Source organism: Mytilus californianus, unplaced genomic scaffold, assembly GCF_021869535.1.
Source record: "Mytilus californianus isolate M0D057914Y unplaced genomic scaffold, xbMytCali1.0.p SCAF_2, whole genome shotgun sequence".
Classification (NCBI taxonomy): domain Eukaryota; kingdom Metazoa; phylum Mollusca; class Bivalvia; order Mytilida; family Mytilidae; genus Mytilus; species Mytilus californianus.
In genome coordinates this window covers 37673548-37795443 of record NW_026262668.1, presented here as the reverse complement: position 1 = coordinate 37795443, position 121896 = coordinate 37673548, and the positions used below count along the sequence as shown (strand labels likewise).

At 31.9% G+C, this 121896-nt stretch overlaps 2 protein-coding genes across 2 annotated transcripts; one reads left to right on the top strand and one right to left on the bottom strand.

Annotated features, from left to right (window-relative positions):
* The first annotated feature begins 5324 nt into the window (after positions 1-5324).
* On the top strand, positions 5325-42310 carry LOC127729800 (integrin alpha-4-like). The gene is made up of 21 exons (XM_052237694.1): positions 5325-5582; positions 8161-8288; positions 9292-9380; positions 11799-11990; positions 12781-12829; positions 14038-14145; positions 15473-15579; positions 16610-16678; positions 17981-18121; positions 20797-20908; positions 27383-27568; positions 28175-28384; positions 32117-32283; positions 32985-33122; positions 34179-34678; positions 35477-35654; positions 36534-36659; positions 37768-37896; positions 38718-38807; positions 39407-39532; positions 41817-42310. Exons 1-21 carry the CDS (start codon positions 5407-5409, stop codon positions 41952-41954), a joined length of 3159 nt encoding a protein of 1052 aa, XP_052093654.1. The 5' UTR covers positions 5325-5406; the 3' UTR covers positions 41955-42310.
* Positions 42311-89297: 46987 nt separating this feature from the next.
* LOC127729802 (uncharacterized) lies at positions 89298-97238 on the bottom strand. Its single transcript, XM_052237708.1, has 5 exons — positions 97145-97238; positions 96344-96625; positions 95525-95754; positions 94014-94233; positions 89298-91492 (listed from the first exon to the last, which is right to left on the bottom strand). The coding sequence occupies exons 2-5, from the start codon at positions 96561-96563 to the stop codon at positions 89481-89483; spliced, it is 2682 nt and encodes an 893-aa protein (XP_052093668.1). The 5' UTR covers positions 96564-96625; positions 97145-97238; the 3' UTR covers positions 89298-89480.
* Positions 97239-121896: the final 24658 nt, after the last annotated feature.

The window sequence follows — 121896 nt, the reverse complement described above, 5'->3', positions numbered from 1 at the left end:
TTTGATTTTGCGATTTGCTTAGGGACTTTCCGTTTATTATTTTCCTTAACTTTAGAAGACACATCGATTCTAGCTGAAACTTCTATCTGAATATTCAACTTTAGCATTAAAGCAGCAGCAAAAAATAAAACAAGATCTAAACAAGGTCAATAAGATATATAAAATAAATCCGGCATAAACATGTGGTTCATTAAAAGAACCTTCAACGCAAAATGGGAAGTTAAATGAAAGAATACGAGAATATTTATCAAAAACCATCTTGTAATATTAGTATAGAACTTAAATAGCTTTTGGATTAGGTATAAAATATGAATGTAATTCAGTACTGAAAAATGATTGAAATTTTCAGAACTGAAAAATGACTAAATTTTGCAGTACTGAAAAATAAATGAATTTTGCAGTACTAAAATATGACTGAAATTTAGCGGTACTGAAAAATGATTGTAAATTAAATGACTGAAAACATACATACAATTAATTGTACTGAATAGATATGAGTACATGTAAGAAATGTACTGCTTGATGACTTTTCATACCAGTACTGTATATGTAGTGGCATTTAAAGTACATGTAAACACTGTATAAATTCCTTGTAGTGTAGATGAAAATAAATAGAAATTAGAAAAAAAAACTTAACACTGGGGGAAAAGTCAACAGGATAATCGAGATTAAGATTGACTGTAGCGAATGCAAACTGACAGATGCCCATATTGAGACAATATGTCAACTAAAAATGATTTTAATTAGTATCTTGTACCCAATTTGTTTGGTTCAGAGAACAAGCTCTGTGTTTCTGCGAAGGAAGTTATAATAATTTAATAGAAAAATACCTATATGGTCTAAATACTCATATGATCCGGACTGTTATAATAACTGACTGAAAAACAAGGACGCTATTGGAAATTCAAATACTACTTGCTTAGTCCAGAGACATATATAAAATTATATTTGTATAATATTGTCTGCTTGGTCAGAACGACACAAAATAAGCAACAAATGTATTTGGTTGCTGTGAATGAGAGCAACGGATAAGATCAATCACCTTAGTTTTTTTTACTGCAACTGGAACCTATGAAATGCTTAGTTGGGACACGATATTTATCCTTATAAAAGGACTTGTTTTGATTTCTAACTATTTTGATCTGAGCGTCACTGATGAGTCTTATGTAGACGAAACGGGCGTCTGGCGTATCAAATTATAAGCCTGGTATCTTTGATAACTAATTATAGTCGCTCTATCATAGTCCCATCTCGGATCACGATCCATCTCAAACACTACGTCCATGTTATAAGACGAAACGGCAGACAATCGCACTTCAGCGTCTCTATCCCACCCCGAGTACTACATATTGATTAGCATGATTAGTGTAGAAAATTTCTAAGTGTTAATAACCTACTTACATCACTTATAAGCAAATCTCCACATCATACCTTACAATATACACAGTTTCGCGACAAAGCATTTAAGAGGACTAGTGTCCACAAAATACCCAATGAATAATATCAAATTGTCTAAGTTCAGTGGGCATAATTCAGAAATTTCTCAACGGGAAAACAAATTTCGGACTGCAAAGACGACACATCATAATCGTCATAGTTTGGTTTTAATTGGTCATATGGCTCAATTGTTAGTTAGGACATAAATACAGACTGGGGATTTTACGTGACATGATGGGGAGTGGCGGATTTAAGGAAGGCGGGGTGCCCCTGCCCCTTTATGGAGCTATATTTATGGTTAATCTAGACTTTTTACCGGTACCACTCCAAATTTTGTTTAGTTTGGGAGCCCCCTCACCCCCCTTTCAGAATACTGGATCCGCATCTGATGGGTATAGTAGCATGTGTACTAAATATTGTATTCGATAATTGTTTGATTTTATGGAACAAACTCAGTACAATGACATAATGACTTCAGAGTGTGAAATGATCAATCAGAAATCGTAGAGGTTTTTCTAAGGAGCTAGAATTTCACACGAAATTAACACTCATTATAAGTATGCAGATGCCTAATGATATATAATACTTTATTAGACAAGTTGCTTCGTCATGTGCATATACATGTATCACCTAGGCCTGTTCTTGGCTGCTATTTTTGGATTGTCCCTGGACGTTAGTCACATAATAATTAGTAAAAAAAAAAAAAAAAAATAAAAACAACACGTTATAAATTTCATGCGTCCGAAGCGCTTTTCTAGATTTACCTTCATCAGGAACGCTCAAAGCCGAATCTTTGAAAGCCAAGGATGTATAAGTACCGAAATATGTTTATGGTAAAAAAAAAGAAAAAGAAAGGAGAATGTGAATGTGGCTGGGACAAATAAAACAGATATTGGTCGTCTGTGACTTATCTATTGTCCCCAAACTGCATGAAATACTTGTCACTGGGCATGAGGGAAAATACAATGAATTGTTCATGATTCAGTCACTATATTAAAACAATATGTTAATTTATAATTAGTTGTTTTATGGAAGGTTATTATATTTATTTCTTTTCCGTTATACTAGTATTTGGATTTTCCCTTTTTTATTTCTATCTTCAGACTTCTTGTATAAAACTAGTTTGATTAGTATTTTAATTATAGGTAGTTGTATTAGTGCTGCAAGGATTTTTCTTCGGCGCTATTACGTGTGCGGTTTTAAAGTCATATATTTTTTTTTAAGTCCGATAATTTTATAGTATGTATCGATGTGCTCACGGTACCGTTTAAGTACAACACGTTCTGCATAGTACATTATTTACAGTATATTGTATTGATTAAGTGTATAGATATAAAGATTTGTGTTTGGGTTGTGATATTTGTAAATGAACTCATCATAGATAATATATATTGTGTTTCCTTTATTAAATGTTGCATCGCACAGAAAATATTAAGTTACTGCGAGCGAACCAAACCTACTTTATGACATGTCTCTTACTTAGTCATGTATATAGATTAGCATTTTTTTTAAATTCGGACGAATTTATGAGGGAGAATTGAAAAAAAAAACAAAAATGTAGGTGTGTAGTTCTTCAAAAGGGTTCAAATCTGTCAGTTTAATGAAGGCTTTCCGCCAAAAGGGAAAAGTAATGGACTGAGTAAAAAAAAAAAAAAAAAAAAGATTTGCAACAAATATTTTAATTAAAAAAAAATTATTTTAAACATAAGAAATACATTATTTTTACAAAAAAAAAAAATAAACCATAAGGTACAATTTTTACTCGAAAGTTTTATTAAAAACTTTTTTTCGCAGCTTTTGAGATTTTTTAATTTGAAATTTATTTTAATTAAAATATGTGTCATCACTAAATCACACTGTTTGCTCCTGATCTCGAACTCGGGACCTTTATGTTACAAATCAGTGTTCTAACCGACTGAGCTAAAGAAGTACTTTCCTAGGTCAGCCGCTTACGGCTGGCTACGTATCTTCTACTCAAGAGAAGCAAACCCGTAACAAATGCAATTGATTCGCTTACAGGATCAGAAAACTTGCGCTTTATGTTAGTAAATGTATAAGAATCATTAAAATATTTTCAACAATTTCAAAGACAAAATGACAACCAGTCCTTAGCAAAATTTTGTATCTTTGTAAATTTTACACATCCTAAACCAAGAATTTGTTAATGTGTATCTCAAATATACAAAGTACAATAGAATTGAAAATGGACAACAACCCGACCAAAGAGCAGAAAACAGCCCAAAGCCACCAATGGGTCTTCAACATAGCGTGAAAATCTCCCCCCTATACCTCTAGCCAATGTAGAATATAGTGGCGGATCCAGAAATTTTCATAAAAGGGGGGGGGGCACTGACTACCTTAGAGAGGACCCGCTCCAGTCATGCTTCAGTGATTCCCTTAATAATCAACCAAATATTTCCCACAAAAGGGAGGGAGGGCCCCTACCCCCTCTAAATCCGCCTCTGGAATAAACAAATGCTGCATAAGAGAGTTATAGGTTCACTTCAAGTAGAATTTCCTTCGTATTCAATAAAGGTTGCCAAAATCTATCAAAAATTTCCGTTTTGATTCGTAGTGAAGAAGTTTATTGTGACACCTTGTCTACCAGACATTTTCATTTGACCATGACATAATTTCATACTCCGGTCCATGTTATACAGCCTTGCCACGTGACTGTGTTCTTTATGAAAAAGTGGGGAAATTCCCTCTATTTATTTCACTCCAATGCTATTTCTACCAAGTCACAATCTCATTGAAATCTGTCAGATTATCAGCTGTTAGTTTTCGCTACGATACTCTCCTCCAGGAGCATAGCGTATCAACATCGGATTTTAATCCGATTGAAATATTCATTTACCCTAACTAAAATCTCAAAGTATTGCTTCATGGGTGAAATATAGGTACTTGGGGACAAGACATCGTTTCTCTCCAAAATTCGTTATTTATTTGTTTTTCTGTATTATTATATTAACATAAATATACTAGAAATAACATGTATTTGCTATCTACTATCAATTCCAAGTTATCCACAGCTGTCAATTCCGTAATCCACAGCGGTCATTGATAATCTATATATATAGCTATAATGTAAAAGAGACAAGTGCCTGTAATTTACAACAAAAGAAAAAAAAACTCATTAATAATGAAACTCGAAAATATTCTCTTATTTGAAGAGAAACTTTTCACAATGCATGCTTCTGAAATTGAGTTCATTATGAACAAAAAATGTACCTCTACTCGCTAAGTTAATGTGTATTCAATGTATATCAAATTTAGAATAACATTAGATTTCTGCATAGGCATGATAACTGGATTTATCGCAAACCATCCTTTCTAATCTTAAAATTCCGTGAAACTGATTAGAGACAAGTAACGAATTATATATGCACTAACTGAATTCTACAGGTGACTGTATGGGTACATGTGCAAATGAAAACGATTTATTATTTTTCCTAAATTCATTTTCAATGAATAAGAATTTCATTAAAAATTGAAAAAAAAACCAAAAAAAAAAAAACACGTAAAAGCCAATACATAAATAAAACAACTTAAGGTATCCTGCAATCTAATCTTGACGCTTTGTCATTATTTGTATACCTGTTATTTGTACAAAAGTTGTCTGATTGACGAATAAATAAAATCAATGGTAACTATATAAGACATAAGTAAACATACATCGTATTAACTTAAACTGCATATCATAAATTGAGGGTGTTTACTTAGCTTACATCATTAGGAAGGATATGTAAATTTATATTAGGTATTGGAAGAAAACTAAATGTAGTACATTTGTATATCTATAGCCACTTATGAAATAAGTAACGCTCTTTTTAAAAAAAACTATCATCATCAATATACTCATATCCGGTCTATAATATGACATCTTCGTTAAGACCCCAATATCCTTAAACTCGCAAGGATTATAAGTTACATCCTTTAATATGTAAAAATTTTTTTAGAGAAGTCTTAATGAAATATTTTGAAAGTACAACAATGGAGTATATGTTTATGTTGTTGTCTTTAATGATGTGTAATTTTTGTTATGGATTTAATATTGATATAGAAAGTGTTGAACAGTTCACCGGGACAACTGGATCTCAGTTTGGATACTCTTCTACGTTGCATAGTAATTCAGCGGGATCATGGTATGTTTGACAGTACTGTAGATAACTTTCCGTTTCATCAAAAATAAAATGCATCACTCAAAAACCGACTAGCAAAACGGAAAGATATCAACAGACTGAACATTATTAAGGCAAAAACATTTTTAAAAAGGGGGATGAAAAAAAAAAAAACGCCACATCTTCACGTGCATGTCCAAGTAAAGAACTTCATCAGAACAGGTTTTTAATCATATGTTAATATTTTTCAGACATTTAGGAACTTTGTCAGATCTAATCACAATATTGCTGCACAGCTACTTTTGCATGTGTACTTTTATAGTACTGTTGATTGATTGTTGGTTGCTTAATGTCCAGTGGCAAATATTTCATGCATGTTCATGACGAGTTGCAGTTCTTTTAATTTAAAGTACTGAAAATGTACCTATTTAATGTAGTACTTTCTCAGTACTTCGAAATTATAGGATTTGTATTTTAAATTGAAAATAACAGTTTTATCAATTTTATGTGTAGTAAATTTTAGTTATAAACCTTTATCGAACCAGTTCAGTAGTTTTAATTCATAACACTTTCAGTAAAATTTACCATCAAATAGTAGTAAAAAAGAAGTACTATATATTTATTGTACCTCATAGTACCACACTAAGGAGGTCCAACACGGGAATTTTAAATTAGTAGTTCAACTTTATTACTGTAAAATTATGGAAAACAATAGTACAATGCATCACTACTACATTATTCAGGTCATTTTCAGTACTATAAAATTATAGTACTAAAAAGTATATGTGCAAAAGGGACTGTATAGACTCAGGACCATTTAGAGTCTAACAATTTTCGTGGACACTTGTCTTCACGATGACCCGAAGTATTTTGTTTTATCTCATTGGGTTGTTATTTCATTGACTAATACAATTCCACATGTTCTCTTTTTCATAACTATATATACTGGCAGCAAACCGTTTCATAATAAATAAAATTGTGTAGAGTATAGCTAAAATTAATTCTAAACTGGAATACTAGAAATGAATATGACATTAACCACAACAAAGAGGAACATGTACCCTATAAGCTACACACGGAACGACAACAAATCTAGTTACATAAAGTATACATAGATCTATTTTGTTTAAAACAAATTATCCTTATTCACTTATGTTTGGTGATGATAAAATCAACTAACATTCAATTACTTGCTTCATTTTATCTTACCAAGAATCAAGGCGATCAAGTAAACAACTTACAAAAATGTAAATGATCTGTCGTTTTCAATTTTAGTTTGTCAATTACTGAAATGTATTGGCCTGACAGGATGTCACTTTTGACTTAGTTCACGCATACTGATATAAACCACTTTATTAAAGTAAAGGGGGAATTGATTACGGTAATATTTATAGCAATGGATGGTATGCACATTCCTCTTAAACGATTAACAAATACAGAATAGCCTTTAATATCGTGGGTCAACTGGGGAAACACAGTAAGGGGGATGGTGGAGGTGTTGGTGTTTTGTTTATTCTGGTTATTTTTGGGGGGGGGGGGGGGGGGGGGGTTAACGCATGTAGTTGTACGGTAACCCTAACAAAACATTTGAAAATAAAATATAAAACGTGTGATATATTACTTACGTGCGACACAATGCAGACACCAAAGATTATATCATCATAAAATGGAAAAAATATACATAAAATTGAGAATGGAAACGGGGAATTTGTAGATAGTTATTCATTGGCAATAATGCGGAATGTTTGGTTTTTTTTTATTAAGAAACTTGTTTTATAAGGAGAATTATAGAACATCTTGAAACCTACATTTGGTGTAAATTGGCACCAAGGGAAACAAACCAAGAAGCTGTATTTTTTTTTATGGTTTGAAAGAATAAATGACAATTATAAAAAAAAAAGACACCTATCGATGAGTTCTGTTCTATTGACTAGTAGTAGCAAAGGGACATGCGCATGAACATGCATATTTAAACATTTCTGTATAGATTAAAAAAAAAATATACTGTTTACACCAGTTACATATCCTTTGTAAGAATCAGAAAGAGGAGGTATTCAGGGAAAACGGAAAACGGTTTCTATGTACAAAAGAAAAATCCCTAGGAAAACTCACCAACATAAAAGTAACATAAAAATAGATCAAAAGACTGTTTCAGTTTAATTTTTTTCTGAACTATTCACAATACAAACATTTTGCAATCAAAATAAGAAAGTTTTTAAAATCTCTCTTATTATGAACATCTGACTGTAACAATGTCAATTTTTAGACAGTCATCAAAATTATGGGGGCCGTTATTTTTTCCAGTCATTTGTTTTATTCAGTGATGATAGAAGTGCTAATTTCATTTATACGACAATTTATTTTGTTCCATTATGTATCATGCAACTTTACAAATATCGTATTGTCATTTTTTCCATGTTGAAGATCGGTGGTTCTCTAGATGGCTTCCTCCGCCAAATATTGCCAAGACTGCTGAAAAGTGAAGTTAAAAACCAACAATCAATCGATTAATACTGCCCATTTCATCAAGATGCTACCTACATACTCAATGGTATTTGAGTGATAGTGTTTCCCCTTTAAAAGACTTGTATGCATTTTTCAGGGTAATTGTTGGAGCTCCAAGAGACAACATGACATCGGCGACGTTTTTAAAAAATCCAGGAAATGTTTATAGATGTCAGTTATTACAGAACACTAAGTCTTGTCAGCCATTCATCATACGGACTAATGGTAGGCCGTATTACAGTTATGAGGGTTTGGATTTTGGAAGGGGGGTCCTCAATTTTTGTATTCTCTGTTCTGTAAACCCCATTTTTTCAGTCAGAGTTCCCATTGTGGATTTATTTTCTCCCGAGTTAAAAATCCCTTTAACAAGGATAGATAGGGTAGATAGGGTATAGACACATAAATACATGGACGTCTTCCACACGGCAGTAAGACTTGGTGAAGAAGGGTTTATGGCAATTTAATAACTGCTATGGAATAAATTCTGGGGAAATTGGACTTAAGATATACTACATTAGTACACTTTACGGGTGAAATGCTTAGAAGAAGTGATGTTATTTTCTCTTTTAATTTACTACATTGAAAAGATCACTTCATGGTTATGCCTTTTGAAAACTGGAAAATCCCAGTACATTTTGTTTTAAATAACAGTCTAAAAGTGAAGATCATCTAAGAGGTATCAAGAGTGAAATGTTGGTTTCAGGAAACTTTTTTATTGTCTTTTTAAAACACAGCATATTAATTCCATATGACTTCTACCACTGCTATGACAACTATATAAATGCTGACAAATTGTGTCACAGGAGAAGAATGACGAAATTGATTTTTTTTAAATTACTACAGTGATTCTTTATTTGTAAACGATTGTGGTTTGATTTATGACAAGTTACAAAATATCAGAGGACTATATTTAAAATACAGTTATTAACCATCGAGGTTCATACTTTACATTTGTGTCTCTGGACCAATTATATACGTTACATTTGTGTCTTTTGACCAATTCCATACTTTACATATGTGTCTTTGGACCAATTCTATACTTTACATGTGTGTCTTTGGACCAATTCTATCATGACTTTACATTTGTGTCTTCGGACCAATTATAAAATTTTCATTTGTGACTCTGGACCGATTGATAGTAAAAAAAGTATTTTAAAAGAATACCGAACTTCAAGGTAAATAAAAAAAACTGAAAAAATCTTACGATATGTAAAATGTTGATTTACAGAAGGAACACGGCCATCTGGTTACTATGGTTACGAAGAAGACAACCAGTTTTTAGGAGGAAGCATCGTCAGAACTAAAACGAAGATTGTGGTAAGAACAACTTGTTTGGTAAACGATTAAAACAAATATTGTTGTTTTGTAAATCAATTAATTAATGGTTGCCGAACAAACAGATTCATTAATTGATTGTTAGTTATTTAACGTTCAGTGACAATTATTTCAAGCATTTTCAGAACGAGAACAAATTAACATACTTGAAACACAAAACTGGTTTATAATATATATAGTTTGTGTATTTGTTTTGTATTATTTTGTTTTTGTTTTGATCTTAGATTTTGTTTTTGATTATTTAATCTGTGCAGCCGGAATAGACAAACTCTAGTCAAGGCTGAATCAAATAAGTGATCTTTTCCAGGACAGGCATGTAGTATATAGGAAGGCCAAAGTTTCATGCATTTTGTTAGTAGGATCAGTTTAAAAACGAAAAAAAAACATAAAAAAAAAAAAAAACTACAATCCTAACTAAATTTACAATAAACAAACTGGAATCTTCACTAAAATTCATAATGAACAAACTGGAATCTTTACTAAAATTCATAATGAACAAACTGGAATCTTTACTAAAATTCATAATGAACAAACTGGAATCTTACTAAAATTCACAATGAACAAACTGGAATCTTTACTAAAATTCATAATGAACAAACTGGAATCTTTACTAAAATTCACAATAAACAAACTGGAATCTTTACTAAAATTCACAATAAACAAACTGGAATCTTTACTTAAGGTAGATCATAAGTATATACTTTTTGAGATAGAATTTTCTTATACTTTGTCAAAAGGAAGATTTTACTATGCTTTTTTCATAAATATGATAAAAAGTATGGGTCACCGTGCTATTTTCCAAGCTATGAGCCGTTGAAAATTGCCTAAATTTGGTTAGATTGTTCATGAAAAAACACATTTGTGTGCATAAAAAAAAATTCTATGTGATAGAATTTTGAAATAAATTGTCAGAAGATAGGTTTTATAATACGTTTTAAGAAAATAAAAAGAAAAAATGGTGTCACCGAATTTGTTTTCTTGCTACAAGTAAAAATTAAAAATTTCCCTATCAGTCCAGTATATATGTTTTTCACTAAAAGAGTTATCTCCCCTGAAATGGCTTATTTGAAAAAAATGATTCTAAAAACACAAAATTTGATATTTGTTTAAATATTTTGAATAATACAATAAATCACCAAGTTTTCTTTGTATAAATAAACAATCTAGCCATTAAATTGCAAATCTATCTCCAAATTTGCAGATTTGAGCAAAAAACCATTTTTGTACTGAGATTGTACAATCCAAGATGGCGGTATACCATGAATCTACCTTAAATTCACAATGAACAAACTTGAATATTTACTAAAATTCACAATAAACAAAATGGAATCTTTACTAAAATTCACAATTGATCAGTTGTTTGTGTGTGCTTTCATGTTTTTGCAACAATATTTATGTGAACATTTAATTAAATTACATAAACATAAATATTGCTTAAAGTTACAGTTAAGATATATAAATTAAGTGTTTTTTTTCTTCAAAATTTAAGTATTTATATGAACAAGGATGTGAATGGATATTAAAACCAAATCCAAACTTCTATTTTAAAGTAAAGTAATTGATTTCCTGCAGCTAGGTAAAGTTAATTATTTTTTCCTGGAGTCCTCTAGTGCGTTATTTACAAAAACTTTTAAAATGAACAATATTTGACTAAACAAGTTAACAGTTGTCACAGTAATGTTTGTAGGTGACTCAAAATTAAATTTATGGATACACGACTTCGCTGTTAACTCTGTGAAACAAATAAAGGAGATAGTAACCATCCTATTAAAATAAAAAGTTTAAAATTCCTGGGTAAAATGATAAATACTGAAAACAATACTTTAATTATTATAAATTTGGTGCGTCCGAAACTATTAACGAGATATTTTATTTCATATCTTATTTTCTTTGTAATGAAGTCGACTCATGACCAATATAGACTCAAAAAGCAAACTAGCGATTGGCTGTACGGGGGTCAAAAAGCAAACTAACGATTGGCTGTACGGGGTCAAAACGCAAACTAGCGATTGGCTTACGGGTTCAAAAATGAAACTAGTGATTGGCTGTACGGGGTCAAAAAGCAAACTAACGATTGGCTGTACGGGGTCAAAAAGCAAACTAGTGATTGGCTTACGGGGTCAAAAAGCAAACTAGTGATTGGCTGTTTAATTTCTTTATTACTGTTTTAGACTCATGATGATTAAGAGCTTGATACATTGTATAGACACACATTAATGGTTTAATGGTTGTAGACGGTAATTGGAATTCAATGCAGATTTCATTTGTTTTTTTTGTGTGTTGTTTGGTTGCTGTCTCAATGATGTATATCCCAATATTTCCATTTATATTTACATTTCAGGCATGCGCTCAATTTGTATTTACATATCAGACATAGCTCAATTTGTATTTACATTTCAGGCATGCGCTCAGTTATGGAAAGACTTGAGTGATCAGTCGAATAGAATAGAAAGACCTGTAGGGCGGTGTCATGATATTAGTCACAATTTCAACTCAATGGAGACAAATAAGAGAATCAGGTACAATAGTTACTATAGCAACGGATACAGTTATGGTATGGCTCTGATTGGAACTGTTGCTGTACCAACCGATGTAAGTTTACAATGAATATACAGCATGGGACACACTTCGACCAGATTGGTTGGAATATGATGACATCTTGTTTGAATTGATGTTTAAGTCGACGCCATGTGCTTTGACTTGTTCTGCTAACCTACAAATTGAACACTGCATTTTTATCTCACGTAAATGACAAAAAGACAAAATTTCTCTTAACGATTCGATAAAAAAAGAAACATATTTAAAATAAATAAAATTTAAACCGTCCACTGACACTGTATATAAAAAAGCGCTAGACTGTGTTTTTGATTGTTGATTTAAAAGCTTTGAAAATTGCTTTACCGTATTTATATAGTTAAATACGAATACTTTATCAAACCAATCATCAGCCGAGAAAGGGAATGTTACATATACTGATTATAAGTAGACATGAATAAAGAAACAATCATGATAATGATACTATGAAGTTAGCTATAGCAGTTGTTTTCTTATTGTAAAACATTTATAACAAATCAAAGGTATAGTGTAGCATATTTCTTCATTTTCACACAAAAGAAGCCAAATAAATTTGTTTTCTGTACCTAGGTGTTTGAAATAAGTACATATTCTTAAAGCAGAATCAAACATTACTTGTCGTTGTTGTTTGATTGCTAGACATTCCATAAGAAAATTAAGTTCATCTTTTTTTGCATATACGATTTGAGCTGTTCATTGCCATTATTTTAGCCGACGAAATTTTATTACGGTTTTGCGCGACTCTTTACGATAGTTTAACACTTTTCAGTAATAAATATAACACGCATGTTTTTGTTTTATTTGTCAGAATGACGATGAGGTAATGGTTGGTGGCCCAGGGATGTGGAATGACAAAGGTTAGGATAGTGCAGGGTCTGAAAAGGACCACGGTACAACTGAGATAAGAACAATTTATTTTTAGTTTGAGTAGAACTTCTATGAAGTTAGAAAAGACGAGAAATATTTATGTTAGATTAACTAGGGGTGATTTTGATCAAGAAAAATGGACGCTAGTCTATTTTTGAACATTATATGTTGACCTGTAGATGCCTTTGCTAGTTTAATGTGATATAAAGATAGATGTTATCTTATTGAGATAACATATCGGCAAAGAGAGCATCAAGTGTTACCCTTGACCGTCCGTCCTTCCGTCTTTCAGTGCTTCCGTCCCATTGCTTCCATTTTCAAAGCTTGAGCGGGGACATTCGTGTCCTCAGACACATTCTTTTATTTTTTTGCACAACATTAACATAAAATAAAACAACGTGGAGAGGGACTGCGCATTATTCCAAATGTAAATGAGATCTATACTATGGAAATTGATGAATTCCAATCTATAAAAAGGATATGATATTTTATAGTGTGTCTTTCTATGTTGTAATGTTACACTACTATTTCAGGTTAGGGTGAAGGTTGGCGCCTGTTAAAACGTTTAAACCTGCTGCATATTTATGCACCTGTCCTAAGTCAGGAGCCTGTTGTTCAGTGGTTGTCGTTTGTTGGTGTGGTTCTTAAGTGTTTCTCGTTTCTCATTTTTTGTATAGATTAGACCGTTGGATTTCCTGTTTGAATTGTTTTACACTAGTAATTTTGGGGCCCTTTATAGCTTGCTGTTTGGTTTGTGTGAGCCAAGGCTCCGTGTTGAAGGCCGTACTTTGACCTATAATTGTTTACTTTTTACACATTGTGACTTGGATGGATAGTTGTCTTATTGGCACTCATACCACATCTTCTTATTTATATCAAACGGTATATAATATAATACTGATGGTTGATAAAAGCACCCTATCGTGTTGTTTTATCATTTTTGCACAACATTAACATAAATTAAAACGTGTAGAGAGATTGCGATTATTCCAAATGTAAATGAGATCTATACTACTGAAATTGATGAATTTCAATTATGAAAAGGATATGTATCGGAATATCCCTAAACTGTTTATGTATACCTTAACATCCCGGAGCTGATCGTTCATCGCTTCCGTTTAAGGTTAACAAGTAATTGACAAATAGTGTCAAAATATTTAAAAAAAAATAAAGCTTAGTTTTTATTTTCTTATTTCAGGGGGTTTTATATTCTACGAAGCTGATAAAACAAACAATTTCTTCACGACATACAGTGCAAAAACAAGCAACACTCTCTATAATGGACTGCTGGATAACGCTGAAATGGGTAAGTACATTGTAAACTTTATAAACTATTCATTGGCTAGAAACTTTCAAATATCTTGTGGCGGAAAAATGGTACGTTAATGTTCGATCAACCGACGCGTTTTTCTTGTCGTACAATATCCTTCAGTTCCATGATTTTTTTTATTATTTTCTTAAAATCAACAATAATGCCCGGTTTCTGACCATAATATATGAATGCATTACAGTGAATATGATGAAAAGGAATAAAAGGAGACGTGATGTTCTGAATAGTATGTTTTTGTAAGTTATTGAGAAAGAAAGATGTTTTTCCCTAAGAAGATATTTGATTAGATGTGTCCTCAGTATTTTGATATACGTTGTATTGAATTAATCTTACTACCTGATCGCTGAAATGATCTCGACGGCAGTATATACATTTTAATAGAGATTTCTCAAAATAAAATCCCAATCCCCGCATAAAGCCATGACAAAACGGGATATCACATCCTAATTTTTACGATGATGTTGTTTATAAAGTCCGTAAGAGTAGATACAATCCATGTAATCTGATTGACCATTTGAAAAAAGTTATTCTTGGAGGTTATCAATTTGACACCATAAAAAATCACGGCTATGTATGAAATTATAAATTGATTGATACTTAAGTCTGGGAGAAGATGATTTAATTATCAGTTGTAAATCTCTATGAACTAGCTTTCAGTAACTGAGAGTACTTAGATCTATTTTTGTGCATTTTGTTTTTTATGCTAGAAGTTTTTTTTGTGCTCGTACAAATCTATTGCGATCAGCTATATCCAACTTTATTTTTACAGTTTGTTCTTATGTTGCGGTGTTACGCCGCTGTTCCGGGTGAGACGGAAGGTTGAGCGTCCAAAAACATATTTAACTCCGGCACATTCTATATGTGCCTTTCCCGAAGTCAGGAGCTTGAAATTCAGTTGTTGTCGTTGATTTTTTTCAATCATGTTTGTTTTTTGTTGGTTTTCATAAAATTATAAATTCGAGTAATTAGTTTTCTCGTTTGAATTGTTTCACATTTTGTCATGTCGGGCCTTTTATGGGTGACTATGCAGTATGGATTTTGGTCAATGTTCAAGGTCATACGGTGACCTGTAGTTGTTAATAATCCGCTTTTTTAGACTCTGTTGAAAAATTGTCTTATTGGCAATCCTACTACATCTCTTTGTTTTATAGTTTTATTAAACATATCGTAACACAACAATAGATGTCATCAGACAGAGTTTTTTCATCTTTAAAATGTGCATAACTTACATGTAACAGATCAAGGGATTACATTAGATATAGGTATGATTTACTTTATTTAGACACTTAACTTATTATTTCAGGATTATCTATGGACGTGGGTAGAATCGGTCCTCAGTCGGGTTGCTCTAGAACAACTGTTGTTACAGGGATTCCGCATTTTGCCAACCAGGATGGTCATCTTGGATCGGTAAGTCCTTAGAGCACACATAGTTTGAATACTTGACAAACATAAATATGTTTACATAAGATAAGCTATATATCATACGGATAATTGGAGGGTGTTTGCATGATTGTTGATCTACAAACTCATCAAAGATACCAGGTTTATAATTTGGTACGTCAGACGCGCTTTTTGTCTACTTAAGACTCGCCAGCGGTGCTCGAATCAAAACAGTTGGAAGGCCAATCAAATAAGAAGTAGAAGAGCATTAAAAACCAAAGATTTGTGTTGAGTACAGCTATGGAAATTCATGCTCGGGATAGATAAACATTTTATTAACTTTAAATTTACAGAAAATGAACATGCACCTGTCCGAAGTCAGGAACCTGATGTTCAGTGGTTGTCGTTTGTTGATGTGGTTCATAAGTGTTTCTCGTTCCTCGTTTTTATATAGATTAGACCGTTGGTTTTCCTGGTTGAATTGTTTTACACTAGTCATTTTGGGGGCCCTTTATAGCTTGCTGTTCGGTGTGAGCCAAGGCTCCGTGTTGAAGGCCGTACTTTGACCTATAATGGTTTACTTTTACAAATTGTGACTTGGATGGAGAGTTGTCTCATTGGCACTCATACCACATCTTCTTATATCTATATCCATGATGTTGTACTTCAACACAAAAGCGCTAACCACTTCGCTTGTGATAGCCTAGATCTAAACCTCTTGCGCTTATTATCCTTAAAGAATGATTGAAGACCTGAGTGGGGTTCCTTACCATACAGCTCACCTCCTTTGAATTGAACAATAATTGTATTTAGAAAGTTCCAGATACGACGATACGATTTTAGTTGTCATAAGCAGACGGGTGCCATTATCATCAGATTCGCGTTACTCAAAGTTTAGCTTGTATTTTCGTCTTTATTAATTCTTTTTGCCATTGTGTGGTCTATTATTTAACACATGGTTTTTATTGTCAACTATACATCTTCTACATCAAAAGAACAAATAACAGAACATGTTTTCGCATTAATTAACATAGTTAATTTTCATATTTTATTTAAGTTTGTAGTTTTATGTCCTACTGGTGGTGGATCGAATCTAGCAGTGAGAAAGCAGTTTTTTGGAAACAAGGTAAGACTTCATTTTATTTATATATCTTACAATTTCTCTCTTAAATTTATCACATTCTCAATAGTCATACGACACCCTGAACAAAGAAGGACGCTTAAATTTAATTAACAAACACGAAATTAACACACAACCGCCTCGGTGGTCTCGTGGTAGCGTGTTCGCCTCGAGTGCGGAAGGTCGTGGGTTCGAACCCCGGCCGGGTCAAACGAAAGACTTTAAAATTGGCATTTGCTGCTTCTCCGCTAAGCACGCGGCATTAAGGAGTAAGAGCAAAGACTGGTCGGCTCGGAGTCAGAATAATGTATCCGGGTAAGGTGACTTGTCTTCCTGCGGACTGTAACCTTGTGATCTAGCACGTTAAAAATAGGTCTCAGCTTGTCGGTCTAGTACAAAGCAGGATGAATATTCATATTACATTAACATGCTCTCGTCCTGACTATGCATATAAATTTGCCCTGGACGTTAAGCAGCCATCTATCATCATCATCATCATCATCATCGTCATCGAAATTAACACAAAATGGTTAACAAGTAGTGATAATTCTACTGATTTGATTTCTTATATCAATTTAAGATGGACATGCTATGAAACTGAGTATATATCAAAGGTATTTTGTAACTTAGAAATTGATTGAATATAAAAAAAAAACTCATGGAAATAATTGTGGAGCCAAAAAACCATACATGCCAGCTGTAAACACTAATTTATTTGTCATACAGTATAAAATTAAAGGATAGAAATAACAACAGTTCTTTTTTTTTGCTAATGCGAAAAATAAATATTTTGCATATTATTATTTTTTAGCCCAACTAGCAGGTAGACGTATATACATAATAAGAAAAATCTGGATAACATATCAATAATCCGTGACAAACTCCAAACATATGGTCTGTTGTCGTAATAAAGAGTATGATCCCAGAATCCGCTCTAATCCCTATTTCGTACCATTAGCTGTTATTGTTATTAAATGTATATAGTTTTATCTAAATGTTATTTTTTTTTTAAATTAATGTACATTATATACTATTTTGATTTTCGATTTTGTTTATTTTTTTCTGACGACCTTGTAAATTATAAATCAAATTTTAAAGTCCATGCCCGGCGAATCATCAATAAATGATTGATCGCTAGAAACTTAAAGAAGAAGAAGAACCATATATACTAAAGATTTCTTTTCATCTTTTCCGCTGTGCAGATAACAATTAAGTTTTGTTGTCACGACATTCTTTTTTCATGTAATTTACACTTAGTCTATAAATATCACATGCTTGGTAAGTGCTATATATTTTCATAATATTCAGATTGGATCAGGATACGGGTTGTCTGTTTGTATTGCTGATGTCAACAATGACGGAAATAACGACGTATTGGTTGGTGCCCCACTACAAAAGGTTGTATCCTATGACGAAGGAACAGTGTTTGTGTATTATGGGACTGGTGATGTATGTGTTATTATTAATACACAAAAAAATGTTAATAAAGGTTTCGTGCGTCCGAAGCGTTTTTCTGGATTTACCTTCAACTGGAACGCCGAAACTAAACATTTGAAAATCATGGATTTATCCGTAGAAACGTTCGACGCTATGTGACCCAAAGAGACCAAAAAAGAATAGCCAAATTAATTTAAGGTCAGCTTTGCCTGATCGAATTGGAACCATAGTCTTTTAATAATTTCTTTGATTTTGGTGGGAATCGTGTTGCTCATTCTTTAGTTTTATATGTTGTGTTTTGTGTACTCGTCTGTTGTTTGTCTGAAGGTCTTTGTGATTTAAGCCATGGTGTTGTCAGTTGATGTTCGACTTATGAGTTTGAATGTCCCTCTTTTACATGTGTAAATTTCGTTGGTGCTTCCAATATGGAACAAAATGGAAAATCGTGTCAAAAAAATAATGAATTTTGGACCAAGAAATGACCATTAACTAAGTAACAGTGCATAATTTATGTGGAAACAAAATTGTATATCTACAAATCAATAAATTTTAATTTTCTTTATCTAGAATCTATTTTGTTGCACTATGTCTACACCCATAACACACTTTTTTCTCGATATTTCCAATGGATCCATAATTTTATGATAGAAGTTATTTTTGAACTATTACGTTTTCCTATTTTGATAGCAAGTTAAATATATAACCAAATTTATCAAAATAAATTTTTTTACAGTTAAATTTTGCTATATTTCCGACATGTAGCCAGTAGCGGCAAACTAAGATTTTGCATTAATATGATTGAAATCTAACAATCATTCCTAATCAAACTTTTTTGGTAACCATGCTTATAAGTTTAGTTTGATTTTCGTTTAGTTTTTTTCTTTATTTGTGACATGTATCACAGAATGAGACTTGATATCAAACGTTTACTTACTATAAGTAACACGACGGATACCACACGAGGAGCAGGATCTGCTTACCTACTCGGATCAACTAAGATCACCCTTATTTCGTATTGGTCCGTCTTTAGTTTTTTATGTAGTGTTTTGTAGACCGTTGTCGTTTTCCGTGTTTTGCCATGATTTTGTCGGTTTCTCTTCGACCAGTGATTCTCCCTGTGGTACCTTCTGTCTCTTTTTATGCCCCCGACGTAGGAAATGGGGGACATTAAGTGTTACCCTTGACCATCCGTCCGTCTTTCCGTCCGTGCTTCCATCCATCCCATTTTCGCTTCTGCACTCTATCTTAAGTTTGCTTCATGCAAATTTTATAAAACTCATACACAATGCAGACGCAGACAATGTTTGAATTTGGGTTGTGAGTCATTTACCGTTCTAGAGTTATGCCCCTTTGTAACTTGGAAAACTTCAAAGCTTGATCGGGGGCATTCTTGTCCTCAGACACATTTTTCTTTTATTTTCAACTCCGTTCAAATGAGTATCAATGGGTTTTATATGGCTTTTGGAAAAAAATGTGTTTGTTACACATATAAACATTTATGAAATTAAAGAAACAACAGATACGGCTTCCACTGCCTCATTTTTAGACTTATACTTCGAATTTGACATAAGCGGTCATCTTAGTACCAAAATCTATGACAAACGAGACGATTTTAATTTTGAAATTATCAATTTTCCCCACCTTAGTAGCAATATACTAACTTCACCTGCATATGGGATGTACATTTCCCAATTCATTCGGTATTCAAGAGCTTGTAGCTGCTACTCAGACTTTATAAAACATCACCAGTTTCTGAGCAGAAAGTTGATGAACCAAGGTTATGAGTCAAAGAACGTCTCGTCCTTTTTCTAAAAAAGTTCATCGGAAGATACCAAGATCGTGTTGATAAATATTCCGTATCAACTTCAAAAATAATACATGATGGTCTTGAAGTATAGATTCTAGGTATTGACGTTGTTTATCATTTTAATTATGTGTTATAAGTGTTCTTTTATTTGTCTTTGTAAATTATTAACCTTTACTGTTTAGACCATTTTTGGTAACATCCTTTTGACGTGGTTCAACACTTATACAACCCGCCATTGTGTTATTGTGCTATGGTCACTTTTTGTATTGTCTTTCATTTTGCTTATGTGCTTTGTCTATATGCCATTTTGTTTTTTCTTTGTTGACATATTTGTTTGTTTTTATAGTGATTAAGATTAAAACACAATGTTGACTCCTGTACCTGTATTTTTTACATTTTTACCTATTATGTCTGTTAGTTTTGTTCACACATTGCTGTGAATATAATGGAATTTTTTGCGACTATCATACAAGTGAGAGGTTTAGCTAGCTATAAAACCAGGTTAAATCCACCATTTGCTACATAAGGAAATGTCTGTACCAAGTTCGGAATATGGCAGTTGTTTCCCATTCGTTTGATGTGTTTGATCTTTTAATTTTGCTATTTGATAAGGGACTTTTTGTTTTGAATTTTTCTTGGAGTTCAGTATTTTTGTTATTTTACTTTTTATACACTCTACTTTTAAAACTCTTGACCTGTGACTTCTTTGAATGATTTTTTTGCATTACTCAGACGATAATCCACTTGTTGCCTTGTGTTATGTTAACGTATATCCCGTTTAACTGCGCGATTTGTTTTGATATATATTTTGTTTTATTTTGTTTTAATCTGCTTTTTTTTCTATGTAATGACGAAATGTAATATATTGATGGTATTACAGTCGCAGTATCTAGATTCCAGTGTACAAAATCTATACGGAAACAACCAAGGAGGAGGACGATTTGGGGCGACCATTGTAAACCTAGGTGACATCAACAAAGACAATATCGATGGTAACTATATCAACCAATTAGTTCACAAGTATCTGTTTTAATGCACTAGGTATGCGCACACATCATCCTATTTAGTCATAGATTTCCTTAGCCGTATTTGGCTTAACTTTTCGAAATTTTCGTGTTTAAATGCTCTTCTATTTCGTATTTAATTGGGCCGTACAACTTCTTGATTCGAGCTCCACTTATGAGTCTTGTGTTACAAAACGCACGTCTGGAGTACCGAATTATAAGCCTTGTACCTTTGTTGACCTCCCCTCCCCCCAATGTTTCCAATGGATCAATAATTTGCTTTTAAAAGTTATTTTTAAAAAATTGCGTTCTCCTATTTTATTCAAACATAAGAATAAAAAGGGTTACTAAGTATTGTTTATGCGATTAACGAAACACATATAACAGTGCATGGGATGAATTAATCCTACTGATTTCTCAAACATATGATTGCCTATTAACTTAATTCTGATGGTATAAGTATGTTCTTTAACATTTGAAGGAGTGAACATATACATAACATAAAATGGAAATAAATGAAGTGATAACAGCATACATATTACGAATAGAGTATTTGAATAGAAATATTGTACACTTTAGGACATGAATGCAATTATTTCTTCTACCATGCTGTTTTAATTAAGCAGAGAAATATGTTCAATTTCTATACTGGTCTTATACAATTTACTTTATTTAGGTCGTGATTGGCAATCATACATCATTACTTATTTAAAACGGACGGTACTTTTCATTAAATGTTCATGGAGATTTATTTAGAATTGCACATGTCTGTGGAACCTGCTATCAAGTTTGATATACAGAGTTGGTTTCAAACGTGAAAAGCAAATTGTAATTTGCAGAAGCAACTATTTTACATTTTTTATTGTGCTGAATTCCTTATTTTAGTTATGAAGTAAAATATTACAAAGGAACCATTTAATGTCAATGTATTAAAGAAGAAAACAAATATCATATAAGTACAGCTTCATATAGACGTTTCCAAAATAAATGTTCAAAATTTTCATTTCCAATAAGGAGCTCACTATCATAAGCCTCTAGGCATGTAATTTTGTTCCAAATTCTCAACAGAGACTTAGGCATACTTTTAGCTGGAATATTTTGGACTAAAACTACAATCAACATATCTCGACTTTCTTGAAACATTTGCATTCGAGCCATATCAAGTTCGAATTCACACCAAGAACTTTCCAGAAATGTTTCACTTATCACTAAAATGATTTTTCTACTTTGAGAGACAGCTTCAACAATATTATCCGCTATTAGATTACCAGGTAAAAAATCACGATGATGAAGACACAAAGATTGTTCCTTTTCTTTTTCGAGAAATGAACTTAGGGGACCACACACCCATTTGTAGTCTGCATGATGATAGGCCACAAACGCGCTATATCTATACTCCTTCGACTCACCATCCAATTTAGAATAATGGCGGTATTTCCGGCGAATGGTTAGGTACCAATATTGAAGAGTTATCCTGTATTTATAAGCTACACCACTGGCTATAATTATCATTATCAATAAAACTGAGAATACCACAGAGAAAATCAGCCATACTTTAGAAACACACTTTGTTTTTAAGGCATGTAAATTGTTAAATGCAAATGTGGTTGTTTTAAAGCTTCCGTCAAAGTACCTGCATGAGTAGTTTCCTCCATTATCCAACGTCACATTTGTAAAATGAAGCCATTCTATGAAATGCAAAGAATCACAATTGCATTCAAATATATTACCTTGTAATAGCAGTTCAAGTTCATCCGTTGATTTGATGTTCAACATATCTAATTCTTTTGTTGTTCCTCTCTCCAAATATCTAATTCGATTACCTGATAAATCAATGTAAATCAATTTTGAAAATTTTGAAAAATTCAAATTAATCTCTGTTAGAATATTATTTGACAAAATTAACTTCAATAATGATTTGTACTGAGATCTGAACATCAAAGGATTTAAATATTTAAATTGGTTTGCTGAAAAGTCAATTTGTTGAAGTCTGAACAGTCCATTCAGAATTTTTCCATCCTTGTCCTCTATTAAACCACGACCTAAATTTGCGCTCCGACTTTCTAAAATTTTAAGTTTTTTAAATGACTGAAAAATTGATAGATCAATTAACGAACAATTGAATCCAGATACTTTTAATATTTCAAGATTGTCAATTCCATGTATAAGTCCAGTGCAACTGCTGCATGGAGTCCAGTTTAAATCAAATACTCTTAATTTACGTCCAAGTGTAAAATTAATACTTGCAAGAGGTGAGGGATGAACAACTAATCGTTCGGCATAAATTTTCTCTAAATTAGGCGGCAAGGGAAAAGTAAAAATAGTATTTTCCCTTTTAAAGACTTTTGACACATTTTGTGCTGGTAATATCCAAGACTTAACGTTACTACTAAACAATCCGACATTCCGAGGACTAAGTGGGTCCTGTTGTGATACATCTATTGTTTTCAAACCTGTCAGCTGGAAAAATTCAAGCCCTGTACCTATATCGCCATATATGTTATTCCTTGCAATATCTAAATGTTCTAGACAGTTCTTGTATTTTATGGCAGAAAACGAACCAGATCTGATAATGCTTATTTGATTTTTTGCTAGTATTAAGCTTTTTACACAAATTTGACCTAGAATTGTGAAATGTTTAGGTGTTAAGATGTCAGATCCAGTACGAGCTCTATAATTGTAGGATAAATCAATTTCGCTCATATTCCTGTCTTTGAACGGTATAAGAATGGGTATCAAATCCGATAACCGTATTAATGAATTATGAGATATTTTTAATAGATTGAGTGATTTGAAAGGAGCAAGTGTTCCATATTCAACTTTCCTAATTGCACAAGATATATCAATGTCTTCGATAGGTAAATTGTCAAACACTACGAATGTTTCATTTGTTAGATGTGTTATGAGACATGGATCAAAACGCAACATTCTAAGGTGTTTTAAATATTTAAAACCTTCACCAAACCGTCCATTTCGAATTCCATTGATACTAAGACTCCGTAGGTTAGAGAGAACACTTAAGGATTGATCGGGATAATCTCCAGAGTTATAGAATGTATTATCGGATAACTGTAAATAAAGTAAATTAGGAGTATTATTAAACACGCCTATAGGTAACGATCCAACATCCAAAAAATTCGAACTGAGATCAAGAGTTTGCAGTTTCTCAAGGCCTTTTAACGCATTTACATCAATGTATGTTAATCTTGATGAGTGAATGATTAATGTCCGAAGTTTAGTCAACCGCATGAATGTTTCATTATGTAGCAAAGCAATATAGTTGTTTGATAAATCTAATATTGTTGTGTTGGTTGGTATATGTCGTGGAACCGTGTGGAAATCCATGTTTGAACAGTCACATACGACTTCGTTTTCGGAATATTTCACAATACAGTGTTTGGTATAACAGCATATTAAACAAGTATTCCATATATACAGTACATACATGCACTTCACTGAATTACAAATATTCATTTTCACGTCTTACACATGTTACAAACAAATTAAAATTTATTTAAAATTTCAGTATTGATGCTTATATCTCAACAAGTCCCCATTAAATGACAAAGAGGCTAACATTGGATTTAAAATTAAGTATTCCCGTGTCGCTAAAGTTAGAATATTATATCACAAGTCGAATTTAAAAGTTCATGACCTTATCATTGTATACACTTGTTTACCTTTTCTGTGCGGAAACAAGCAAACGAGATAAAGTGTTGGTCATCAACCCACTTATGTACATATGTTAATCTGATTTAAATCACAACGTGATATGAATTTGATAAATTGAAGGAATAGCAGATGCTTGACTAGTAATTGAATAAAAAAAACTCAATCTTTTATTTATTTGATAGAGAAAACAATTAATTAAGCGATAATTGTTCTTTAAAACTCAAAGACGTAGATCCCGCATTTCCTTATATTCACAATCTTCTAAATAATTTTGAATTTGAAATTTACCATGTAACTGACAATTACGATATCCCTTACAATTCATGTGATAGATTGATCCGGAAAACCACTCAGTATATAAGTTTTTGAAACACTCGCGACAACTTAAGAATTACCCCCAAATTAACATGTTATTCTCTGTATAGTCTTTTGAACAACAGTGATTAATCGCTAAACTGTAATTTTCCACTTATAAGATTACGCATTTTTCAAATATTTTCCGATATCCTGTTTTGTTGGGTTTTTCTCCGTTGAGATAGTTAATGGTAATATTTATATGTTAGTCTTTTATTACACCTTCGGCTTTATTTAGAAGAAATTAAAAAGCGTGTTTGCATTCTTTGTCTTTCGCAGAATTACAAAATGATTTGTGAAAGATAGTCAAAAGTAAGAAAGACTCGTCTACATTCTCAACCAAAGGGATGATGCATCTCATTAAAACATTTTTTCAAAACTCTGAACGGTCATCCGACTTTTCGTTAGAAAAAAAAACAACAAATCAACAATTCGCTGCTTGCTTTTTATCCAATTCTAGATATTTCACGTTCGTTTATGTTCAACGATATTTAAAAAAAATAAATTCTTATTAAAGTATTTTAAACAATATTAATTGATTTAAAACATTCCGATATTTCTTACTTGAAAATCACTACCTCAGCTTAAATCTATTAAAACGTAATATATATATATTGTTGTCATGCCGCTTGTTTTGTTAAATCTCTTTTATAATGTACTACTTGCTTTTGCTTGTTAGATATTTTCAATATATAAATATTGGAATAAAAAATTAGTTGATGCAACGTCTGTATCAATATCAAGAAAGGATTTAAAACTTTTAAACTGCGCGGCTAATAAAGGCACTCCCAAACTTATGAAATGTGTCATGTTTGGTCCTTTAGTCAAATTTTGATTTGACGCTTCCCTGTGACAATAAGGTCCACAAAAAATAGAAATGAAAAACATCCTCCTAGTTAACTGAACTAAACCTCCTGTTGGTGCTTCAAGAAAACTGGAAATTGATTAAAAATATGTTGCTGTTGTTGTTTACCTAAAATAGCAAACAAATTTGCATAAATAAAAATTTTGCTGAAGGAAAAGTATATATGAACTATTTTGAGCCCAAATTTACCAGTCCATGAATTAAATCATAATTTTAGGGCCGGTGTCCTACACAATGTGCATATTTAAGGTTTTTCAGAAAATCAGAGTGCTATAAATTTTAAGTTGTAGGTGACTTCAAAAACGTCTTCCCTTACTACAAGAGTTTAAACGAGATGGCCTTGATGAAGTTAAACTTATGATAAAATATTTAAAAGAACTGTGAAAATAAAAACAAAAAACGATTGAATATATAGGTGTTGTGAATTTGTGTTTTGACACCTAGCATACTAGTAGTTAATGAAGATACCATTTAAGTGGTGACATGATGTGTGAATGATCATAAAGTGTTGGAACGATGTGTATGATTGCTCATGATCTACTTTAAAAGCAGGAAACTGAACGTTTTCTTCTAACAAATTGAATTAGGGTGACCGAATATTTACACATTTGTCCTATTTCAAAGCTTATCTAATTTTTACTAACACATCACACATAGGCAAATTTATAACATAAATGTAAAATTTTATAAAATGCAAACATAGTTGTTTGTTTTTATAATAATCGAGATTATAACACTGCTGTTCTCCAACTTTTGACATTGTTACCTGTTATGTGTGTTTGTTTTGTGCACACATTGTTGTCAATATATATAATGGATTTTTTTACGACTGTCATACAAGTGAGAGGTTTAGCTAGCTGTGGGGCCATGTTTGATCCACCATTTTCTACATGGGGAGATGCCTGTGCTAGGCAGGGAGTGTGACTGTGTTTTCCATTCGTTTGATATGTTTGAAATTTTGATTTTGCTATTTGTTAAGGGACTTTCCGTTTTGAATTTTCCTTGGAGATCGGTATTTTTATTGTTTTACTTTTTACATGTAATAACCAATATTTGTTGCAACACCGTAGCCTCACAGGTTTATAACGCAATTTGTTCTTAGAAATTATTGTCTCATTAAAATGATATATGAATGGTATTTTGATAATGTTCAATATTTTCAGGTAAGGATTAGTTTGATTGCTATTGTCTGTATTTGAATAAAAACAATTTCATAAACTGCAGATTTAACAATCATATTCACCTTTAATATTATGTAGGAACACATAAATCATATCAATTGGCGATTGCAACACTTTAATCAAAACATGGGGCCATCAGTTAACAGACAGTCTTCAATTATATAAGGGATTTAATCTTCGGGTCATCGAAAAGATTAATGTTAAATTGTAGATACTTTTGCATCGTGCTCAGTTGGTGCTTAACGGTACTTAGTGAATGTATTCAGCGTACGAATGATTTTTTTTTTTTGAGAAATATGCTTCCTTTAGAGCCTTGCCCGCAGTACTATATATCTGTCAATATCTTTTGCCAAAACAATACAAACCAATATTTATTTTTGTATACAATAGATATTGCCATCGGAGCACCAAATGAGGACGAGGGCGCTGGAGCTGTATATATATTTAATGGAAAGTCTGGTAGAATGAATGCAGTCCATTCCCAACGGATATCTGCCATGACTTCGTTCAATGGAATAAAATCTTTTGGAACATACATATCTCGACCATTAGATATTGATAACAACAAATACGCAGGTATGTTTTCGAGTTAAGTTAAAAAAAGAATTCTGAGGGAAAACATTCAAGAATCAAATTCGCTAACTTACAATATCATTAAATGTCTCTTTTGGAATCTAAAAGAGATATACTAGTAATATCACAATAGAAATAACGTCACGTTGAATTTTCAATGTTTATGACGATGTTATAATTAGTCAATCACAACGTTTTCGGTGACGATACGCTTTTGAAATTATTGTCAAGAATGGATAATTATTCGGAAGCACGAGAAGGATGTAAATATAAACTGTGAACACATTCTAAATGGATTTGAAGATAGTCTCTTTTTACCCATACTGTTTTTATACGGACATAGAACCTCACATCGTTCAGTTTTGGCAAATGAATAAACATATAAAAACGAAATTAAAGATTCGATTATAATTATTTATATATTGATAAATAACGTTTTTTCTTAAAGTCGGTAGTTTACTCTATTTTTCAACTTTCTCCTGGATCATGATCTTGAAGTTTTAGTCACCTTCAGAAAATACCTTGAATTTTATCCATATGGAGGACCATCATAATTGAATTCAACTATGTGAATGAATATTAGTAGTCAGTAGTTGATAATACTTTCAGATTTAGCTGTCGGAGCTTTCCAATCCGATACTATCTTTTTATTAAGAACAAGTCCAGTTATCACCATGACATCAAGGCTAAAATTCAATCCACCAATTATACCTCTGACGTCAACAGGATTGCAGTGCGCAACTCCGTCTAATGATAATCCATGTGTAACAGTCAGTGTTTGTTTCAGTTATACTGGAACGGATGTTCCTGTTTCAACAAGTAAGCGTTTTAATAATGACCTATCAGTAACTTTCAGTTACTTATAACGGACATAATGTACAAGATTCAGTAAGTCAGTGGGTTAATCAATAGTATAATTCTCCATCAGTAACTGCAAGTGCGTGTTAGTTATACCAAAACTGACAAACCAGCTGTGTTAAGGTGGCACGGTAGTATTTCCTGGCCCATAAGGGATAATGATAGCCTTTTTAGGATTTTCACCACTTTCTAGCACTGCGAAAAATTCTACATACACAGTTAACTGAAGTACTTTCATTATACTAATCAGAAATAAATTTGAATATGTATCATGACCGTTTACTTTTTTTGCTATTTTTAAAAACCTAAGGCCACTAGTGCTTTTAGGTCTTTTATCATGCAGTGAATACAAAATTTAAAAAAATTCTCAAAAATTCATTTTCACCTGTATGTAAAATTATTTCATATTTTTCTACACCTGATTCATCCCTCAGTTTGGGAAAGTATGTTCAGTTGATACTGTATTTTTAGTCCAATCACACTGTTCAGATACATTGACCTAAGTAGGGTACACAAAAGAGCAACCTAAATTCTGGAATGCAAATACTACCGTGCTACCTTAACCAAGACATTACAAACTTGAAATCAGTCATGACATCTATGATGCATAGACTTCTTACTAGGAAACATATTACAATAAAGAATACTAGTCTTCACTTATTTCTTACCAAAAAAAAATTAAAAAGTATACCCCTACCCCAGCTGGCAGATTTTCACTTTTTTTTCATCTGAACATTTTTACTTAAGGAGTGAACAAAACCCAAATATATGTTGTTTCAAATCAACACAGAAGTAAACCATGGTGATTCAGGAGGAATTATTGGATTGCCAACTCTATTTATAGTTAATCTGACTGAAAGAAACAGTTTAAGCACCAAATCATGAAAAATGATAGTAAAGTCCATTCCACATTTTACAGCATGCCTTACATTCCTTTAAGCATTTCCAGATTATGAAGGCAATATAACAAGACTCTTGAGATGGCAGTTTACTATTATTCAAAGATCTTTTTGACAATACATGTACTAGAATATATCTTTAAGTTGACTCATTGTCTATTTCTCATGTATGCATTCAGTTAAATTATGTCCCCTTACATAATCAATTTAGCTTTATTGTGCTTTTCAGGGTCAGAAAATCAAATAAATTAATGACATTTGCATGGAAAATGAATAAACTATTTAATCTTGCTGATATACAATCATAATCACATTCTTTGTCCAAAAAATTGTCTTGTCAATGTAAAGAAACCCCTAATGCTATCTCTATTTCAGCTAAATATGAGGGCTAAATGAATAAGTAAGGACCCCTTAACCACTTACTAGTTCCAAAAAAGCTCTTAACTGGTGTCATGTTACCACAGAACTACAAATTAAACCTGAAGAAAACTAGTATAGCTGTACTTGTGTGGAAAAAAATAAAAAATTATGCACTTTATTTATTACGGTGAAAATTATAGGACGTACAGGCAACTAAAATATGTCGCGTCTCAAATTCCAGTTGTTGCACAAGTGTCAGACACTGCGAAAAGTTAAAACGAAACTTTATAATTAAAAATGTATTGCAAGTTACTTAAAAATAAAGAAATTTTACTTTCTAGGTAAATTTTAACATTATTACCCACAGATCAGGCAAAATTTGCTGAATCAGCAATTTTCACTCCCAGGGGTGAAATTTAAGGGCTGTTTTTATTCTAGTTGCCCTTAATCAACTTTTTATTGATAAACTTACAAATTGCATAGGTAAAAAAAATACCTTTATTGATTTTGTGTAAACATATATATCCCAGTTAAGGTGGCACGGTAGTATTTCCTGGCCCATAAGGGATAATGATAGCCTTTTTAGGATTTTCACCACTTTCTAGCACTGCGAAAAATTCTACATACACAGTTAACTGAAGTACTTTCATTATACTAATCAGAAATAAATTTGAATATGTATCATGACCGTTTACTTTTTTTGCTATTTTTAAAAACCTAAGGCCACTAGTGCTTTTAGGTCTTTTATCATGCAGTGAATACAAAATTTAAAAAAATTCTCAAAAATTCATTTTCACCTGTATGTAAAATTATTTCATATTTTTCTACACCTGATTCATCCCTCAGTTTGGGAAAGTATGTTCAGTTGATACTGTATTTTTAGTCCAATCACACTGTTCAGATACATTGACCTAAGTAGGGTACACAAAAGAGCAACCTAAATTCTGGAATGCAAATACTACCGTGCTACCTTAAGGTTCATAATAACAAATGGACAAAAATAGCTGTTTATGATATAAATATATACCATCAGTACACACAAACCTGTGCAGATGGTAAAGTATTAAGGTCTAGCAGATACAAGATATTTAAAAACTTTGCTATGCATGCATTACCATTTGTTGTGTAATACCATACTTGACTTTCAACGTCTATAACGGAAGAGTTTTTGTGTTATTCCAATATCGTTTAATCCCCGAAGAATGTTGTCGGACCCCAGAAGCCATGATCTCCTTGAATGCATAGGTGATAAAACATACATTTGTGGTGTGGAATGAAAATTTCCATACAAAAGATATTGCGGTATACCCACTAGGTAAATTACGATTTTAAATGGTCTTCAACTATTTGAGTATGTAACTACATAGACTACCCATGTGTTCCACGCGGGTATTATTGATTTGGTCACATCTTTAAATCCACTGTTCATAATGTTAATTTAACTTGAAAACTACGGATTTTCTACCCCTGGAAAATAACTGCTTGAGACATATTTTGCATAACCTTTTTAATTTAAGGTTTTCAATGCTCTTCAACTCCGTATTTGATCATGATGTTTAGACCTTCCAACTTTTTTTAGTGGAGCTCTTTTATAGTGATATATATTATTAGTTGGGTATCTTTGATAAACTTTTTTAAAAGAGAGGCAAAGAATACCAAAGGGACATTCAAACTCATAAGTCGAAAATAAACTGACAACGCCATGGCTAAAAAAGCCATTGCCATTATGAAATTATTTGTAAACATTCTTAATGGGTTCGAAAGATTTTAGTTAAAGGGGAAATTGAATCGATCAATTGCCATAGATTAATCTATCAGAAACTATGTACGATATATGCTGCTCCGAAAACTTCTGTGTTCTAAGAAATCAATTTCATAACCAAAACCAGAACTAAACAAACTTGTTAAGAAAATTGTAAATTGTCATTAAAATCTTTTCCTCTTAGTTCAAATTAATTTTAATTTGCACAAAAAATTTATATATTAATTCGATATAACATGAATGAGATTATTATATACATAACATTTTGGAAATTGTTCTATGATAAGTTTATTAAAAAAGTAAAATAACATAATTACCAAACTCCAAGGAAAATTCAAAACGGGAAGTCTCTTAACAAGTGGCAAAATCAAAAGCTCAAACACATCAAATGAATGGAACACAACTGTCATATTCCTAACTTGGTACATTTCATCATGTAAAAAATGATAGATTAAATTTGGTTTTATAGCTAGCTTAACTTTTCACTTGTATAACAGATGCATCAAATTCCATTATGTTGACAATAATGTGTGTGTAAAATAAAGAGACATAATAGGTAAAAATATCAAAAATTGGGGTACAGCAGTCAACATTGAGTTATAATCTTAATTACTATAAAAAACAGCTATGTCAACAAGGAATTAGCTGTTTTCAATCATCTTTACATTGTAGGGGTCAATTATACGGTAAACGCGGATACTACTATAACTGGTCAAAGTAAAACACGTCGTGTGGATTTATACAAGGGAACAACCAATCATGCAGGTGTTTACAGCAGTAATATGATCAGTGTTTCTATTAGTGGCGAAACATGTGATTATGTCTATGCAAGAGTAATGGTACAGTAACAACAGCTATTAAGTCATATTTCTTTATATTTACAATTGATTTCAGTAAATTTTGTGTTTAATGAAAATCACGACGGAACTATATTCTTGTGTTAAGTCTCAAATTCACAGAAAGAATGACTTTTTGTTTGCAAGAATACAATTAATAGTTCCGCCCGCCTAATATATAAACACTATGTTTTCCAATTTTTCGTATTCTTGTGGAAAACGGATTAATCGTAAATTTCATCTAATTGAAAGAGAAACTTGCATTTATATATCGTGAATATAAATGATTAACAGAAATACGAAACAATAAAGTATTATACTATAATGTATGATAATTATTAAAATCAATACATATTTTATGAGATAGATATTCTGAAATAGTCATCTCCATTATGCAAATTTTACCTATATGACATTAATGTAAAGTGGCAGACCAAATGCATTGACATCACTAATTAATATCTGCTGAAATATGGATTGAAAGATTAAATTTCAGATTCAAAATATTAATAACAGGTATATTTCAATTCTTAGATTTGTAAATAAAAAAGATGACTGGTGTTTTGTAAAATTTATTTGAAAATTAATGCAAGTGTTGAATCACATTTAAGTTGAAGCACTTCTGTTTTTATTAATGTTTATGTAAATATTAATTTTATTGGTTTCTGTACATTAAACACTTTTCAATTGAAAATTATTTGTAGTCAACATCAAGAGACTTTTTTAGTCAAATAGCTATATCAATGGATTTCCAAGCACAATTTCAACTTGCCGAGACTTCATCTGGTGGAGTAGTCAAACCAGTACAGGATGCCAATACACCAACAAGCATATCCGACGGGGTATATATTAAACTATAAAAACTTAGAGAAGATCTTATTGAGTAAATATTCTGTAAATTTACCTTTTCTTGTTGCGATCATTTTACATACATGGAGAATATATCAATTAAGAAATTAAAATCCGCAAGTCAAAGAAAAACAGGCAATACCATAGCCAAAAACAAAAGACAAATAACAGTCCACAAGGCATAACACAGAAAATAAAGATTTTTGAAACACAATCTTAATCAAAAGCCGGGAAGAACTCGGATAGATATATTGATATTCCTGCTCCACTACTTGCACATATAGATGTGTTTAGATCATTAATGGATAAGAATGTCAATTGTACCTATGTTTACCTTTAGGATATGAGTTCCATTTAGAACCGCTTTCACAATGAAAATGAATGAATGAAAATCTGTGAGTGTTCTATTTGTGACGATTTTGGTTTGAGTCTCTTAATGCAAATTCTTATTTGTCTTTGCCGACTTTTCTTTACGAGCGTTTTCAATGGCAGGCTTTCCGTAATCAATTGTTGAGCATACTGGAATGGTGCTACCAATCGATCGTTAGCATTTGAATGTCACAAAGAAACATTTATTTTGAAAATGCGCATCTGGTGCAGTAAAATTGGTACCGTTAATTTTATTATATAATATGTAATGAGAGACCCTTTTCATGACAACGGGGACTACGGTGACAAATTGGTCTAAGTAGTCTAATTACTTTATTACTAGTCTGTCAACACTGAGGTTGTGAGTTGGAATCCCACACGTGACAGGTGCGCTCGACTCCAATCTTATTTGAATAGGATTGTCTGTTTTCCAACCGAAAGTCTGTCGTCTTCTCCGGGCATTCCGACTTCCTCCACCAAAAAAAAACTGACTGCCACAAAATATCACAATAGTTCTGAAAAGTGGCGTTAAACACCAATCAATCATTTTCATGACAACAGTTTTTACGCATTAATTAAACAAACTAAAATGTCTTTGACTGTTCGTTGTATATATTACCAATAACTGCCACGTGACCATTTAACGACATATTAATCCTAACTCGTACTCTCCTTTTTAGACAACTTTCATGACTGGTTGTAATGGAGTTTGTGATCCTGATCTTCAAGTTGACATTACTAAAGATGTGATGTCAATTATTTACGGACAAACGATAGATTACAGTTTTACAGTAAGGTTTATTAACAAAGGAGAACCTGCATTCGGTGTAAGATTGATAGCAGATATTTCCTCAGACAATGCTTTATTCCTTGACGCGACACCTCTTTTAACAGATGGATCGGTCCAGCTCACATGTGCAAATGCAATGGATTCTAACAACAGATCAGTGGTTCATTGCGACGTAAACAGTGTACTATATCAGAAACAGTTCGGTGCAGTACGTCTGAGGTACAACGTTACATCGGCTGCCCTATCTAAAAATATCACATATAGCGACTTGCTGCCTTATGTTAGATTAACTGCAACTGCGTCAGCAGTTGGAAATGAAGTAAGCCCTGTAGATAATACAGACACAGAAACACAAGATGTAACATTTTCAGCTGATATGGCTATATTAGGGTATGTATTCAACCGCATTTCTTTAACCTATTTGAATGGACTGTTATACGGTTGTTATAGTATAGACATAAAAGTAAACAATGCTAGATGAATAATAAGACGTCATTTCGTATGGACAGATCTGACAAAAATGTCTCAAGAAGAAGACAGGAACTGCTTTTAATTTAAGAGCAGCTTGTTTCAAATATGTTTTTTATGTATAGTTTTAAAATTTAACTAGTAAAAAGTAAGTAAATATAACTGCGATTTGATCACTTAATAATTGAAATATATATACTCATTGGTAAAACAACAGGTTATATGCTCAAGCATGCTATTCAATTTAATTTTTAGAGCTATGTTTTGTTCGATATTGTCGATCTTTTCGTTTATTTTCAATCATCAATGGACTTTTTGTCTAACTTAAAATTTATTTCCTCCTTTATACTTTGTTATTTTTTTTATCAAAAGGGAATAAAGTTAACTGGATTTTAATGACTATTCAGTATAAAAAAGTCATTGTAGGGTAGAGCACTGGCCTTGCAATACATCAAGGCAACGAAGATCTAATAATATACCCTGGTATGTTTCTTATTGGAAAAGCAACATTTGTGTGAACGTTAAGCTAATACTAATAGAACCTCAGAATATTGTATGCGTGTACTAAGTCAGGCTATCTAGATCATGTAGTGTTCGTTTTGTGTTTGTCATTGTTTGTATGTCCATGTCGTGCTTCCTATTTTCCTTATTTTTGTATGTTTCAGCTAAGTGTATAACAACTTCTGAATATATATTAATAAAAATATGGTTTAATTTTAGGGTAAGCACCCCTGAACAGTCACGTGTTTCTGAAACAAAGGATAAGTTCAGAACCTTCACTCATTCCTACGATATTTTTAATAATGGACCCAGTCCATTGTTTGCGTCAAAAGTCGTTTTGGCCATTCCTGCAATCGCCGATACTGCCGACATTCTAATACAGACAAAAGCATATAAGGTGAGTATTTCACTTTGAAATTTTTTTAAGGATGTTCGCTTGTCATGTTTTGGAATTTTTGTCAGATTTTCGGAATCCTCTGGTTTTATCCATGTGAATGCCTTAAAAAAATTTGCCCATCGACCCCCATTTTTTCTTTTTATAAATCTTTTACATGTATAATTATAAGCCATCTGTAAAAGTCTTATAAAATCTTTGTTATTTTCTAATAGTTTTTGAGAACTTGAACTTTTCAATGATAAGGCTAAGAAAAATCAAGAGAGAACGTTTTCCCGCCAAAATTTCAATAGCTTATATCTCGAAAACAAGCACATTGACCTATATTTTTTTGCTCTTGTGGTTTCTTTAATAATCCCCTATCAATTTATACTAGTGTTATGAAAAGCTTGTTATTTTGAAACTGAGTAGCGAACCTCCTTAAAGACATAAAAGGCTTTTGCTATAAACAAAATGATTAATTATAAGTAACAAGTTTCCCCCTCTCTTGGTACCTTATCCCCTTTTCCAATCAAATGTGACTTTTAAATCAAATGAGACATAGTAGTTGCTATTGTAATGATTATATATCAACTGCAAGCACATTTTCACACATTATAGGAAAAAAATAAAAACATTGAGAACAAATTGGAATGATAATTTAGATAGTAATACATATCACTTTCGTATCGTAGTTGAAATTGTTAAAACTTCCAAGGTGAACATGAAGTAGCACAGTATGTTACCCAAAAAGAAACCGTTATGTGTTCTATTTCTATGTTTTGTTCTTAAAATTCCGTTTTTTAATATGCTTGTAGTTTTTTTTATGTTAAATTTACTTTCTTGTTGGTTTTTCAATTTGCCGTTGAAACAGTTTAATTTTGAATTATTTGTGTTTATCAGATAATATCTAAAGACCAAAAGTCAAATTGCACAATTCTATTAGTCCCTGGACTTCATATTGGATTGAAAATGCAAATTCCTACGCAAGCTCAAACTAACAACGCTGTTGATGTCCAGAAGATAGCCGTAAGTTATTATTCTTATGTCATTTATATAGCAGAGATTTGATTATTGGATAACATTATAAAAATGTTAACAGAGTCAAACAATACATATTTCTGAGTTTGATATCTGAATTTATTTAAATGTAAAAACTCGTCTTGTTTATGTTTACTTATGACAAAATTATGATAAAGAATTTTACAATGTGATTCAAATGCTTTACATGTGTCCACGATTGGCTTACAAGTTTTGAAAGACTCTCAATTCTACGTTCTGTTCTGGTGATTATTGCGTCAACAATTACGATTAAAATTGAACAATAAGTTCTCGGAACAGAAAGAAAAAGAGAGTGGTATCAGATCTTTCTAAGTGAAGTGCGAAAACAGGATCTGTTTCTATCATTAATAAGTTGTTACTGAATTACTGTGGTTTCATTATTGTTCATGGGATATAATTATTCGTGTATAGGACAACCTCGAAAGAACAACAATGAATTTTTTTTATAGGATTGTATAAAGACTTTGACGAAACAACGAAAGCAAAAATCCACAAAAATACAATTTTTCATCAATCCACAAAAATTGATATCCGTGGACAAAAATGAATCAACGGTTTGTAAACATTTAAAAATGACATGTGTTTTTGTAGTTTTATTGGGATGTAAAAGCATTAAACAAAACACATTTTATATGAAGAACAAATGTGTTTTGTTCAACACTTTAAACCTCAAAACAAAAGAAATATTCAATTCTTATAATTACATTTAAATGATTGAATTATGAAATATAAAGTTAAATCAATATTTTGATTTGCTTTGTATTAACTTTAAACTACGCAATGTTGTAACGTTGTTAGAGTGCAGAAACGGATGTAAACCTATATTGAAACATTAAACATCACACCGCACGGTTGTTGTCAGCCAATACATATATCAGAGTCATACAACTATCTAATACACAAATGATTTCTAATGAAAGTTGTGCTTTTAGGTGGAATTTCAGTAACACACATCATCAAGCCTTATAAAGAGCTCGTGGTACAGACCCCCACCTCCATTTTTTTTAACAATGAGGTTACTATTGAATTATTATACATTTCAGTCAAATGTCCGTAAGTACTATTCTTCTTTCAGGATTGTAAAAGTTTAGATGATCCAAAATGTGTTGTTGTGGAGTGTCTTATTCAGACATTAAAACCAAATGAAAATACATTGATTGATGTTCAATTCAATGTTACTGAAGCATCACTCAATATAGACAGTGTAAGTTAAGTATTTTGTAAAGCTCTATAAAAAAAGTTCGGTAAGTGATATACTGTAAACCAACTTTTTTTTCCCGAGCGATTTATTTTCACGAATTTCGCGAGTAGCAAAGTAAAACGACTATAAATCGTCGTGAATATGTAAAACGCGGGTTTTTCCTTATTTAACTACATCAAGTAAATTTATAAAACGCAAAGTGGGCAAAACGTGAAATAAAGAATCCGCGAGAAGAAATGGTTGACAGTAATCGTTTTTATTTTGAAAAAAAAGGGAACATGCTAATTCCTTTAGTTATTTCTTCAATAAATTATTCGTAATGACATGAAGATAAGAAAATATTTATAGATTGCATCATTAAATCAGATTTTAATTAATGAAATATCAAGTAAACACCAACAACAACATAATATGAACTACAAATTGCTTTTTAGTGAGCCCAACGATTATGTATACATGTGAACTTTAAAAACAAATTCGCATAATAACGAACATCGGATCAATGATAGATCTTTAGAAGTAGTCAAAATATTCAAAGTATTCCTGGTGTATGAACACTCAGATTACTTAGGAAAGTCTATGAAAAACACTCAGTGCCCATAATAACTTAACTTTTTGGAAAAAAATCACTTATACTTTTATATATTTTAACAATATTTGTTGCTTTATGTATAGTTGCACCTACACCCTCACATAATTGGCATCTTATTCTTTTGTTTTCATGTCTTGATAAAATAATAGCACATGATTATTATTGTTGTTCGTAGTTGCTTTAATTGCCTACCATATTTTTGTCAGTACAGTATGTTGCTATTTTCATATAGATAAACGAATTCCAGTTTTATACAACAGCAGTTATTAATCCAATAAAATCAGAATTCCCAGATTCTTTAAAAGCTAATAAGACAGCCAAGGTACGTTCATTTAAGAAATTATTACATGAACAATATATAGTAATGGTTGCTCAAACAGGTTTTTTTTCATGCAATTTGTTTTTTTTATCTAAACACACGAATGAATGATACCATTAATGTGGTGTTTGATAATAAGTCATGAACGAGGTTAGGAGAACGTATTATGTCTACCATTTCAACTTATATGAAAGTTAGAGCAATGACTTGCATTTTTTAAAGACAACTTTCAGTTAATTGGTTGAGTGAAAGCATGGAAGTGTTACTCATAAGAAGTGAAACAACATTGTTGTACACGCCAAACTCTTGTAAATCTCTTCTTTTGTCTGTAGAATTAAAATAAAATCAAAAGTTTTGATGAAATATTCAAAAGTATACATGAACACTCCTAAATAGGAAAATCCAATTTGTCACAAATTTTGTACAACAAACAAAACGAGGAAAAAATACATCTTCACACCTTTGTACAACAAACGAAAAAAAGTTAGCAATGAAAGAAAATACACAAATAAATCATTTTGCACACACTAGAAACTAATATAGCACTCATTTAAACAGAAAAACATATTTGATTGATACATTTATATTTTATTTTATTATAGACAGTTAGTTTCATTTATCCAGCATCATTAGTTACACCTGATCAGGAAATAAACCTTTGGATTATCGTAGGCAGTGTAATTGCTGGGGTTGTGTTATTTATAGTTCTTGGTATTATCTTGTGGAAGGTAAAATTGCTGTATGATACACATTAGAAACATGGATTTCTCTGATGATTTTTTTTTGTAGCAGTATAGTTTTGTTTCAAAATAACCGTTTATAACAATATTCATCCACTCAAAAAAGCTAAATTTTCATATATTAAAATAAAATTTGATGCCTTTCAAACAATGACATTTTTACTGTCGAGAGTTGATACGCATCACGAAGAAATTGTATCGTAATAGAATCTGATTCCAAAAAAAAACAAACCCGAGTATAATATTCCAAATATGTCATTTGCGAGAGGGTATAAAATAAAACAAAAATACCAAGTTCCTAGCTAAATTCAAAAAGAGAAGTCCGGACTTGGTACAGACTTTTCTTGTATGACAGTTATTAATAGTTTTGTACAAATAATTCAACATTTTTTAGAAAATCCAAATTTGTTAGAGGCAACTTAAAAGCGCAAAAATATATTGGATCGAGTTTCTAAAAATGCCACCCAAATATGCCATTTTTTGAAAAAAGCTACGTGCTGAGTCAAATAATATATTATTTATTTATGTATTTCTCTGTCCTGAATGTTCTTGCATTAATTTGTACTGTATTCCTGTCACGTAATATGTCATTTTAGCGGTATTTTTAACATTGCCATATAAGCGAGAGGTTTGGCTAGCCATAAAATCAGGTTCAACCCACCATTTTTTTCTTAAAATGTCCTGTATCAAGTCAGGAATATGGCAGTTGTATTCACATAAACCGTTTCTATGTATGTTGGCGTATATTATTGTAGCAGTTCAGTGTTTCCGTTATTCCGTTTTGTTTCCTCTTATAGTTGATGTGTTTCCCTCAGTTTTGGTTTGTGACCCGGATTTGTTTCAGTTAAATCGATTTATGGCTATTGAACAGCAGTATACTACTATTGCCTTTATTAAGCAAGGTATTTTTTTCTTTCTGGCATGCTGTTACTTTGATATTAATATTTGAAAACTGTTAGTTTTACAAAACGATGCATATCTTTAATACTTTAAGATCTAGACAGGTTATCGGAATTTCGCTTTGGATTCCTTATTGTTAAATTTAAAAAATTCTTCTACAGTGATTGGATAATGTTTTTTTTTTGGCTTGTAAATCTGTGTTACTTCCGATGGATAGATGCCACTTCTAGTGGAATGTTAGTCTTTGAACATGTTGAAAGTACTCCAATGCTTTTTGACTGGTTTACATTACTGTGATACTAATTCTAGAAAATATTCAGTTGAAAAAAATGCTAAAATATAGAGTTATACTTCCAACAAATGGCGGTTCCTCTCCTGTTTGTTATGACCATTTTGTTTATACTAGGTTTTTGGCTTTTCAATATAAGAAAAGAGAGGCAAAAGATACCAATGGGACCTTCAAACTTATAAGTCGAAAATAAACTGACAACGCCATGGCTAAAAAAGGAAAGGACCAACTGACAAACAACAGTACACACAACACAACATAGAAAACTAAAGACTGACCAACACGAACCCCACCAAAAGACTGGGAGGAGAGTGGGCTGATCACAGGTGCTCCGGAAGTGTGAGCAGATCCTGCTCCAAATGTGGCATCCGTCGTGTTGGTCATGTCAGTACAAAACCGGTGCTAATTCTAATTCGGTAGTTCACATTTGTGAAAATGGGGACGGGATTGTAGTTACGACAGTTGGATCATATCTGTTGTCATCTGTGAAACGGATATTCCAGAACGGTCAACCAACTCGTGATTGCGTCCGTAAAATTTACGACGGAATGAGTCAACTTCACCACATGGAACTCTTGGTAAAATAGCTTTCTTGTGAGCAGCAACCATCAAGGAAACCATGATAGGAAATACAAGCCCTTGAATATCGTATCAACAGGGAGATATATACTCCGTATGCAGGCGCTGCTGGAATGTTGCCACATAGGAATGTAGAAAGTAGCCTCAATATTTACAGATGTTTACACATTCATCATATTTTTTTAATTTTAATCCGTTTACTCGGGATGTACAATTAAAAGGGCAGCCGAGAATTTCATTGAAGTGATACAGACTTATTCATAATGAACAATTGGCGGTTACTTCGTATAAGACAGAAAAACCCTAATACTAATTAAAAAGATCGACATGTTTAAAACCGAAGACCAATCGCTCTTTATTCCAAATATTCAGTTTGTATATTTGAAACCAAACCAGTAACAAAACCCAATAAAAAAGCTGTCTTGTGCTGTTCATTAACAACAACTGTTTGGAAAATACAACCATAATTATGCCTTTTAAAAAGCAAATTCTTTTTTGTTTTAGTGCGGATTTTTCAAGAGAGAGAAAAAGGACAAAATTGATAAGTGGAAAAGACAAAGCAACTTTTATGAGCAAAGGAAAACACAGATGTTAAGTCGACTAAGTAAACCAAAGGATGATGAAGTAGCACTAAGCATATAAGGAATTTGTTTCAATGAGATACATTAAAAAAACGTAATGAACTACTGCTCGTTGATGGAAAATATGGTCTTTAAAATCTTGGAAATCAGTTTCATAGATTAAAATTGCTTGATATCGATGATTGTATTAATTATATTTGAAAATTTACAGCTATTGTTCATGATTCAAAATAATTACTGATAAATTCATGAAAAAAAAACCATATGAAAACCTTAGATTGTATAATGTGCATGTCACACATCGTTTTATGCGAATATGTCGTATGAGTGATGAGTATTCATCTTGTAATTTATTTGTAATTATTATTTTGCTGTTGTAATGTTATTTCTAAAAAAATAAATGATTATTTATATCAATATTGACTTGCAAGAAACTTTGCTATGTTCACAACTATACTATAGTACAGGGAAAACAAAAAAAATCGCAAAGGAAGAAAAGACCCCAACAGTCTGCAAGCCTTCAGCATTTTTGTAGGATCTCAAATGATTTACATGTTTTGCTGTGCTCGAGCTTAACTGATGGAAATTGTTGCTGAAGCACAACGTTGTGTGAACAGATAATCACATCATTTGTTTTTACTACTAGTTTGTCAATACGACTGCTGGTGGACTATTAGTCCCCGGAGGTATCATTTGCTCTGTATCTTGTTCTTTGGAATAGGCATGTTTGTTTTAAAAGTGACACGAAAGATACCAAACGCACATCCAAACTCTATGTGTATCAAATTTAAATTATACCTATAGATTTTAAATTTCCTTTTCATAAAATTATGTTATTGTGATAAACAATTTTGCAACTAATCCAGTTAATAAAGACCTTAGACGTGTGTGTCTGTTATAGAAAAAAAAAATCGGTTACTTTTAACTTTCCAAAAATTTGATCAAAGTTCAGAATGAAGAAAGAGGCGATGTCAAGGCGGGCGGCAATCAAAAATCATAAGTTTTATAAACACAGATAACACAATGACTAAAACGCATAAGCGTTTTAGGTAAAACGTACACGTCGAAGAGAGAAAAAGAATATAACTGAGGATAAACCTCAACTGGTGAACTGTTAATAATATGATGGAATTAAAAAGATATACTTGTACTTAAAAGTTACACTTACTTCCAACCAATTAAATTACAAGCTACTTAAACAAATTGCAATTATTTTTGATATTAGCTTTGTAGATGCATTATTTACATGGTTCACAAAAAGGAATGAATAATACCGAAAAACATCTTGCATGAGTGAGTGCTAGTGCATTTTAGCACATATTAAACGGTTCTTGATCGAGAAGAGAACGTAAAACTTTTTCTTGTACGATACTTCTCATTGAACGTTCTAATACCATAATTGGTTACTAATTCAAACATCACACACAACTAATTTTACGTTCCACTTAAACACAGATATCGTTGCAATCACCTTGTTGCAATGTCAGGTTTGATCAAACTTTTTATTATTTATAACTGTTTGCAATATTTGGCTATTGTAATAATAAGGAGATGTGGTATGTTTGTCAATGAGACAACTATCCACCAAAGTTCAATTGAAATGGATGTAAGCAATTATAGGCAACCGTACGGCCTTCAGCACTGAGAGAAACCCATACCGTATAGTCTGCTATAAAAAGCCCCGACAGGAAAAATATGAAACATTTCAACTGATGAAACTAACGGCCTAATTTATGACAAAAAAAAAAAAAAAAATACGAAAAACAAATATGACCGACATAAACCAACGACTATCATTGAAATACCCTCTCCTGACTTTAGACAGGCACATATAGAACGTGACAGGGTTAAACTAAAAAAAGGCGCCAATTCTCCCCTAACCTGGGACAGTGGTGCAACAGCACAAACCAAGAACAAACCATGCAAAGCAATGAACGAAAAACAAAAATGAGAAACAGGAAACATTAAGAACCACTCGATTTCGGGCTCCTGTCTTGGGACAGGCACGTATGGAGCATTGCGGGGTTAAACTAGTTTGCTGGTCCCTTTTAACCCTGGACAGTGATATAACAATACAACATAAGAACAAACTATACAAATCAGTTGAAAAGGGCTTAATTCATCAGATCGATACAAAGCAGAAAACATCTAACGGAAACACAGAGCGGCCGTGACAGCGTATCTATACATCCCACAACAAAAAAGACACTCAGTAAAGATCTGATAGTAATCGCAGTTACTGGCAGCTAGTTCAAAGCTAATAACAGCTAATAAAAAAATCATGTACTAATTGGTTGTTAATGTTCTTCAATTTGTATTGATTTTCCTTCTAACTGTTTTAATTCGAGCGCAACGAATGTCTCTTACGAAGACGAAACGCTTGTCTGGCGTACCAAAATATACCCCTGTAACATCTTATTAGTCAACTTCAAATCAAATAGACCTAGATGCATAAGGTTTTTCAGAATATTCAGGTACATGTACATTTAGGTTTTAATCATTAAACTTGGCTGCGCTATATGTACATACACAGCGTACTCTGTTTTGTTTAAATGATTTTTTTTGGTCATTAAAATAAAAAACTGTAAAATTAGAAAAGTTTTAAAACAGGCCAAAGCAACCTTTTCAGAATTAAGTTACCAGCTTCAAACGTGTTTAAAAATAAGAATAATACTAGATAGCATTTGTCCTCCATGAAGCGTTTAACAAAGAGATAACTAAAGAAAATAACATAAAACTTTTCATTAATATCGTGTAAAATAAGAGGAAATAACTTTATAGACATGGGGCGGTTAATAGACCTCGACATCATGTAAAGACATATGTATGATATTAAAAGCTGTGTATTGATCTATTGATCTAGGTTGCTGTCAAGTATACCCTATATCTCCTATGATTAAAACCATATATGTTTACGAACATTCAATATAGACATCACTTGATTTATTACGTCCAAAAGTAAACCCTTTCTAAAGGATTTGTGTCCATTCAGGATTCAACTTCGTCAAAATTATCTCCCCTTTACGCCTCCTTAGTATTATTCGTGAAAATGGAAGCCATTGTAGGGATGACGCCCTGTCAATTTAGCTCTAGAAAATCGTTAAATTTATCCACTGAGCATCATTACGGTCTTTATACGTCAGTGGTATTTTAAAAGACAAATGTATCGACTTGCCATTAAGCATTATTTAGTGTGATCTTAGGCCTTTGCCAACTTAACAAACTATTTTCTGATCGGTGTCAAGAGGTGTTTTTCGAAATTTAAAAAAGCACTACACAAATTCTAATTAAAGACAGACAGTTTTTTCCGAGGTTGAGCTTTATACCCTAAATAACACAAACACATTTTTTAAAAAGTTATACATAAAAAAAAAAAAAAAAATCTACAAGTAAAAGTTGTCGTCAAGTGCTTTTAGTACACACGTACTCTGTTTTTGGTACTGTGAGAGATGCAAGTTGGTGTTTTGAAATGATCAATCTTATATCTTTCTGTGGAATTTGTTTCGGCGGAATTAATGCTTAATCACAAAAAAGATCCCTATGTATTTGCATGATGAACTGTTTTGAACATTTACCTTCAATTTAAAAGTTTATTAATATCTGGAAATTCATACTATGATTCAGGAATAAACATGATGAACACGTATATAAGATACATAGAATCATAAATTATGCACCTATACTAAACTTTTAACGCCCATAGAAACAGATGTTAACAATTCAAATATGCCAACTTGGCCATTTTTACCTTCTCTTAAAAAGAGTTCGATTTCTTTTGTTCAATTTCAACTGGATATCAGCCTGTGTCCGTTTTACTATGTGTGATGTATAAAAGTTACGTTTCAGTCGATGATATAAAGACATTGGAACAACTCTTTGAGTGTCTCGATGCTGTCAGTCTGTTACAAAGTGGTAAAATTCATGTTCCTATCAAAAGAACCGTAGACGCTATAATTGTAGAAAAATATCATCTCGCTTTCAATCTCCTTATTCGTATTTTTTCACACTTAATTTTTTTTAAATACACACTTTGTGAAGAACTCAATATATGGGTCACTGATGATCGGTGAATTCAATTACTTGTACCTGGATCATTTATTCCCTTAAAATCATCAAAATTTAAGAAAAAAACATATTAAGATTTAATGTAGCAGATTAGGTTAATTTATGATATAACCTATTCCAGTAAAAGATTTGTATTCAACGAACAGAATTGACCTTCAACTAGTTATTCAACCGCAGCTGATGAGTTTATGTAGATAATATTATAGTCTGTTGTACCAGATTAAAAGACTGGCATTTTTTATATAAGTATTTTCGAGCCGTGTATGCTCTCCTCTGCCACTCTTCAATGCAATAGGCTGAGGCACTGTTTGTTACATCGAGTTACGTCATTGTATTATGACTTAGATCAATGTACTTTCAAAGGATACTCCGTAGAAAACTCCATTGATTTACGTTATATTACAAGTTGAAAGTACATCATTGTTAAAAAAAACTTTCTGATGAGTTCCTCTGATAACCATAACCATTTACAATAAAAATAGAACGTTATCCAATCGTTCACGAACAATTTTGATGAAGAATTAACGAATTCTACATTGACCAAGATAATATTTCCCCTTCTAAAAAAAAATCAAAAATAAATCGTTTTCTATTAAATGTGACACACTAACGATTTAGTTTAAAATAAATCATGAAATTGTAGAATATGACTATTATAGAATCAAAAGTTGTTTTTAATGATTCTCAGGGAGTTTTGTTTTGCTTTTTGTGTCTTCCTAAAAAGAACTGCTTTTATTTTATGTTAATGTTTAGTATTATTTAGGAATATCAATCATTTTGAAAGATATGTTAAATTTTGTCTTATTTCCCCCACCTTTGTATAGTACATCGGACTCTTTTTCACAGATTTTGTAGTTAAATGGTGTTTTGTTGTATATACGATCCTATGCTAGATCTTTCAGGATCCGATCGCAATACTTGACCACCGTAACTTACCATTTCACGATATTTTTTCTCGATATTCCGAATGATAGCCGCGAATTATAATATCAATTATGATTAAAAACCAATTGTTCAGAGAACAATTGAAGGTCTTTCCACCCGAAACGATATATTTTGATGTGAAAAATATTAAAACTCGGTTAGAAATGTAATTTTCAGCGCCAAATGAGAGCTTATTATACACTGAATTTAAAAATATATGGTTTCTATACATTTTTGTGTGAAATAAGGGAGATAATTTGTTACTTCCGGTTTGAGAAACGCACTTCCGGTATCATTTGATAGTTTACTTGACACTGATTCTAAAAATATATGGTTCTATGTACTTTTACATCAAATATGGACAAGAAATAGCTACTTCCGGTTTACAAAAGGTCATTTCCGGTTGATTTTTTCAAGGTGATATGGCTTGCAACTTAATGCACGTACCATAGCTTTATCAGGCATACATTAAAAGTTAAAGCAAAGGTCAAAATCTAGAACGTCAAATCAAACTTTGACCTTGACCCCAATTTCAAGGTCATGAAACAAGGGCCTCAAATCAAAACACTCTAGGTCTCTACTATATATTGTTAATGAGTTATATTACCATACAGCTAATATTGGATATAAAAGGGGCGAAAACTCCCATTAAATGTCTACGTACCCTTTCAACTAAAATTTACGTGTTACGACATGTCGCAACTAACAATTCTGTAAAAATATTTTGTCTATATCTTATACAATCTCTGAAAATAAGTGATAACAAGCAAAAATCTAAATTTAGAATATGACCTTGACCTTTGACCTTGACCTTATTTTCTTTTTTTTGGACCGAGGACCTCAAATCAAAAGACCTCAGGTCTCTATAAGTTATGGTTTTTCAGTTACAAATGCACATCACTTATATCAAATGCATAAGGGGAAATAACTCTCATATGGAGTCTCCGGATAGCTTCGGTCAAAATAAATCAAATCATCCTGAGGATATAACAAGCAATTTGGTAAAATAAATTAGTCGGTTTCTTATGCAGTTGCGACGTATAAGTAATAACAAGAAAAACAGTGTTCGGGGAGGTAACTCTTACATGGAAAAGTTTTTGGTTACGCGGTGTCAGTTTCGAAAGCGTATTAACTGTTCCATATCATATACCATATGTCTAAGCGACATCTTGCGAAACAAAAAAACAGCGAAGGAAAAAAAATTAGGCGGAAGAAAAAAAATAATAATAATAATCAGAACAAAACCAATAGGTCTTTCCACGGAAAAGTGGAAAGACCTAACAACAAAAAAAGAAGAAAATACCACAGGACTAATAATCCTCATCTTGCAACACCTCTCCGTAGACCAAAAAAAAAAAGATTACTGGATTCGACAATTGAATTGGGAACTGCGACACCATATGGTTGCAATGACAAAACTGATGGTGAAGTATTCTATCTAGTCCTTCCTGTAGCTCGGTGAATGTGATGAACATTTTTAACTCTTCTCCTCGACGTAGACGCAGTCATGGTCATCGTCATTATACATCACCTACTCTCTACAATATCTCTATTATGATCTGCTGCCATTTATACAAAATCCGTTAGGTATTCATCACATTCGCTCGAAGCTTTATTCATTACCCCTATTCTCTGTACAACTTATGTTTTGAAACCACTTTTACAAACTCTTATTCAAATCAATACAAACTTACAGATATCATTTCGGGTATTGCAAGTCACAGACTTTTCAAACCAGTTCGGTTTGGAAAAGATGAAAAGGAGAAAAGATTCTTTTTTAAACTTTCCTTTGCTAACAAAGGTCTCGATGCCATCAATTTGGACAATATCCTTCAGCATAAATCAGTTCACTCGAAAATACCTCCCTATTTTAAAGATCGGTCTGTACTTATCATTTCTTATACCTATACCAAACCAATTGCAACTAAAATTCCCAATTACAAAGACTTGTTGCAGGATCTCAATATTGACGACTTCAAGTATTGCACATGTACTAGTTCCCCATTCATAATCCGGCTGGCCACGTTATAACTGGTGACCTAGACATTGTCAATAGCACTTCTCTGCGAAATGTGTTATCCAAAGGCCCGAAATATAGTGAGCCTTAATCCATCAATTGGAAACACAACTTCAAAAATAAAAATTGATTCAGTCGAGGATTATGCCAGGCAATAGGTTACATGTAAACATGAGAAAGAAGACGTAGATACTCCTTTCGAATTGATTAAGGCCGTGATCCTTTCTTAAACTTTCCTTTGCTAACAAAGGTCTCGATGCCATCAACTTGGGCAATATCCTTCATTATAAATCAGTTCACTCGAAAACACCTCCCTATTTTAAAGATCAGTCTATACTTATCATTTCTTATACCTATAACAAACCAATTGCAACTAAAATTTCTATTTACAAAGACTTGTTGCAGAATCTCAATATTGACGACTTCAAGTCTTAACCTCCTGATTGCACCTGTGCTAGTTTCCCATTCATAATCCAGCTGGCCACGTTATAACTGGTGACCTAGTCATTGTCAGTAGCACTTCTCTGCGAAATGTGTTATCCAAAGGCCCGAAATATAGTGAGCCTTAATCCATCAATTGGAAGCACAACTTCAAACATACAGATTGATTCAGTCGAGGATTATGCCAGGCGATAGGTTAAACATGAGAAAGAAGACGTAGATACTCCTTCCGAATGGATTAAGGCTGTGAGGTCGTTGATACAAATCAGAATTAAGAAACTGAATGGGTCTATGAATACCAATGCTACATCATTAAAGACCCCAAAATTGCAAAGCACTTGTCATACATCCACGACAAAAATGTTGTTGTCCCCGCAGATAAAGCCCCAAACAACATCGTTTTTTCCCCGTGTAAATCACATTACATAAGCTGCTTGATAAATGAATATGGTATTGACAGTTCACTTGGAAACTCAACATATACCCAAAACGACACTTACCAAGAGGAAATCCTGGATAATCATAGGTCTGTTCTATGATCCTTTGGAATTTCAACAAAAGATGAAGAATTGGATCTTCCATCACTTTATTGGGTACCTGAACTACATAAGTGTCCTTACAAACAACGGCATATTGCTGGGTCTTCCAAGTGCTCCACGAAACCTCTTTCTAAATTAAGAAGCCATCAACTTGGGCAATATCCTTCATCATAAATCAGTTCACTCGAAAATACCTCCCTATTTTAAAGATCAGTTTGTACTTATCATTTCTTATACCTATACCAAACCAATTGCAACTAAAATTTCCATTTACAAAGACTTGTTGCAGGATCTCAATATTGACGACTTCAAGTCTTAACCTCTTGATTGCACCTGTGCTAGTGTCAATTTTTATCAGCATTCAAAGCCGGGCTTCAAAGTTATTGTGGAACTACATATTCTAGAGGCGGCGTGAATCAGATGTTGATACTGAAAAATTCCAAAGATCTTTTAGAGTACTTACAATCTAAGACTCTTTCATGCAATAGTATGAAACTTTTAACTTTTCTACACTTTACAAAAGTATTACCCATTCCAAACTAAAAGACAGATTGAAAGAGTTGGTTCTGCTTTGTTTCATAAAAAAGAATGGCAATATATATCCGCTATATAGATGATGTTCTCTTACTAAATAATTCAAAACTTGGTGACAATGTTGAACGCATCTATCCAATCGAACTTGAGATAAAGGATATACAAGATACAGTTAAGTCTGCCTCATATCTTGACTAAAATCTAGAAATTGACAATAAGGATCGGTTGAAAACAAAACTTTACGACAAAAGAGATGATTTCAGCGTCCCAGGTATCATCCCGAGACCCCCATACCAGCCCGAAATGTATGTCGATGGTTGATATTGGCCGAGGGATGATACCCGTGCTGATATGGAAAAGGATATGCATTAATTTTTTTATCATATACCACCGATGTACCAACACACCAAGGCTGAAAACCCCATATCAGACCGACCAAGTGACGTCAAGTAGAGCTGATATAGGTTATCAGCCTGGGTGTGAATTTATGGATAGTTTACTTCCGCTCGGTACACATATATGCAAAACTAACATAATAATGCTAAGTATATGATAATACCATTACTTGTAGTAGTGTCCTTATTATAATAACTTGCGCCCGATGCTCTGAGTAACACATTGAAGAACAAAATGAAATGTAAGAATTAAAACTGTATATAACAGGAAATGAAAATAACGCTTTTTAGATTTGCAAATACTTTTTTGAGTTCATCTTCATCAGAAGCGCCCCAAATAAGATATTTGAAAACTGCGGATGTTTGAATATTTGATAAGCTCTATGGTCAATAGAGACCAAATAGAACAGTCAGAACCATTATTGATCAATTATGTCTGAGAAAGTTTGAACCATGGATGTGAAGCACTGACTAATGAGCTCCTCTTACCATAGCAGTCCACCAGCAGTGCTAGAAAAAAAAAACACGTTATAAATTAGGTGCGTCAGAGGCGTTTTCCGGATTTTTTTTTATCAATATGCTTTTTCCATGTAGAGCACCAGCATAGAAATGATTGAAATTTGTCAGTGCACATAAGCAAGCAATAATCGACCAATCAATTGAAATGTACAAGGAAGTAATGAATGAAATTTCTGGTTTTTACCTTTTTGTTTTCTGTGAAAGATTATAATTTTATATTGCGTCTTATTTCAACGCAGAATATCGTCTCTCAATAGCTTCATGCAACAGAAATCGCAATATTTGTAATTGCTTTATTTTAGGCAATAATTATCCGAACAAGATTGCAATCTTTATTTCCACCAATAATTAATTTACACAACATTAATACAATAAGTATATCAAATTGTTTTAACTAACTTCGCATCAATTTTATTTACAATTACAGCATACGTTTAGCAATAGTGAGACACTTCTTCGCTGTTAAAAGTTCCCTGTCCAAAAGGATATAATATCTTTCTCTTATTGTTAGCTCAAGATCTCGTACTGCTACAATTTTACCGCTGTTATTCCCAAGATGATGTGAGCAAAAGTAATATAAAACGTTAAAGTACACAACCGGTGGAAATGATAGTATATCTAAATTGTTTGTTATTCCTGTTAAAGGAATCAATTCTTTTGGTAATAAGTTATATGGCGGAATCATATTTACATGATTGATTATGAATTGTTTGCACGTCAATGACAATTGTAACGCACGTCTTAAAAAAACTTTGTTGTTCTATGTCATTGTATAAATTTAGCAATATTTTATCTGGTGTACATTTTGAAAGACTGTAGTTTACTAAATCAGTACATTCTCTGTATCTGCCATATTTATAAAATAAGGATGCTAACAGTGCCCAAGCATTGACGGACGAGGGATACATGCCTGTTTTGAAGTATCGTAACATTATCTAGAATGGTCTATAAAAAACGTTTGTTTTTTTCCTTCAAATTCAGAAAATCTGGCACAAATCTGTTAGCAGCGATTGATAACAGATGTATAGATAGCTGCTTGTCTTGTTGATTTACTGTTTGAAGAAGGACTTGTTTAAATGATATGAATAATAAAAATGGTTCTAATAAAACAGTAGGATAGATAAGGCATGGCAATGAAGATACTGTCAGACAAGGCAAATATGTGTTTCTTTGATCTCTTCTATAACGTTCAAAAGTCGCTTAAAGAAAAAAGTAATTCCATGGCGAAAGGTAGATATCATACAGCATATCAAGTAACTCTGTATGCTGTTTAAAAAGAAATCTACCTTCAAAAAGATTGTTATCTGGGATTAAGTCATGAAGATATATTTCAAATTTAATACAATACATTAATCGCTTTAAGCAACGTTTGAAACATCGACCAATGTTTTCAGGTTTCCATATATCAAAATCCGATTCTTCACATAACCAGAACATTATAGTTTTTAAAAAATATGAGCATAATGAGTCACCGTGTTGCTGTATGATAGTATCTTTTAAGAGAATTTTCATCAATGCATAACACAATAACTGTGTATGTGAAAATGAGTGTATCAACAGTTTTTCTGCAACGGAAAACGTTATACGCCATTTAAGATCTTCTGTTACTGAACCTTTGCATCCGATAGGAACAAATAAAATGCCTTGTTGTACAATAGATTGTGGTAAATTAGTTATCTGGCCATGTACCTTTAGATCTGTAAATCCATTGTTTGGCACCTTTTACCCATTTCTTGCATCGAAAACAATTTGCTTTATCAGTTCTTTCTTTTTTTGCAGACAAGCATGGACCGTAGATAATTAAATCACCAGTTAAACCGAATTCCCGAAAAAGTTAATTTGACATATATGAACCCATTTGAAAAGTTTCAAACAACTCATTTGATGGCGGTTCATGTCTTTCTGATGATTCATTATTCTTTAGCTTTTTAAATCCAGGTTTGGTTTCATCGGTGTCCATGATAAAATTAAGATCATGAGAAGACAAGAAATATCATGTTTCCTCTCATATACACCAACTTGTTTTTGGACAACCATCATATCGAAATCGCTATCTTCTAGATCTAGTCCTTCTGCATTACTTCCGCTACTTATATACGTAGAATATTTGTTTTCCAAAAAACAATCCAAAGCGACAAATATCTTTCTTTTAATCTTTACAACGTCATCAAAACCAACAATATTGCATACATAATGGTAAAACGGAAGCGAAAGTTCTCGATCCGTAAGGTCCATATTGCCGAAACTGAAGTCAACATCTAATTCTAATGTAAAAACAAACTGTTTATAATTAATTAATATTATAATGCTTTATATAATAACGGTTAATTGAAATATACAGTACTGGATTAAGTTTTTTTAAATTTATATGTAGAAATCAATGACATCTTTAAACCAAAATTATTTTAATTCAATCATGACTTCAAACACTTCGTTATTCACTAACCATGTACAAGGAACATATTTTATTCTTCGAACTTTTATGATCATGCATTAAGGTAAAATATATTCTCTTATCTTTCAAGTTCAATGTTCATTGTTTGTCTTATTATGTTTAGACCAAAGCATGACTGTTTTGCCTAGTAGCATTTTGGGAACTAGTCCTTGCTTGTAACTTCTAATTCTCCGCGTATACAAAAGAAGAAACATGTATAAACTAAATAAGCAAGTATTTTACACTAATAGTTTCATTTTAGAAGTAATATTTTTTTTCAGAGAAGATATGTGTCTCCCTGAATTGTTCACAGCATACAATAGCAATACATTATTGCATCGTTTCCTTGTCTGCATTGTATGAGATAGCCGTCTTTTTCAACAATATTCTTGGAAATGATTTTATTGGTACTGACTGTCAATCACCTGTTTTGTTTTGTCTTTGATACTGATTACCAGCTAAGTTTTTACACTGTATTCCACTGATCTAATTCAAATAGAGGCAACAGCAGTATACCGCTGTTCAAAGCTCATAAATCGATTGAGAAAAAAACAAATCCGGGTTACAAACTAAAACTGAGGGAAACACATCAAATATAAGAGGAGAACTACGACACAACAGAAACACAACATTAAAATGTAACACACACAGAAACGAACTATAATATAACAATGGCCATTTTCCTGACTTGGTACAGGACATTTTAAGAAAAAAATGGTGGGTTGAACCTGGTTTTGTGGCATGCCAAACCTCTCACTTTTATGGCAATGTTAAATATAACACTAATTTGACACCATTACATGACAGGAATGCAGTACAAATAAATGCAAGAACATTCGGGACAGAGAATTACGCAAATAAACAATACAATATAGTACATTGCGACAACGAAACAACAGAAACACGAAGTGAACAAAACACAAACGACAATGCAACAGACACAGAAACAAACTATACGATAACAATTGACATTTTTCTGACTTGGTACAGGACATTTTTTAGAAAAAAATGGTGGGTTGAACCTGGTTTTGTGGCTAGCCAAACCTCCCGCTTTTATGGCAATGTTAAATATAACATTAAAATGACATCATTACATGACAGGACTACAATACAAATAAATGGGAGAACATATAGGTCAGAGAAACACACGAATAATAGCTAACAAAAGGTACCAGGTTTAAAATTTAATACGCAAGACGCACGTTTCGTCCACACAAGACTAACCAGTGACGCTCAAATAAAAAAAGTACGAAAGCCAAAACAAGTACAAAGTTGAAGAGCATTGAGGACCAAAAGTTCCAATAGGTTGTGCCAAATACGGCTACGGTTATATGTCTGGGATAAGAAAATCCTTAGTATTTAGAATAATTCATACTTTTGCAAACAGGAAATTTATAAAAATGACTATATAATAGATATACATGATAACACCGAATTGGTGACTAACTACAGAATAAAAACGGATACATAAAACAACATAAACCAGCACATAAAAATTCGCAGCCGAGTTAGCCAAAGAGATCAACGCAAAAAAAGTGACGTCACATTTGAATTTCTGAAATTTCCCCAAAATAGGATAGAATTAGGATAGAAATGAGAGGATTGAGGTCACAAGATAAAATAAACTCTTCTTGGTTACCATATTCCTGTCACAAGTTAGGAACCTCTTAAGTAATTGTTTGTTTTATTTTATACCTTGGTATACTGTTACAAATTTGTTGTTTAGGTCGATCATTATTAGTTGATGTTAAAGTTTTTCACTTCTAGTCTGAACGATACAGTGTTTGACTTACTGTATAGACATTTGTTTATAAAGATTGTTGACGACATGATAGTCTCTTGTTGACGTTTGTCCCAACTGTCAAGTCATTCATATTAAATTCGAATAATTTGATCACACAATACTGCAATCAGGAATGAAGGCGATATTAGGTATATTGTTATAAAAGAATCATAAAATATTTTGATCAAATTCAGCAGATGCCATGGTGAATCTTGGTTTCAAACTTTCTAATTAGATTTTTTTTGAAATGACGCATGAGCAACTTAACTTATTTTCGTTATATTCATTTAATGCAGTTGACGGTTCGTTAAGCATTGACAAAGACCTTCCATATTCAATCAACTGTGTGCCATAACCTACCAAATGATTCCTTGATTCTTTCAAAGTCTGAAAATACAAGACAAACAATCGATATGACTCATTTTTTAATTTTCTAAGGTCAAATTTACTATTTTTGTTTTCTTTTAGAAAATTATTACTATTCTGGATATCTTTTAAATGTCTCTTACACTTTTCAAAATGTCCTTTAACATTGCCATGCAACGTTTTCACAAGTATTACGAATAATTGAAAATTCACATGGTATTGAATGACTGTGTGTGATAAATGATCTAAATGTGCACCTTTTTTTATACAAACCGTTCGACAAAAGTATAAAATAGTCTTATATACCACATCTTCTTTTTTTATATATAAATCTAATTATGTTTTCATTTTTATTTAACTAAATAAGTCTGTGACAAATACGACGAAAACCACAAAAATAGTTTTGAAAACAAGCACAGTAAGTAAATAATAAAACTTACATTTTGATGAACGAAAAGATTCCACTATCCTAGTTGTACTCACTTTTTATATAAAACTTAGTTTATTTACTTGATGATGTCAGGTTTAAGCTATAGTTTGGTTTTCTATTTCTGATAAGAAACAAATCAGTTTATGTCTAAATTCTGTTTAAATAAATATCCCTTGACTCCTCACTAGTTTTATCATTTAATAAAAATGTCTTTCATTCCATAATTATTTACATTCACTACAAACCAGTAAAAGTCTGAAATGGCCTATATCTGTACTCGACTGTACTGATTTTTACTTGACCAGTCTGAATTGGTCTGAATTTTACTCGACATTACTCGACCCCAGTCTTAATCATACTCGACTGTACTGATTTGTACTTGACCCTTATCTTTGCCTTTGAAAATAGTCTGAACTATTACTCGACCAGTCTGAAACAGTCTTAACTCATTCTCGACCTGTACTTGACCTATTTTTTCAGTCTAAACCATACTCGACCAAAGGTCTGAACAATACTCGACCAGTCTGAACCATACTTGACCAAATAACCTCTACTTTTTTTTTAGCTGTTAAAATTAATTTCTTTTTTTTTCAGACATGATAACAGCCACAATAAAATAAAGATATATATAAAAACATATTTTTACATCCTTACATGATTCTCAGATATATCAAATAGAGATAGTTAAATCAAATTATCTTATATAATAATTTAATTATATAAATTTTAAGTTTTAGAGTTTTGTTAAAAAAAAAAATTCTTTTACCTAAAAACCACACCTTTACTGAGGGTAATAAAACCTTATAAAGGTGCTTCTTGGTTGGCATGTGTTTTTTTATTTTTTTAAACTTAATTTTCTTAAATTCCTAAAGAAAAACTACATAGGTTTTATGGTTACATACAATAGTTATATAATTATCTTTTTAATGAGTTAACAACAGTCAAAAAATCACTGAAATTGTTTAACCTTATATTAGAAATATATCTATTCTTATTATAATTTGGGATATATGATATATTATATATAATATATATCAAAAAGGGATAAAAAAGTAAAATAAATAAATAAAAAAAAAATCTGAATAGTGGTAAAGTATAAAGTAATACTTCCTGCTTGGGGCAAACTCATTAAAAAGATCACACCTGGTCAGAGTGAATTAATTTCTAATTAACATTCAGTAAAAATTGCAACATCCTGTAAAACTTAAATCGCAAGGCCTTTTGAATTCACTAGATAAGTAATACACGAGTTTAAGAAAAATAGGACTTTCTTTTTACCTGTAAAACACACATGTACTGAGGTAATTAAACCTTATTAAAGTTCTTCTTGTATGCCATGTCTTTAATTTTGACAAAAGTTATTCAAATTTAATTGAAATAAAATTTTTCTGCAACTTTGGAACACATTTCCTTTTTTAAATGGTTATCAAGGATTGCTACGGAAGTTCTATTGTCATGATTATATTAAATTCTTGGTTTCACAAAACAAAGGTGTGATCTTTTGAATTTATTAAGTTGCTTTATATACTATTCCAAATATGAATGTTGGACAGAAAGTCACAGGACAAAAAGTCACAGACAAAAAGTCACGGACAAAAAGTCACAGGACAAAAAGACACAATTCAGTTTTGAGATTATTTTTCTTTAAACAAGAAAACACTAATTTAAAAAATTAAATTTTTGTTTTTTCTTGAACTATTATATATGAAGCAACTTTGTAATTAAAATTTATTCAATGAATATCAATAATGATCAAATAATTGCTATGAAAACAAAATGTCAAAGTGGCTTGGTACTTAAATGGCTTCATTGTGCCAAGAAATATATCCTTTGCATGATTAAAATTTAATAAATTTTCATTTATCAAGGCATATGAACAATTTCCTAAACTTAAAAATGAATATATGTTATAAAAAGAAAATATTTCAAGATCTTTCTCTTATATATTCAAACAATTGTCAACAAATTATTTGTGACTTTTTGTCCTATCAAATTTGTGACTTTATGTCCTGTGACTTTTTGTCCTGTGACTTTCTGTCCGTTTACCTCCAAATATATTTTAATAAAAAAAATGTTTACTGCATTATTAACTAAACTCAACTGACACCATAAATCTATACAAGGCTTAAGTAAATGGTGAAAATTGTCCAGTAATTACAAAATATATCTGAAACATTCAAAAAATTTTGAATAACATTGAAAATATTAGTCACAATTCAGTTTTGAGATTATTGGATCAGATTGTTTTATTTTAATTTTAAAGGTGATATATATATGTAAGTGTTGATGAATATGGTGTTGAATTTATATTATGTTTATTGTGAAATTTTGGTTTCAATGCCATATTGAATACATTTTAAATTTCAAATTGTTGTTTAAATTTCTAGCCATGGGAAATAGCTGTTAAAACAGTTCCTAAATTGATGAAATACAATAGATAGATACAAAAAATATGTCTAGGTTGGTTAAGACTTGGTCAAGTATGGTTCAGACTAGGTCAAGTATAGTTCAGACTAGGTCGAGTATGGTTCAGACTAGGTCGAGCATGGCTCAGACGCAAATAAAATGGTTAAGTACTGGTCGAGTGTGGTCGAGTACAAGTTCAGACTGTTAAGTATGGTTCAGACTACAGTCGAGTATATTCAAGTAAATTTCAGACCAATTAAGACTGGTCGAGTAAAAATCAGTACAGTCGAGTACAAATATAGGCCATTTCAGACTTTCAATGGTTTGTAGTGATTCAGGGCATAGCCTTTACTCTTTGGGAATAATAAAATTATTTCCCTTTTCATTTGTTGTAAACACGAATTTGCAGTGTAGTTATCATTTGCTTCAGATATAATTTCGTTAAGTTAAATAAAAGTCTACCCCTCAAATGTGTTGAAAATACTATATGTCAATTTGTTTTTCTAATTTAGATTAATCTTCATTAAGCTGCTTCACATATTTTTGTTTACTCTTTTTCAATGTGTTATTCTTCTATTCTTTTTTATTTTCTCTGGTATTCTGTTGAAGATGTTTAGCATATAAATTATTTCATTTAGAATGCGTCTGGTATATGTATATCAAGTGTATATTCGTATTCCTTCGAAGTCCAAGAATTTACTTGACGAAATGAAATTCTTGTTTCAGTGAGTTAAATTTATGATGGCATATAGACACTATATAGACAAAGTACATCAGCAAAAATAAAAAAAAAAACTTTTTGAAATACAAAAAAAAAGAGAAAAGCACAATTATACAATAGCGGAATGTATAAATACCGAAAAAAAAAGGAAAATTCAAAACGGAAAGTCCTTTATCAAATGGCAAAATCAAAAGCTCAAACACATCAAACGAACGGAAAACAACTGTCATACTCCTGAATTGGTACAGGCATTTCCTCATATAGAAAATGGTGGATTGAACCTGATTTTATAGATAACTAAACCTCTCACTTGTATGACAGTCGCATAGAATTTAATTATATTGACAACAATGTGTGAGCACAACAAACAGACATAATAGGAATATTTGTCAAAAAAAGGTGTACAACAGTCAACATCGTGTTATAATCTTAATCACTATAAAAACAAATTACTATTTCATCAAACAAAAACAAAACAAAATGGCATATAGACAAAGAACATAAGCAAAAATGAAAGACAAGAATACAAAAAATGACCATAGCACAATAAAACAATGGCTCGACGTATAACTACCGAGCAACGCCAAAAGTATATTACCAAAAATAGACTAAAGAGTGAAGGTTAAAAATATGCAAAGACAAATAGACAAATAAAAAGAACACCATAACACGGTATTAAGATGATTAACAACGTCAATATCTAAAATCTATACATCATGTTTTATTAATGAAGTTGATACGAAATATTTATCAACAAGGTCTGGGCATCTTCCAATGAGCTCTTTTAGAAAAAGGACGAGACATTCTTTTACATAACCCTGGTTCATCAACTTTCTGCTCAAACACTGTCTAAGTAGCAGCTGCAAGCACTTGAATACCGAATAAGTTGTGAAATATATATCCCACATGCAAGTGAAGTTGGTATATTGCTGCTAAGATGGAAGAAATTTATAATTTCAAAATTAAAATCGTCTCGTTTGTCATCTTCATATTTCTACATCATTAAATTCAAATTGACAGTTTTTATTTCATTTACCTTTTTATTTGTCATTTTTAGATTCTATCTTAAGCGAGGTATGTGTTGATGTTATAGAGAAATTTCAAATAAATGTCCATTTCTGGGGTAAAAATAATGCGGAGGTCCGTAGGACCTACGCCCACATTTCCGAGGAACGGACAATCATTTGGACTTTAATACACTTAAATATTGGAAATTAATCTTCGGACTAAAAATTTTAAAGAATTTCGTTTAATTTTGTAACGGTTTTCTCTCATCCCACCTTGTAGTACCCACTAATTCGTAGGCAATATGTAAAGACCAAGCTGACCATCTACTCATTAAGCCAAGTATTAATGAACAATATCACAAACAGTAAAAAGAGACCTTGAATAAAGTTAATCTAGATTAATGTTATAAGTCATTTAATACGCACGTCTTTCTTGTAGTGAGATTGAAAGGATATTAATTTGTGTCCTTAGGTGGTATTCCTAAGAAAATGGAATTATTACAACTAGAATAATTTTCTAGGTATGTAATACTGTAGTTTATGTTCTTCAACTGATAAGGGTGTATTCGATTATAAGTGATTCTAAAACAAAATGTGATTCTATATTTCAAAACCATTCTGTTAGATGAAATAAAATTTAAAAAAAGAAAAACACTGTTTGATGCATATCCTAACATTTTTCTTTTTCCTGTGATCATTACAACGAATAGAATTTTATCTTATATACTACGTAATCAACAGAGAAACAAAAATAATCAGAATAATGCTGAAACAAAAAATATCCATCAAATAATTGTTTATTCTGCATGTAATGACGAATTTAAAGGTTTTTTTTCACATCCTAGAGATTGTTTTCTTTTGGTATATAGAACACTTATTATGCCACTTATAAATTTGAACCAGGCCACATGCATTTTTTTGGATGAGTCTTCAATAGAATCCCATTCAAACTGATAGTATTTTTATTATTCCCTATTATCAGATAGGAAACAATAAAATAAAAAACCACATTACTACAAACAATTCTGGATTCCGTCTTGTAATTATTTACCTTAAGTGAAACACATCTTTTTTTAATTTCATTTAAATATTTAAAGATGAACTCCGTCATGTTCATTGCCGTGATAACTGTAATAGTTGCCATTGGACAAATAACAGAAACAGTGAATGAATTCGAATATGTTACGCGTTTCTTTCAATATTGAATATAAATCGCACCCAATATTTAACAGAAGCCTGATTCAAATTTTATCAACACACTATAAAAGTCTTTCCTTGCGTAAGTACCATATTGAAATTATAACATCGAACATTTGAATTGTACCGAATACGCCATTTTGACCATTTCAGTTTCTTGGACTATTCATTCGACCTACATTATCATAGTAGAAACTATTAAGTAACTACAAACAGTATTAATATTGTTGCATCATATTCAGCCACCGAGAAAATCTTTTCTGTTTTAATGTTTATATTTAAATGCAAACAAACGTTGTGTTCGTCTGAACAAAATCAAAATACATTTTTAAATTTCAAGAAGATAATGTCCTCAACGGTTTAATTAAAAAAACTCATTTTTAAGTGAGATATATTTGTTCTCCAATTTTCATTATTGAATAATGTAAACGTGTTCAATATTACAAAATAGTTCAACTGACTTTACACAATTAATATTTTGTAGATGCACAGAAGAGGAATGGCACGCAATGAATTATATTCGTTTTGACCCGCTTGAAGACTATCTGTGACATAAATTCAGCCTAGAAATGAAACGGAAAACAAACTGCTGATATTGTTGTTGAATTTAAGTGAATACGATACTACATTTTATACGATGAAATTACGACTCGCAAATAAAAGCTGTTTATTTTTGGTTAATAACGAAATACTTGGTGTTCATTTTATTTCTTTGTTGGCATGACTGCATCCGGACGATCCCATATAAACAATCCAGTATTAGCCGTTTCAGTAATTTGTCATCTTCATTCATGATCAATATAGCAATACGTAATTGATAATTATGCCTGTACCAAGTCAAGAACATGACAGTTGTTTTCCATTCCTTTGATGTGTTTGAGCTCTTGATTTTGCCATTTGATAAGGGACTTTCCGTTTTAAATTTTCCCTGGAGTTCGGTATATTTGTTATTATACTTTTTCCATTGGTGAACAGTTCACAAGAAATTACCTATGGAAATATCCAAAGGGTATAAGTCCGGATGAATGAAAATGAACAATAGAAAATCAGTCTCCATTCCTGAAAGATAATGGAGCGAACAAAAAATTTGCATCACAGGTTTATTTTAGTATACAATAAAAATCTAGTTCTTGACAATTGTCTATATTTGTATTATTTTATATCACAAAATTCTGTTTGCCTTGTTCTCTTTCGTATGAATTTACCTAATAAAATAGCAATACACAGCTTCAATCAACGAAATATCTTCAACGTATTAAGTTTAAAGCTAACTCTATGTCGTTAGTTAATCTCTAACCTGGTCTAAAACAGTAAAAATTGGAATGTAAATAAATGGAATCACACGAACTAAACAAAATGCATCAACAGGCTCTCAGGCTGATGCATGCATTTTCTTTAACATGATTCCAATGTTACATCAAAAAGTGAGTTTCATGCTAGGAGCATGCCAATACTACAACAATGTCAGACATAAAAGTTAAACAGATATTATCTATTAACAGAGACACAAGACACTTTAAACATGGAGACACTGCATTGATCAATCATTAAATGTGTATAGTAATAATTTCATTCTTTCATTCTCATTAACTTAACAAAGAGTATATGCGGGTTATGTTCTTCTCATATATTTTATGATGGTATGATACTAAATCCCTAACGGGAGGGATTGTGCTTGATTTTCATATGATGAAGACATATTCTTTCAATCAGTTTAATTGAGGTCTGGAGCTTGCATGTCAGTAACTGCTAGTAGTCCTTTGTTAATTTATGTATCATTGTCATTTTGCTTAGTTTCTTCTGTTACCTATTCTGACATCGAACTTGGACTTCCTTTTAACTGAGTTTTACTGTTCGTATTGCTGTGTGTTTGTTTATTCTACATTGGCTAGAGGTATAGGGGGAGGTTGAGATCGCACAAAACATGTTTAAACCCCGCCGCATTTTTGCGCCTGTCCCAAGTCAGGAGCCTCTGGTCTTTGTTAGTCTTGTATGTTTTTAATTCTAGTTCATTTATATGTTTTTGAGTTTAGTGTGACGTCCATTTTCATTGAACTAGTACACATGTTTGTTTAGGGGCCAGCTGAAGCCCGCTTCCGGATGGGGGAAAATTCCCGCTGTGTTGAAGACCCATTGGTGGCCTTCGGCTGTTTTCTGCTATTTGGTCAGGTTGTTGTCTCTTTGACACATTCCCAATTTCCAATCTCAATTGTATCTCAGCTATTGGGCTTTAAGTGCAAGACGAGAGCAGATCTCTTGAGGTGAGGGCCTTATAAAACATACAAAATGATGGCTCTACCATTATGTATCATTTAACCCATTTCTCTCCCGTCAGGCTACTGTTCTAACGGAAGATTATTTGTTGAGACGCCACTGAACACTGTGTTAACTTAAGATAAATTATAACATAGCTTTTAACTTTTAACTTACGATCTTTTATACTCTCAAAAACGATGGATTCGAACTTGCGCATATTTTCATCACAAGTCATTAGCGAAACATTAGCTTTCCTTCAATGCATGATACAACTAGACCACGAGTGCTGACATAAATCGTTATTTTAATTACATATAAAAATAGGGAGCTCGAGATGAGGTATGATTACTAATGAGACAACTATCCACCAAAGTTAAATGAATGTGTGGATGTGAGGAATTATAGGCAACCGTACGGCCTTCAACAATGAGAAAAACCCATACCGTATAGCCGACACGAAAAATATGAAACAACTCAATTGAGAAAACTAACGGCCTTATTTATAACAAAACAATTGACGAAAAACAAATATGACAGACATGAACCAACGACAAGCACTGAACTACACGCACAAAAAGGATGTAGCTGGGTTAAACATGTTAAATATGCTTACACTCTGAAAGCGTTTTATTGTCAAAACATCCTAACAAACCGGATTTCGGTCACATCGACAATTAGCTTCTGTAATTTATGAATACATGTTATGTCTTGGTTTGTTCATAGATATAAGAAGGTGTGGTATGAGTGCCAAAGAGACAACTCTCCATCCAAGTCAAAATTTATAAAAGTAAACCATTATAGGTCACAGTATGGTCTTCAACACGGAGCTTTGTAAGCTATAAAGGGCCCCAAAAATTACTAGTGTAAAACCATTCAAACGGGAAAACCAACGGTCTAATCTATATAAAAAACGAGAAACGAGAAACACTTATGAACCACATCAACAAACGACAACTACTGAACATCAAATTCCTGACTTAGGACAGGTGCAAACAAATGCAACGGGTTTAAACGTTTTAATGGTACCAAACCTTCACCCTTTTTCTTAAACAATAGTGTAGCATCACAACATAGAAAGACACAATGTTCTTTTAAATTGTTAGTTTATTTGTTTTATTTTGGTGTAATGATTTTGGACTTAGTGAATATTATCATTATATAGCAATATCAAAATATAGAATGAAATTGATAAAAGATAAAAATGAAATCTAACATTTTCTTAAAAATGAGCTGCGTCGGATAGAAATCGACCTTATGCAAATGAATATCAATACATCTGTCAACTTATTTCTGGTGGAAAAAGAAGTTGCCATAATAACCATATAAAACAGACCAAAATTTATCTTTGACTTCGTATTTTAAAGTTCTAAAATCAACCAACGTCTTATACATGTACATATATACGGGCACTTGCATAAGTTCTATGTCTATCAGACGGAGCTCAAATCATAGAAAAGGGTTTATTCCAGATGTCAGGTATGAACATTGGTCGATTCTTAACAATTTTGTGATGAACTGAACCTTTATACGATTGTGGCTATTACAAAATAGTTGCAGCAACCATAAAAAATTTCATATATAGAAATAAGAAGATGTGGTATGAGTGCCAATGAGGCAAATCTCCATCCAAGTCACAATGTGTAAAAAGTAAACAATTATAGGTCAACGTACGGCCTTCACACGGAGTGTTGGCTCACACCGAACAGCAAGCTATAAAGGGCCCCAAAATGACTATTGTAAAACAATTCAAACAGGAAAACCAACGGTCTAATCTATATAAAAAACGAGAAACGAAAAACACTTATGAACCACATCAACAAACGACAACCACTGAACAACAGGCTCCTGACTTATGACAGGTGCATACAAATGCAGTGAGATTAAACGTTTTAACAGGCGCCAACCTTCACCCTAACCTGAAACGGAAGTGTAACATTACAACATATAAAGACAAACTATACATTTGTAAAAAATAAATTGAAGTGGCTTAACTCGTCCATTACACTTGTTACTTTTAACGTACAAGGACTTTTCCTTTTCCCTTTTCATCATAGCAAATGCGTACCTATGGTTATAGTTTTATAATACTAGACCAGTATTATCCTATCAATTAATTTGTCTTCATTTGATCATAAATGGTCCAAATAAACATCACGTCACCATTCAATGCAATCTATTTCTAAATAAAGGGTGATATAAAAGCCACGACCGTAAAACTACTTCTTTGGCAGTAAAACACAAAAAAATTAAATAATCGCCATTATAGGAAAATCAAACTCTGAGATTGAAAGATATCTTACTCGAGAAAAAATAATACGATAAAAAGTTTCATTCCGGGAACAAGGTTGTAACTCAGTACTGTTAATATCACTGTTTTGACTTTCGTTTCCTTAGAATTTATTTGAAAAAAAACAAAAAAAATTCACTTTCAAACTTTCAGGAATAATATACTGTTTAGAAGGTCTTTTTATTAAAACCATCTTGATATATAAGACAGTTTAAGACAGGACAACATAGGGACAAATGTTTTATTTAGTCTTATTGATTTTAAATGTTAACAAAAAATACGAAAATGTCTGTAAATGACCAGGCTTATTCCTGCACAAAATATGGTTCTTTAGTATCTTTCATAGGATGAGAATCATGAAAGAATAGCCATTGTTAGAATATGATCCAATTTTCAATAAAGGCTTTTCTTTAGAGCGTTTATATCATGACAATTCCCCCTTTATTTTATCTTGAAAAAAAATCTAAAGAATTGTAGTTACATTTTTGATGAAAAATATGTATTTTTGTAAATATAGTTTGATGGAATGATTTCCAATAAAAAAAAAAAAAAAAAAACGGTCGAAGGGGAACTGTATATGTAAACGATTTCTATAGAAGTATTTTATATGGAAATATATTGTTAAACTTGAATTGTCGAAGGACGTACTGTGATGTGTAATTTTTTTTCTCAACCTATTCTTTACTCTGTGGTCTTTATTGAAAGTCACCTCATATTCAATCATTCCCCATCTTCTTTTTATATTAATGGATGAGGTGTGATAAGAGCAATCTTTAAGCCCTCAAAAGTGCAGAAATATTAAATACAACTGATATGATAAGTAACAATGGAATACCCCTAGTTCCGTAAAAAAAATGTGAGCATCCTAACAGTCTAATCAAAACGATTGCTGTTGTTTTTAATCAAACAGACAAACATTAATTTGAAAACATTTCGTCATGCAAATGCAATGCGTTATCCGATTAAAGTTTTTAAATAGTAATTATTTATCTAGATTTGTTAAAGAATTTGATGTTGTAGTAGAACACAGGTTATCTCTTCTAAATTATTTAACATTTTGTTTAAAGTTGATACATCGTACAAACATTTACTTATGAATGAAGACTACGCGTTCCATCTAGATTAAAATACCACTAAAATTGCATTTACATGGTTTAAATGTAAACGAAAACATTAGACTCGACATTTGAATAAATGATGAGATTATCAGGTGAATGCATAAATAAATGAAGAATAATTGATTTATGTACAAAATCTTTTCTTATAGTATACCAGAAAACAAAAAGTAAAATAACAAAAATACGGAGCTCCAAGGGAAATTCCTTTTTTAAATGGCAAGGTTAAAAGCACAAACACATCTAACGAATGTAAAACAACTGTCATATTCCTGACTTGATACCGACATTTCCTTATGTAGAAAATGATGTATTAAACCTGGTTGACAATTTTTCTGATGATATATATTACATTTGTAAATAAAGTAAGAATGAAGAGTATTTTGGTACCCGTCTCAACTCTCTTTTCAAGATACTCCATATTTGTATCGATAAAAATTCCTTAGCAGACCCATCCATATTTGTACAGCCATGGATTAAACTAATAAATGTGCAGGCGTGCAAAATTCAATTGAATAATAAAACGTGTTTACCACAATCATATGGAATCGTTGTAGACCGACACATTTGACGAATTATGTTTAAAAAGACAGCGTATTGAAATAAGAAGATGTGGTATGAGTGCCAATGAGACAATCTCCATCCAAGTCACAATGTGTAACAATTAAAGGTCAAAGTACGGCCTTCAACACGGAGCCTTCTCTCACACCGAAAAGTACGCTTTAAAGGGCTCCAATTGACAAGTGTAATACAATTGAAACAGGAAAACCACGTTCTTATCTATATAAAAAACGAGAAACGAGAAACACTTATGAACCACATCAACAAACGGCAACCTCTGAACAACAGGCTGCTGACAGTTTAAGCTAGATATGTCAGGACCACGACTAATATAGGAAAACAGCATTACCAGTGAGTTTAAAGGTTTCAATGAATTTAGATTAGTAACGCAGCTTGTGTAAGGTATAAATATACGAGCACGTGAATTTCCGATTAAAAACTTAGAAACACAATGAAATAAATAAGATTGTGAGTGTGTAGTAGAAGTCATATTCATGATTTGACCCATGTTGTAAATTAGAACAAACGACATGCGCAGAACATTTGATTTTAGAGGAGAAGAAAATGCAGAAATGAGATAACAGAACAATATTAAATCATTAGACACTACAAGTATAACAATTTTTTGGTGTACATTTAACTAATAACTATTTTTGAAATATTGGTTTCTTTTTTTTCATTTATCAATGGCTTTTTTTCGGTAACATTACAAATTTGAGAATAAATTCAACTACTTCGATAATAACAATTACACCTTCCGTGCCTCGTCAACTCTAAATAAAAAGCTTTACTTATTTGCATACGACTCCTTGAATATGTAATAAATCTATGACACAAAATCGTCAGAAAAATATTATGTCAGGCAAATGTAATGAATCGAATTCGATTAAAGAATTGAATTCAAAGTTATTCATACTGAATTTAGGGTTTATTGTGCTTTATTGAGCTTTGCAAGAAGGTCTCGCTCGCAACGTGAGTATATAATCTTGCATATTTGATGAGCGATGAGCTCTGGTCTAACAGATGATCAAAAACAAATTTTTGCTCTTAATTCCGTTCATTAGAGTACTAAAAATGACATGACACATGTTTTTTTGATGATATCTAAAATATTGCTATATCTACGCGGCTTTACAGTTTTAACCTTTAGTTGTGACTTAAGTAGAGACTATCAAGGGTAATTTACACATTAAATCTTTAAACTTGAAATGAAGTTAGATTTCAATTTGCATTACATAAAGTTTATGAATGCCCTAAATTCCTAACTAGGAGTAAAATATAATTTAAAACCACTGTAAACAACTTAATGCGTTGAATAACCTTGACTTTTAATTTATATAAATCACTAAATCATTGTTAACAGATTTTCTCTTCATTGAATTTGATGTTAAATATCTATTTAACTATTTTGAATTTGAAAATTAAAGTACAGTAAATCAGGTTTCGATTCATGACCCTACTGTGTCCAGTAAACTATTTATAAACTTCTTTTAAACATTGCCTTTACTAAAACTACAAACTACCAGAAAATAAATAAACCCGGAAATTGAGACTAATTTTCAAGTAGTTTATCATGTTTATTGATACCTTAAAAAAATATTTTCATGCAGTGGTCATCAAAACTATTTGATTTCTTTTCATTTATGGTTTCGTTTTAATAACTAGAATAACTTTAAGATAATGATTGTTTAGTATATACATTAGGTTATAGATCAGGCAGCTGCCGTTTTAAAGTCAATGTTTTTTTCTTAAGGGTCTCATGGTTTGTACAATATACAGATTATTCTTTTATTCTGGGTCAGTCTGTTTCAAACCTTAGATATTACTCGGATTCCGTTTAATACTCTGAATATTCTTTAACTTTAGTTACGGAAATTTCACGATATTTTGGCCAGGTTTTGATGTCTTCAAAATTCTGTTAATTTTACCTAACTGCCCAATAACAAATTTATAAAGCCCAGAAGTAACAGCTTAAACAATTTGTATCAACAGTTATACAACAAGAAATACAAGAAATGTAACTGTACAATTTTTGTCAGGCAACAATTTGAAATAATTCTAATTACCCATAATTGTATATTACTCAGAAATCTACCTTGATTCTTTCGATTCTGAGGGAAAAAAAAAAAAAAGAAATGTGAAATTTTAAATTATTTTTAATTATGTATAAATCCGGATTTATTTTACCGGGTTTCTTCTGACTACCAAGTGGTCGTTAGTCAACATATATTTAACTTCATACTTGTACAAAACGTGTTATAAAATGGCATACACTCGACGCTGAGGTTGACAAATTAGACTAGATATCATTTCAAAACACATAAGCAACTTAAAGATTTAAATTACCTGTGTATCAATTGTATTCAAACTGAATAGTACTGATGTCAACAAATATTTGTTCTTTCTAGCAGTTATCCCTTTAGAAACATTTCCATAGAAAATTTCATTATAAATATTGCTTATGGAACGAATATTCCATAACATTATTCCCGTCAGGAATTGATATATAAATTCCAAAATATTACATTACATTATTTCCCTGTAGAACTAATATAATATTGCTGAATATTTAATAACATTATTTCCGTGACGAATAAATATTATGAAATCCAAAATATTACACAGCATTATTTCCGTGAAGAATAAATGTTATATATATATATGTTTAAAAACTATGTTGTTATTTTCAACAAAATGTTAGCAAAGTGTACATGGTAAATTCATGAATGTTAACTTAGCTTGTCAAGAAATGATGGATTTCATACGTGTTTTTTCACTAGGACATCAATTAAAAATGCCTTCTAGCGTTTCAAATGTAAAAACATTATATTTTACAAAATTTAAAAAAAGAATTGTTCTAAGGAGATTGCAAAAAGCAAAGAGTTCAGACGAATGCAAAAAAGGGAAGTCGAGAGAAAGGAATCAGTAATGAGCGAAACAAATCCCATGCATACCTTTATAAATAAAAGCTTGGTAAACTTGGCATTTTAATTTTTGGCGTTAGCGACGGACCTTTGAACTTAAAATGCAGATGCAATAAATTTAAACTATTATTCAGAGAGGAAGTTTATTAATTTTCATATAAATTGTGTACGAAAAAATAGATAAACAATGAAATATCAAAAATATGTCATAAAATGTTAACTTATGTTACACAGTACATACTGATTTGCATGTGCCTTAAATGTATAATACACGTTTCACATATACACTTAATGTGTTAAGCTTTGTATTTCAAACGATGTTTGTTTTCGTCCAGAATATGCATGAAATATTTACCACTGGATAATACGAAACTAAAAATCAAACAATTCAAACATATGTAAGGGATAACTTTATTGATGTACATGCATAAGAAATATATTGAATAATTAAATAAATATATCATTGTCAAATCGAGAATCATACATTATAATTCTTGCGTTGACAAATATTGAAATTCCTGTTCTATCAAAATGTCCAGCAAAAATCCTAATCCGAGGTATACGTTTGTTTCCGTGCTCTCGTTTGATTGTTTTTTGCTTAAAGTTCAGTGAAAATTGATGTATGTATACAAAATAAAATTATCAACAAAAATACCTAACTACAAGGTAAATTCAAAAAGGGGGAAGTCCATAACACCTGACAAAAACTGTATTTAAAGGTTGAAATAGTTATATAAGGCACAGTAAACAATAAACAATCAAATGGGTAAACAAATTTGAAAGCATAAGGATAAAATTGCATGCGACATCTCCAGATATCACTTTTAAAAAATTACCATTATGAAATTAAGGATTTTAAGTTTATTTTTTATTTATAGGAGAATGGATTTTTATTACTTTTCCGTAGCAGTGAAATACAAAAGAAGACAAAAGAAAAGCTCTTAAATAAGAAAAAAATTCCACTAGACGAATTACTAAAAAAGGGACATTTGAAACACAAAAATGAAAAATTAAAAATTGTTGAATACAAAAATGTCCCAAAATATCACAAAATCAATTATTGATGAAAATGAACTGTATTTTGTTTTACAGAGCCCTCTAAATAGTTCACCAAAATTAGAATTCTTTCAAAAGTTAACAAATCTGAGAAACATAAATTAAAAAAATTATTATGTCTGGATCATGACAAATGAGTATTAAGTATTTAAATAAAGGCAACAGTAGTATACCGGTTTCCAAAAGTCATAAATCGATTAAGAGAAAACAAATCCGTGTTACAAACTAAAACCGAGGGAAACACATCAACTATCAGAGGAAAACAAAGGAACAACAGGAACACTGAAGTGCATCAAAAACAAACGCCAACATACATAGAAACGAACTATTATGTGGATTTTTTTTGTGCATAAGCATAAATTCTGCCGAAAATGCAAAATTTCTATATAATGTTTGCCGAGTGTTAATTTGAATTGCTATACGACGTGTCTCGGTATTGATACATCAAACATTCATGTATTTATTTATGTTGTTTCTGTTGTGGTTTCGGTTAGATATTGTGTTATGTCTTATCGTTTGTGGTCTGAATTCTGTATTTTCGGTGCCTTTCACATATGTCTTATTTATCAGTATAGTCAATTACCATTTTCCATGGAAAAAGTATTGTGTTAGTCCAAATAATTATGACGTCACGGCATTTATTTAAAATAACCTTTCAATACCGTCATAGTCATGATAATGGTTTGGACTAGTATTGTGAAAATAATTGTATGAATTTAAAGATTATATATTCGTTACAAAAATACGTCACTGTTTGTGATGTCCTGTGCTGTCGTTAATGGAAGATGTTCGTTGTTATTCTGCGGTTTACATGTTGTAACGATTATAATATTATTTATTTGTACGTTTCTATGTGCTGAGTGTTTTTGCGTTTGTTTGTGCTGTATTTCTGTCACGTAGTGTTGTCATTTTAGCAATATTTTTTAACATTGCCATATTAGAGGGAGGTTTGCCTAGCCATAAAAATATATATAAACGTAGAGAAGAATCAAAAGCGAATATAGAAATTATAAACCTTTTTTATCATTTTGAAATGGAGGAAGAAACGGGTGGATTTATGAAGTCTGTGGTTTTTTTTTGTTTTTTGTTTTTTGTTTTTGTTTTTTTTTTGATATGCGGACTTTTTTTTACTGCTGCTTCAAATGCCAATTTCGATAAAACAGAGAGAAAAAAACACTTACATCAAAAAATTTACTTAAATCCATTTTTATTCAAAAGTTAAAGATTAGTAATTTTCAAAAAAGACACCATTCAAAATATATAAGAAATTAGTTGATAAAGGGCGATCGAGTAAGTGTTTAAACTAAAGCCTGGCTCACTTCTTTGTGTTGTCAAAGCTTAAGGATATATATTTATTGAGAGGTTATATGCTTCCTGGTTTCGTCATAAAAAATTTAAATATGGAATCTCGTGTACATATTTTACCTTTTCATTACCAATTTAAATCTTAATTTCCTCAAATTTTGAATCAATATTACTTTATATTGCTTTAATCTGTCTTGGTAAGCTAAAACATTAATGAAAATAAGAAAATATGAATACATGTTTATCCGTACGTTTAATCATCATTTCATATATGCATACATAATATCATTAGTTACGCAGTGTACTAGTGAACTAATACGATATATAAGGGGTCAGTAAATTCAATTTAGGGTGAGAAGGTGTATAAGGGGTAAGATAATTTAATTGCTCATTTTTCTTCTTTGAGTTACAGATTGAAGGGTCACATGCAGATAGTTCAGAACTAAAGGTGGCTCGGGTGTCTTCCTCCATCTTGGATTTCGAAGTAGCAGATAACGTTGGTCTATATATTTCAGGAAATGTGCAAATTTTGAGAGTAGTATGTAACTTATGTAAAAGACTTTTGAATTAAATATAGAAAATTGTGTGTTTATCATAATTACGGCTGTAATTTCTCAAAAACACCTTATTTGTGTTTGATTAGTTTTTTTTCAACTTTGCCAAATAAGGGGAAAGGGGAGATAACTCAGATAAAGTAATTTTTATAATAGAAAGTGATGTGAATTTACCTATTTTGATATGTAGCAAGAAATCAAGTTCGGTGACCCCATTTTTTCTTTTTCTTATCTGAAATCATCTTATAAGAGCTATCTTCTCACATTTTATCTTAAAGTTCTATCAAGTAGTTTTCATTTTATCACACAAAATTTGATTTTCCATGCATAATCTATACAAAATCTGACAATTTTGCACAACCTCTAGCGTGAAAAAAAGTCCGGTGACCCATACTTTTTATTATATTTTTGAAAAAAGCATGATTAAAACTTCATTTTGACAAATTATCAAAAAATTCTATCAATTTTAATTAAGACGCCTCAGCCACCTTAATGCTATCAAAATTATCTGTGGAAGTAGAGAGGTGCTCGTTGTGGTGACAAAGCAAGTTCTGGTCAGCAGAAATGGGGAGATTGGACAGAGGAAGCACTTTGTCCAGCTAAAACATTGCTTGTCGCATTCTCTCTACAAGTGCATCAGTACAATGTAAGCTGTTAATGTTTGAAACTGTAATAAACAAATATATTTTCTAGACTGAAATCATCACGTGTCTAAATCTATTGTTTAGACCGTATAAATTACAAAACAAGAAGCTATCAGGTTATATATATATCAATGATACAAAAAATAAAAGCTTTGTTAAAAGTTAAAGCTCTCAAGTGGGTTTTCGATGTAACTTATGAGTTTTTGTTTAAAGTTTTTTGGTGCTTTTTCTTCCTCCAGGAAATGCAATTAGATGACTATACTGCTTATATCAAAGAATACATAGTTTTATTACATTCATTGCAATAAAATAATAGGTTTCAAATCTTGCAATATTGTCAATTTGCATCTAAATGTTTCTGTTTTTTTTTTTAAAATAATTATAAAAGGGAATGACTCATATAAAGAATCGTCTGACGATTTAGTTGGATATACTGTCGATTTTAATATTCAGCGCATTTTTGTTCAGGTGTTCCGTATTATTATTAGGTTTCAAGATACGAGACAATAATATGCATTTAACCATCCTAGGTTATATTTAAGCCATCTTGGTTGATAAACCTGTGTATAAATTTTCATAAACTAAGCGGTATTCATGTCAAGTTTGGTTGCAATTATTCCAGAAGTTTAAAAAATAAACTATCACTCACATTAACATTTCATTGACAGTTTCCGCCATGTGACCTACTTGTTTATCTTACTTGATCATTATTAAGATTATTTCCAATCTCTATGTATCTATAATCGCTTTCAAATTAATTGACAGAATCGCTGAAATTGGGGAAAGAATCGTTATTCAAGACAAACGATTTCTTTTAGAAGTCTTTTGATGATTTCAGTCATTTCCTTTCCTTTATGATGGGAATTCTTTGCTGTTTGGTGATTACGTTAATTTTGAAAAATTATAAACGTCAAGTCATAGGTATACAAAAATTATCAGAGATACCAGGCATATAATTTTGTACGTCAGACGCGTATTTCATCTACAAAGGACGCATCAATGACGCTCAAATTAAAAAAATTAAAAGGTTAAATCAAGTAAGAAGTTGAAGAGCATTGAGGACCCAAATTCCGAAAGATTTGCCAAATACTGCTAATGTAACATGTGTAATCTATTCCTGGGATAGAAAATTCTAATCATTTCGAACAATTTAAAGTTTTGTAAACAGTAAATTTATAGATATGACTATAACAATGGTATTTCTTTTGGAGGAACATTGTGTCCATTCAATAGCCATTTTGTTTTCAATACTACAAAGAATCTTAATTCATAATTATAAATAAGTAAACTTAATAAATAATTTACTAATAACTCATGTAACTGGCGTTAGTAAAATTGCAAATTATCTATTATCATTCAGAATTTTTTTTAAATGTGATGATTAATTTATCCACATGAAAGTATTCGCACCAAGTTAACCTTCATTACGGTATGTTACGCGATTTGCGTTGTTGCAAATCTATTGGCACCATTAACTTTGTTTTTTTTGCTTTTTGTTTTTGTTTTTGTTTTTGGTTTTAAACTTTGCTACACGAATTTCTAAAGGAAGTTTTCATATTTTATTTTACGACAGACGTTCCCTATAAGCACTAGCGTAGGAGTTTGGGAAGTTGTAACTCTACCCCCACCAATATTTTGGCCCAAAAATATACTGAAAATAGAAAATGAAAACAAAAGAGGATACTGACTATCCTCTAGACTATGATACTATAGAAAAACTTGTTTTTTATACTTGTTTTGCTTGGCACTTTCAGAAATTTGCCCCTTTTTCATATATTCCTATGCCATTGATAAGCTCACTACCACTGATGCTAATGGCGTTCTATGTTTTCCTTCATTAACTTCTATATCACAATAGGTAATATTGATTCCAATAAATTTAATAATTATTAATGACATTGGTGGTAATATTAATTCCAATAAATTTAATAATTATTAATGACATTGGTGGTAATATTGATTCCAATAAATTTAATAATTATAAATGTCATTGGTGGGGTTCGTGTTGCTTAGTCTTTAGTTTTCTATGTTGTGTCATCTGTACTATTATTTGTCTGTTTGTCTTTTTATTTTTGGCCATGGCGTTGTCAGTTTGTTTTCGATCTGTGAGTTTGACTGCCCCTCTGGTATCTTTCGTCCCTCTTCTTTAATAGAAATTGACCCATACAATTTAACGGAAATTTATATTTTCAAACATTAAAAAACAAATTATGAAAATTTAAGCAAGTAAACTGTATGCTGTAAGCTTGAGATTGGTTAATGTTTTCGCATTGATAATCATGTTCCAGGAGTATAAATAATAGAATTGTACTTACGAATTGAGAACATCATTGATTGCAGTATAATTAAGCCTTAACCATGTTAACATGTAAAAGTATTGTAGAATTCCACTGTAATCCAGTCACATTATTGACATCTAATATCTAATGGTTGCTAATATCAATTCAACGCTAAAAAAGACCTGGAATATTTATTACGTAATTTCTTTAACGGATCATCATAAATTTTGCTAGTTTTCGTCACTATTTTCATGGAAACGACTGAAAAAAATATATATATTCGTTTTTTAATTAAATAGAATGTTTAAAATCAATCTCAATTTCATATGGCGCACTATTGTAATTTTTGCATAGCAATTCTTCAATGGTATAGTGAGTTCGAGAAGCCTTTAGAAAAATCGGTATAATGGGCTATTACCAGCTAATGAAAATTAAAAAATATGTTTTTATAGATCTCTTGTATGTTATCATTCAAGAATTATGACTTTTAAATATAGGTAATACAACGAGCAAGATCGAAAATTGTTTGTTGTACAAATATCACTATAAGAGTATTATCAGTATCAGTCAGCTTTGAATCATTTCTTCTGTACTGCTGCTTCAAATTCTACCAAATCTTCCTTATATATTTCCCCCTGCTTCTTAACAAAGATTTATACATCAGATAACAAAGATATTTTTTAGTTTTTATTTTCATTTTGTTAAGAACTGCTTCAATCTTAAATGGTCTCATGTTGGGCCCAAACAATTCCTCATGGGTAGTGGAAGGGGTACAATGTACCATAACTTGGGGAATTAAATATATAAATTGAAAATGTAGCAGGATTCGATTCATTTGTAGGAAATGGAAAATAAACGATTTTTTTTCATTTAGGTGTCGAGAATAATCTTTTACAAAGCAAGTTTTAAGAGCTTGCCTTTCGATAATAATGGTTTGCTAATAAAACTTTATATATATATATAAACACATTATCATATATATAAATATATAAAAATAAAAATATATATATAAACACATTATTACCATTTCTAAATTACTAATAAGTCGTTTGTACAAACTTACACAAGATCTTTGGGTTTTTGTTGAATTGAATTGTAACAAGTAGAAGTAGTATGATTGCCAATGATACAAATCTCCACGAGACCAAATGACATAAAAGTAAAGAACTATAGGTCACCGTACGGCTTTCAATAAGCAAAACCCATACAACAGGATAAGCTCTAACTGATCCTTTTTCAACTTTGTAGAACGTACTTGGTATCGGTACAGTTGTATGATTAATATTTCAATCCTTTTGACACATAGAAAGGTTTCTGTTAATATTTCTTCACAATATTAATATATACGATTCGTTGATTGTTTTACATGTATGCAATTGTGCTGAAACTATAGTTGCAAATCCTCTAAGGCGAAAGAAGTTGGAATTATTTCCCCTGAAATTATTTCACGCTATAGTACGGTGACAAGTAAGGTAAATTTAAAAAATGAATGAACCGAAATACCTCACGGCTAATTTTGGTCTTATTTTGAAGATAGATATAATACCCTTTGATTAAGGCATGTCGTAGAGTGCCAAAGTGGTGCAGATTTTTGAAAACTGTGTTCATAGGTCAAAAGGGGGGATTTTAAAAAATCACAATTTTTGGACATTTTGGACAACTTCACGGTAGTCCCTCATGATAACTTAGAATATTTTTTATGGAATCATGCTTTGGGAATGCTCCACGCATTCAGCTAGTCCTATTTATGCCTGATTGCCAGAGATTAGTGATGTATACCCCGCTTCCAAAATGTAAGAAAATGAAAAAATATCTTTATCTACGAAAATTATCGACAAAAAATATTCATATTTAATATTTATTTATGCAATAATAAATAACAACATAAAAAGATATTTTTGAGAAAGTTTTGTTAAAATTCCATAAAAAACAAAGGAGAAGTAAGTACTGTAAAGTTAACACCCGCTTCATGATTTAATGAACAAAATGATGAAATTCATTACAGATTATTTGAACCCAAAAGAATGTTCGAACTATTAAAACTATTCTTGATGCATAAATGTCAGCATGAACATGATAGTATATGAAGTTTATTTTATGTTAATAGGTCAATCAGTACAAGAGCAATAGCATATTGAGTACTTGTGTCCCTCTTCTTTATTAAACAAGACAAACAATGGCATACATACATGTAGCAGACTTGACTAAAACCGATTTGGAAGCCCGATATACATGTGAATTACAAACAAACACGATTCACAGAGATATTTCGATACAAAGAAAGCTGTCTAGGTATATAATACACTAACACTAGACATCAATATGCACGTCCATTTGAAAAGGTAACGGAAAAAATATGTGGATGTCATGGTATGCAATACTTCCGATACAAATATTCGATACAAAAATATCTCCAGTTGGTTTGAAAGCGCAACCAACTACGTCAAGGTCCGAGACCACTGGCAGGTTTGTTTGTTTGGTTTTGAGAGAGAGAGAGAGAGAGTTCTATCATCATCCTTATTGCGTAGCAATCTTCTAAAACAATTTGATAAGTAAGCTGGTTTCTACAATTACCACTGGCCTGACAACAACAAATGCTGGTTCACGACAAATTCTGTTCGTAGCATACGCAAGATTTGCTACAAATAGTTTTGCCTTTACATGTACAAACAAGCTCCTGTAAAAAGTCAGAGGACATTGGATTTAAAATACTAGTATACTGAAACTATGGGGCCATTCCCAATATCCATATTCCAAAGGTGACCTAGGATGTGGTTTAGAGATATAAACATTCATCCAGACGTACACTTTAAGTGAAACTCGAAAAATGTGCTGTCTGAATGATGTATCTGAAGGAGGTAGTCTCATTAAGTAAGCACCCTTAGAAAGCGCCGACTTCACTTTTGAGTTAATTAGGATCACCATGTACTGATTGAGCATTGCTTTTGGGGTCATATTGATCCGCGATGAATTGACTTTTCACTGCAACAGATGTGTCAACATTAGAACCAGCTAGATTAACAAACTTTGATACATGCATGGGTTTTGTTGCAACGCCTTGTAATTGTCGTTTTTACAAATTCCAATTAAAGAAGACATGTCGCATCACGCAAGAGCGTGATCAGCTGGTAGAGTGCCAGACATCAGTGGTATATTAAATAAAAAATGTTGCATATGTCGTAAACCGGTAAAAACCGTCTTGCGTTGAAGAAACGCTTCCAGTCTGAAACCACAATTCATCATGTTTGACATTTGAGGAAAAGACCTTATTAGAAATAAAACATAAGTGTCTGATGATTTTAATATAATGCGAGCCCAAGGAATAACTTTTTACCATATGTTCATTAGCAAACAGAGACGGCAGAATAATCATACCTGCCTCTTCAGTCACTTACAGAGCTTGCACAAAATTACTTCACAATCTATAGATTTTGAAAAGATCCCGCTACGAATATTTCGTCATGGTCTTGCAAATCAAAATCATTGTAGTGCGGGAATTCATAATCACCTACAAGTCTTATCAATCTTTTAGGTGCACAAATTCTTTTTCACCTAGGGTATCATCAGCTCAGTAGTCAGTACTTCGGTACTGACATGATTTATAAAAAACCTTTCTCTTACAATCTCTAATTGATCTGCATTCAATGACATGAAGATCCTTAGATCTACCACCATTTAAAATAGACCTTGTTGTCTCTTTGACGCATTTCCCGTTTCCATTCTCAATTTTACTCCTTATTCTTTCTGCTAATTTTGTAGAATGTTCCACATTATATCGATCAAACACGTCCACGACACACACGAAGTTTTCAAAACAAGCCTAATGGGTTTTAAATTAAGGCAACAGTAGTATACCGCTGTTCAAAAGTCAAAAATCGATTAAGAGAAAACAAATCCGGGTTGGAAACTAAAACCGAGGAAAACAACGGAACAACAGAAACACTGAGGCGTCCTTGGTCAAATCTCCAAAACTGTTGTACCGTTTACATAAAGACTTTGTACAATACCCATACCATCTCTAATCAGGGTGTGCTGGATTTTAATGCAGGGACATCACACACTCAGCTAAAGGTATACATTTCCGTACAGTTTCACATGAGAGTGCATTGTAATCATTATCCATATGAAAATAATTGTCATCTACTAACCAGGCAAAAATATTTATCAGAAGTAGAAATAAATTGTAAAGCTGTTGGAATACTAAATTTTGACGGAAATAAATCTTAATATTTTGAAATTTCGAACGATCGTAAACTGCTTTTCACAATTTTTCCGCATCACGAAGGATCTGGAAGAAAGGAACAATATGTATCTGGCAAACTATTCAACAACAATAATGCTTTTTTTTCACAAACAGATCATCATGTAGACTATCTGTTAGTGTTTGGAAAGCAACATCATGCTCCGACTGATTTGAAGCATCAGAAGCAAGTTAATTTTTTTTCATTTCAGCCAGGTATTAACAATGCATGCTGAATGATGCAGCGCCTTGTATTTGAAGTTATCTATGTAGAGTAAACGTACTACTGGATAGTCTGCCTTATAATTTGCGTCATTAAAAACATAATCGGCACACTGAAATGACTCGACATGCCTTAGTTGTTCATCTCGTTGTATGACGTTTTGTCTGCAGAATAACCATTGGAACACTCTAATGGTAATGCCATGGAGCGTGTTTTAACGAAAGCTGATTCATCATCACACGCATTGGTTTTTCCCTAATTCAAATTTATAAAAAAATATTCTTCTTGTACATGTATAGGCTTTATAACACTACCTAAGCTATTTTAATCTTTCTTATTAAATGGAATTAGCACTGCCCATAATTTTCCGGATTAATTCGGATGTGTTCCGATGTGGTTTAAGGTTAGTATTAGAAATCAAAATCAACAAGAATAAAAACACCCCAAAAAGTATTAAACCTTGACATCTGTACTTTTTCAAACATCTAGACACAAACATTGATACAAATCAAAATTCTTATTTACCAAAATTAAGAAAATCCATATTTAATTCATTGTGAAAAACATAAGTCTGGGGAAAATTGGAAAAGGGAGCGTAACATGACTTATTCATGCGAATATTGAATAGTAAAACTGCTATATGATGAGTATTATAAAAAGGCTTGTAAAAGTTGTTTTGTATGTTCTATCAAACTTTGATATATTCAAACGTCTAAAGTATTGGTTGTTCCACTATTTCTTGTCAAAATCGACTACGGTTGATATATGTGAGAAATTTAATATACTTTGACAGATGGTAAGATTGAAAAAAAATGTCACATGCAATTGAAATTCTTCAAATTCACTCTATTTGTATTTTCATATAATATTTAATTTTGATATTAAATGAAAGCTGATATATTATTCTTTCATTTCATAGCAACTATTTGTTTATATCTTCATTCAGGAATTAATTAAAAGTGTTCTCGTGTATGAACATGAAAAAGAAAAAAATCGGAAATTACGCTGTACCGCGATTTTACAAAGAACTGCTCCGTGGAAAAACTCTACGACAGGGCTAAAATGATAGTAGAATGTTTACTCTATCATCATGTGAATTTTCAGCCGTGAGGTATGTCGGTCCATTAAACTCTTTAAATAAGCGAATTGTTCTTGATTTGTCACTCCACTACTAGGGTTATTTTTAAAATTGCTTTCAGTCTTTTTATTTTAATTCGTAACATCACAGTCTGAATATGTCAAGATCTTAATCCGCCCGAGAGTAGAAAAAAGCGGAAACTTACCAGAGAATAACTAATCAAAGAATTCTTATTTAGAAAAATATTCAACAACTGACCGAACAACACATTAATTCACGAATCACATTAATTCACGAATGTGTTAAATGCATGAGTCAATTGTCAGTGCTTTTCGGTCACCAGTTGGATAGTGTATTTTTTCGATACAAGTATTATAATTCTTAATCATTCTTTTATCAAATTAACTTTTAAATGTAAACGAAGCAGAAAACGCAAGGGATTACTTTTTTCTACGCATTCTCTTCTCGTTTAGCCTGGGTTCGTAGCTCATCTGGTTCAAATCCCAGGCTACCATTCGTTTTGAATTTGAATCATCTACAAGGTCTTGACAAATCTCACTGTTGGACAGTGTCGTAAGTTATGTGAAGGTATGTATGCTGTTTTCTCAAATCTATAGCACGACGACAAAAAATAAATAACAAGAGTCAGAAAAAGAAAGTAGAAGAAAAATATTTTATTTGATAGTTCTTGATTTGACACCAGATTTCGTAGTACATCTATCATACCCGTGACCTCTTAACATTTCAAATCTAAAACCTATTCACGAACTTTATTCAGTATGCTTGCAAAACACTGTCTGCATTCGTTACAGCGATCCACAAAATTATGTGGCATTTGTCGCTTGTCAAGACGAGAATTATTCAAGACAGTAAGTAACAAACACGAAGTATTTTTTGTTGTTAACAGTCGGTGGCATTGACTAAATCTTGCCACTGTCACAAGTTGTCAGAAATTTTGATGGCAATTCTAGATAAAGTCGTCATTGTCACCAGTTGTCAGACATTTGATGACAATTCGTCGAGCGTTAAACAATATTAACCCATTTCTCTGACGTCATTCTATTGTTCTTACAGTGGATTATTTTTCAAGAATCCACTGACTACTTCGTTAACTTAAGATAACTTATTTTATAACTTTAAACTTTTAACTTACGATTTTTTATCCTCTCAAAAACGAGTGGCATATGAAGGGTTCGAACTCGCGCGTATTTTCTTCATAATCAGTAGAGTCTTCAGTATATGCATGATACCACTATACCACGAGTGCTCACATAAAATCATTAGTTAAATAACACTCTTAAAGCGCACAACTGTCAATACATGTCAATAAACTGTATTTCTATCTCAGAGATAATTCGCTTTTGTTATCTAACAAAATATATATACTATGTCTGGATTTGTTCATGTTCTTTTCAAATTTATTTATATCACGTCAACATTGAACGGACTCTAATTTGAGTAAAGTGTGATATATAAGCTACGACCGTAAAACTACTTCTTTGACTGTAAAACCAGAAACAAAATCATCGCCTTTACATGAAAATGAAGTATATAATACCTCTAAGATTAAAACTATTTTTATCGAGAAAAAAATTACAATGAACAAATTTCATTCCGGATACAAGGTTCGAACTTTGCACTGTTAATATCACCGTTATGGCATTCGTTACCAACGACTAGACGATCACAGCTATGAACAGCTTGATGGTAAGTTTATGAAATCAAGATAATTATTCATTGTACATCCGTAGCAAGAGCAATTCTGATGGGGATTCAGAATGCGTACCTCAGATAAAACTAGTTTATTTACCGGTGAACGATATATGCCAAATGAAATTATAACGTTAAAATAATCGTAACTTAATGAAACGGAAACAGTTTAAACAGATTTGAATATAATTGTTCAATTTAAATCGTAAGCACAATCGTAATTTTAATAATTTGAAAAGCAACATGAATTTGAGCATTATGAAATGGCAGATTTATGGCATCTACCTTATCAATATTTTTTTGACTAAGAACGGCTTAACGGTGTTTAGTCTTCAATTAACCAAAACACGTTGCTAAATATTATATATATAAATTTTGAAGGTTCTAAATTTTGGTAATTAAAATTTTTTAACTTTTCAAAACAAGATAAATAAATTCTGTATATTAATATATGTCTTTTTGAATAAATTAAATATACCAAAATCTATTCAATATAAATAATTTGTAATGATTAAACATTAAATGAAATATGTATATACAAAACTGAAATCTGGTGTTAAAAAGGGGAGCTAACACCCCATTTAAGTTATCTTAAACTTATGTTAACTTGTCGAATGTCTAATTATAGATGCGAACCGTGTGGATATAATCATTTCCAGCTATTATAGAATAAAAAAGACAAAATACTAAACTATTTTTATGAAATATCGTTGATTCATTGTCAAAACGTAAAACAGACAGTCGTTTTAATAGAAATGGGTTAAGCTAGAGAATTGATAAGAAGTAGTGGATTCGGAAACGATAATCAACTTGCGACCAAAGTCGCTCGTTGATTATCGTTTACGAATCCACTACTTCTTATCAATTCTCTACTACATAATGAATCTGTTGTGAAAAGATTAAGGCTAAGTTGCGTTTTATTTGATAATCAAGAAGAATGTCTATATAACCAGGAAAATTGATTCCTGTCAACACCAGTCATCAGATAGTGTTTGTCTTCTTAATCAACAAGGTTTGAGTGAGGCACGAACACAAATCCCATGAAAATCACAACGTAACGCTTTTTTTGTTTTTCAACGGTTTTTGACACTGCTAATTGATTTTTACCTAGAGAAAAAGACGATTGTTTGGAATTCTGTGGAGGGAATTTATAAAAATTGAAATTCAGACTTAATCCCCAATGGATGACGCCAAAAGAGTGAAATAATTGGTTTTTATTTTATTTTTACCTAAATTACGGTATTTCCCTGTAATAAATAGGCCGTACAGTCACCCGTTATTACTTATTCCCTCGTCATTTGAGCTCTGGTGGATAGTTGTCTCATTGGAAAGCATACCAGATCTCCTTATATATATGTTTATTACTTTTGACACATTATTTTACTAGCACACCAATATGTTTTCTCTGTTAAGCAGCGTAAAATCAGAAATTGCCTATTTTTCTGTTTTTGTATAGGGTGAAAGTGATAACACAGGTGCCATCTACGTCAAATTCATCTGCAGATTTTTTAAAGATGACGTTGATGACTTCGACCTGAGCTATCCTCCTTGGTATGGTGTGGATGGTTCTTATGGCGAATGGAGTGACGATTGTCCAGTGAACAGTAAAATATGTGGTATAGAAACCAAAATCTATCCAGCCCAAGGAGGAGGAAAAGACGATACCGCACTAAATGATTAAATTTTTCTGTTGTGAATAAAAGGCTACTGTCAATATAGCAACATGTAAAATAATTAATCACTTTCAATCTTTTGAATTTTCGTAATAAAAGAAAATTCAAAATATTTAAAGAATACTAGTGACATTAAATCGTATACAGTTTGTGTACCAAACATAGTTTAAAACGTGCGTATTCTTACTTATCTTGGCGACCCGTATCTAATATTCAACTTCATGATGTTGTGGTTTATAGTGATCGTTGTGTTGTCCAGTTTGTCTGGCAGCGTTATGTAACCACAACACTTTTTAAGCAGTAGGTGCCTCTGTGGCCGAGTGGTCTAAGTAGTTTAAATACTGTATCACTAGCCTGTCAAAACTGAGTTTGTGAGTCTGAACTCCGCACGTGGCAGTTGCATTCGACTCCTATCTAAATTTACTAGGATGGTAATTGTTCCTGCAGAAGGTCGGTGGTTCTCTCCTGGCACTCCAGCTTCCACCAAAAAAAACTGACCGCCACGAAATAGCAAATAGTGCTAAAAGTGGTATTAAACACCAATCACTTAATCAATCTAAACCCAATTTCAATGAAACTTTTTTAAAAGAATTTTTTAGTGCCTAATAAAAATATGCGCTTTTATTTTATTGTTTTCATTTTTTATTATCCAATCGATATTTCCGTTTCCATAGGCAAACTTGGACTTTCACTAGACTGGTACCCGGCCGTTATTTGACTGTTTGACAATAATATGTTTATTTCGAAGGCATACTGAATATTTTATGGAGGGAAACAACCTAGACTTTGACATGTTTATTAAAGAGTACAATGTAAGGTATCTGTATTATCTTCTACGACTCCTACGCGGGAGTGAACAACGATGATGACTTCGTCTTTTTCAGCATAAAGATTTTCTCACTTTACACAAACTGTATCGTACATAATGAAGATTAGGTATATATTAGTCCGCTGGTTTCAATAACCAACAATGAATATCTGAACATGATAATGGCAGTGTTCAGAAAACTTGGTTGCCATAAAAATTTCGAAAATTATTGCGACGATTTTTAGAAAAAGATCATCAAGTATTATTGCATGGCGAAAACAAATAATTCATCAATGAAATTCGAGTCAGATATTCCCAAGTACATTCTTTTTATATTAGATACAAATTCTGATACCGTTTTTGTCGAAGGCAAATACATGTAGTTTCACTGAGAAACCACATAGAGGTACCAAAAAGCGTCATTATAGAGAAAAGGGGGATGCACCAAAAGGATTTTTATATAAGTTTGAAATATGTTTGTTTAAAGATTGACATATTTTTTCAACTACAATCAAACCAAATATTTTTTTTAGCATACAGAGTTTACAAAAGTATTTGCCATTCGAGTAGACAGACATTGGGTGGATGTACATGCATTATGTATATTTAAATGAACAATGCATCTTGATGATTAATCACTGAAAGGTCAAGTATGGACAAAAACAAGAATGTGTCCATAGTACACGGATGCCTCACTCGCACTATCATTTTCTATGTTCAGTGGACCGTGAAATTGGGGATCAAAACTCTAAGTTGGCATTAAAATTAGAAAGATAATATCATAGGGAACATGTGTACTAAGTATCAAGTTCATTGGACTTCAAATTCATCAAAAACTACCTTCACCAAAAACTTTAACCTGAAGCGGGACAGACGGACGGACGGACGAACGTACTTGTACCTTGTACGGAACATTGTCAATTTTTCCTATCGTCATTTATTAATGGTTTTTTTATTGGTATTTGTTTAGGATATTGGTGGGTATGGCAGATTTTGTTATGAATCCTGTTATATTAATCCATGGCATACTTTGTCTACATTTATAGTTTAATGCGATGAAGATTAAAAACAGGTCTATTGTTGAAGACCGTCTGATAATCTCTAGGTGTCTTTTTTTTTTGTGTGTTGTTGGATTGTTGTAATCTCTGTTAAATTTATCAATTTTTATCTAGATAAAGAGCTTGCATGCTGTATAGATTAGAAATATATTTATTATTGAAGACCGTATTGTTGACCGTAAGATGTTTTTTTCTTTCTTGTTTTTTGTGTTGTTGGATTGCTTTATCATTGACGTATTCGTCATATAGCCTTTTATTACTGTAGACAAAATATTTTGTTTCACTTATCTCACTCATAGTTATTGAAACGATAATGAAACTGATCATTGAACCATGATAATTATAAATTAAAGGTCAAGGGATAAATACCAGACAGAAAAGTCCGAACATAAGGAATCAGCAATATTCAGCTCTTTTATCATTGTAAATATAAAGCATTTCACAAACGGCTTATGATACTGCCTGATCAGCATATCTTCGTCTCTCATTCTACAAGGTTCGTCACAGGCAAGAAATAATTGCTATTGCAACAAGTTAAGTTTGGTTTATCCATGTACAAAAATGAAGTTTCGGTGAAAGAGATGAATATTTCTTATAAATATTTAAGGTTTAATGGAGACTATTGTGGCAGAATAAGCCATGTTTGCTATACATACAAACAGCACTAAAACGAAGAATCTTTGTATACAGTCTACTAATCATTACTATATATTAGTTACATATGGTTACAAACTATTTGGCCTTGTTATGCCAGAAAATAACTTGCAATATTGAGCAATCACAATCTATTATTGTCTGTAGCATCATCGTTTTATGATTATAATTGTTTTGGTAATTTGTTTATTTTTTACGTAAATACAGATACATACACCAATCTTGATTACGTGTATACAGTTTCAAGTATGTCCTTCAAAATATTTTCTTTGAAATCAAATTCTATGACATCGACTTTAAGTCACAAATACACAAAATATGCTATGACTATAATTTTACACCAATATTTAAATCACCTAGGACAGTTTCTAATGGCAACCATTTCGAATTCATATACTTATATAACTATATAATTATTTCGCACTAAAATTTATTTTCACTTTTGTACACAACTTCTTCCTTCATTGTCCTACATTTTGTGGATTTATGTTCATCCTATCTGGAACAAGGTAATATATTTTTTCAAGTTATTACCAGGCAAGAATATTTATTTCCAAAATCATCCTGACATCTACCCAACACCGAATATCAAATGATAATTCCCTTATTAACCCCGATCAAGACCCAACGCAATCATCCTACAAATAATTCTTCCCGAAATAAGAAGAAGCAGAACCATGTACAGAAACAACTGAATAGTACATGTAGTAGGTACAGGAAAACACCTATTTGGGAAGAAGGAAAACGTAAAAATGCAGTAATTCTGAGTTGCTGATACAACCGAAACATTCTTTTTAGCATATTATTACGCTGCTGTAGCTTGCGTAATCGTGACATCTTTAAAACACTCAACATAAACAAAATGAGGAGAACAGTTTTTATAAAGAAGGGGTTTCTTGGGACAAACTATTTTATTTACTTAATAAGACACCCCCCCCCTTTTTTTCAATGGAATCAAAACAATTTTTATACTTACCTCCTGAAACAAGGTATTTCGAATTTGATTATTTTTTTTTTCTCAACCCCTCCTTCCCAAGAAAGGATGAATTGGTCTGTGCCTTACTGAATCAAAAGTTTTCCTAGAATATTCAATTCAATTCTATGTAGTGTTCATCTAATATCGGGTACTTCTAGTTTACTCGTGTAAACAATTCTCAAGTATAGGTAATTAAAACCGGTGTATACATGACAACGAAATTAATTTGATATTAGGGTTTATGACATGAAATTATTTATTAACAGGTTTACAATACGCAGCGTTTGGTGTGAACACGGCCTTAGTGTACAACATTTGAAAAATAACTAAAATTTGACAGTTTACGTCTTTTAACACTGACACGACTAACCAGAAAAATGTTCAGTCACAAAGTTTCCTTTAATACTGTTATGTATTGATTACATTCCTGGAATGTTCATTTATCACACTAACTATATCACTATGACCTCTTTCAGAGGCAATTATTACAGATGACTGGCCTTTATTGTTACCTTTATTATAATCTGCTCCTATGTCTAACAGCAACTTTACAATTTCTGTATGTCCATATCTACAAGCAAACATTGTAGATGACCAACCTTCATTGTTACATTTATCATAATCTACTCCTTTGTCTAACAACATCCTTGCTATTTCTGTGTGTCCATATCTACAAGCAAGCATTACAGGTGACCAACCATCATTATCACGTTTATTATAATTTGCTCCTATTTCTAGCAACATCCTTGCTATTTTTGTATGTCCACATCTACAAGCCAGCATTTCAGGTGACCGACCATATCTGTTACATTTTTCATAATCTGCTCCTATGCGTAACAACAACTTTACTATTTCCGTATGTCCCTCACTACAAGCATGCATTACAGGTGACCAACCATTGTTGTCACATTTATTATAATCAGCTCCTATGTCTAACAAAACCCTTACTATTTCTGTATGTCCAAACCTACAAGCAACGATTACAGGTGACCAACCATTATTGTCACATTTATTATAATCTGCTCCTATGTCTAACAACATCCTTTCTATTTCGGTCCAACCTCTACTTGCAGCAAAATGTAATGGGGTTATCTCATTATTCCTACACCACTGATTTACATCAACACCATGGTTAAAACACCAACCAATCAAAGGAATATCACCCAGAAAACATAACTGTAACAATACAGTATCATTGTTGCTTACATCACAGGTATGTGCTAATTGTCTCTGGTAAGATGTGTCCAGTCCATTCAAATGACAGAAAAATCTCTGTCTGAACTGAGGTATCTTCATATTTATATTACAAAACACTTCCTTGACTTCACCCTTTGACCAGTCATCTATCATTCTTTTTATGTACATTTGATGATATTTAGGAGGCACAATTGATATGAACGGATCCACATTGTCTTGTTTGTCTAACAAAAATCTTTCCTTGATTAAACTTATATGTGCATTCTTTATCAAACAATGGAGTATTTTCTGTCCAAAGTAGTACACTAGAAAGTCAAATATTTTATCATGAATAGTTCTGTATATATCTTGTTCCTTTTTCAGGAATGTATGTAAAAATGAGTTCAGTTCATCCTGTAATGTTAACCTTGATATTCCTCTGTCCAGTTTACATGCCTCACATGTGTTCTCAATGATAGCTTTTGTTTCTTCATTTATCTCCCCTGTTAGCGTTTCTTCCTTCAAATTGTTGTTAAACATGACACATAAAGCCAGGGCACAATATTTACTGTAAAATCCTTTTTTCTGTAGATTGTCAATCTCAACTTCATAAACTGAAAAAGGCTTATGGAAGAAATTTTTGATATTAAGTGAAGGATTTTCTTGATACAATTTACATAAAAGTGGGAAGCAATCATATAAATCATAAAAATCGGAAATATCAGGAGCTTCAGTTTTAAGATATACTTCAGCTATTAACTCCTTTTCAGCTAATGATAAGCACATGCTATTTGATAAAAGGTTACATACACATGATTTGCAAACTGATAAACATTCAAACTTGTCATCCTGATACACTTGTAATCGACATGCTACAATTATCTTAGCAAGTTTATTTGAAAGAATCTTTTTTATTGGTTGAATGACTGGTTCCCAAACTTTCAGGTCAGTCTGGTTTAAAGAATAGTTACCACATAAATCATCAATAACAAACAATGTTTTCTGGTTCGGGTTATAAAACTTGACAATGTCACCTGGGTCTGTCATTAGAAGTACATCGTACCCTTCTGTCTCCATCTCTAATGCCACATGTCGTAGTGTAGCCGTCTTACCCACACCAGAACTAGCAGTAATAGTCACACAACTGTTCTCCTTTATATATGTCAGTACATGTTTGGCAGCTCTGGTTGTTACAAACATCTTGTCATTGTCCTTCCACTCCACAAGCACCTGACTGAATTGTGCTAAAATGTAAGTTATTGAATACATATTACGGACTTTATTTAAATTATTTGGAAGTTTATGTGATTGCTTACGATGCGATATTCACAAACACAACTTTGCTAGTTGAAAATGATTCAACTAAAAGCATGACTAGCAACCAAGTTTAACACATAATCAAATTTTGCTAATTAAAGACTTTCTTTTAACTTAACTCAGTTTTATTGGTTTTATTGAAAAAATAACTGTCTCTAGTCATATAGACATTGTCCTCCAGACGCCTTTTAATTTTTTGTGTTGCTTCATTGATATATAGCCTGCACTTTTTATTCATCTTGTAATTGCCCGCAATACCATTTGCAAAGGAAATCAGCATCTGTTTGTTTCTTTACTCATACTTTAACATAATTCCGATGTTTCAGTGATATTTTTGCATTCTCATGTTATAAGGTTGCTGTCTCGTTAACATATATACTACTTTTTTTTAAATTGATGAGTCAAACTTGTTAAATATTCCAGGTCGAAACACGATAAAACTTTCATTTTTTCTTCCATTTTGTATACTATTGTATATATTTTGGCGGTTTAGAAGAAGGGACAGTCGCTTTTGATTGACTAAGTTTTTAGACGGTAGAACATGAATTCTAACATGAGCTTCTTAGGAAGGATGAAAAGAGCTAACATTATCCTTTAATTTCACGTTCTGCTATACAGATGCTGTCCTCTCACTTAATAATTCAAAGTTTGATGACTATGTTGAACGCATCTATACCATCAAACTTGAAATAAAGGATACAACAGATACATGCAGTAAAGTCTTTCTCATATCTTGACTTACATCTAGTAATTGACAATGAGGGTCGGTTAAGAACAAAGAATTACGACAAAAGAGAATATTTCAGCTTCCCAATTGTGAACTTTCTATTTCTATGTAGCAACATTCAAGCAGCACCTGCATATCTGTACTACTAAAGGAAGAGACCGATTTGAGCCGCAACTCCTCTGAAACCATACAAAGTCGAAAATATTTGTGATATGACGTATAAATGTAGTGTTTTGTATTTCCTAAATTTGTCTTTGAAACAATTTTTTTTCCACAGAAATCGTCAATTTTTTAAAAATATCCAAATTCGGAGACCGTTATCGATCCGTGTTTTATACGATTTCGCGCATGCTCAGTCGACGTACTGCCCACGGCCAACTCGCACCACGCAAACACTCACTAATTATTACAACTTGCATCACTCTATCAAACTCGCACCACCAAAAAAAAGAAGAAATATAACAAACTCACAGAAATGTGTTTAATCATTAGATTGTTTTGTTCGTCTCTTAGTAAATTCCTCCTTTTTCGCAGCACCCGTGTCACACATAGACAGAAATCGCACCTCTCAAAAAAAAATACTACAAAGTCGCACCGCTGAAGAAATGTTTTAAATCATCAGAGAGTTCTAGATTATCTTCGTCTTCTCTAAGTTATTTCCTCCGTTCTTGGAGCACCCATATCACACAGAGACAGAACTTGACTCGCACCTTTCAAATAAAAACAAATACTACAAACTAGCACCACTGAGAAATGTTTTAATCATCAGTGTTCTAGGTTGTCTTCTTCTCTGAGTTATTTCCTCCGTTCTAGGAGCACATGTGTAACACCGAGACAGAAGCTACTAATTAGACATTCAAACTCCTATGGAAAAAGAACTGACAAACTAATAAAAACTATCAACATAATGCATCAGTGCATAGAAACAGTTTGAGAAACACGAATCCAAGCTGTGTATTACCACAAACATTTCAAGTAGTCTTCAAGCCGCGCTCGCGCGGGTTTTTTCTAGTAGAGTGTATATCTCCCAGTTGTTACGATATTCCAGAGCTTGCATTTCCTATCATAATTTCCTTGAAAGAGGGCTGCTGCTTACAAGGAAGTTATTGAACCAAGAGTTCCAAGTGGCGAAGTTGAAATAATCCCTTCGAAAAGATATGCACATCGACATTATGCACAACAACTGTACAAATATTCATTGGCCTTTTTGATTTTTTTGCGATGATAAAAACTTTTCTCAAATTTTGTGATTTTTAACCAAAAATCGTTTTTTCCAAAACTAAATGGCCAACTTTCATCAAAATCGATTATGTATATTATGATACTTTGAACAACAGTGCAAAATTTCATTGATGTTGGAGTTTTTTGCGTTTACAAAAATTATTGACGGACAGATGAAAGACATACAGAAAGAAAAAGACAAAACTATAGGGCTACCGCATCCAAAATATGGAGCCCTAATAAAATAGACACATTAACACATGAGAACCTAGAAAACTGACATAAGGAATTGATTTTTAAACATAAACTGTGTATTCGTTTTTCTATCTGTTGTTTTGAAAATAATACACAAGCTATTTTACAAATGTGAAACAGATCATATGTACACTACATATGGGAATGGCTTAGAGATGAGCCAGTTATAAACATGATAAAGCACAAAAAGGATACAGGTGCTTGAATAGTTCAAATTTAAAAATACTTGACATTTACATGTTTACCTCTTACATTCCATGGCACTGTATCTTTTAACTTCTCTACTTCAACTGTTAGATCTGCATTTGCTATTTTCAAACTCTCCACGGATTGTTTTAGTTCCCTCATTTCATCATAAGAACGTTTAATGTCCAATATTATTTCTTGGTTTGTCTGGTTTAATGTCTTTGTTTTCAGGTTATCACACTCTTGCTTCATTGGTTGTCCACCTAACCTGCCGATAGCCTGAAATATTATATAAAAGGAGAGGACAAGTTTAGTTAATTCATATTCAACAAATTATTAAATATAAGAAGCAAGTAATTAAGAATCAATGTATTTCAATAAAAACGTGTTTCTGTTCTCAACACAAAATTCATTGAATGCTTCTAATATTAACTACATTGTAGGAATCTTGACCTTTCAGGTTAAACGTAAAATGGAATTTAATGAAAGTCATTAACTACTTAACATTTTATATTTGTGAAAATGGTATGATAATCCTGTGCAAAGAGGAAAGATGCGCCTGTATGTAATTTTGATAGAATAAAGCAAATGTTTTAACATAAAAATCAACCTTTTAAACAAGTAAACAATGCCAAAGTTTCAAAGTCAATAAAGCATGACTATTATATATCAATGTTTCACTTATACTAATGTGTGTGTGTTGTCTATTACCATGATGTCAACAGAGAAGTGTTCATTCTGTGCTGGTATTTAGTCATGTCTTTCATTTTGTAATTCCATTGATTGAGAATGACAAGAGAGAGTCCAGCACTCAACAAACGAATTAAACTGCATTATGTGCATTGATCTGTCTAAAGTAACGAACCTTCATAGTGGTTGTATCAATCTAATCTTAACACTAGTAAACGAATTTTGATCTAAAACGGTAATTTTTATCTGAACAGCTCTTCAAAAACTGAACAATTTATTTTTCCGTGTTTCCGTCTTTCAGTCAATTTTCAGATCTATCCACTGCGGTTAATTCAGTACTGTTCAGACAATTCGCATGCATTCAATTAAGATCTGTTCAGTCTTTGTTCTGACTTTTAAGGAGTTGTTATTTACCTGTACGGATCAACATCATACAGAATTATTTGAAAAGCAACTGAACACATGTGAACAGTACTGAATTGACTGCAAGCGAATTGTATGAACAGTACTGAATTTATCGCAGTGGATAACTCTGAAAATTGACTGAAAGACTGAACGTAATTAAATAATTAATTGCTCAGACTAATCATGTGGTGTTAATATCAAAAATTGGTTTACTTGTGTAACGTATTTAGCTCATTATGAAATTTGTTGCTGATGACTAACCTTCAACCTTTTAAAACCTGTAATAACCAATTCTAAATGTTTTAGTAATGAATTTTACATCTCACAAATGTTCTAAATAGGACCCTGAAGGATGCAGACCTTTAAAAGCCACTGTTAAAATTGCTCACAATTTTAGTACATATAGTAACAGCATCTCAGACTGAGGTTATCAACCAATGCTGTGGACAATAGTGTATTATTCTAAGGTACTTACACCAGTTATATCGTCCCATGCTGTGATGAACATATTGTTGGCTATTTTCCCCTCATCCAGATGAGCCAGATTGTTTCTGTAATATTTTATTCTGGCCAGATCTGAAGTAGGTGTAGTTTCATTAGGAGATGGTAACCGCTCATATCCACCATGAGGAGGGGTCAAGTTTGTCAGGTTTCTAAGTAACGTTATCATTAGAGTTACATCAAATGTTTTAGAATCAGGTTCATCTTACAAATAAAATATAATATCATTCAGTCATTGACCAGTGATGATAATCACAATAAATATCAGTTATTATAATTAGAGTAAGAATTAATGACGACGATAATGATGGATGGCTGTTTTTTTTTGTTACGTCCAGTGGCAAATTAAATAAATATTTAGGACGAGAACATTTAAATGTGATATGAAAATATAAAAATGAGCCCTGCTTGACTGACACTGACCGACAGAGCTGGATTTTGTACGTGTTAGTCTGCCGGAAGGTATGTCACCCTACCCAAACACAATATTCCGACTCCAGAACTACAAGTCTTGGCTCTTACTCCTAAATTCTAGGCGCTTAGCGGAGAAGCAGTAAATCACACTGACTAGGTCTTTGATCTGACACGGCCGGGGATCCAAAATGTGAAACAATTAAAATCTTTATGGATAACTTATCGCTTGATATAAGTAAATAACATTTAACATAAGTATTTTTTATTTATGAATGCGGTTTTTGTTTTATTTTTGTTTGTTTGTTTTTTGTTTTTTTGTTTTATGTTACACGATGTGCATGAAAGTGAACTTTGTCGTAACTATGCCACTGCTACTTACCAGGAAATCTTGGGAACAGCAGGTTCCATTGTGGCTGATTAATTATTCGCTTTTTTTTAAGGTCTCTCAAACTGTTGTATTCTTTTTTCATAGAGGAATCCAAACAAGCTGGAGCAAATTCCCGATCAAACAAAGCTCGTGCTGCACAAGGAGATATTCCTGTCAGTAGCAAGCTCATCCTGACATAGTTTTCCTCCTCTTGTGTAAGACTAGATGCCATTGCCTTAGACAGTAAAAATTAAGTTGATAGTTTTCTATTGTATAGAGTTCCAACTTTATTTCCTTAAATAAAACATGTACAATGTTAATCATAGCTGTTTATGCACAAATCTGGCCATTGTTTTTATATATGTTGATATAAATCAAGACTGCTGCACTTCTCATAATATTCCTCTGGCTGTTTGTTAACTGAGAGAACCTTTTTTAACATGGGTGCGAGAGAATTTTCTGAAAGAAACCCGTTTATACACTGATCAATATACACTTTAAATTATCTTCAAATATTTTTTAATCAACCAATTATTAATGTCATTCATCTGACCTTGAACTAACCTATGTTGGAGTTTGGTTGTGCATGAGCTCAGCATTTCAAGTAATTGGAAGAAAAATGGCAGCTGAAAGGTGAAATAGAGAAGGCAGCAGAATTTGTTGTGTGTAATATCGCAAATTAATTTGACCTAGAAAAACAGCCTTAAATAGGTTAAGAGACATAAAGAGTATATGATTAACATTTAATTTATAGTTTTATCAATGAAATGAGATGAAACTGAACCATGAAAATCGACCTTATACTGTGCTTACCTGACTATTTGTAGTTATGTTTATATGTCTGTGTATATTAGATATTTGCAGAAACTAGGTCTATACCTAGGATTACACAGAGTTACGATCACAGTTGACGAAAAACAAGGGGTCATCTCAAAATATAAAAAAACAGTAATAGGGATACATAGTCAAACCAAATGATTTTTTTTATTATTTAAGAATCGCTGTCTTGAATATCGTCACAAAGTCCCCATAACTTTGTATTTTTAAAGTTCTCCTATGACGTGTTTAACCTCTACCCTAATGTGTGTAATATCGAACAATCTGTTGTCTTATAAGAAGTGTCGAAACTTGATGTATGTTCTGATATATTTTGTCGCCCAACAAAAAACAACAGAGATCCATACGCTTTCCCCGAGAAATTGAGTACATCTTTTTATGACATGGTTTTAAGTATAGCAAAATCAGTAAAATATTCGTTCAGAAGATACTCTACACACAGTGCACTAAAAAATGCGATAATCAAATTACACAATATTGTCCATTTGACTACTATATATTTGTCGAAAAAAATTCTTAAAAATCTAATTATTCAAATCAATATATTTTTCCTTGATGTATGTTAGTATATGATATATACGAACACTGACTATTAATTTCAGAATTTTTGGTCTATAATTAAAAAAAATATATCACATATTAACATACATAAAAGAAAAAAAATATTGATTTGAAAAAATAGATTTTTTAAGATTTTTTTTCTGCAAATATATAGAAGTCAAATAGAAAATTGTATTATTAAACCCGCCGCAGCGCAGTGATTTTGAAATATTAATGTAGGGTGTTTTACACGATTACACTTTTGTATCCGCAACTGCCCCCTAACCGACATAAATAGTATGTGATTAATTTTGACAATTTCTTCTCACTTGATATACCTTTTGCACCATGTTCCCCTTTCAATCTACGGAATAATTTTGCGGATAAATTTTGAGTTGAAATGGACACTGTAATAAGTGCACTTTATGAATTCTACCGGTCTCGGGATCGGAATGAATTATCGACATTGTGCAAGAAAATGTCCATACTCAAATGATTTCCAAGATCTCTATAAAAATTACACAAAAACAAACAACTTAGAACCCGGATGTCATTTTTAATGTGAAAAGATAGATAGTAAAATTCCAGCTATTTGAGTACACCTATTCTTCATTTCAACAGAGTCTGGCGAATAGTTTAAATTATATATTCGACATAAAGATGTTCATTGATAACGGTCTTTTTTTTTTATATTTTTTTATTTTTGTTTGTCTATTGATACCAAAAACGTAGACAAAAGTATTTGTCCAATTAAGAAAGTAAAAGATACTAAAAATAAACCAAACGGCAAGTGAAATGCCATGAAGAACACATAGTTCTAAATCACCCAAATTCTCTTTTTTTAAATCGAAAATGTATTTCTTAGCAGAAAAAATTAGATATTGTCAACATGCTCCTTTGTTGATCGCCCCTTTCTTAAACCTTAGTCTTAAAACATTAATTGCTAATTGTCCCAACCTAGCCGCTGCAACGATAATTGCGAAAATGTTTTTGCATGTCTCATGAAAAATTTATAAAACGATGTTTGTCAATTTTATCATATTCTATACAATTACAGCATGTTCAACCTGGATAACACCATGTACAATATATGATGGGTATAAATTACTACATACATTTCCTGAAACCCCCGTTCTTCATCTATAGAAACACATCATAAAAGTTAGACTTTGTTTTGGAACGACGGTTTATATTTACAATTTGAGACGACCAAAAATTTAAATGCCACCTGTAGGACTTATTGTAATTGTTCTCCTAATCGTAGGTGTGTGACATTTTCTGCAAATGTCTATTTTTAATTATAAGACGTTCACATATCAATCGATAGTTTTCATGGGTTTTTAAAAGCACATTTTGATAGTATAAGTTATTGAATAAATATTACGGACTTTATTTAAATTATTCGGAAGTTCACGTGATTGCCTACGTAGCGATATTCACAAACATAGCTTCTCTGGTTGAAAATGATTCAACTAAAAGCATGAAAAGCAATATAATTGTGTTAATAAAAGACATTCTTTTCACTTCTCTCAGTTTTATTGGTTTTATTGAAAGGTAACTGTCTCTAGTCATATAGACATTGTCCTCCAGACGCCTTTTGATTTTTTGTGTTGCTTCATTGATATATAGCCTGCACTTTTTATTCATCTTGTAATTGCCCTCAATACCATTTGCAAAGGAAATCAGCATCTATTTGTTTCTTTACTTTACTGTGGACTCATTTGTATTCGTGGGGCACCAATTTTCCTGGAATTCATGCGTATGAATAAATCACGAATCTTAATGTTCAACGAAGTCCAAATTTCCTTTTGGCTTGTATGCAGACATTGCCAAAAACAACGATATGAAGTATTCCATAAAAAACATCCTTTCCTCAATCCAGGAAAATTGATTTCCACGAAAATAAATGAATCCACAGTATACTTTAACATAATTGCAATGTTTCAGTAATTTTTTTTCGTTCTCATGTTATAAGGTTGCTGTTTCATTCACATATATACTACTTTTTTTTTTAAATTGATGAGTCAGACTTGTTAAATACTCCAGGTCGTAACACGATATAACTGTCAATTTTTTCTTCAATTTTGTATACTATTGTTCATATTTTGGCGGTTTAGTAGAAGGGACAGTCGTTTTTCATTGACTAAGTTTTTAGACGGTAGAACATGAATTCTTACATGAGCTTCTTAGAAAGGATGAAAAGGGCCAGCATTATCCTTTAATTTCACGTTCTGCTATACAGATGCTGTCCTCTCACTAAATAATTCAAAGTTTGGTGACTATGTTGAACGCATCTATAACCATCAAACTTGAAATAAAGAATACAACACATACAGTAAAGTTTATCTCATATCTTGAATAACATCTAGAAATCGACAATGAAAGTCAGTTTAGAACAAAGCATTACGACAAAAGAGAATATTTCAGCTTCCCAATTGTGAACTTTCCATTTCTATGTAGCAAGATTCTAGCAGTACCGGCATACATTGTATATATCTCCCAGTTGTTAAAATATTCCAGAGTTTGCATTTCCTATCATAATTTCCTTGATAGAGGGTTACTGCTTACAAGGAAGTTATTGAACCAAGAGTTCCAAGTGGTGAATTTGAAATCATCCCTTCGAAAAGATATGCACATCGACATTATGCACAACAACTGTACAAATATTCATCCTTTTTGAGTTTTTTTCTCAAAATTTGTGATTATAACCAAAAATATTTTTTTCCAAAACTAAATGGCCAACTTTCATCAAAATCGATTATGTATTTTATGATACTTTGAACAACAGTGTAAAAGTTCATTGATGTCATACCTATAGGGTTGGAGTTTTGTGCGTTTACAAAAATGATTGACGGACAGACGACAGACATACAGAAGGAATAAGAGGAAACTATAGGGCTACCGCATCCAAATATGGAGCCCTAATAAAATAGATACATTACATGTAACACATGAGCACCTAAAAAACTGACATAAGGAATTGATTTTTAAACATAAACTGTGTATTCGTTTTTCTATCTGTTGTTTTGAAAATAATACACAAGCTATTTTACAAATGTGAAACAGATCATATGTACACTACATATGGAAATGATGTAAAGATGAGCCAGTTATAAACATGATAAAGCACAAAAAGGTAACAGGTGTTTTTTTCTTAATTTTTTTTTTAACACAATTAAATAATCTGAATTGCACTATATGCTCTATAGATTGAAATAAACAATTAATTTCCCCATAGACGACAATGACAGCCTTTTTCGAGATACAGACTTTAGAAAATTGATGTTTTTAACGAAACCTTAATAGAATTAAAGAAAAGTTATTAGGACAGTATTTTTTAGTCCAAAAAATATAGGTTCGCGTTGTTTTTCTTAACTTAATTTGTACTTATCTCCCATGCCTATCAATTTTGCACTTAAAAATACGTGACTCATCCTAGCGTTTAAAAGACATCTCAGTTCCGTTAGGGCTAAGGAAAATAATTTATTTTGCCTTTGGTATAATGCAGAATGCACGAAGTCTCTAATAACAAAATATAACGGGCGCACATATCAACCAATCAGGATTAGCTATACTCTTAATTCTGAATACCATGTTATGCTCATAAAATGGCTGCGCCCATAAAATCTAATGGTTGATTGTAACCTATACGGTATTTAATACTTTCTAAAATCATGCAATTCATAGTTCGTTAGATGCACAAATATATATGCCACACAAAAATCATCTTCAAAACGTTCTGGCATTGCTCTCTGAATTTTCACAATTTTTTATCAGAGGTGACCCCAGTCAAAAAATGTGAAAAAAAATATTTCTGATTTTTTTAGTAAATGCGGTACTGCTAAAAAGGGCCTGAAGATAATGTCCACTTTCTCCAATGATTCTTCATATGTCATCACGTACTGATTATATTGATACCCAAACCGATCCAACATGTAACTACTACGGTGAATTTTGAACAACATTTTTAATGAAGCCATTTTCGTATAAAAGTACATTTTTGAAACGGGCTATAGCATTTCAAAATATAAAAAATGTGTAAATATTTGTGTTTAAACATCGAAAACTATTCGTTAACTACAAAATGTCATGCCTATTCTAATTTTTATAGTCTGCCATTCGAGTGAACATTTCAATGTTCGAAGGGGATCATTTCTGTACATTTTCACTGAATTTGGTTATTTCAATAACAGCACTTGGATCGAGATTGTCATGTTTAAAAATCGATTTGTATATCCAAACTCTAGACGTGTACGTGCTTTTTTCAAACAATTCAGCAGAAGTTCAGAAAATGACATATTCTCTCCACAGTAAGTCAAATTTCGAACCCACCCTTGTTTCTAAGATAAAACGCAATACAAATATGAAACAGAATATAGCTTAAAAACTAGTTCAACAATAATTCTTTTGTCACCAAAATATTCGGTTTCACATCAAATATCAAGTAAAATTACTGTTTTTGACACTTTTTGAGCACTATGATAAAGACATGTCGACGCTGTATAGATTGAAATAAACAATTAATTTCCCCATAGGCGACAATGATAGCCTTTTTCAAGATACAGACTTTAGAAAATTGATGTTTTTAACGAAACCTTGCTAGAATTAAAGAAAAGTTATTAGGACAGTATTTTTTGGTCCAAAAAATATAGGTTCTCGTTTCTTTTCTTAACGTAATTTGTACTTATCTCCCATGCCTATCAATTTTGCACTTAAAAATACGTGTCTCATCCTAGCGTTTAAAAGACATCTCAGTTCCGTTAGGGCTAAGGAAAATAATTTATTTTGCCTTTGGTATAATGCAGAATGCACGAAGTCTCTAATAACAAAATATAACGGGCGCACATATCAACCAATCAGGATTAGCTATACTCTTAATTCTGAATACCATGTTATGCTCATAAAATGGCTGCGACAATAAAATCTAATGGTTGATTGTAACCTTTAGTTACTTAGCTTACAGCATAAGGCTAAGTTTCCCTGTGTATTAATTATTAGGTATCCAGGGAGAATATCTAATAAAAAATATATATATATATACATTTAAACATAATACATAATATAAATAAACATAAATATAAATTGATTCATCAGATTTTATGTCTACTTACAAATCGGAAAAAAATAACGGATCTACACCGTAACGTTTTAGGTTTATTATGTGCTTATGTTTACCTTTCTCACAGGATGTATGTGTAACTTGAATTTAATTATTCTTTTCAGATAATTTGAATGATTTTTTTTTCAAACTATATTGTTTGACCAAGCTAATGGAAATAAATATAGGTAAGTGTATATAATTATGTTTATTGCGAATCAATAAGTTATGTTTTCAGCGAAGCATTTTTGGCAATTCGTGGTCTATTATTTATACACGGAAAGTAACATGTGTTGATTTGTCAAAAATACACACTACAGATATCACTTTCAAGTTACAATATGTTGATGTCTTAAACAACATTTTTTCGGCTTCAATATTTCTGGTCGCATTTAATTTTATGAATTCGTTTATTTCCGTTTTGAAAATTTTGATAATATCTATCTTTGTTTCTTTTTTGTTTAAAATAAAATATGCCTTATATATAGAGAAGAATATAACTGTTATAAGGTTGTTTAGATCAAAATATTTTATATCTGATATTTTATAGTCAGTTACTAAATTTTCTAGTCTTAGTATGTGTGTGTCTATTTGAAGATAAAGTAGTAGTTTTTATATTTCTTGTCAGTATTTAGTGTTATAACTGCATGTTATGAAGACATGTTTATAATTTTCATTTTGTTTTTGCAGAAATTGCATGAACTGTTCTAAAACTTTCCACTGAACTAATAATTCATTACATGGAAGGATAAAATGGAGTAATTTCCATTTAAACATTTTGAATTTGTTGTTATCTAGGTATTTAAATATAAAATTAAGATTGTTTTTAAATTTTATGTTCAAATATTCTTTAAAAATCTTTCCCACTTAGGAAAACCTACAGGTTTTTCTTATTTATGAATGTCAAATAGTATTGAATATATTTCTTTATTACTCATTTCTGGACAGATATTATGATTAAGTAATATTTGCAGATTTTTGGTATTCTTTATATGTATGTTTGTTTTAAATGAGCTTTCTTGCTTTAAAATATTCTGCCAATGGTTTGGAATAGCTTTTTTTATTGAAACAATCCTCTAATCCAGTCTCGTTTATCTTTTAGTTTAAGTGATATTATATTTTCTGATATATAACCTCTTTCATCAAGTATGTCATTTACATACAGAATATTATGTTCAATCCACTTTGTAAATATTAGGTATTTTCCTTTTTTTGTATGTTATGATTGCCCCATAACATCTGCTTTCTTATTTCTAGAAAAGTTTAAAGGGATCTTTGTTTGTCCACCCTTTACATTAATCCAAGCTTTTAACAATTGCTGATAGAATTCAGGAAGGGATTTAATATTTTTTTTGTCTAACATATTAACATTTTTAATGTCCGTTTTGAATATCGAAAGGTTCTTACCAAATTTGTTTAGGTAAACTTGGGGTATGATTGACCAATTATCACCAGAGTTTTGTTAAAGTTTTAAAATCCAGCGTAATTGAAGTGCTTTGAGATAAATGTCTATGTCGATCATTTTTAACCCGCCTTCTAAATAGTCTTGACATAGGGTTGTTCGTTTAACTTTATCTTTTTTTCCATTCCATATGAAATTATAGACAAGAGTTTTAAACTTTTGTATTATTTCCTTTGGAATGTACATGTTTGATGCAATATAAGTTAAATTTGATTTTACTACTATTACTTTACCTATGAAGGCAACAGTAGTATACCGCTGTTCGAAACTCATAAATCGATAGAGACAAAAACAAATCCGGGTTACAATTTAAAAATGAGGGAAACGCATCAAATATAAGAGGAGAACAACGACACAAGTAAAACACAACATTAAAATGTAACACACACAGAAACGAACTATAATATAACAATGGCCATATTCCTGACTTGGTACAGGACATTTTAAGAAAAAAATGGTGGGTTGAACCTGGTTTTGTGGCATGCCAAACCTCCCGCTTTTATGGCAACGTCAAACACAACACCAAAACGACAACATCACATGACAAGACCACAATACAAATAAATGGGAGAACATATAGGACAAAGAAACACACGAATAATAGTTAGCAGAAGGTACTAGGCTTAAAATTCAATACGCCAGACGTGCGTCTCGTCCACACAAGACCAACCAGTGAAGCTCAGATAAAAAAAGTTTGAAAGCCAAAACAAGTACAAAGCTGGAGAGCACCGAGGACCAAAACTTCCAAAAAGTTGCGCCTAACACGGACAGGATTTTCTGCCTGGGACAAGAACATCCTTATTATTTAGAATAATAAGTGTTAAATTTCTTTTCGTCCAGTCTGATATTATCTTTTCACATTTTTTAAGCTGTGTGTCAGTGCTCAGTTCTTAAAAATCTTGATTGTTATAACTTAAGTAAAAGCCAAGACTTTTAATTTAATCAGTTTTTCAATTTATGTTTTCAAATTTATCTCTACTATGTTTAAGTTTTCCAAACCAAAATCCTTCTGTAGTGTTTCTTTAATTGTAATCCTGAGAAGCTTCCAAAGGTTTCAATTATATTAATTGCTAAACTAACATCTTTTGGTGATTTAAGAAAAAGGGTTGTATCATCAGCAAGTAGACATATTTTCCGTGAGCAGTTTCTACCATCTTATTTCACCTCTAAACCCTTAAGGTTATTATTTTGTCTTAATTTAATTGCAATAATTTCAACTACCAAAACAACGGCTAACAAAGAATTTGGATATTCTTGTCGAATTCCGCAAAAAACATTAAAAATGCTGGACACCCAACCATTGTTGAGCATACAGCCTTTTATGTCTGTGTATATTGTTTGAATCCATCTTATAAAACTACTCTTAAAGCCAAATTTTTCCAGGGTTTCCGACATAAAGTTCCATTCAAAGGAGTCAAATGCCTTGGAAAAATCAACAAAAAGTATAGCTCCATCTTTAAAGTTCTCTGAGTAATCAATAACATCTTGAATTTGCTTAATATTGAAACCTAAATATCTATTTTTCATATAACCTTTTTGGTCAGTATGAATTATTATTGGTAATACTAGTTTTAATCTTTGAGCAAGTGCATAAGCTAATAATTTTACATCATAATTTAACAGAGTTATTGGACGATAATTATTTAGATAGAGTGGATCTTCTTTTTTTATATAGAGTAATGATATTTTCCCCAACTTTTTGTGAATTTGACAATTCCTCTTTTTCATGGCAAAAATTGAATACAGATACAATTAATTCTTTTATTTGTTCCCAAAATTTTCTGTAAAATTCAACGTTAAGTCCATCTAAACCTGGAGCTTTATTTAGTTTCATTTTGAAAATAGCATCTATACATTCCTCCACATAAATTACTTTCAATTTCACTTAATTTTGGACATTTTTTATATCTTTTAAGTACATACTGGTATTTTCAACATCTGGATAAGTAGAGGAATATAAATTTATAAAAGAGTCAGCTTCAATGTCAAATATATTTTCTTGATCAGTAATTATATTATTGTTTACATCATACAATCTAGTAATAGTTTGTTTTGCACGGCCTGGCTTTTTCAAAACCTAAAAAGTAAGAGGTATTTTTTTTCACCTCTTCAATCCATTTCACCCTTGATCTTATTTGATTGCCTTTTATTTTTTCATTGTACAGATTTCCTAATTTCTGTTCTACTTTCTCTATTTTTTCAAATAGGTAGCCGTAGGTATTATTTTCATTAACTCTATTGTTATTTGTATGAATTTCATTGTTTAACTGTATTAGTTCATTTTCTAATACATTGAGTGAATCTTTTTTTATCTAGTGCTTTCAATTTACAGAACTGAATTGTACGATCTCGAATCTCTTTTTTAAAATTGTCTCATAAAATACATGTAGCTAAATTTTTTGAATCATTTGCTTTAATTTTATAGTTGTTTATGAGATTGTTTATTATCTTTAGGATAATTTCCTCGTCTAAAACACTACTATTTAATTTCCAGTAACCACATCCTTTATTATATCTTGACATTTTTAATTTTAAAGATACACTATTATGGTCAGTATATTGAATAACAATTGGTCTAATATCACAAGAGGAGCTTTTTTTTTTAATTTCAGTACCAACAAGGAAGTAATCAATTCTTGTGGCTTCTGTTTTATTTCTTTTACAGCAAGTGAAATGAGTTGTATCTCTGTTTTTTTCACGCCATATATCTGTTGATTTAAAAGATTTAATTAAAGTTTTAAGTCCGCAGACAGGTTTATCAAATTTTAAACTTTTTTTTTTTTTTTTTTGTATCTTTTTCAGATAAAATATCGTTAAAATCTCCTCCTATTATCAATTGTCCAAGACTATATTTATCTTCCCTAAGGACTCCAGTCGTGTTACTCTTGTAAAATTAAATGATGAGTGTTGTTTAACATAAAAGCTAGATATGCGAATTCAAGATCTTGGATTGTTTCTGTTTTTATTCTCAACTATTATGGACTTTGGACGATTTTAAGCATGTATTGTGCAGACATCCGTCTATATGTAAAAACTGTATGTTGTCTTCTACTAGATGTTAGTATATGTCTCTGGTTTGGTTTTTTCCATGATTTCGTTTCTTTTCGTTTCGTTCTGATTCTTTTTGTTTCCTTTCGTTTCTATTTTGCTTCGTACTTTAAAGGCACCCTTTTCAAACTGTCTTGTGATTTTACATATAGAATTCAATGTGCAATTTATTTAGGTGCTCATTCAGTCATAAATTGAGTAAACTACTATTCAACTATCTTAGTTTTCTCGTTTGAATTTTCCTTTTGTCATTTTGGGACCTTTTATAACTTACTCTGCGGTAGCAGTTTTACTCATTGTTGAAGGCCGTATGGTGATCTATAGTTGTTAACTGCTACGTCATTTTGTCTGTAATAGTTATTCACTTGGAGATAGGTGTCTCTGAATAAGAAACCCCGATGGCAGGGGTCCGAAGTGGTTTCTAATCTAGAAACACCGTATCCCGAAGTGTATATGCTAAATCATATATTTGTTTACATTGCATATTAAATTAAAAGAACGGATAGTATTTTTATTGACAATATCATAGCAGGATTGATAAACAAAAAAGGTATTTTGCATACGGAACACCACTAGTAACCTTACTTTGATAATCTTTATTCACACTTTGACAAGTGAGTAGATTTAACAAATGTCAAAATAGCCGTTTCGCATATGCACGTTAAATGTATGTGACTGTGGCTTGTTCATAGGTCAAGGTTGGACGCATTCTTATAAAAACAAATACATCACGCTGTGTATACAGTTGTCAATGTGGATGGATATGAGACGGACGACATTTTGAGTCAGGCGTTGGATTTGGAAGGGGAGACTGAAGATAACGCAATATTTATAACCCAAAAGTACAATCAGTCTAAAGAAGGTAATCATAAATGCATTTTACATGTTTATCTAAAAATCCCCCCTCCCCCTCCCCTTCCCCCTAAACCCCCTCCCCCCAATCCCTTTCCCAAACATTAAACGAACTTTAATATTCGAACACATTTAGCGATAAGTGTGTCTGGATTAGAAACCCTAACGGCCACACGTTTAACATACAAACAAACAGATTACATAATGTAGACCTCCCTCCTTTTTGGGCAGCTATTGCTTTTTTTAAGGAAAATGCCCCCTTTTTTAGTTAATGATTTAAATGTTGGAACATCCCTTTGAAATATGGCTGGATCTGCTCCTACATACCATTCTGTTATTTTATTTCTAAACATAAAGAAACTTTATAGAAAATTCACAACCGTTCTCGTTGTACTCAATTTCAAACTTTTAAAATACGGTACTTAATCAATAGTTATATTCTAATTTGCCAAGATCAAACGAATATAAATTATTTAATAAATAAAACAACACATAAATAGGATAAGTGTGCCTACAGGTGTAGCAGCCTTTAATATTTGTTACAATAAATATGCTTCAAAATAAAGTCATTCACTATAAATATTCTGACAAGAAGTACCAATCCAATCATAATAGTATACACAATCAAAATCTACAAAAGAGGAAAAATACATATTAATATAATTTAATATTATCATATACCCACATTAACAATAATCAACTCAAAAAGGGTGGATGGGTGGGTAAACTTAATAACGAACTGCTGCTACGTTAACTATAGGCAAACTTCGAATAGCTTTAATTTCTCAAACGAACCCCTTAAGTAATACTTAATCATGCTTTTCACGAATTTCATGAGCTGAATATACGCGTAAAAGCCGCATTGCGGGTATATGCCATCCAATCATATTTAACATAAACACAAACCATGTGCTTAGTATAAACACAAACACGTGTTTATAGTAAACAATCACTTGACCGTTACAACGTCATGTGACCGATAACTTTAATAAATATATATCTCCGTATTAAACATCAGTATTTTGTAGGATGACATTTAAATGTAACTTCTGTATCTAATTTATATTGATATAAGTTATCAACATCGCGAATTTTTGTAGATAAAGGGGAGGAGGCGTTGGCATCGCCTCTCCCAGGATCCACTAATTACCATGGTTTGCAAGTAGCATGGAAGCTATTATTACCATTGGTATCTTTTTTAATTCCCAAAAAGTGAAAAAAAATGCATTTTCTACCGTCGATTTCTACATAGTCATGGTATCCATTTCTGTAAAAAGTTTTAAAAAATATGTCTTGATTTTTTTTAAACTAGTGACAACTGCATTTCTATTGTTCGCCTATATGATTCCTTGATCAAATAATGATTGGATTTAAAAGAGTTCAATTGACCCTTTTTAAACATTCGGAACTTTGTATAGATATATAAATAAGAAGATGGGGTATGAGTGCCAATGAGACATCACAATGTTTAAAAAGTAAACAATCATAGGTACGGCCTTCAACACGGAGCCTTGGCTCACAACGAACAGCAAGCTATAAAGGGCCCTAAAAAGACTATTGTAAAACAATTAAAACAGGGAAACCAACTGTCTAATCTATATAAAAAACGAGAAACAAGAAACACTTATGAACCACACCAACAAACGACAACGACTGAACAACAGGTCCTGACTTAGGACAGGTGCATAAAAATGCAGCGGGTTTTAACGTTTTAACAGGCGCCAACCTTCAACCTAACCTGAAACAGTGGTATAACATTACAACATAAAAATACACACAATAAACTATCAATTGAAATGGCCTAACTCGATCAAAAAGACAATAACTAAAACAAGTAAATATACACTGAACGACAAAGTTTGATCTATGGCACAATATAAATAAAAAAGATGTTTCAATGTCAAAAAGACAACTTTAAACTAGGACAAAATGGCGTTAAATAAAGTAACGTACACAGGAAAATTTAAATATAATAATTTTGTTGTTATGAATACAAAATAAATTTATTATTCATAGTACGAGTACAGAAATGTAAATTGTTTTCGTTATACTAAATACTTATCGAATGTGGTACATATTAAAAATAGTTAGACGAGATATAACACAAAATAAGTTAACATTGAATAACAGAAATGAATTACAAATTGTGTCAACAGGTCAAATTAACACGAAAGTACGATTTGAAAGTACCCGCAGTTACTGAAAGCAAGTTAAAAGCCAAAAACAATAAATAATAAAAAAATCATCCATTACAGACTAAAATCAATTAAAACACATCCCAGTCAGGGATTTATAGTATACAATGTACTCACTTACACGTGGACCCACAAGTCATGGTCGATCAATTGTATAGATAAATAAACAATAGAAATATGCAGTTGTCACAAGTTTAAAATAAATCTATTAGTAATGGGTGTAGATTTTTAAATAGATTTAACGGAAATGGGAACCATTTTCATTTACATATATGCCTCCCCGTGCTTCAGGTTTATGCTCTTATAATATATAAGATAATGGAGTGTGTTTCCGAGCGAGAACTTCTCTATGTTCATTACTTTAGAAATATTTATCTAAAACTCATATTTCACTATTCAGCCCCATTCTACTATTTTGTCAGACGTCAGGCTGATATACCCTGTTTTGTTTTTGTCCTCCGGTTTTGTAGATTACTTATTTTTTCGGGTACTTATGACGGATAGCGTTTGACGTCTTTACCCGAACAGTTTTAACTTTTTACTTAATTCAATTCCTGTGTGCTGGTTCATATTCTGGACGCCAGTCTTTGCTCCTTTCAATTGGAAATACAGATAACCAAAGGAAACTCAGAAATGGAAAAATACTAAATACCAAACTCGTTCAAAGGGAATCAACACGGTTAAATCTTCGAAAATGATAAAATCGCTTACATTTTTAATAATAAAAATCTTGGTTACCTTTGTATCGATAAGTGTCATGCCATGAGTTACATGTCCCCGTCTTTCCACAAACAATACGGTTAGGTCCACGTTTAATGGTCGCACATTTTCCTTAAATTTTGAAACTGATATAAATTGAAAAAGTAACAGTATTATCTATTTACTCACATGAAACCGGTCACTATTTCTCTAAACGCACGCAAGAACACCTTTATCGTTTTAGAAGACCCTATCAATTTAAAAGTATCATTCATCAACACCTTCAGAAGCACACTCATCCTATTAAATATTTAACAGTTTAATCTTTAGAAGGAGTAAATAAGCAGCCTGGGGAATATCATTCAAAGTGTGTACGATCAAGGAAAATAATTGAATTAGATTGGATTAAAAAATTACAGACAGCCTATCCTCTCGGTCTTAATGATATAATCATGGGAATTGGTAATGTATCAAGAACCGAGTATGTCAACATTTTGGACATAGTTTCTAAAACTGTTCGTAAAACCCGTTCTCATGGGCGTAGAATAAATCATAATCAAAGAAAATTTCGTTCCAACAATACAAAAGTTTCGGGCCCAATTACTATTTCAAAGCACTACGGCAGACATTATCTGTAAACAATGTGCTGTTCTTTGCCTGTTAATAAATTACATCAAATTTATGAGGACGGCTATGTTGTATGGTGGGCTGTATCATTGCTTGTGATAGGAAATATATATGCAGTATCGGCTACTAGATTTTCTAAGAGGTTTTTTTAAATTTTAACAAACTATGGATTCCGAATAATAGCAATATATGTAGTTGTCATCTGCCTTTTATGTTATGTGATCCTTAAGTACTGTAGTTTAAAATAAATAGTTCGGGTTTAATCTTATAATGAACCATCCTTATTTGCTCAAGCCAAAAGAAAAACATGTATATGGATATCCTTCGGTGTATGGAAATTGCCATTACTATTTCTGTCTAAAAAATCTATAATTCTGGAAAAAACAACAAAATTGTCAAAAGCAAAAGCAAGCCATCTCTCACCAATCCTAACAATAGTTTAAAGTTTATAGTAATTTAATCAACTTGTACTAGAGTAAGTGCACGACAAATAAATAATTGTCTTACATCTGACGGTTGAATTTCTATAACTCTGGGCTGACAAAATAAATCAAAACATTCTAATAAACTGTTGACACAGAGATTTTTCTCGTCTGCAATTTAAAAAACGATAATCTGAGGGACAGCAACATTGCTAATTAATTCAAGTCACTGGACCATAACCTAGGAGGCAGGGCCTCAAAATAGTCATCAAATTGATATGAACTGATAGTAATGCAACTTCATACAAAATATCATTGATCTTTCACAAGTATTTCCTATCAAACTAACTTAAGCAGAAAACTTAACATTGAAAATTGCTAATTAATTCAAAGTCACTGGACTACGCCCTAAGGGACAAGGCATCGTAATGCAACTTCACACCAAATATCGTTGATCTATCACAAATAGTCCCAAACTAACTTAAGCAGAAAACTTGTTGACGCTGACGATGGCATCACTGGAAAAGAAATGTCTCGCCTTCCGCTACTTTAGGCACAGGCGAGACCAAAATCAAACGGTATCTTATTTCACCAATTCCATAAATTGTGTAAAGTTCCTAGTAAAGCTGTGTAAGCATACTCAAGTAATGGTACATAATGTGAAAAATGTACTTGAATAAGACAATTTAAAGACCTGCAATTCTCTGAAGACAAAGAAGTTTTCTTTAAAATTGAATAGGAGCCTCCTTTTAATAATCTTAATAACAACACAAAAGTGAAGAAAATAAATCCAAGCATGTACGTGATATGTAAAAAATTTTCAATTTGTATAAAGAAAGTCCCATAAAACTGGAACAATAAAAGTGGGCATATTTGATAAAATTTAGCCTTGTGATACAATTTCTTGAAAACGTATCAAAGCAAAGTTGAGTTCTTGTACAACATTTGAGTAAATGTCTAATTGTTCACGAATAAAGTCCAATAACTCTGGAATGACAAAACTTGAAATCGTCAAAATCAAGAGGGAGCTTTCGTTTTCAATCCTAATCTTGTGTTATAATTCCAGGTTAATGGATTTATGCAATTTAGAGTTATTGAATGAAGTTTTGATTATGACCTATTGACAGATCGATTGACAGACTATAGTATATGTACAAGATCGACCAGATTCGCAATCATTCAAAGAAAAATATGCACTAATATGCAAAATTAAAGTGAAACACTTAAGGACAGAGTGAAGATTAAGAAACAGTGAATTTTGCACTCAAATATATTCAGTTGTAAAAAAAAGTATAAAATAAAGCATAAGGAATCAGATTAATTATACAACGAGCTTTGCTGTAAAAATTCATGAAAAAACGGATCCAATAATCTGAATTAAGTACAAGATAAATTTCCCTAATCCAAATCATTGTTAATGAGTCTTGCACATTAAACATTTCTCTTGTACAACGCCTTTGTGGCCAATTGGAGACCAGAGCGTACTAAAGTTTCGTTGATCAAATGCCGCATTAGTTAGCAAAATATTTCTGCTAATAACCTTGGTTATCTGGCGGAGTAACTGTCTTGGAACAATTTTGCACATGATTATATCTCTCTTGATAAATTTCATATAAATTGGTGATTGCACATATGAGAATTATATCGCCAGCAAAATTATTTCTCTGACAGGATCTGTTATATACTAAAACAATTTGATAATTAAATCAAAATTTTGTTAATTTAATTAAAAGTTATCTTATTTTAAAGATCAGTCTGTACCAATAATTTCTAATACCTGTATCAAACCAATTGCAATTAAAATTTTCAATTACAAACACGTTTTGCAGGATCTCAACATTGACGACTTCAAGTCTAAACCTCCTGATTACACCTGTGCTAGTTCCCAATTCACATATAATCCGGCTGTCCACGTTATTACCGGAGACCTCAACATTGTCAATAACACTTCCCTGCGAAATTTGTTATCCAAAGGTCCGAAATATCGTGAGCCTAAATCCATCAATTGGAAATACAACTTCAAAATACTGATGGATTCAGTCGAGGATTATGCCAGGCAATGGGCTAAACGCAAGAAAGAAGACATAGATACTCTTTCCGAATGGATTAAGGCTGTGAGATCGTTGATACAAATCCGAATTAAGAAACTAAATGGGTCTATCAATGCCCACACTACGTCAATTTTTAAAGACCCAAATGTTGCAAAACACTTGTCCTACCTCCATGACAAATATGTTGTTGTCCCCGCAGATAAAGCCCCAAACAACATCGTTTTTGTGTGTAAATATCAATACATAAACTGCTTGATAAATGAATTAGGTATTGACAGTTCCTTTGGAAACTCAACATATACCCTCACGACACTTACCAAAGATGAAATCCTGGATAATCATAGGTCTGTTCTATGTTCCTTTGGAATTTCAACCAAAGATGAAGAACTGGATCTTCCATCACTGTATTGGATACCTAAACTACATAAGTGTCCTTACAAACAACGGTATATTGCTGGGTCTTCCAAGTGCTTCACGAAACCTCTTTCTAAATTATTAACATCTATTGTATCAGCAATCAAAGCCGGGCTCCAAAGTTATTGTGAAACTGCCTATTCTAGAGGTGGCGTGAATCAGATGTGGATACTAAAAAATTCCAAAGATCTTTTAGAGTACATACAATCTAAGAATCTCTCTCATCTTGCAATAGTATTAAAACATTTGACTTTTCTACACTTTACACAAGTATTCCCCATTCCAAACTAAAAGACAAATTGAAAGAGTTGGTATTACTTTGTTTCATTAAAAAGAATGGCGAACGTAGATACAAGTATCTTGTCTTGGGGAGGGATAAATCCTACTTTGTAAAGAATCACTCTGATTCAAACAAAAAATTCTCTGAAACTGACATTATCAAGATGCATGATTTCTTGATTGACAACATATTTATTACGTTTGGAGGACGTGTTTTTCAACAGACTGTCGGAATTCCAATGGGAACCAATTGTGCCGCACTTCTTGCCGACTTGTTTCATTATTATTATGAGACTGACTTCATACAGGAACTTCTTAGGAAGAAAGATAAGAAGTTAGCAATATCCTTTAACTTTACGTTCCGCTATATAGATGATGTTCTCTCACTAAATAATATAAAATTTGGTGACTATGTTGAACGAATCTATCCCATCGAACTAGAGATAAAGGATACTACAGATAGAGTTAAGTGTGCCTCATATCTTGACTTACATCTAGAAATTGACAATGAGGGTCGGTTGAAAACAAAACTTTACGACAAAAGAGATGATTTCAGCTTCCCAAGCAGCGCCTGCATACGGAGTATATATCTCCCAATTGATACGATATTCCCGGTCTTGTATTTTCTATCATGATTTCCTTGATAGAGGATTGCTGCTCACAAGGAAGCTATTAAACCAGGAGTTCCAAATGGTGAGGTTGAAATCACCCCTTCGTAAATTTTACGGACGCCATCACGAGTTGGTTGACCGTTATGGAATAACCGTTTCACAAATGTTATCGGATTATTTCCTTATGTCGTTACTACAATACCCTTCCCTTTTCACGAATGTTACCTACCGAATTAGACTATTTACCGGATTTGTAATAACATAAGCAACAGGACGGGTGCCACATGTGGAGCAGGATCTGCTTACCCTTCCGGAGCACCTGAGATCACCCCCAGTTTTTGGTTAGTCTTTAGTTTTCTATGTTTTGTCATCTGTACTATTATTAGTCTGTTTGTCTTTTTATTTTTGGCCATGGCGTTGTCAGTTTGTTTTCGATCTATGAGTTTGACTGTCCCTCTGGTATCTTTCGTCCCTCTTTTATGAAGAATGATCATTATGATATTCTCAATGTGCTCTGCTCAAGTAATTCGTTTATGTTGTTATCTGAATAAGTTGGTCGAAGTGAATTTTTCATCAAATTAGAAAAGAAAGTGTATATAGCAAAAAAAAAAAAAATAAAAGCTATTAGAACATTATTACGAAAACCTCATGTTGACACCTAATCAAATCATGATGCACATTATGTAAGAATTACTTCCTTTATACTATTTTCAATCCTATAATTGTAATTTTAACCACTATTCATTCTTGAACTTTAAGTTCTTAAGTTCTAGATACACAAATAAATGTTTGCTATATTTGAACTTGTACAAAAAAGTTTTCTGTTACCCCCAAGATCTTGTTGAGCAAGCGGGGGAGGGTCTAAAATGAGTAAGTAAGAAAATAGATAAATAATACTGTTAATTCAGAAATTATTGCGTGCATTTATTTTTTGCGATTTTTGAAGAATATACAAAAATGCGAGATTAATTATTGCGATTGCATACAAATATATGTATCGAAATTCAGAATGCGTGTTCTTATAATTGCAAAACTAACTCAATCACATTATTCGCATTAACAAAAACCACGCAATAATTTCTGAATTAACAGTAAGTGATTTCTGTGGAACTGCTTAAGATAGATTAATATTTGAAACGGATTTCGAAAGCTTATATTAAAGTCTATTACTTGAAATATAACAAATATTGATTTTGAAATTCATTATTACCAAAAAGTTGACCGGAAGCTTTGTTAAACGTGACTGTGTTAATCAAATTTCAAAACTTTAAATTTGAATTCACGAAAAAAAAAATATAACAAGGTCAAAATCTTAAACATGATTTCTAAAGACAATTTAATAACAACTGATATGATATAAAATAAATTAGCAATAATTAAGTTAAGAGGGCAAAATCTTCACCGGAAGCCTCTCTTGTATACAAATGAAGAAGTCAAAATTTCAACTTTGAACTCAAATTCATAAAAAATATAAATCCCAGTCAAAATCGAGAACAAGATTTCTAAAGACAATTCAATAAGAAATAATATGTTATAAAATGAATTAGCAATACATTAGGTAAACGGGGCAATATCTTGACCAGAAGCCTCTCTTGTATATATAGGTATTTATCCTGCAAAATAGTCGAAGAGTTTATATGTCCAATTTTCAAATAAGAAGATCCAATAAAACATGAAATTTACAGGGGAATTGCTATAAATAATAATATTGGTACACTTTTTAACTTATTACTTTATAATTGACTTGATAAATTTCTTCTAGATAATAACATTATACATAAGACCGAAGGACAGACTGTGTGTTAGGGTTGATGATAAAAAATTTATGAAGTCAAATAACAATCGTTTCAAAAGGGAATGAAAGCAAGTTTCAAATTATATAGAGATATGAAATCTTCATATCTATCTATCAAAACCTTTAAATATTTTTGATCATAGCATTAAACCCATTGTGTTGTATGGTTGGGAGAACATGGGAGTTATTAACAATACTCAAAATAGAAATACTCTTCCTCTATTTGATATCAATCTTTAAAGATTGGGAAATGGAAAAGCTTAACTTAAAAATCTGTAATCACATTCTACGGGTTACTGAACTCTGTACAAACATAGCAGTCCCTTCAGAACTTGGGAGATATCCATTATATCAAGCCTTGTTAAAACAAATATATTTGTACAGGTATAGACTTGAGCATTCCCCATCTGATCTGTTGATCAGAGCCTATAATGAATATAAATATAGCAGTAACGAGTCAAATAACTCATGGTATTCTAATATACTTTTGTACAGTAAAAAAATGGATACTAATCTGTCTATCTGAAAAAAACGTAGTAAACATAAGTTTAAATTGTATTTGAAGAAATGTCTCCAGAAAACTTTCTCAAGACATGGCTAGATATAAGAAATAGCCATTCAAAAGATACCGGAAAATTCTGCATATACTAGTATTACAAATTATTTAAATTTGCTTTAAGTTATGAAACTGAGAGACATGAACTAAATACAATCTCAAAGCTTCTGTCAAGATGTGAAGGCTTTGTCAATGTTTACATTACTTGATGAAAATGAACTGTATTTTGTTTTACAGATCCCTCTATATAGTTCACCAAAATTAGAATTCTTTCAAAAGTTAACAAATCTGAGAAACATAAATTTAAAAAATTATTATGTCTGGATCATGACAAATGAGTATTAAGTATTTAAATAAAGGCAACAGTAGTATACCGGTTTCCAAAAGTCATAAATCGATTAAGAGAAAACAAATCCGTGTTACAAACTAAAACCGAGGGAAACACAACAACTATCAGAGGAAAACAAAGGAACAACAGGAACACTGAAGTGAATCAAAAACAAACGCCAACATACATAGAAACGAACTATTTGATAACAACTGCCATATTTCTGACTTGGTACAGGACATTTTAAGAAAAAAAATGGTGGGTTGAACCTGGTTTTATGTCTAGCCAAACCTCCCGCTTATATGACAATGTTGAAAAATATCGCTAAAATGACAACACTACGTGACATAAATACAGCACAAATATACGCAAAAACACTCATCACAGAGAAACGCACAAACAAATAATATAATAGTCGACAGAACATGCAAACCGCAGAACAACAACGAATATCTTCCATCAACGACAGACACCACAGGACATCACAAACAGTGACGCACTTACGTGACGAACATGCAATCTCGAACTTTATAAAATTATTTTCACAATACCAGTCCAAACGATTTTCATGACAATGATGGTATTGAAAGGCTATTTTATAATTATTTGGACTACAAACGATAACACATTATCCAACCGAAACCATAACAGAAACAATAAAAAATAAATACATGAATGTTGGATGTACAAAATACCGAGACACGTCGTATAGCAATGCAAATTCACACTCGGTATAACAGTCAAATTCGGGAATATGTCACGTTCTGACGATATAGATGTTAAACCACAATCTAAGACGTGGTAAAAATGGCATTAGTTAGTTTAGACACAGACATATTGTATAGATTTTTTTATCTAGTTAGGCTGTTGGATTAAAATAAAACAAAGTGTATGAGACATTATTTTGTAAGGATTAATTACAAGCGTTTCAACATGTTCAAAAAGGTGGATGGTTGATTAATTTCACCATGTACTCCTTTTTAAAGTTTCGGAGATATGGATTTCGTGCATCGCCATTTGATTTTTTAAAGGGTAGAGGGAAGGCGGATTTGGATAATGAATATTTTAGTCTAGTTATCATGGTAATAACTGAGCACCAATAAAAATGATCCAGACAGGATAAAAAAGAATAATTCGTCCAACAAAATATAGACAAAAGTTTTGTGCAAGATTGAAAATTAATGTGCAAGTAGCAAAGCAAAAAAAAGCCTTACAATAAAAAAAAGAAGAAAATTAATATTCTGTACCCAGAAATGTATCCTGCCCCATTCCCTAGTCTAAATAATTATTAATTCTTGAAAGGCTATTTGTTAATTTTTTTGTTGTGACGCCTTAAGACCATAAACCTTCAATGAGCCAACGATTGTACAAATAACAGATACACAAATAAATGTTTGCTATATTTGTACTTGTACAAAAAAGTCTTCTGTTACCCCCAAAGATCTTATTGAGCAAGCGGGGGAGGGTCTCAAATGAGTAAGTAAGAAAATAGATAAATAATACTGTTAATTCAGAAATTATTGCGTGCATTTATTTTTAGCGATTTTTGAAGAATATACAAAAATGCGAGATTAATTTCTTCGATTGCATACAACTATATGTATCGAAATTCAGAACGCGTGTTCTTATCATTGCGATACTAACTCAATCACATTATTCGCATTAATAAAAACCACGCAATAATTTCTGAATTAACAGTAAGTGATTTCTGTGGAACTGTTTAAGATAGATTAATAGTTGAAACGGATTTCGAAAGCCTATATTAAAGTCTATTATTTGAAATATAACAAATATTGATTTTGAAATTCATTATTACCAACATGTTGACCGGAAGCTTTGTTAAACGTGACTGTGTTAATCAAATTTCAAAACTTTAAATTTGAATTTACGAAAAAAAAAAACATATAACAAGGTCAAAATCTTAAACATGATTTCTAAAGACAATTTAATAACAAATGATAGGATATAAAATAAATTAGCAATAATTAAGTTAAGAGGGCAAAATCTTCACCGGAAGCCTCTCTTGTATAAAAATGAAGAAGTCAAAATTTCAACTTTGAACTCAAATTCATAAAAAATATAAAACCCAGTCAAAATCGAGAACAAGATTTCTAAAGACAATTCAATAAGAAATAATATCATGTTAGAAAATGAATTAGCAATACATTAGGTAAACGGGGCAATATCTTGACCAGAAGCCTCTCTTGTATATACAGGTATTTATCCTGCAAAATAGTCGAAGAGTTTATATGTCCAATTTTCAAATCAGAAGATCCAATAAAACATGAAATTTACAGGGAAATAGCTATAAATAATAGTATTGGTACACTTTTTAACTTATTACTTTATAATTGACTTGATAAATTTCTTCTAGATAATAATATTATACATTAAGACCGAAGGACAGACTGTGTGTTAGGGTTGATGATAAAAAATTTATGAAGTCAAATAACAATTGTTTCAAAGGGGAATGAAAGCAAGTTTCAAATTATATAGAGATATGAAATCTTCATATCTATCTATTAAAACCTTTAAATATTTTTGATCATAGCATTAAACCCATCGTGTTGTATGGTTGGGAGAACATGGGAGTTATTAACAATACTCACTGAAGTGCATCAAAAACAAACGCCAACATACATAGAAAGCACTATTTGATTACAACTGCCATATTTCTGACTTGGTACAGGACATTTTAAGAAAAAAAATGGTGGGTTGAAACTGGTTTTATGTCTAGCCAAACCTCCCGCTTATATGACAATGTTGATAAATATCGCTAAAATGACAACACTACGTGACATAAATACAGCACAAATATACGCAAAAACACTCATCACAGAGAAACGCACAAACAAATAATATAATAGTCGACAGAACATGCAAACAGCAGAACAACAACGACCATCTTCCATCAACGACAGACACCACAGGACATCACAAACAGTGACGCACTTACGTGACCAACATGCAATCTCGAACTTTATATAATTATTTTCACAATACCAGTCCAAACGATTTTCATGACAATGATGGTATTGAAAGGCTATTTTATAATTATTTGGACTACAAACGATAACACATTATCCAACCGAAACCATAACAGAAACAATAAAAAATAAATACATGAATGTTGGATGTACAAAATACCGAGACACGTCGTATAGCAATGCAAATTCACACTCGGTATAACTGTCAAATTCGGGAATATGTCACGTTCTGACGATATAGATGTTAAACCACACTCTAAGACGTGGTAAAAATGTCATTAGTTAGTTTAGACACAGACACATCGTATAGATCAACCAATTCGTGATGGTGTCCATAAAATTTACAGAGTGTCATTTTTAATCTTTCCTCCTCATAACTCTGTTTTCAGTTTCAGCGCAAGGAGCACACTCCTGTATATGAAGTCAGTATAGTGTGAACATGCACGAACATAACGTATCAATTAAACACCATACGACGAAGCAGAGCGTATGTTACTGCTGAAAAATGGGAAATTGATAATTAGGAAGTTGAAATCATCCCGTTTGTCATTGATTTTAGTGTGAAGTCGTCCATCTGTGTCAATATTGAGGAAAAGATCAAGGTATGAAGCAGTCCTGCTTGTATCAGAAGTAGCCTTAATTTCAAGTTCACTGGGATATGTGAGATGCAAGTACTGACTGAAATATGGGTTTTAACATAGTTTTTTTGTGTGTATCGAAAATAAAACTTTCTAAATGAGACAGAAAAAAAAGAAAAATTTAAG

Excerpts from the sequence above, each read along its gene's own strand:
- LOC127729800 (XM_052237694.1), top strand. The coding sequence starts at position 5,407 with ATGAAATATTTTGAAAGTACAACAATGGAGTATATGTTTATGTTGTTG. Across the intron at positions 9,381-11,798 it reads GAACTAAAACGAAGATTGTG|GCATGCGCTCAGTTATGGAA; the intron begins GTAAGAACAACT and ends TTTACATTTCAG. Across the intron at positions 28,385-32,116 it reads GGATGTTCCTGTTTCAACAA|GGGTCAATTATACGGTAAAC; the intron begins GTAAGCGTTTTA and ends TTTACATTGTAG.
- LOC127729802 (XM_052237708.1), bottom strand. The coding sequence starts at position 96,563 with ATGGCATCTAGTCTTACACAAGAGGAGGAAAACTATGTCAGGATGAGC. Across the intron at positions 94,234-95,524 it reads CATGGGACGATATAACTGGT|GCTATCGGCAGGTTAGGTGG; the intron begins GTAAGTACCTTA and ends ATAATATTTCAG. Across the intron at positions 91,493-94,013 it reads AGTGCCATGGAATGTAAGAG|CACAATTCAGTCAGGTGCTT; the intron begins GTAAACATGTAA and ends CTTACATTTTAG.